This window comes from Sphaerodactylus townsendi, linkage group LG04 (genome assembly GCF_021028975.2).
Source record: "Sphaerodactylus townsendi isolate TG3544 linkage group LG04, MPM_Stown_v2.3, whole genome shotgun sequence".
NCBI lineage: Eukaryota > Metazoa > Chordata > Lepidosauria > Squamata > Sphaerodactylidae > Sphaerodactylus > Sphaerodactylus townsendi.
This window is the reverse complement of record NC_059428.1, coordinates 97313509-97457687: the sequence shown is the minus strand read 5'-3', so window position 1 is coordinate 97457687 and position 144179 is coordinate 97313509. Positions and strand designations below refer to the sequence as shown.

At 42.2% G+C, this 144179-nt stretch overlaps 4 protein-coding genes and 1 non-coding gene across 9 annotated transcripts; 3 read left to right on the top strand and 2 right to left on the bottom strand.

Annotated features, from left to right (window-relative positions):
• Positions 1 to 61180: 61180 nt before the first annotated feature.
• CREG2 (cellular repressor of E1A stimulated genes 2) lies at positions 61181 to 76955 on the top strand. The gene is made up of 4 exons (XM_048494381.1): positions 61181 to 61685; positions 66927 to 67096; positions 72578 to 72691; positions 75625 to 76955. Exons 1-4 carry the CDS (start codon positions 61233 to 61235, stop codon positions 75770 to 75772), a joined length of 885 nt encoding a protein of 294 aa, XP_048350338.1. The 5' UTR covers positions 61181 to 61232; the 3' UTR covers positions 75773 to 76955.
• A 13378-nt stretch (positions 76956 to 90333) lies between these two features.
• On the bottom strand, positions 90334 to 94585 carry LOC125431520 (protein ZBED8-like). 3 transcript variants are annotated; one of them, XM_048494384.1, is made up of 3 exons: positions 94383 to 94585; positions 91497 to 91533; positions 90334 to 90619 (listed from the first exon to the last, which is right to left on the bottom strand). In XM_048494384.1, the coding sequence occupies exons 1-3, from the start codon at positions 94556 to 94558 to the stop codon at positions 90509 to 90511; spliced, it is 324 nt and encodes a 107-aa protein (XP_048350341.1). In that variant the 5' UTR covers positions 94559 to 94585; the 3' UTR covers positions 90334 to 90508. The 3 variants fall into 3 exon arrangements, with proteins under 3 accessions (XP_048350341.1, XP_048350339.1, XP_048350340.1); XM_048494382.1 differs by having other exon boundaries at positions 91497 to 91724; positions 94391 to 94585; XM_048494383.1 differs by having other exon boundaries at positions 91497 to 91674; positions 94391 to 94585.
• Positions 94586 to 94594: 9 nt separating this feature from the next.
• On the top strand, positions 94595 to 116050 carry RNF149 (ring finger protein 149). 2 transcript variants are annotated; one of them, XR_007244312.1, is made up of 8 exons: positions 94595 to 95082; positions 101554 to 101804; positions 104387 to 104455; positions 105483 to 105565; positions 105956 to 106052; positions 109019 to 109211; positions 110039 to 111965; positions 112598 to 116050. XR_007244312.1 is itself a non-coding variant. In XM_048494379.1 (7 exons), exons 1-7 carry the CDS (start codon positions 94638 to 94640, stop codon positions 110095 to 110097), a joined length of 1197 nt encoding a protein of 398 aa, XP_048350336.1. In that variant the 5' UTR covers positions 94595 to 94637; the 3' UTR covers positions 110098 to 116050. The 2 variants fall into 2 exon arrangements, 1 of the variants encoding a protein (XP_048350336.1); XM_048494379.1 differs by having other exon boundaries at positions 110039 to 116050.
• Positions 112403 to 112511, top strand: LOC125432232. Its single transcript, XR_007244421.1, has one exon. It is a non-coding gene; the product is annotated as a small nucleolar RNA SNORD89 (small nucleolar RNA).
• On the bottom strand, positions 115168 to 130552 carry CNOT11 (CCR4-NOT transcription complex subunit 11). 2 transcript variants are annotated; one of them, XM_048494377.1, is made up of 7 exons: positions 129872 to 130545; positions 127891 to 128055; positions 119584 to 119736; positions 118060 to 118262; positions 116711 to 116913; positions 116052 to 116148; positions 115168 to 115481 (listed from the first exon to the last, which is right to left on the bottom strand). In XM_048494377.1, the coding sequence occupies exons 1-7, from the start codon at positions 130365 to 130367 to the stop codon at positions 115284 to 115286; spliced, it is 1515 nt and encodes a 504-aa protein (XP_048350334.1). In that variant the 5' UTR covers positions 130368 to 130545; the 3' UTR covers positions 115168 to 115283. The 2 variants fall into 2 exon arrangements, with proteins under 2 accessions (XP_048350334.1, XP_048350335.1); XM_048494378.1 differs by lacking the exon at positions 115168 to 115481 and having other exon boundaries at positions 116098 to 116228; positions 129872 to 130552.
• Positions 130553 to 144179: the final 13627 nt, after the last annotated feature.

Genomic DNA, 144179 nt, shown 5'->3' with positions numbered 1-144179 from the left:
TGTCTTCAATTATCTTTTACAGAGAATGGATGCTTTGATATCATTGTTAATCTAGTCCCTTCCAAGACCAAACCAATCTAGTACAGCATACTTGGTTAGAGCCTACCACCAAAAATAAAGAGCCCCATGCCACAGAGTGATAAGCTGTAGTACTGAAGTCAAAAGCTCTGGTCACAACCTGAGTTTGATCCCAATGGAAACTGGTTTAGTAGCCAGCTCAAGGTTGACTCAGCCTACTATCCTTCTGAAGTGGGTAAATGGTTAGCCATCTTGTTGGGATAAACAGTAAACAACTGGGGAAGGCAATGGCAAACCACCCCATAAAACAAAGTCTGTCTAGTAATTGCCTTGATGTGACACCATTCCAAGGTCAGTAATGACCCAGTGCTTATACAGGGAACTACCTGCAATACATAGCAAAATTATAATTTGCCATTTAGCTATGGCAAACAGTAAGAAGGTAATTGCCAGTTTTATTCTATTCGTCCTTTCTTGTGTTAAAATTCTGATCTTGCTGTGCTGAGGATATGCAGGGAACAGACAGCTAGAAGGGACAATGGTCAGAGAGGTTTTGTAAACCATGTTCAAGGCTAATATAGACAGGAGCAATTTTGGAGCCATGTTTATTTTTTCAGAACTACTCAGAAGACAACAAAAAAGTATTTATGCTTTTGCACTTTAGATGTGTAGCAGAAGAACTCCTGTTTTCTACCTCTCTCTGAAACCAAGGGGGTCAATGAGTATGCACCAACGGCAGCACAAAGTAAAGCATGCTGATTCATTCCCCACCCTGAGGTCTGAAAGAGATATGAAATTCAGACACTACAGGGCAGTCCCAATCAATGCCTTCAATGACTTAAAGGTGTATCACTGCTCAGGATTGTAGACAGTCCAAGTCTACAGCTAATACTATCTTATACTATTAACCAGAATTAATCATACATCTTTAAGAAGCTTAAGAGTAACAGAGTAGATTGAAAGTCTAAAAGCATCTACTCCTAACACTCTGCTCCACACTATGATACAGATCACATACAAAAGTGTACATCACTCATACTAAAATGTGCCACATATTGTGTTTGAGCAGTTTATTGTCGAAGGCTTTCACAGCCGGACTCAACTGGTTGTTGTGGACTTTCCCGGCTGTGTGGCCATGGTCTGGTAGATCTTGTTCCTAACATTTTGTAACACACTTCTCTCTGTGATACACCTCTGAAGATGCTAGCCACAGATGCAGGCAAAAAGTTAGGAACAAGATCTACCAGACCATGGCCACACAGCCCAGAAAGCCCACAGTTTAACCAGTCTGGTTGTTAAATTAGATGATTTTCTTAGCACACTTATTTGAGGTAAGCACTGAAAACTGCTGAACTAACATTCTGTTTGTTTACAAACATAGAAGTACAAATTAAGGTTTAATTTAACATTCTAAGAGAGGGAGAGACACACTGCTAGAACAAGAGAAATCCAGAGACAAATCACAGACCATTTAAAATCATAGACCATTTTCAAGCTAATTCAAGTAATTTTAAACAATCCCAAAATCATGCTTCTAAACTCTATGTTCTATAGTTCACACTATATAAACACAAGAATACACATGCAACAGAATGTTCCACCCCCTTATTCTGCAATGAGAAAATGCTTGTGGGCAAGTCTAAACATGCCATTATATCTGAGTATTTAACTGACCATACTGAAAAGATGCTTCCCCTTTCGTATTCTAGTAATACTTTCTTTCTGGATACAAATTCTCTTATTCACATGAGAAACTTCACTCTCTATACTTCAAAAAGATCCCTATGAACTGAACCACAAACTTCTACAGTAACTGGGAATTCAACACTAATCTCCCTCCACTCATATGCCAAACAAATCATCAGTATTAACTGATTAGAAGTTTTAACAGTAGCACAGTCAGTACTAACTCAACAGACAACTTGTTTGAACAAACTAATAACCAATCTGTTATTTCATTTTAATGTTGCCCCACCCTGATCATTGTAGTGCCCTTAACTACAAAGCAGCATTGGTATTGTGTTCAGATAAGATCTTCTGTAGTTTCTAAATAAGACACTTCATATTTTTCAAAACTCAGCTTCCTAGATTAGGTCTTTCTGATGCACAACGTTTAGGCCAGTAATAAGACACATCTATCTCACGCAAATATGTGGTCATGAGTTACACACACAAACACACCCCTTAAAGATGTCATGAATAACTCTTTGAAAATATTCACAGGAAACCTCTCAAAAGATAAACTAGACCACAAAGTACTAGCTATGTACATAGAATTGCTCTACTTTTCCTATTCTATAATGAAGTCAATTTGCCATTACCACATCCATATACTGATAATACATTCGACTAACATTCATGCAGAATTCAGTACATACAGATTATGCCATTGTCTCACTGTATCACTTGAGCACAATTAAACTCTGATTGATCGTGGTAACACAAAGGTCTGACCACTATGATTAGCAATGGCACATTGCGTGGCTTCAGTTGGAAGGCTAAGCACACATTGAAGCACTCACAGACCCAGTACACTAGGACCAAAACCTGCATGAATCCACATGTCATTTAGCCTAAGGGCTATTTCCATGATTTATTAAGAAGGGCCTACTTTCAAAATGGAGGAAAATTAATTGATTTCAGCTGCTTTGGGTACACCATTTATGAGAAAGGCAGGATATAAATACACTAAATAAATATAAAGCACTTGTTTTCATAGGCTAATCATTACTATACCACTGCCAAATTCCATCCCAGACAAAAACATATAAAGTTGATAACACATTATCCCTAACCCTGAATATCAGATAGGTGAAGGAATTTTGGCCCAACTATCCAGAGTCTACCACATAGCAGAAACAAGCAAAGTGAAACACTACACAACCCAGAAATAGCACATGTTTAAAGTCCATGATGCTTTGATTCCATGTACAGTACTAAAATAAGTATTTGTATCAGACATATTCCATTGGTGTTTTCAACTCCCTTCTTCATTAACTATATTAATTGGCAAAATGTTACTGGCAATACCCAAGGCCTTTCTTTACATTACCAAGCCGCTATCTGTATATACAAGGCAAGATTTGACAGTCTGTTTTCACTACATAGGAATCCATGGAAGTGAAACTCACATGATGTAACCTGTACCCAGACAGTTAATTAAGGAATTAATTAAGAAATTGTGTGAATCATTCATCTGACAAATTGATTTACATTTTACTGATTTTAAGTGCACAAGAAGTCATGAAGCATACAACCTAGTTCCCACTGAGTGGAGAAGGAGACACACCTACAGTAATGTAACCTTGACAGGTAAAGGGAATTAAGAGAATATAATTTAAGAATTAAGTTTACTTGAGAATAGTATCAAAAGGTCAGCCAATGCTGAATTATTTTAATATCACAGAGAACTAATGTGGCCCAGGCCACTCTGTACCTTTGCTGCTCACACAACAGTTCTCTTCCAAATCTACCTTGTACTTATCCACAACAAACAAAACATTCACATCAATTTTACAAGGCACCACTTTCACACAGAAAACAGCATGTATATACCATCATACGTGATGCATGTGTATATGTGGCAAAAATACACATCTGGCCAGGTATTAAAGACCTCGTGTATGGAGCAGACATAAAAAAGTTAATCTTATGAAACTGCTGAATGTATTAGGTTCAGTCGAAACAAATGAACTTTGTTACCTCTTTTTTAGCCTTTTATCTACACATTTCCTTGGGCTTGCCATCCTTCACTCATACAATACGGATGATGGAAAACATAGTCATATGGATGACTAAACATTACACAAGCATGAAATTCCAATATTTGTTCCCTTTATGTAACAGACTTGAGAGTGGGTAATAATTGCACAACCTTCAAAACAACACAACACCTTTCAGCATCCTAGCTTTTTCTCTTGTGATTTTTTTCCCAAATCATCTTCTACTTGTCAAACAGGTTATTCTAGGAATTCCCTTTTTATGCTCTCCAGACAGACAATATCCTTTCCTGATCTTTCCCCTCCATTTTCACCCCGCCCCTTTGCATACACACCTTTCCTACACAATTAGCAAGAACTGAAGAAGAAGCACAGTCAATGTTCGCACATCTTCACAGACCTTGGCAGATTCATAACAAAGAAAGCAAGTGATGTTTTTGTAAAACAGAAACTGCATGAGTACTTTTAAGAAAGACAGAGCATGTCTGGCATTGAAATGGTCCCCATTTCACCCTCTTCATGATCTCACCACTGTGGCCAATAATCACTTTGCTGTTTGATTACAAGGGAAAAACACAACTGCCAACTCTTCACCAAAGCCACCACTTGGGAAACCCAATAGGTGTTATGAGAAAGAGCAAAGCTTACCATGTTGACAACCTTGTCAGAAGCCCACAAGAAATGTATGTCCCTTAACTTTTGTTTACAAAACAGTGATGGTGGCCCACAGTCATCACTTATGCAGAAAAGGAAGCGCTTAGTATAAAATGCTTAAAAAGCAAAAGAAATCAACACAAACCTTGTAAACTTGCCCATAGGTGCCATTGCCTACCACTTCCACCAGCTCAAAAATCCCAGCAGGATCCTACACAACAAAGGTGGGGGTGGGGAGAAAAAAAAGAGAAAGAGAAAAGACATGGGGATTATATTTTTAAGAAGTCATTGCTGGATCACAACCTCCCAAAAACACAGTCCAGAGGGGATGTTTGGCCGTGCAGCTGTTGCGCCCTGTTTTTCAACGCACATGCCAATACATGCAAACAAAGGAAAGCTGCTCCCCCCTTCCTTCCCATGGCTCATACTCCAAGGGAACAAAACGGGGTTGGGGGGGGGGGGAAGCCTCAGGGGCCTTTCCCAGCGACAGCCACCCCTGTTCGAGGCATGCTTGCAGCCTCTTTTCCCCAGCAACACCGCCCCAACCTCTCCCCCTTTCTCCTCCACCACCCTTTTCTTTCCCCTCCGCTCTGAACAACAAAAGCCACGCCAGGGAAAGACGTCGCCCGCTTTTGTGTGGCTAAGACGAGGGAGAAGAGCGAGGCAGGCAGCCCTCTCCCCTCCGTCACACTCACCCGCAAAGAGGAAAGGTCTATGTCTCCCAGACTTTTTGCAGGAGAATCGTTCGCCATTTTTCCCCTCCTGTGGTATTTAATGTTTTGTTTTCTCTAGAAAGGGGAGGAAAAGGAAAGGTCCAGCGCGGCCACTCCAGCTTGGAAATGCAAAGAAAAAAAAATCCTCTCCCCTTGAAACCTCCTCCTCGCTCTTCTTGCTTGCTTCACTCCAGGGTAAAACTCTTCTTCATTGGAAGGATGGAGGGGAAGGCGGGGGGAGAGCTTCAAGCTGCTGCGCTTCCCGGTGGGGAGGGGTGAAAAGACGGGAGGTTGGGAAGAGTTTATTCTTAGTATTTTTGCACGTCTGCGTCCCTTTTCTGTCCTTCTCTGGCAGGCACGAGGCGCATTCACACCATAGTGGAGAAGGCACGGCGATTCCCGGATTGCATCCCTCCTGATCTCTAAGCGGCTACATCCAACATAGCTGAACCCGGAGCCGGCAGTGGCAGATAGGCAGGCAAGGCTCCCCTCTTCCTTGCGCGCGCGCAGAAAGGCTCGCGCCCACCCACCCAAAGCTGCACGCGAACAATAAAAGCGCACCCGGACGCAGCCGCTCGCTTCCTCGCCTTCCTCCTCCTGCTGCTGCTGCTGCGCCCTGAGCGCACGAGGCTAGCTGCCGAAGGGGCGCTTCCTTAAGCTTGCAATCCTAGACGAGGGAGACAAAGCTCGCCCCGGAGGAGATGGGGAAGGAGACCAGAGATACTCTGGGAGGCAGAGCAACCACACAGCTCCCCCTTCCCTTCTCAGACAGGACAACCCAGCGGAAACACACGCCCGCCAAAGCACTTCTGGGTAAACGGGGAAGGAGGGAGCGAATCGTCTGTTGCGCTCAGTCTGGTGAAATCTGTGTGAGCGGATATATATCAATATGCAACCAGGGCGTGGCGGAGAACAATAGATAACTGTTCTTCGAGTCAGGCTCCAAACTGGGCTCTCGCTGGGCGATAAGAAAGGAAGAGAAAAATAAGACGTTCCTTTCAAAAAGGCCAAGAGCGATGCAGCCCCCCCACTCGGGGAGTGCCATATGTTTGGGAGAGGAGATTTTAAAAGCAGAAAGGTCCTCGAATACCAAGGCCAAATGAATGGATGAGTGCTCAGATTAGCTCTTCCAAATTTTGGCATGCAGAGCCTCCATAGCCGCACTTTAAGAGCAAAAGACGACAAGCCCTATTTACATGTAAGGTGGGCTGACCCGGATTTCTGTATTCAAGTTGTTGGCTGATCATGGCAGCATTTCAAGTCATATTTTATGAGCAAATCTTCTTAAAAATTAATCAAAGAAGGCCCCGTGAGTACATTTACTAAAATGAATCAGTGGCAGCCAGATAATCCTGAAAAGTCAAGATTCTTTTTCCCCCCAACTCCCATATCCCCAAATCTACTGGGCAGAGATTTCTGTTAGCTGTAGTCCTAGCAATATTTGCAAAAGCTAACATAATGTATGCATTTTTGAAAAGGCTAACGAGAACTTACAAGTTAGTACTTTTGCTAATATAAATGTTGGACAACAAACTGCGTAATCAAATAGGTGCAGCATTTTGTACACAGTCACAATCAGCACTTAATGGAGTGGTGATGTTTGTCATTCTGATCTCCAGTCCATAGTATTTATGTGGGCAGCTACTTATACTGAATTTTTTAAAAGTAATATAAAGATGTCACATGCATCTTTTATGAAAGTTAACTTGAGTTCCTGGTGTGGTGCCCAATATTTCTTTACCAAATATCAAGCCAACAGAAGAGAGTTTTAAGCAGCTTTATTTATTCGCCACACCCTCTCTGTTCCCCCATTGGCTAAGGATACTTAGGGCCCCTCCGCACTGTAGGATTCGACCTTAGTTTGACGTAGGTCCGACCCGGGTACTCCGTTCAGCCGTAGCGTTCGACTCGTGTCTGTCTCGGCTCCCCCCCCCTCGCCGTTAAATTTTCGAGCTCGACTGGGAGGTACAACTTCCTGGCGATCTCGGGTTGCTGGCGGAGTGCGGAGTCTCCCTCGCCTCAACTCTGCCAGTCAGCCAATCACAGTGCAGTATTTCGGCCACGCACAGAACAGGAGACTCGTGGCGGCAGCAAGAAGTGCGCCTTAAAAGAAATCCTCCTAAGTAGCTCCTACGTCGGTAAACGGGGAAAAAAGGGGCGCACACTCACATTTCCCGGCATAGAACGGCAGCCAATCGGGAATGAGGAGCGGAAGACGCAAGGAGGTAATCCCGCCCTCTGAACTCAGCTCCAGAGACACGAGTCAGCTGCTGTGCGGAGTAACAGAGGAGTCGAGCTCAGGTAACAATTTCCGAAGACACGTGTCGAACCCTAGTTGCCTCTGCTGTGCAGAGGGGCCCTTAGTGTCACAACTTTCTGGTCTGCCTATTTACATGTCACTCCTTAATATGTGGCCCACTCCCATATTCTTCCTGTATGTTCATTATAATACAGTTTGTTGTCAGAGCAAGAGAAGAAGTTAATATGCATTAGCCTATTAAGCATGCTCAATACGTACAATCTGATACAAATCTAGTCATCCAGCAGTCTTATCTTCAGCCCTTCAGCCTAATCATCCAGCGGTCTTACCTTGTCCTGCCCTTATGACTCATCTCCTCATTCCTAGTAGAAAACACATTTTTTGTTTAGTACTCTGGTAGAGTATGAAGGGTATTCTATATCCTGAACGCTTTTGGTCTTTTTAGTATTATGAGAAACCAGGGAGAACCTGTGTTCTAAAAATACCTAAGTGGACCCATGCATCCTATCTTTACAGAAACACTTTCAACTTAGACATCCAATGGATGGGATGGAGGACAGGTTTTTGTTCTCAATGTAGTGTTTTATTTTTACCCACAGGAATTAATGGTAACAGTTCATTGGGGGGCAAAGTAAAATGTTGTGATTGGGAACATCTTTGTCCAGCGGTCACCAGCCTTTTTGCAGGTTCCTTGGGTATGTTGACAGGGAGTAGCGAGTTCCACTGCGAAATGGCTGCCACAAGAGGCGGAGTCAAACAATACCTCCCTCCTCACTTTGTAAAAGAATTGCTGAAGGGGAATAAAAAGAAATGAAGGGAAGCCCAGGAAAAGGTAGGGAGAAAGAGGAATAAAGAGAAGGAAAGCCTAAAGGGGAATGAAACCACAAGTCTAGATGCTTACTACTCCTGATCCTCCAGTTGCTTTGGCTGCTGCCATTGGTCTCTTTTAACCCTTTCCATTTGAATTAGCCAGTAACAAGTCCTGCGTTAAACTTCCTGAGAAGCTCAGTCGATGCCAGGGAAGTACTGGCAGGTGCTAGGGAGCCCATGGGCACCAAGTTGGAGAATTCTACCCCAGTAGGATAGAAGGAAGAGAGACAGCTAATCCTGTACCTGATTACCCGAGTGACAGTGATCAAATAGTGCCATTTTAGGAATGTTGTTTGATGGAATATTGTTAGGGCTGCAAGTTGAATGTTTTTTCGTTATCTCCAAATGGCCTATTGACGTTTTTTAGTGGGAGCTACTTGTAAGGAGATAGTCACCCAATAACTGGATATTTCTCTTAAAGAATATACCCATCAAAGACTGGGAACAGGTTAAAAGAAGGAGCAAGAGGTAAGAACGGTGTAGTGATTATTGTCAGACTGAGATCTGGGAGACCCTGGTTTGAATTCCCACTGTGCCTTGGAAGCTGGCTGGATTACTTTGGGTCAATTACACTCAGTTTATCCTACCTCACAGGGTTGTTGAGGACACTGGAGGTAAGGAAAATGATATATCCTATTTTGGATCCTTGCTGGGAGAGAAAATATCAGTGAAATAACTAAATAAAGGTGAATCAACAGTTGACTGTTTTAGAAAAGGCAGAGAGGGAGGAAAATCACGTCAGAGTTCCCAGCATCTCATAAGAGATTTGATGTGTATCTGCTGTGTTGGAGTGCAGTACATATTTGATTTCTATACTCAAATATATGTGTGTGTGTAAAGTGCCATAAAGTTGCAGCTGACTTATAGCTACCCTGGTGAGGTTTTCAAGGCAAGTGATGAGCAGAGGTGGTTTGCTGTTGCCTTTCTCTGCAGAATCTTCCTTAGGGATCTTCCCTTTCAAGTACTGACCCAGCTTAGCTTCCAAGTTGCAATGAGATCAGACTATATTATATCATCCCACATCCCCAATGTATAAGCATATTCATATATTATAGTCTCCTTGTGTTCTGTTTGCTCATCCAAAAAACTCAGGATGTGTAACTTCTCATCATTCTGAGAACTGCAGCAAATAACACTGTATAACTGTAACTCACTCTGTACTGGCCTACCCTTGAGACTGCTCTGGAAATTGCAACTGGTCCAGAATGCATCCACGAGAGCACTCACTGGGACATCAGTGAGGGAGCTCATTAGACCTGTGCTCTGGCAGCTGCACTGGTTGCCAGTTGAATTTTCAAGGTACTGGTACTGACCTTTAAGGACTTGAGCAGTCTGGGACCGTCGTATCTTCAGGACCCCATCTTCCTGTATCTTCCACAAACAGCAGTTGTTCACAATCCTGTATTGTCCACAATCCTCTGACAGCAACCTACTGATGGTCCCTGGCCTAAGGGACATTCAACTAATTTTTTACCAGAGCCAGGGTCTTTTTGGCTCTGTCTCTTGTTCTATGGAACACACTCCCAGTGGACATCGGGGCCCTGTGGGACATTAGTCAATTTCACAGTGCCTATAAGACTGAAGTTTCCTGCTAGGCCAGTGGTGGCGAACCTTTGGCACTCCAGATGTTGTGGACTACAATTCCCATCAGCCCCTGCCAGCATGGCCAATTGGCCATGCTGGCAGGGGCTGATGGGAATTGTAGTCCATAACATCTGGAGTGCCAAAGGTTCGCCACCACGGTGCTAGGCCAACAATTGAAGATGCTGGTCCCAAATCGCAATATCTTGGCCCAAATCTACACCCCCTTCCTTTCTCACCCATACGAGTCAGAATCATAGAATCATAAAGTTGGAAGAGACCACAAGGGCCATCAAGTCCAGCCCTCTGTCACGCAGGAAGACACAATCAAAGCACTCCCGACATATGTGCATCCAGCCTCTGTTTAAAAACCTCTAAAGGAAGAGACTCCACCACTCTCCAAGGCAGTGAATTCCACTGTCAAGCAGCCCTGACAGAATGTTCTTCCTAAGGTTTAGGTGGAATCTCTTTTCCTGCACCTTGAATCCATTACTCCATGTCTATCAGGCAGCAGAAAACAAGCTTGCTTCCCCTTCAACATGGCATCCCTTCAAATATTTAAACATAGCTATCATGTCCCTCCTGAACCTTCGCTTCTCCAGATTAAACATCCCCAGCTCCCTAAGCCTCTCTTCATAGGACATGCATTCCAGACCTTTTATCATTTTGGTTGCCCTCCTCTGGACACATTCCAGCTTGTCACTATCCTTCTTAAATTGCAGTGCCCAGAACTGAACACAGTACTCGTAGGCCCTCTTCACACACACACAAGGCGCATTCTCTAGGTTTTGACTTCGGTGGTCCAAGCAGAAATCGCTACTCTGAGCTCCTCGACTCCTCCGCTTTCTCTTGCACAGCAGCTGACTCGTGTCTCCGGAGCCGAGTTCAGAGGGCAGGACTACCTCCTCGCGTCTTCCGCTTCTCATTCCCGATTGGCTGCCGTTCTATGGCGGGAAACGTGAGGTCGCGTCCCTTTTTTTCCGTTTACTGACATAGGGAGCTACGTAGGGGAGGGATTTTTTTTTTTTTAAAGGCGCACTTCTCGCTGTCCGCCCACGAAGCCTCCCCGCTTCTGCGCAGATGGTCGTAGTAAATACTGCACTGTATTGATTGGCTGGCTGGCAGAGTCGAGGCGAGGGAGATTCCGCTCTCCTCGCCCGGCTTCGGCTTGAGAATTCTGGCAAACTCTCTCGTGTTCACCAGAAAGTTGCACCTCCCAGTCAAGCTCAAAAATTTAACAGTGAGAGGGGGGGAGCCGAGACAGACACGAGTCGATCGCTACAACTGAGCGGAGTACCCGGGTCGAACCTACGTCGAACTAAGGTCGCATCCTACAGTGCAGAGTGGCCCAAGGTGAAGTCTGACCACTGCAGAGCAGGGTGGTATAATTACTTCCTTCAATCTAGACACTATATTCTTATTGATGCATCCCAGAATTGCATTGGCTTTCTTGGCTTCCATATCACACTACTGAGTCATGTTCAGTTTGTGGTCTACTAAGACTCCCAGATCCCTTTCACATGTAATAGTTACAGTGGGACTCATATGTGGTTATGGTGTTGTTAAATTGCCATCTGTGTATTTTTGTATATTGAACAATTTTAATCCATTAATTTGTTAACATGTAATTATATGTTTTTAAATATGTGTTAGCCACCCTGAGCCCAGCCTTTGGCCAGGGAGGGCGGAATATTAAATAAAATAAATAAGTGTATGTGTGTGTATAGTTCGGGGGGGGAGGGTGTTGTGTGTGTATATATATAATGAAGATCCAAGTAATCATATGTTAACAATGCATGTAATAGTTTTTAAATTTAGTTTCAGCACTGTCAAATTCAGAGGGGAACCTCTGGGATAGTAAGTGGCTTTCAATTTAGAGAGAAAAGTAGGAACAAAAAATTGAATGAACCTGAGAATAGATGTATTTTCTAAGCTGTTATCAGCTAAAGAGGTAACCGTAGGAAATAACACTTGTTCCAAATAGAACAGGAACTTCAAAAATATATCCCTTCGGAGGTATGAGAATATTATATGAGAAAAATTGAATCCTCTTCTTTGATTGCATTAATATAATATTACTAGGAAATAATGCAATGCCAGTATTTGACACTGTGGAGGATAAAAACAATTATTCCACTAGTGTTAAACTGCTAGCACTCTGGACATGTTAAAGTCAATCTTATGCTTTTATTTGGTGGCAATGTTCTTAAGTTCAGAAAATTTGGCAAGTTGTATTGGGTAAAAATTCATGAACATCCAGAATTTGATAATTGTCCACCGTTGATGAAAAAAGTTGAAGTATAGGAGGTTAAAAATTTGAACGTGCTTTTGTTTCCAGAACAGGTATATATAAACCTATACAGGCTTCAGGAAAGAATGCATTTCTCAGTGAGATAACTGAAGTGATTAAAGGATACAATAATACACTAAATAAGATATATATATATTACAAATCTGTTTTAATAACATGGGAAGCAGTTGAGGGAATTGATATATGGGAATAATGTTTGTTATTTCTGCTAATACTATAACTATAAATGCATTAAATTTGTAGTTGTGAATTTTATTTGTTAATGTGATTTTTATAACTAACTTTTAAAATATTTCCATATTTTAAAATATGCACAGATAACAAACTCTTCATATGGGTCTACTAATAAAATTTAAAATCACAACTACATGAACATTCAGTCTATTAGGATGAGTTCAGGGCTTTCTCACAGTTGAGATAAATCTTACTACCATTTCTGTAGGCATTCTGTCATTCCCCAAAAGAATGTTCAAAAGATGGTAGTAAACAGAGTGATTTGAAAGGTTGCTGTGAGAGGAACTGTCACGTTCACTCTTAACTTAGCATACTGCTCACATGAAAACATGCCTCACAAGCAGCCCAGTTCTAAACAGAAGACTGTATAGACTTCCTTGGAAATGGAACTCTACTGAAATGTAATGGTATTACACAAAATAAACAAAGTCTAATTTCTAATTTTTTTTTACTATTATGACAAGCTTGCTGAGTTATTTTGAGCCATTTTCATGCTAATATACATAAATATTTTAAATAGATTGCTAGAAGGGATAGAAGATCTGTTCATATAGAAAATGTAACTGACATTTAGAATATGGAAATATACTTGCAGCTGCAAGAATCACAGTTTTATTCATCATCTGGGTTTATTCAAGTCAAGCAAAAGGATAATTAAAATACATTGGATAATAATCTGGAAACAATTTATCCTAGCTCTTATATTGTTAAATGGAGCACATATTGAAATCATTAATATCTTAACTTACATTTTTGTTCAGTGGCCCTGCTATACCAGCAGATTATCGGCCTTATCCAGTTCTATCTAAGCATATTGATTTCAGTAAGCTGAAAACATTTGTAATTGTATAGGACTGGGCCAAATAAATTTATCAGGTGAAGCTTTTCCTAGTATGGAGTTAAAATGATGGGGAAAGTTCTGTGCAATAAGCCACTACTACTAAAAGCACAAGACCAGCATGCAAAAAAAAATGCTACCATGTTTTACTGCCTATAGCATTCTACTAGGTTTATGTACTTGTGTGTACAAGGCCCATCTTTACCTTTTAGAATTAGTTTACTATTTATTTAAGGCCCACCTGCAAATTATTATCTTAGACCTGGTTTATACATCTGGGAGGAAAAGAGAAAAACCCACAATCCACATAATACCTTTGATTAGGACATATAATGGACACAAGACAGTATGCGAGCTTCCAAACTCACTAAAACTTTTCCTCAGGGTAGATGCTGGATGGTAAAAAATAAGAGCGGGGATGTTGGCATGATAATTGAAAGAATGGGATGGACTTTTTTTGCAGATTCCAGAGAGAGAGGGAGGGAGGGAATGGCTATAAGACTTTAAAGAAGATGTACAAATGATCAGAACTGGTGTTTACATATTAGGAACATTCTCTGTGGCTTATCTTTTAAAAGAAGAAATGAGGGAGCCTCCACCTGTTTTATCTGCTTTATCTGTGAAAAAAGGCTTTTCAGTCTTCAAATAAGTGTTAAGCAGTACAGACACATCTTCAGTTTCACAGGCAACTTGAAACAAGAGCTTCAAAGTGTGAAATCCTCCTGTCTTGCAGTGGGAATTCACATTCAGGTGCTGATGTCAGTAATATAACTCAACTGTTGTTAACTATTGCAACTTGCAACTATTATCAAAGCCAGAAAAGGAAAGACGCTGTGCAGTGTGATGCTGAAGGGACCTCTGTGTTCTATGCTGGAGTGTCCATTCACTGGGTTAGGTTAATTGGCCTGTTTTTAGGCAGGGTGCTCTGCTTAGAGCCCAGCCCTTTCTGAAGTTGGCAGGCTTCCTGGGGTGCAAAGGTAGTGGAAAAATGCAAGTTAAATGAGATGCTGATAAACACTATTTTACGATCAGTTTTAGAAGAACTTGAAATGTTGTTGCTGTTATGTTTTCATGACTTCTCAAATTGCTGAGACAATTAAAAGGTTAAAGAAATGGGCTACCCATTTTATTTGAGGTTTCTTTTATCCGTAAGAAACTTGGTAGGAAATCACACTGAATTGACAGAAACAGTTGGGCTGTTCTGGAATAATAATTCTAGCCCAGTAGAATCAGCCCAGGGTCCGGTTCTCTTATCAGCTTCCTACCATGGCCAATTGGCCATGCTGGTAGGGGCTGATGGAATCTGTAGTTCCTGAACATCTGAGAGCCCGCAGGCTCCCTACCCCTGGTCTAAAAGCAGGGGTAGGAACCTGCGGCTCTCAGATGTTCAGGAACTACAATTCAAGTAGCCCCCCTACCAGCATGAGCCAATTGGCCATGTGCTGGTGAGAAACTGATAGTGATTCAGTATCTATTCCCGGTCTAAAGTTTTCTGGAGGGGGTGTTGGTTTCTGCTGGTTCCCTGACAACTCAGGGTTGGGAAATCCTTGGATGGAACTTGAGACTGCGACTCACTTCCCTCCAATGGGCGGCAGGATTCACGAAGTACATTGGTTGGAAGTGAGTTGAGGATTCATATTCTAAATAGTTCCCTGCTTGCCTTCCTGTTGCCGTCCCTGCCAGATCCACCAGCACTCCCCTGACCACCCCCCAAAGATGAAGCCTCCCCCCCTGCCCTCTCCCAACCCCCAAAGACACACACTCACTGCAACTTTGGGGAGCTGCCTGCAGCTGCCCTGCCACCAGCAACAGAGGAGGAAGTAGGAAGACAGTGCCAAGGAAGAGTAATACTTGCCCAGAAGACACAGACAGTCACACCAAGTAGGAAGTGGGGGCGAGTAAAGCATCAGTAAAACCCATTCCAAGGAAAATGCTTGCTCCCCCCTCCCTTTTCTAGAGCCCATTGCATTTTTTCCCACAACAGGCTTTACTGCTAGTTCCTAGGTCTCAGCCATATCATGTGCCCTTCAAAGAAGCTAATTTCTCCAGGGGAACTGATCTCTGTAATCTGAAGATCAACTGTAATTCCAGGAGATCTCCACATCCCACATGCAGGTGGGTGACTATATGCCTGACAAAAAAAACCCACACTCACGCTTCTGTTTTGTACATGTATGTGTGAATGAGGGACTTCTTTGTGTTGGGGGAGTCCTAGGATTCTTAGAATTCAGACAGGAGTTAAGTGTCAGGATCTGCGCCAGATGTAACCTGACAGTAATCACTTCTGACTGAAGCCACTGATATATGTAACCACTCCTGACGTATGTAACCAGCTTGAGATATATAATCACTGACATCTATGCAGTCTTTCCTTGACCAAAGTTTTATGGCTTTGCAAGCTTGGTAGAAAAGTAGGCCTCCCCTGGCCTGTCTGACCCACAGGAAAGAATTATTGATGTTATCTTGTCATGGGCGGACAGCCAGGTGGCTTTATGTTATAGCTGCTGACCTTGGTGCCGGGCACAATTGTAGTTAGGCACCAGATGTTGCTTTGGGAATTTGGGATGGGGGAAGCTAAGGGGGCTACCTTTTGCCAGTTCTACTGAACTTTCTTTCAATATATAACTGGTCTACCTCTTCAATAAAGGCTGTTGCTTTACATGCTAGAGTCTGTTTATTGAGTAAAGACTCAGGGATCTAACATTAAGATAGCTACTTGTAATAAAAACAAATGAAGCTATAAGCTAAGGCTTCCATCAACACTTCTGCATGATTAGACCAGTGCAGATGTACAGTCTGACACATTTGAACTCTCCTAGAATGTATAATGCAATCCTTACAAGATTTACATTATTTGAAAGCAGTTGACTTCTGTGGACTTATAAAGAAGTTTGGATTTATACCCCCCTTTCCTCTCCTGTAAGGAGACTCAAAGAGGCTTACAATCTCCTTTCCCTTCCCCCCCCCCCCCAACAACAAACACCTTAAGTGGAGCTGAGGCCCCTTACGCACACGCAAAATAATGCATTTTCAAACCACTTTCACAACTGTTTGCAAGTGGATTTTGCCATTCCGCACAGCTTCAAAGAGCACTGAAAGTAGTTTGAAAGTGCATTATTCTGCATGTGCGGAATGAGCCTGAGAGAGCTCTGAAAAGCTGTGACTAGCCCAAGGTCACCCTTGGAGTGTGTTGGAGTGCACAGGCTAATCTAGTTCACCAGATAAGCCTCTACAGCTCAAGTGGCAGAGCAGGGAATCAAACCCAGTTCTCCAGATTAGAGTGCACCTGCTCTTAACCACTATGCCACTTCTGCTCCCTACATAGCTGAACTTGACAGCCAGCGTGTGGTAGTGATTAAGACCAGTGGAATCTGGAGAACTGGGTTTAACTCCCCACTCCTCTGCATGAAGACTGTTGTGTCGTATTGGATCAGTCACAGTTCTTCCAGAACTCTCTCAGCCCAGGCAAAGGCAAAATATCTCCAAACATCTCTTGCCTGTCAAAATCAGCTGTTACTTGATGGCACACATACACACACACACAGCTGAACTCAGACCCCATAATTTTGCTTGTTTTAATTCTTGATGTCTTATTTCTTACAATGAACTGTTTTGATTTTAGAATGTATATTTTTCAATAAAGGAAGCTTACTGAATTACATGCTGGGGCCTGACCAACTTTTTCTTTTGTTTTTGTTGCATTTCCAGAGCAGCACAATAGAACTGTTGAAATTTTATTTATTTACTCCATTTATATCACTGAGACTCAAGGCAGATTACATGCAAATATTAAATTACTTCAAAATAAATTTCTTCTGTAAATTTTCAATAAATTTCTAAATATGTAGTGGTTGGCTTGAATATTTTCCATTTATTGCATTGTTGTAGTATTACACTGTGTTACAGTTGGACCATAACACAATTGCATAAAAAGACCCTCCCCACCAGAAAGAAACCCTTTAAAATAAATGCACTGGCTTAAAATCTTTCCCCCTTATAACATATATTGGGTATTCTCTTTACCTACCTTCTCTTCCTTTCATTCCTTCTCAAATCAGCAATTCAACTACTGTGGCTGAGCCGGGCCAACCATCCCTGTTTTTAGGTGGCCATATGATGGCCATTTTTCCAACGTAGACATTGCACATAGAACACTTATTTCACTGACTACAACTTAGTTCTTAATTCACCTTTTACATTCATGAATTTTGAAATAGAAACTGAGCAAAGTGCCTGGATTATTTGAAAAAAATTGGCAGTGTGAAGGCAGGAGGAGGATAGGCTGAGAGTCTGTTTTTTGTATTCAAAACTTCTGAACATTCACAATGAAGGCAGATCCCTCTACAATTCAGCTATTTTACTTCCTGAATTCAATCACATTATACTCTGCTATGTTAAACGTTTAGACAGATGGGAAAAAAAAATCTTGATTTTATGATGATTTTTCTCAGGCACTGTAATTATTACCTGTGTGTTAACAATAAAGTTGCTACTACAACTTTATAATAAAAGTCAGTTCTTTAGGTCCCATAATGTACAAGATAGACTTCATGGCAGGATAATGCTAACCAAGTGAGGAATGGCTATGCCAGTCAAGAGGAAAAGTAAATGACCTCTCATAGCAAAATACAAACACCCCTCATACAAATGCAAACACCCTCATAGCAGATAATCCATCTATGACTCTGGAAAACTAATGCACCTACATTAGTCCACAATAAACAAATTGTTCAGAAAATTAGGTCATTTCTGCACGGTCCAAATATCCCGTTTTGGCCAAGGAGTTTGCACAGTTCTCGGTCCTAAAGCAGGTTTGTCCCACAATATTTCGCTCATCCCGGGATTTTCAAAAATCACCAATTTGGCAATTCTTTTCCAAAATCCGGTAGTGATCTTGCTACTGTGCAAACACCTGTCAGGACTAAGTTTCATTTCTCCTAATCCCCCGTAAGTTTCATTTCCCCAAATCCCCAGGTTCCCACCGTTGCTAAGGACTGCCCACTCGCATACCTCATATATACTGGAAGAGGCAAGAACCCTCAGTTCCAGCGCCCAGTAGCTAGGGCGACATATATCAATAAAGTTCGTTCTTTTTCTTATAAAGTCGACTTTGAGTGCATTCAGCCTTACAACCCCACAGGAGCAGAACTAGTTTATTTTTCTCGCCCAGTCACCTGATCTCCCCAACCGTTCACCCACCACCCTGATTTCCCCACTTGATGTCATGTCCGTTTTCAACTCTGCTGAGCTTCCGACCATTTCAGCCTGGCCTTCCTGAAACATTCCCCAAACACATTTTCTCCTCATGTTATCGACCGGGTGCCATTTCGCCTGGATTAATCAGGAGTGGAGTCCCAAAATGTTTCCTTTTCTGTACATGTTGCTCGGAGCACATAGGGAGATGTGCACTTTAGGCCGAATTTTAGTGGGCATCTCATGGTGGGGAGCCATAAAAATATAAGAATGTGAGTGGGAATGTGATGTGATGCTGTGCCCCATTGTTTTTTGCTTCTGTTTGCTGTGTTGAGGCCTGCGCCAAGCCCTATCTAGAACTGGGAAGGGGGGGGGCTTCACTTTCCCCTACTTCTGCCCCAAAACAACAGCCAATCAGAATGTGGGACATCAGGGATGTTTGCTCATGAGCGTATACACTTGTGGTGTAAATACAAAAGACCTGGGCTCGTGTGAAGCAAACTGGAGTATTTCCTCCCAGTCTTTACTCAATTCCTTCACAGAAACGGGCAGCCATGTGAAGGGAGAAACCAGGACAAAATAGACCCGGATTGTAAGATATCAATTGTAACTGCATATAGTTGTGCAGCAACAGCCTCAGTCACAAAACAGCTTTTAAAAACAGCTTTAAAAAATTGTATACTGCCTGTTGAACAAGAAGTAGTATACAAAGAAGTAATCCTTCCATGAAATGTTCCAGATGCTGTTTGCATAATATCTCATACACTTGTTTAGCACCTCAGGTTTGAAGCAGATATTACACAGCAGACACAGGTAAATTTCATTGTCTTTAATGAAAAGCAGCTACAAAGTTTATTTCTTGTTCCAGTGCAAAAAACAAAGCAAGCCTATTTTCTTCTGTTCTACATTCTGTAGTCTGTCATAACAGGGTGCAGTGCCAGTATCTATATATTGTCAGTCTGAATGAAATTCTGCTATGGACATAGCCAGACATATACCTAAGAAGTCAGATGTATATTGCATATTCTGGTGAGTAGCACTGACCCATTGTAAATGTACAGCCCCAATGAATGTGTACTTCTGTGATAAATCCAGCCCCTAAAAATCTCACAATAGAATTTGTTCCAGAAACCAATTACATTTCCCAAACAAAACACCACTGAATGGGTGCCAGCCACATAGTCCCACAGTTCCACAGTCCCAAAGTTTCTCTTTGATTCAGCAGTTGTGCAAAAACTGTCTGTGACTGCAGATATATGAGTAAGAACGGGGATAACCCCAGAGCACCTGGAAGTGAGAAGAATCGTCCTCAGGTAGTTCTGAAACCACATTTTCAAAACACTCTTTTTTTCTTCCTCAAGTCTGTTCCAGTGAAATGTTACTAATAATTGGGTTTCTGGTTATAATTAAGAGATGTTACCTCAGGTTGCTTCCACACCAGGTATTTGGACTGGCACAAATGTTAACTTCTAAAATTGAAGGACTATGTGACTGGAATCCATTCAGTGGTGTTTCACTTAGGAAATGGTGTAATGGTTCTTTCAAGTACCTTGTGGTCATGCACATACACTTCGCAGCTGTTCTATGAGCTCTTCCAAATCTGCTTACTGCAGTACTATTGGAAAGATTGTGGCAAACTGGGATGACTGCCTTGTAGACTGGATTTTCCTGGTCCCACCTACGTCAGCACCATTTCCCTGCCCAGGTTCCCTGTGGTAACCCCCTCCCTAGTTCTGTATATCAAATTGTTTTTAATGGGGTCAGCAAGACTAGCATCTTCCAAGAAACCTTTCTGACTTGTTCATCATTTTTTCATTGAAATAAACCTCTTGATTGTCCATTGGTTTTTACTACCGTGCATTTGCGTGTGGAAGGCTATTTGGTTCATTATAAAAGCAACTTTCCCCTGCTCTTTTATGTCATACAATATACAAGAAAGATGTACTACCCCTGTCTTTTCATTAGCCAAACTGCTTAAGTTATAGCCTTCAACAACATCACTGAGCTTCTGAGATCACTTAGGAGGATTCCGCACGGGCCCCTCCAGCGGCTTCCCACCGGCATATATGATGCTGGTGGAGCCCCGGGGCCGTTTGCACACTGAGGTGTGAGTGGCCCCAGAGCAGCTGCGGCCCACGGAAGTGCCTCCATTTTCTTTCCCAACACTTACCTTTTCTCCCTGCGGAGCTCCGCAGGGAGAGAAGACAAGTGTGGGGGGAAATGGAGGCACTGAAAAGCAGCGCCTCCAACTCGGTGCAGTTTGCATGGCACCAGCTGGGAAATGCTGTTACCCAAACAGTGTTTTTATCATTCCAGGGATGCTGTTTTTGGCCCATGCAGACCATAGTTAGATTGCTTCCACTTAAGCAAGATTTTTCATGTTCATCATAGTCCAACCCTGTAACCGGCCAACGTCAATATTTTTATGGATAACCAGGATAGCTTTTTTAAAGTTTGTATAGGTTTGGGGACTTGAATAGATGACAGCTGAAATAGAAGGCCTTTGATATGGGCTAGTATCAAGAGTTTCAACCTAGTAGGATGGAAAATAGAAACATCAGAGCTAGTAATGTACTTTCTTTAAACTGTCTATAAAACTGGGAGCTTCTCTTATTGCCTGAAATCCATCATATTTGATGTAAAACAAAAAAAACCATAGCAAGGAATGTGTTTTTCACTAACAGTGAAAATAACAAATACAATAACACTGGTTTTTAAAATGACAGTGAAAAAACAAGGGAATATGAATACCAATTGAGAGATACATTAATCCAGCTACATAGTATGAGTGTTACCACAAATAAAAAGATCGGGACCACTGAGGTACAAGTTACTAGCACATTGTATTGTTGAAGGCTTTCATGGCCATAATCAACTGGTTATTACGGGTTTTCCAGGCTGCATAGCTGTGATTTGGTAGTTTTATCTCCTGATGTTTCACCCGTATCTATGACTGGAATCTTCAGAGGCATGTCACGGTAAGATGTGTTTCTATCCCATGACAGAAGATGCCAGTCATAGATGTGGGTGAAACGTTAGGCAGTAAAACAACCATGGCAATGCAGCCCAGAAGACCCACAACAGCCAGTATTAGTATATGGCTTGCAGGTACCACAAACAGAATTTTTACATTACAAAACTTTATTTAGCAGATGTGTAGCTTTTCCCTGTGTTCATGCTATCTTATTGAGTAACATAAATAAATTTGCTATTCCAGTTCTTAGGAAAGGCCTGCATAGTGTAATTTAAGGTCAAGAAAGGCTGAGCAGATTTGACTATGAGAAAATTTGGGTCACTATGGCTTCCTGGTGTTTTTAGGAAAATGATATAAGAGTCAACACAATGGTATGTTTTAAACAGTTCACCTCAGTTCTAGTTCAGTTCACAAGAATTGCATTAGTACATGCCCACGTTTGTTTGGGTGTAGCCTGCTGAGAATTACAAGTAGCTCAGGTCTGCACAAGTTGTTACCTACCAACTTGAATGCAGATGTCCAGCCATGGATTACAGACTGCCAGATGCTTGACAATCTCCCTGGTTTTGTAGTACAAGCTGAGAGGTAAAATCAAGTGATTTACTGAGTCATTGGCAGGCTACATTTGGCCACGGAAGCTGTCATGGCAAGATAGGGTGTTTTCAGCATGTTTTATGTGTACAGTCAATCTGGCTGTCCTGGAGTGTTCAAATATGGTATTTAATCATTTTACAATAACTAAGAAGCCTCATAGAGGGAAGGCAGAATGGCACAGCCTGACCTTGTCAGATCTCAGAAGCTAAGCAGAGTCAGTACTTGGATACAATATCACCAAAGAAGATTTTGCAGAGGAAGACAATGGGAAATAACTTCTGCTTAATAATTTGACTGTAACTTGATGGTACTTTTTATACCCACACAGGAAACCTCATACTATGGCTGCTGCAACAGTGGTTAGCTTTTACCTCCAGGACATTACCAAATATTTTGACCAACAGCAATGAATGTCAATTTGTGTGCCTGTTTTACATACTCCTTTAGTTTCTGGTACCTTTTGAGAAAGTTGTCCAAAAGTTTCCCTGTCAGATATTGCAGAGGGTTTGTGAATGTGCAAACTAGGCTAATGTTACAAATTGTTGTGTTGTGGTAGACAACAGATACTGAGAAGTTAGTATGGTTTAACATTTTCATACTAGTTTTTAACAGAGTATGCAGAATAAATGTTTTCAACAATTAACTAAATAAATACCATTCCCTTCTACTGCCCCCATTAATGTTAAAATAGCTTTTGAAAACCATAATTGTCCTCCCAATATGCCCGGAATAAGTAATTGACTAAAGCTTTGGTTGATTAATTGATGGATTAAATTTTAATATAAATATTCCCTGCTACATATAGCCATCAAATGCAAGAACAGATCCATTGATTTGCTTGCAGCACATGTGATCCCACTGCATTGGAGTGGCAAAGGAATTCTTTCCTAAACTGGAAAAGGCAAACCTAAAGATATGTTCATGCATGTGAAACATGTTCAGCTGTGTATGAAAGCAGGCATAATAGCAATGCTTTGTGAATACCAGTTTGCTCTTCTTAACCAATAATCAACAGCAAATGCACAAGCACACAAAAGTATGGTAAATGGGATGCTCGTTGTCTGCAAAAGGGAAAAAAATGAAAATTATCAAAACAAAATAACTTTGAGTTATGTATAGATAAGGACAACATTAAAAAGCATCATGTTTGATTCCCTGGGTAGTGTTCATTAACTTTTATTACCTGGGTAGGAAGGAGAGGGAAGCAGGTGAAGACATAATACGCCCCTGCTCCTGGTTTTGTGGGTCTGAGCCTCTCTTATTATAGCAGAATAAGCCATGAGATGGAGGGAGGAAGAAGCCACGTTCACTCCCCTGCTTTAGTTTTGGTTCAAACTTTGCTCTCTTTTTTCTTCCCTCCCTGTTTGTTATTGTTGCATATTTTGTTTCCAGGGATTGATTTGTTCTGTTTTTCCATCTGTTCTTCTCTATCTGCACCCATACAGCCTTTCAAAGAGCCAATTTTTAAAAATGCAATGTTGCATCATGAATATTATTGTTATTATTTTAAATTTCAGCAATCTATTTCAGTATGCTTCTATGAAAGTGACATGTTGATCTGTTGCGATGATAAATAATAATAATGAAAAGAGTTCAGAACTTTGTCAGATCTGGGCCAAAAGTGAGGAATGAAGGGAAAGTACTGCAGCATGTGTGGGAAAGAGATGCTGAATAGCATAGCTAGGATTTGTTTTTTTTAAAGTAAGCTCATGAACAATTAATTATATTTTGAAAAGGGATTCTGTGTGATACAATAATTTTATTTCTTAAATAGTACGTTTCTTAAGACTAATTGTTGTAAAAATTTAAGGTGTGAAGCTCATTTGTTAAAAGACATGCCTCTTCTCCAGTGACATAGTGCCAAGGGGGCAAGAGGGGTGCTCGATGCACCAGGCGCGTGCTGGTGCGGGGGTGTGGAGGGGGCAGGGCAGGGCGCATGCATGCCCCAGGTGCAGTTGCTTCAGCCCTACTCTTCTTTCCAATAAGTTGACAATGCCTCATCTAAAATTGTGTGTCATTTTTTCCCCGGTAAAAACAACTTTCAAAAACTGAAATTCTATCACTTTTAATATAAAACATAACCAATAAAGACTGACAAAAATGTATCTGTCCATTTATTACAGACCTTTTCCACACCAAAAATTGATATTAACATCAGTTAGTAACTATTGATAAACAGCCAGTTTGGAGGCCAATGAGTGATTGTTGGAAAATTCCACCCTTCAAAATCTTTCAAATGTCTTCAAGCTTGAGCAGGCTAATTTCTCTTACCCCCATTTTTCCAGCTGTTTAACATTCTACTCATTTTGAAACACATTTTGCCCTCCAGTAGCCTATGTTTTATATTTGTTTCTCTTTCTTCTGGTTAATTTACAAAGGCCGTTTCCGCACGGCCCATTTATGACGGCCTGGGGGCGCCAAAAAAGGTGCCCCCAGGCCGCCGTTCGCACAGGCAGCAGCGGGCGCATCTGACTCTCCTCTCCCTCCTCCCAGGCGTCGGCGGCAAGCCGCTTAAACAACAACCCTTTAAAGGGTTGTTGTTAGAGGGAGCGTCTTCCCGGCGGCGCGGTGCGTTAACAGCGCCGCTGGAAGACGCTGTCTTTCCGCCATTCACGGTAGTCCTCCCCAAAGCCTGCGGGGCGTCGCAGCCCGCCCATTAACTTTGTCCTCCGACCTCCAGGGGTCGGAGTGGGCAGCGCGGCGTGGGCTGTGACGCCGCCGCAGGCAACCGATGAGGACAACCGTGAGGGCGGGGAGGGCGCAGAGGCGGCTCTGTCGCGGAGCCGCCTGCCGCCTGCCGGCCTGCTCGCGTCTGCTCGATTGCATGCTTGCATGCGAACGGGCTTCCGCCCCCACGCCGCCCGCACTCTTGGCGGCATGGGGGCGGAAGTGAAGGAGCGTCGCGGAAACGGCCAAAGTCATTTTTTCTACATTTCTGAGGAGTTCAGTGAATAGGTAGATACCCCTACCTTGTATGTGCATAGTCCCATTGTATGATTTTCATTATCCACACAGGTGGTAAGCAGTTTGCTGTTAGATAGAATCAATAAATTCATCTGTTCATAAATAACCAATAATTCAACTGAGAATAATCCTTTAAACAAAAACAAATAATAAATGAACTGCCAATGGTATTGAATGTACAAAAGTACAAGCCTACAGCCAGTCTGGTTGTGTAAATTTGCAATTCTAAGGCTAGTGTGTAAATTACGTAGCATAGTAACTAAGCCCTTGCCCTAATCACCAGATTAGAGTCCACCACTCTTAATCACTATAACACGCTGGGGCTGAAACAAAGCCCACCAATGCTGTGTATCTTGAACTCACCCTGCTGCCTGCTGAAAGCTCAGGGAGGAAGGTGCTGGGCCACTCTGCCCCTCCTCTGCCACCTGGCTTGCCTTTCTGGTGCTCCAAGCCCTCAACTTACTCTTCCTTTCCGATGCTCCCCTTACCTACCTTGCATTCAGGTTTCTGCAGACTCTGGTGACTCACTCTTCCTTTCTGGGGTCTGGGAAGAGGGGAACCGTTGCAAGCCTGACATGAGAATCAGCCTGAGTGCCCTGATGCTGACTGGAGATTAGAAGGCCGTCCAAGGCCGAGACAAGGTGCCCCAGATTTCCTAGCAGCCCTGTCTCTCCTGGGAGGTTTTTTTGTAGGCCTGAGAGGTAAGGCAGCAGTGAAGGGCACATTAGTGAAAGGGCCAAGTCTGTTTGGCAAAGGTGACAGGCACTAGGGATCAGGGCAGTTTCTCCAATGGCTTCTTGTTTCTATTCCTTCCTTTCTCCCCACCCCCAACTTTGGTGCAACAAAATGTTTGCAAGTAACGGGTTACTTTCTAACAGATTAGAAAGAACTTTTGTTGCTCAATAAACAAATGGTTTGGACTGCCACAAAGCGTTGTCCAATCGCTCCCCCTAGACAGCTGATATAATATTTTTCAGTATTTACTCTGATGCAGGAGAGAGGAGGGAAGAGTGGGGCGGGGGTGGTGTGCTGTGCCATTTATTGAGTTCTCCCTCATGCTGCTACCCCATCTGCTTGCCACCTGAAGCAGGTGCCCCCTTCGCCCCCTAAATCTGCCTCCCTTTGTATAGCCCTTGCAATATCATATGATGCCAGCCACATCAGTATGTATTCTCACACATTACTGGATATTGAACTGTTGTTGTTCTGTAGCAATAATTTACAACTGGATCTAGCTTGTCCCCACAGGAAATCCAGCTGTGAATGACTGCTATTGTGCAATATCCAAAGGTGTGTGGATACAGCTTTGATGGTTTCAATGTCAAAAGAAGCCACATTTTCAGCTGAATATGGTTTGAACCCTGTGCATTCTGTATCTGTGGATTAACGGGGAAATGTATTAAATGTATTAACGGGGAAAAACACAGTCAATGTGATATGAAATACTTCATTGCTGCTCTATCACATCTGGGAACTTGGGTTTGTTTTGATTTCTAAAAATCCAATTAGTTCTAACTGCACTAACTATAGTGGTCGTAAATCATTCCCAAGAGTACTGTTGCATCAGATAAGGAAGTAATGTAATTACCACCACAAATGGTTCTGCAGAAAGTTAGACAGCAATAGTAGTTTCATCCAAGAGAAAGACAGAAAGGGGATCTACAGTTTGTGCTACAGAAAATCATTTTATTCCTCCCTTCCCCCCCAGCCTTTCATAATTATAATATGCTCAAAAATTACATTGTCTGCAGAATTATGATTTGTCATTTACTAAGAGAATAATGCAAGCCTCCCAAAAATGAATCATTTAGAAATTCCATGATTTTTGTGGCCTTAGAGATTTACATTTGGGGGTGTATTATGTCCTGTATTTTTACAATTTAGTATTTGTTTACTTCAGTTGTAAATGACCTTGAATATTATTATTATTTATTATTATTTATTTAATTTATTATACCGCCCTATCCCCGAAGGGCTCAGGGCGGTGGACAATATAATACCATATATAAAAACATACAATTGAATTAAAATAAGCATTTTCTAAAAACAGTGTCTCACAGAGACCTGCATACAACCTACCCAGAAAGCACAATGGGTCCCAAAGATGTTAAGGCCCCTATATGGTAAAGGTAAATATGGATTTGAAGTGTAAGGATTAAAATGTTCAACATACACATGTATCTTTTAATTTATTTCTTTAAAAATCTGGCATGCTGCACTACCTTTAATAGCAGTGCTGTGTGCAAGCAGGCCAGCATAAAGAAATTTCCTGGCATGGAGACAAAGGCTGTATTCAGATATCATAGACAACTGCAGCTGGGCCAAAGTGAGTCTGCAAGTGTGCCTCACTATTTCCCCCACCCCCATCATTATTGTGCAGAGAATCACAATTAATAAGAAAGGTCCACTATCTGTGACAGAATAAATACAGGCACATAGGCCCCTTCCATTCATGCAGAATAATGCACTTTCAATCACCTTTCACAATTATTTGCAAGCGGATTTTACTATTCTGCACAGTAAAATCCAGTTGCAAAGTGGATTGAAAGTGCATTATTCTGCATGTGCAGTAGGAACCACAGAGACTAAACCAAGCTAGTAAAAAAGGAAGATAAATCCACTGTGGTTTAGCATCTTGGCTAGAGGGGGTAAAACTAACTCCATGAAAGAAGGGAAGGACAAGGAATGAGGGATAAGCCCAGCTTATCCCAGGAGATTATTATTTAACTAAGTGCATTATTATTAAACTAACAAGTGTGATGTCTAAACAAATCCCAAGTGATAGGGAAAGCTGCATATGATTAATTTCTACGTATGATCAATTTATATGATTAATTTATGAATGTCAGGCTACTGTTACAGACTAGATCAGGGGTCGGGAACCCGCGGCTCGCGAGCGCATCGTCTTCATTTGTTCTCGCGGCTCCATCAGCGGCAGCGGGGCCCTCTTCTCGCCCTCGCGAGCAGAGTATCGTTCCCCAGCGGCGGCCAGCCGAGCACGCCCGAACATCTTCTCTCCATACACCAAAGAGCAGAAGGAGCGTAGATACGGCTGACGGCTGACGGTACCTCTTCTCCGCCCTGCAAGGAGGCAGGGCGGGAGACATCGTTCAATGACGGCCGGTGAGCCGCCCGGGCACCTCTTCCATACCAAAAGAGCAGAGCGGGAGCTATCCCCAGCGGCCCGGCGAACCGCCGAGCATCCTTCTCCGCCTGCAAGAGCAGAGGCGCATCACCGGCAGCAGAGCAAGGCGACGCCGGGCCTATCTATACCCTGCGAAGATTATTATTAATATTAATGAAACGCTGGCGGTATGATGAAGCGGTGCCAGCGGGGGGTGGGGGGGTGGGTGGAAGCCAAATGAAACCTTTGAGGGGAAAAGGGTTTCCGACCCTGGACTAGGATTGATACAAAAATACAAGAGGAAATCGCCTTGCTGCTTGTATGAGTAATGGAGGAGAGAAGGTTCAAGTAGTAGAAAGGATACTGAAGAAGATCAAAATAAAAGAGAACCACAGGATTTTTTGACTGCCAAAAGGATGCAGTTTTTTGGATCTGCTTCTTTGAAAAATTTCATAGTATATGTCCTTTGCCCCTTGGCTGCAACAAATAGTCTATCTTTACTTCAGTTTTCCTCACTATTCAAATTAAGACGACATCCAAGTTTCTATACTCATAATATCTTTTTCTTTAATTTCTTTTCAGAAATCTAGTTACTTTTTTTCCATGTGTGTATTTTAAAAACAAAAACAGAGGTTTACTGTATGCTGATTAAGATAAGCACAATGGTATTGTATAATACCAAGACTGAATTTGGCATTATTTGCGAATGCATTGGTTAAGTTCACATTTACAAAACATTATGATCTGGAAAGATTAAAGCATCCAAAACTGAAGTTCTGAATTAGAAAATTAACATATTCTAAACTGCTTTCTATCCTGAGAAAGAGTTAGTTTAGCCTGTTCTGAAACAGTTTCTCTAAGAAAGAGAGAGGGTTTTTTTTAAAAAAAAAAAAGCCCAATACTGAACACTTCAAAAAGGTTACTGGGTTTTTACTTTTGTGGTTCACCAAATGGGAAACACAGAATAATAAGCTGGCAGGTTTCTGTTGTGCTGCCCCACCTTGCTAACTGGTGACAGAACCCTGAAGGAAACTCCAGCATAATAAGGCTGGTCTAAGAGTGACTAACTGTACCCCGCCCAAAGAAGAAAGAAGGTGAAAGTAGCCCTGGGCCAGAGAAAGACTGGGTACACAACAAGAGTCAAGTTTCACAATGAAATCAAGTCCTTGAAGTTAGATTTAGTTAACTATTTCCTGTAACATTTTACAAAAAAAATGTACTATATAAAAACCACTTCCATATTACAGTTAAGAAGAAGTCTCCAAAGAAACCAGATTTCTGTCAGGTTGCAAATAAACCTAAGTTTGCCAGCTAGATCTCACTAATGCTGAATGGATTTCGTGTTCACATTTGGAGGAGGTAGAGGAATGGAGAGGTGGCTTTCCAAACAGGACTGATGAGCTCCAGAGTGACTATGGGCTGGCCAAATTGCCATTTGTTATTTATTGCAGCAAGTCCTTTTCCAGTTCAGATTTCTTTCCTTCTCAGCAATCAAAATGTTCCTTTGGCTCTTACTGGAGCCCTCTAATGGCAACTGAGGAAAATGCACTTAATCTGTTGTACGAACAGAATACCAACCAAAATAACAGAGCACAGCATAATTCCCGATGATTAGTCCTGTTAGTCAGCAACAGAAACATAAAACAGGAGTTTATATTCCAGCATAATTCTACACTGGTGTATATTTTGTTAGTATTTAAGGTACCACTGGATTCCCCTTCCATTCCACAACATAGTATACAATTCCTCAAAGTTCTCTAGAACTTGTCCTCAGATTGGATGTTTCACTGGTGTTAGTAAAAACTATTACATAGCTTTTGTTTGGGGTAACATGGCTTCATAGACGTCATTTATCTTGTGGAGACAAGTTATAATTCCAACTTGTGCCTAGGGTGCCAATCTCCAGGTGGTGGCTAGAGATCTGAAATCGGACCATTGGATACTTACTGGGAAGGGTCTTTCTCCTGGAGGATGGAAGCCATCTTGGATGGGTGATTTCATGCCCTATCACCGGGAGGCAGGATCTTGTAATTTTTCAACTTCCTGTCTTGCTCTGTTCTCCCTTTTAGGTCCGTATCTTGATTGACAAAGCCGCATAAATTCGAAACCTTAAACAACATGTAACTGTACAAGAAACACAACAGAAGCACACAACTACAACATTTAGAATACAACTAACATATAACTAGGTAGGAAACCTATAATTAGGTAAGTAATCCTTTCCTCTACTAAGGAGGGGCTGATGGAGGTAATGACTGACCCATACGTAGAAGGACATAGTGAGGGAGCACATCTAGATCTTATGCATGGGGAGGGCCAAGATGGCTTCCATCCTCCAGGAGAAGGATCCTTTCCAGTAAGTATCCAATGGTCCGTTCTCCTGGAGGAGGAAGCCATCTTGGATGGGACCTCCTAAAGCAGTGACCTCCAAATAGGGAGGGTTATGCATGATCCTCTAGAACAGTGGTGGTGAACCTTTGGCACTCCAGATGTTATGGACTACAATTCCCATCAGCCCCTGCCAGCATGGCTAATTGGCATTGCTGGAAGGGGCTGATGGGAATTGTAGTCCATAACATCTGGAGTGCCAAAGGTTCGCCACCATGGCTCTAGAATGTGCTCCAACACTATGTTAATTACTCTGAACAAGAAATAAACTTCCTGGACATCACAGTGAAAATACTCAAGGAACACACAAGCACCACATTGTACCAGAAACCAACAAATCAGCAAACATCTCTATATGTCTCCAGCTACCATCTCTACCATATCAAACAGTCCTTTGTCTGTAGCCAGTCCCTATACCAGGGGTCCCCAAACTACGGCCCGGGGGCCAAATGTGGCCCCCTGAAGGCATTTATCCGGCCCCCCAGGCATGGCGGCGATGACTCCATTCATGTGCAGTGGGGGCTCAAGGGAGAGGAGGAACCGGTCCCAACAGCTGTTGATTGCAGTTACATGATGGCACCCCCAAATCTCCATGAATTTTCTGACCCAGAGTTGGAAACCTTACATGTGGCAACGCCTGCTCCACCCTTCCCTCTCAGCTACTCCATGTGTTGCTCTCAGGCTTTCTGTTCCGCCTCACTCCCATTGGCATCAGCCAGGCTGGCAGATAATCGCTTCGCTGGCTGCTAGGGGAGGAAAGAACCCAGGAAGATTCCTGATCACTGGGTTAGATGGGAATGTTTCATTGGGGAAAGTTCTGCTTTTTTTTTTTACAGGGAAAGTATTCCACAGCCACCCCAACAATATTTGGAGCCCACCCTGTACTTGACATACTTTGGTCACTGTTCTAAAAATAGACCATGACAGAAAGGCTGAAAGGTGAAATCAAACATTTTACAATCATTTGTGCATAGGAATTTGTTCATAGGTTTTTTAAGTCCGGCCCTCCAACAGTCTGAGGGACAGTGAACTGGCCCCCTGTTTAAAAAGTTTGGGGACCCCTGCCCTATACTGTAGTTGCATCTGCTCCAACCCCTCAGACAAAGATACTCACCTGAAGGAGCTACAACAATCATTTTTGCAACCACATTATCCTGCTGACATGGAAAGAATGATGATTGGAAATGACATTAGAACACCTCTGGTGCTCACTTACAGCTCACAACTCAAGCCAGTCCAACATATTATTAATGACCTGTAATCAGTGCTAGATTGTGACACTATTCTAGCTAAGGCACTGGGGGGAGGGGATCAACTTTTTCTTGCTTACAGTCTGCTAACCTAAAACAACTTATCATCTGCAACAATAAACTACTTAACAATAGGGGACAGGCCCAATGCACCCCCTATGTGATCCTTGAAAGTGGCGCCTGAGTTGTCTGCCCCCTCTGTCCCCCCCCCCCCCAGATATGCCATTGCATGTGATGCCATGAATAACATCAGAAAATGAGCAGGCGTATGAACCTGCAATAGTATGGCTGAAATTACTGGGCCCAGTGATGGTGTTGCTAGAATCTATATGAGAACAAAGTCGGCACTTTGGTTTTTTGCAGGGCTTAGTACCAAAGGCATCACGGGGGTGGGGGGTGGGGAGGAGGCTGTTTTCTGCCAGATCATTTTGCTCTCCGGTCTGTTTTACCCTCAGCTTGCACCTGACATTTTGTGTGCAGCTGAAGGAAGTGTCCGTGCCTCCATTTGCTGAAGGTTGCCTCAGTATGTTTGCTCTGCAGGTTCTGACCATGTGTGCCTTTGCAACCCCAAAAGTGCATAGTTGTACTCAGCTGGCCCTGCCAATTCCAGCAAAATATGGTTTTCCTATTTTTTTAATTTTTATTTTTGAGGCGCTATCTTCGTAGATACGCAGACACACATAACAGAATCTTAGCAGCTTGGAAGACCAGTCTGCCACCTATTGAAAAGCAAAATGAGCTGTACTGGTGAATATTTGAGCATTTCTAACGTGTATCCTAACTTGATAATCCTAACAATTGCTGCCATGTTGCACCCAGTTAACTAAGACAAATAATTCAATCTATAATTAGAAATAGAATCAAAACTAAGAAAATGTATTAGTGTAGCATTGACAGGCTAATTTCTGCTAGAAATTTATGACAAAATTATTTAGGTTAAATCTCACTAAGGTCTCCATAATTCCCACACCTTCTCAGATTTGCCTTTGGAGATAGTATCACAGCTATAATTGGCGTACATATCAACTGAACATCCTGGGACACAATTTAAAATTGATATAAAAGGTAACAACACTTTCATGTTTTTGTTTCTTTGTAAGGACATCTCATCCCCAGCAAATTATTTCCCCTAAACTGAGGAATACCAAGTGATTCAGACTTAAGACAGTCATTACAGGTTGTTGGTTTTTTTGCTTTTGAGAGACTTCCTGCTTCTTCGGTTTCCTGGAACTGTTGACAAACCTGTTCAGCCCCAAGGTGTCTAATACAATACCTCCTTCTCCATGATACATTGTCCCAATGAGTTGGCTGGATTCAGAATGATTATTACTTAATCATAGAATCATAGAGTTGAAAGAGACCCCAAGGGCCATCAAGTCCAACCCCCTGCAATGCAGGAATACACAATCAAAGCACTCCTGTCAGATGGCCATCCAGTCCTTCTCGAAAAACCTTCAAAGAAGGAGATTCCACCACACTCTGAGGTAGTGCATTCCACTATCAGACAGCTCTTACTGTCAGGAAGTTTTTCCTTCACCTTGACTCCATTACTCCATGTCCTAGTCTCTGGAGCAGCAGGAAACAAGCTTGTTCCCTCACGAACATGACATCCTTTCAAATATCTAAACAGGGCTGTCATGTCACCTCTTAACCTACTCTTCACCAAACTAAATATACCCAGTCCCCTAAGTCTCCCCTCATGGCCATGGATTCTAGACCTTGCCATTTTGGTTGCCCTCCTCTAGACTTGTTCCAGATTGTCAATATCCTTCTAGAATTGCGGTGCCCAGAACTGTACACAATATTCCAGTTGAAGTCTAACCAATGCGGAATAGAGAGGTACAATTACAACCCTCGATTGTATACTATTGATACAGTCCAGAATCTCATTAGCTTTCTTGGCCACCACATCACACTGCTGATTTATGTTCAGTTTGTGGTCTACTAAGATTCCAGATCCTTTTCACATGTAGTGTTGTCAAGCCACGTGTCCCCCTTTCCTATATCTGTGCATTTCATTTTTTCTGCCTAAGAGTAGTATCTTACATTTATCTCTGTTGAGATTCATTCTGTTTGTTTTGGCCCAGCTCTCTAATCTGTCTAGGTCATTTTGAATTCTGACTCTGTCCTCTGGGGTATTAGCTTCCCCTTCTAATTTGGTGTCATCTGCAAATTTGATTAGCATGCCCTCTATTCCATCCAAGTCATTGATAAAAATATTGAATAGCACTGGCCCAGGACAGAACCCTGTGGCATCCCACTAGTCACTTCCCTCCAGGATGAAGATGAGCCATTGATGAGCACCCTTTGAGTTCTGTCTGCAAACCAATTACAAATCCATCTAATAGTAGCATTGTCTAGCTAGCCCACATTTCACTAACTTACTTGCAAGAATATTATGAGGCACCTTGTCAAAAGCTTTACTAAAATCAAGGTTTGCTACGTCCACAGCATTCCCTTCGTCTAATCTTGTCCCATATTACCAGACATCGCAATGACCATGATGTCTGAAATTCTCTCACAATCTAGTCCTATATATGTTTGACCAGATGCAAGTTCTATTAATATAAATGGAATTTACTTCCAGACTAGGGCCATTTGTGCACTTGCATTCTGCTTCACAGGAAGCTTACTTTTCCTTTGTGGTTGACTTTCCTTTTTGCATTGGTTTTTACCCTTTCCAAAGTCACAGTGGAACAGAGCAGCGAAGCTGAACAGTTTCCAAATGCTGGCAAAACATGACTTTTTCTGTTACTTTGCTTTTCCACATGAAGCAAAACAGCCAAACAGAAGCATAGTTCTTTATCCCGGCTTTCCTGCCTTTTCCAGCTCACCCAACAGCAGTTTCTCCCATTCTTCTGGCCACCATTTCCAAATGATCAGAAGGGCTTTGGTTTTTTGTGGCCTTTTAAAAAAATGCTGTAGGTCTAATGTTGAAGCAATGGGCTGGTGTATTCAGCTATTGGACACCAGGAATAAAAAAAGGTGGGGGGAATTTGCAGGAAAACAACAAGGCATGCAGAATTTAAACCTTTTTCCCTGTTGGACTGGCAGGAGCACTTTAGATTAGAAGAAAAGGATCCTTTTAAAAAATGCAAATCATGTTGTCCAAAGGCGCTGTGTTAGTGTGGTACAATTATTGTGTATATATTGTGTATATATGTATATAATGGAACACTCTTCTCCTCCCCTGTCATTTAATTTGGCCCTACAGGATGGAGCTGCTGGTTTCAGTTTCTAGTTCTTGTATGTTAGCTAATGCTGATAGGTATAAGAGGTGCTTTCCTTGCAAATAAAAGCTGTTATTTTGGACCAGCTTGTCTCTGCTGAATGGACCTGAGAATGAGTACTTCTAGCCCAATCTCTTGTGTAAACCTCACTTTGGGGAAACCCCACTTTGAAGCAAATAACCTTGAGGCAAGCAGCAAGTTCACAAAAGCCTTAGTTGCATAAGAGTGTCTTGGTGTCTTTCTGACCACACTTTGTGGGGCATCCACAACATGTTTAACCAAAATATGTTACAAGCATAGAGGGCATATTCAGATGAACATTCTGGCCTTTTACATGTTGCTGAGTTGTAGTTTTTTCCCCTGGACTTCATAGCATTATACTAATATTATACCAGCAGGGCAAATTATCAGTGCAAGCAATACCATACTGCTCTTTGAAATTAATAAGTCTCCCACTTCAAGCACAAGCCTACAGATCTGCAGATTATTAATCCAATTTCACAAAAAGAAAAATGTAGCTTGTAACTATTGGTATCTCTGGTTTGAGGTTCCTTTCATTACAGTAGAGTGTACAGAGGCAAAAACACAGGGAAGCTTACCTGAGCATGCATGTATGCTCAGAACAATAGAATCTTGGAGCCAGTTCATAGTTTCAAAAAATATATATAAGTCCTTACTAATTAACTTCATTCAAGATAGGAAAGGGCAGACATAGGTTCTCTATTCTGATGTAATTAGCTGTATGAACAGAAATACTCTCTGCATTTTTCCCCTCATGGTGCAAGATGGAGAAGTGTGAAGAAGGATGTGAAAAGGAAGGAAGGATGGAAGTTCCCTGAGAGTAGCTGTGATGGATCTAACAGGAGGAAAATCAGAAGTGCCAGAGTGTAAGGAAATAAACCACGACAGAGCCTGAGAGTGTGAGTGAAAGGCCAGGAGTAGACAGAGTTTTAAATGCACTTGGAGCTTCAGTAGTGATGTAGGTATAGATTTTTATGGAGGGTTTGGGGGGGCATACCCCCACCCACCCCTGGGGGTGGCCATGCCTCCCCAAGCCCCACCCCAGCCTCAGTGATGGTAAAAGCAGCTCTTCGAGGCCAGGGATAACAGACTCCCCTGCCCTACCCCCCCCCCCACCGGCTGGGCTCCCAGCTGGCAGCCGGCAGTCCCTTTTGCCCTTACCTCCGGGCTGAGGTGTAGCTAGGGAAAATGGAGGCCCCCAATGTGATGCTGGAATCCACCCACAAACAGCATCACTTTCAATGGTGTTTAAACTAGGAAGCCCAGATTCTCCTTTTAAATCCACCTTAAAGGGAAAATCTGGGGCCCCAGTTAAAACAACATTGAAAGTGATGCTGTTTTGGGGTGGATTATCCCCCACCCTGAAACAGCATCACTTGCAATGTTTAAACTGGGGACTTCAGATTCTCCCTTTAAATCCATGCCAAAGGTTTAAAAGGAGAATCTGAGGAAATTTGGTGGGTGCCTGCTGTAAGGGGTGCAATTGTTAAGCTAGCAGCACCAAACTTTCAGGGTATCTTTAGGAGACTCTCCTGATTATACCATCCAGGTTTGGTGAAGTTTGGTTCAGAGGGTCCAAAGGTATGGACGCTGAAAGGGTAGCCCCATCTCCTATTAGCTCCCATTGGAAACAATGGGGATGGGGCACCTCCTTTGGGAGTCCATAACTTTGGACCCCTGAACCAAACTTCACCAAACCTAGGTGGTATCATCAGGAGAGTCTCCCAACAAATCCCTGGAATTGTGGTGCTTCTAGCCTAAAACCTGCGCCCCCTGCAGGCCAAAATCCAAAAAACATTAAAAAATACAAAAAATCACAAAAGGGGGGGCGGAGCTTTGGACATGTAATGGGGGGTTTGAACCCATGAACCCCCCCCTTACCTACATCCTTGAGCTTCAGACAGGATTTGAGAAAGTGTTCCACTCTGAGTTTCAGAGAAAGTAGACATGTTTTAGTATCTGGGAGAGACCCGTAGCTTTGGTGGGAAGAGAGAGTATTGGGAGAAAGAAAATCCCTAACTCTAGCCAGGAAGCAAGGATGTAGGTAAGGGGGGGGGGGTTCTCGGGTTAAAAAAACCCCACTACATGTCCGAAGCTCCGCCCCCGTTTGTGGTTTTTCTTAATTTTGTATTTTTGTAGGAGTTTTCCTGCTTTTGGCCCTGCAGAGGGCTTGCAATTTTTAGGGTGTAGCAGCAACTAAACTTTCTTTGTGGAGGATTGTTTGGGGGGACTCTCCTGATGATACTACCTGGGTTTGGTGAGATTTGGTTTAGGGGGTCCCAAAGGGGGTGCCTCATCTCCCATTGTTTCCAATGCACACACACGCACACGCACGCACACACACACACATCCTTTTCTAGGTGACCAGCAGTGAAGAAAGGAAGATCAGAAGAGACATTGGGGAGTTCCGCAGGGCCTGTAAGAACGAGCTCCGCCAGTAGGGTTTTAGATCTTGCCAGCCAGCCTGATTGGAACATCATGATCTCCCATGGGTGTCTTTTAAGGGTTTTATCGCCATCTGTTTATCTTATTGCTTTTATCGTTGTAAGTTTTAACTGCTGCAGCTGAATGTTTACATTGTTTTATTGCCCTGTTTAATCTGATTTATGTTGTTCGCCGCCCTGAACCCTATTTAGAAGGGCGGGATATAAATTTATAAATAAATAAATTGAGGGAACATTCATTGTATTTAGGTATTAGTGGGAGGGAGAATTTTTCCCTTGTGATCCCTGCCTCGACATAGCAATTTACTCATCAAAGGGATAGTGTCAGAGCAGTAGAGAAAAGATGTGTCTTGACCCCTCTATCTCTCTGACTCTCTAGTCTAGTGATGGCGAACCTTTTAGAAACCGAGTGCCCAAACTGCAATCCAAAACCCACTTATTTATCGCAATTTAACCTGAATACTGAGGCTTTAGTTTAAAAACAACAACTCATACATTAATATCTTTTGTCTTAAAAGAAAAACACAACAACAGCTTTCAATGATATAAATAACTTTTTATTGAAAGGTACAAGTTTGCATTTGGCATGCTTTTGAACAATTAATGTGATTTTTGCTGTTGTATGCATGCTGATAATTTGGACCACAGAGGGGGCATAAGTTTGCTTCAGTTGGTACCAGTAAATGTCCTGGGCCTTTCATGGCTGCCTCGTGTCTTGAGGAAACCAGCAAAGCATTCCTTAGCAAGGAGATTCTGGGATGGAGAAAGAGGATGCAGACGACCTTGGTCGAAAGCAAAATCCCCAAGCAACAAATGCCTAGGAACTTGCCCCATTGGACCGCGGCATCAGGGAGGAGGGATGTGGGTGGCTATTTTCCATCCCACCCACCCCCCAAGTGACTATACAGCGGCTAACCAGGACATTTGTTCCGATGTCCCCGTGGCAGTTCTGAGTGCCACCTCTGGCATGCGTACCATAGGTTCGCCATCACTGCTCTAGTCAAATCCCCCTCTCACTGAGGCAGGAGACAGTACATAGTGTCTCACTTTCAACAGTATCTTCCTGAGAGCACAAACCTACCTTGTTGCTTATGCAACTATGTAAGTCACTGTGTACACTATCTACTCCCCTCTTCCCATTTACAAGGCAAAATTACACAAAACATTAAATTACTACTTAGTAAGGAGGGAACAGTGTTTTGGATGTCTCTAGTGAAGCAGGAACTGAAGAAGCCTTAGATGTTTAGTTAGCTTTCCTGTATCAGATTATTTAACTCCTAGCCAGAGGTATGCCTCAGCACTGCTTTTGGTTTGTTCTGAGTACAGAATGCAAGTAAATACTCTTAAAGAACCTCTGCTTCTATTTTAAAAGTTTATTAAAATATTACTATTGCATTCTAATATTGACTACATCAACAAAACATTATACCATCCATCATCATTACATAGATAATTAAAGGATAGCAGTCTCCCCCAGTACAGCAGCGCTGTTCCACGATATAGCCATGCAGGTGCCTGGCCAGTGTGTTTCACCAGTGCATCTCAGAGGTATGCCAGTGTGGTACCTAGTCAGATCCCTGTGCCCCCCCCCCTCCATTGTGCTGCTAGTTAGTAACATCCTAGACCAGGGGTAGGGAACCTTTAACACTCAAAGAGCCATTTGGACCCGTTTTCCACGGGAAAAGAAAACACTTGGAGTCGCAAATAATTTTTGACATTTAAAATAAAGATAACACTACATATATTGGGGTTTTTTTTACCTTTTACTCTGCTCATTCTGAGAAGCGCATGGATGCGTCTGCCCTGCTGCCTGCAGGGTGGGCAAGGATGGGGCCAGCAGCTCGGCCTCGCTGGCCGCCGGGAAAGCGCCCGCCCCGCTCGAATGGGGTGGGCAAGAGGGGAAGCCCGCAGCGCGGCCCAGCCGGCCGCAGGCCATTGGTGCGCCTGCCCTGCTGCCTGCAGGGCGGGCAAGGATGAAGCCGGTGGCTCGGCCTCGCCGGCCGCCGGGAAAGCACCCACCAACAGGGCGGGCGAGAGGGGAAGCCTGCGGCGTGGCCCAGCCAACCACGGGCAGTTGGTGCGCCCGCCCTACTGCCTGCAGGACGGGCAAGGATGGGGCCGGCGGCTCAGCTCGTGAAGCCCCAGTGCAAGGGCAGAAGAGCCGCTTGCGGCTCTCGAGCCACAGGTTCCCTACCCCTGTCCTAGACAGTAGTAGTAGATAGCTGCACTGGTCCTTAGCCAGTATGGTGTAGAGTTTAGGAGCAATGGACTCAAATCTGGAGAACCGGATTTGATTCTCCACTTCTCCATATTAGCAGCAGACTCTTATTTGGTGAACCAGATTTGTTTCCCCACTCCTACATTCCTGCTGGGTGACCTTGGGCTAGTCACAGTTCATTCAGAACTCGCTCAACCCCACCTACCCCACAAGGCGCCTGTTGTGATGAGAGCAATGGAAAGGAATTTGTAAGCTGCCTTGAGTCTCCTTACAGAAGAGGAAGGCAGGATATAAATCCAAACTCTTCTTCTTTTATAGCAAACCAAAAGCTGTGCAATCTCTTTTATTAAGACCAACCAAAATTATACAGAAATAATATGCAAGTGTTTGAGTTCTCCAAATAGTCTGCAAGTGTTTGAATTCTTTTTACCAGTCTGTATTGTTTAAAAAAATTAGGAGTTGCATGATTTTGGGGAGGGGGGGCATGATCACAAGGTCTCTGTCTGTATCTTGGACAGAATGACCCACTGACACCAGTGTGCATATGATGTGGGTGACATCAGGACCTTTGGGGAGGAAGAAGCAACAAGTGAACACCATCTTACTGACAACATAAAGATCAGCAGCTGGTCAAATGTGTCTCAGGGGGTTTCCCCACTCTAAAAATAACGTGTAGACTTACCAGTTTCGTCCGCTGCGGGACCTTTTCAGCGCGGGGTCATGTTCCCCGCCGCAGCTTCCACCCCTTCCTGAAATGAGCGCTGGCAGCCACGCAGCAGCCAGGCAGGACTCCCCACGATCCGTTCAGGGGGTGTCCTGATTGGCTGCTGCGTTCACGATTTTCCTGCCGCCTGATGACGTGGACCGTCCCGTCCAATCAGGGCATGGCGGGCCGTTCGCAATGTGGTGGGATTTTTAAAAAAATTTTCAACTGGACAAATCCACAACTATTTGTGGACACATCAAATAGTCGAGGATTTAGCCCAGTTGAAAATTTAAAAAAATTCCCGCCGCATCGCAAACGCCCCCCCCCCCCCGATTGGACGGGACGGTCCACGTCATCAGGCAGCAGGAAAATGAAAACCCGGGGTAACCACCCGGTCTTCCCCACTGCCGTGCATTCCGTGAGGGGTCATTCAAAAGGCGCTGTTCCAAACAGCGGCAGAAATGACCCGCGCTGAGGGGGCGCGAGAGCGGCAGAGTCGGGGCGGCTGCGTTGTCGCCGCTCCTGTCGTGGGGAGTGCCGCTAGACCCTGCGTCATTCAGCGCGAGTATCATGCAACAATTGGTAAGTGGGGAAAGGGCCTCTGATGCCAGATAAAATACTCAGGTCCTTTAAGAGGCCAAGAGCCTTTTAAGCTTCATCAACCTAAATCTGTGTCTAAACTGACTAATAGTTGCTTTCCCCCCCCCCCCACAAAAAAACCTCTCCTAATTTAGACTAGTAAAGTTAAAAAATCACACAGTTCTCTGGAAGCCTATTTTTAAAACATATAGCACATTAATCAGATGTTCAACTGTTTCCTTTTCAAGAAAATTAATGCAGTTATGTTACCTGTCAAGTTAAGACTAAATAAACACTGCATGCACATGCATACATAAGGATGAAATAAAATGTGTACTTATAGTATATGAATATATGAAACAAACAAAATGTGTAATCAGTATATATTAAGAACCTCCAGGCAATAAATACCTCCACCTCATCTGACATATCAATTCTCTTCTGATTACTAAAACCTAACCATGTTTACTCTATGGGTTAGGGCAGCTTCAAGTCTGTGTAACTATTGAGGCTCCCTATGCAATAAGTGCTGGGAATGGTCATTCTGTTAAAAGGCCTGAGCAGGTCCATGTGACCTTTGACCTCCCTTATCAAATGCAGTCCAAAGGTTATATATGGTGTCTAATCAGGAGATCAAGAAACATCATGTTTTTGCTATTTATCTAGGCCTGAAAAAAAACAGAAGATTGTCAAGAATCTGGCAACTACAATACATGGCTGGGAGACTATATTCAAATTGATGGGCCATATGGCACATGTCTTGTCTAGGAAATCAACATCATCTATCTAGTAGTGACATATGCTTCACTGTGCAGATCAAAAAAACCCTCAAGAGAGGCTACAAAGAGCTATGGTATATTTTTTTCTGCAAATGAGCACCTTTTCAAAATTGAAAACTATCCCCCATAAAAGCAACATCTGTCTATGTACAGATGTCACGGGGAGGGGGAGGGTGGTGGTGTAAAGCCTGCACTGTTCTACTCAAGCACAATCACACTCCACTATCCAGGCTAGGGTCAAATGGATTTTCCAACCAGCCTCAGAATGGAAAGGAGATAGGGTTACACAACACTCTAGCCCTGTGCCTTCCCTCATCTGGCTTCCCCATCTCCTTTCCCCACTTTCTTTCCTGTTGCTGCTGCAGCTGTTGGGATCTTCACAGCTCTCCCCACTGTCTGGCTACTCAAGGTAAAGTATTTTAGTTTCCTGCCCCTGCCCCAACAGTAGCTTGCTGGATGAGTGGGGAGTCTCAAGTCAGAGCTGGGGCCCGTATCCAAACAGGTAGCATTTTGGATTTGCTCTAAACCAAAAATGCATTTGACTACTGGCAGTGCATGCATGTGAAAGGGAAGCAGGAATGTTAAGATTATTAGTTAAAAGGGGGGCTGAACACAGCTCACACATTACTGATTTATAGGATGTCTCTTGTTATTTTTTTGTACTAGGAGGGCAGTCTTTAGTTTATGGGTTGGAGTTTACATTTGGGCTTGTGTGTTTGGGAGGAAGGACTGCCTCAACATAAAGATATTTTCCCCCAAGACAACAGTGCGCCAGGGAAATATTTTGAAATACATTCATGACATTTTATTTTCTGATTGGGAAATTACTAATCATTATAATGGGCAAGATTTCTCAAAGCAAGAAAGAAAGCAACTGCATCAGAATATGAAATACAAGCAAATATAATATTCCATGAAGGTATCTCTTTTTTAAATACAGAACACAACCACTTATATGACTTTTTGTAGCAAGTCAGCCATGGAATGGAACTTGTCTCAAAGAAAGTGATCTACTTTCTCAATTAATAATTTTAGAGGCGATGGGAGTTTCTGAGGAACAGCCCTGATGTCATGTTATTCTGGCTGTGGTAGACCTAAAGGCCCTATTCTTCCCTTACTCTCCTCTCAGGGGTTCCCAGCTCCTCCTGCAGGGACTTGTCTCTCTCAGGTAACCACTACCACCATCTGTCAATTTCAGGAATTGCCCACCGAGAGGGTCAGGAGGGACCCCCTCAGCTTCCTTTCCAAATTCTGAAGCCTTGCCTTTAACTATACTTTTTGAAAGACTGCTGATGATCACTCAGCATAATAAAATTAACTCAGTGAAAATGTACTCAATGTTTCCATAATATTGTGAGAGTTTTAGGGAAAAGGTCTTCAAATCTGAACATTGATCTCTCTCTGATCTACAATCTGATAAGGCAGGTGTAACGGACTTGCCCCACCCTGAAGGGCTGGTGTGAAGCAGGCCTGCTTAAAGAGGCCTGGGTGACAGTAAAAGTAAGGCAGCAGGCCCTAATTTAAATAAAAGCAAGGTGATTGGTCGATGGAAGGCACTGTTGCCCCTGGCCAAGGTAAGGGGGCGCTAAAACGCTGCTAGATAAACAGAAAAACAGAGAGAGCCTGTCGGACAGTTCTTAGTTAGGAGTTCTGAAGAGAACAGCTCGTGTTGAGTTGAGAGCAGAGTCTGTGGAGTGAAGTCTCTCCGCTCTGTCTCTGGTGAAAAGGGAATTTCCTGGTCCAGCCTCAGATAGCTGCTTCAGGATTCTACAGTGACTCTCCCTCAAACGAAAGAAGCTTCATGAGATGGAAGGGACGAGCACTGGGTTTTGGTGCAGAGTGAAGTGCCGGCCAGAAAGGAAGCTTGTCACTGTAGACACTTCGAGCCAGACCTAGGGAGTAAAAGTGTCCAGCCCCTTTGCAAATAATCCAGTCTGGGAAAAGCCCAAATCCAGTGCCAGTGAGGCCAGTTTGAGAATAATAGTGTAATGAGAGAGGGAGGCTTTGGTATGCCAAGAATCTTACAGGGCATAGACTGGCCAATGTGTGTGTGTATTCAGTGGGTTGTGTGACTTCCAGAAAAGGACTAGTGTTCGCTGTCTGTGCAGGGAAAGCAAAGTGTATAAAAGCCAAGTCAAGCTTCTGAAAAGATACCTGCGTTATTGATCTGAGTGTGTGTTAAAGTCTGAGAAACCTAAAGTCGCGATCTGAAACTCTGTAATTTTTAAGTAGAAAAGGAGACATCTGTCTGAAACCATTTCTCCAGGCGTTAGTACGCCTCTCTGAGCCAGTTAAAAGCTTTTCTTTGTTTTCAAAATAAGAATTTCATTCGATTTGTGTTCAAGTTTACCCCCTTTGTGCCAGCACCCTCCTTTTGTGTGTGAGAAGTTGAAGAGACTGTGAGACTAGAATCCCAGCCAATTTTGAGTTCCCTCCATTTTTGTATATGGGACTCTGAAGGACATTCCCCTCAGACCAAGAGCAAATGTGAGGTGGGATCCTTTATTATATTTGACAGCCAACAGCAGTTTTGGGATTCCTAGTTCCTTATCTTTAATGGTGGCAGCAGAGTAAAAAGAAGATCCCTGAACACTAGTCTGGGATATTTTGGGTGGCAAAGAAAACCCCACTGGTCAGTTTAGAGGGTTCTTTGATTGTAGGCCACACGTCTCGTTACAATTGGTGGCTAGTGGTGGGATCATATCTCTCCCTCGCCTTGAATGTAAGCGACCCTGTTACAGCAGGCTTGAATGTAGTCAGCCCCGCAGGGTCGTCGCTAAGGAATAGGCGAGACGCGGAGGAGGTTTCATCTGGTGGAGATCGCCAGCAGCGGGAGCACGGAGGTCCGTGTTCCTAGCGAATCTCCCGCGTGCTGGTTCCTGGCACCTTTTATTATGATTCTAATGGGGGCGTGTAGAGGGGCGGGATGGGAGAGTCCGGGAGAGCGGGAGAGCGGGAGATCATCATGTGATGCATGATCTCACCTGGCTGCTACGTGCGGAGAAGAGCGTAAGCGTCTGGGCCTAATCCTCACCTGGGGGCAGATCATTGTCCCTTTGTCTGGGACGCCCGGTGACTGAGCCAGATAGTTCATGACCCGTGACTCATACGGGGTTGAGGAGTGGGGGTGCGGTGTGACCAGAAGGCCGTAGGTCCGTTGGTGTGCCAACGTTCTACCACGGTGCTGCTGGGTCAGCAGTGCATTACTACACTTGAATATATTCAACATAGACTATCTCTATAATTAGCTGCTTTGTTTAGTCAAGACTAGTCTCTACAGCAGTTCAACCTAATTACAATTACAGTATTTTCTGCTTGTACAACAAAACCAACAAATTTATTCAACCAAGATCCAAGGCTTGGCTGGATTAAGAGTTGTGATTAAATGTGTTCCAACAGGCAAAAAGTAGACCAGTCACATTGTATCATCAGAAACAGCAAAGTTGTAAAGCTCAAGATACCAACTGGAGACCACAAATGAGGCAAGCGATCATATGATTAACTGACGGGAGAGCCCATAAAAATAAACCAGATATTGTTTATATAGTTTTGAGAGGGGCAAGATTAAAAAGAGATAGTCAACTGTGCTATATATATAACTGTGCTATATATGATCACTCAGCATAATAAAATTAACTCAATGAAAATGTACTCAATGTTTACATAATATTGTGAGAGTTTTAGGGAATGTTTATAATATATATTTATAATATATTTATAAACATAATATAATATTTATTTATAAAATGAATGTTTATAATATATATAATATATGTATATTAGCAGAGTAGAACAGAAGAGACAGATTCTCAGTTGCTTTTTATAAATGAGTTTACTAACTATAAAGGAGGGTTACATGGAGATAAGATAAGAAATCGTTTCTTTCCTGTTACACATCTACGTTACTGTATGTTTAGTTACATCTTGCTACCTATCTGCTGTCTCACATGATGTCATCTACCTTGTGTCTCCTCTTTGGTGTCGTGTCTGCTCAAACAAAGGAACAGAGTTAACTTTATAACTTCAGATGTACATGGTCACTAACATGCAAGCAATGGCTGTCTGATTGACCAATCGCTAATCAATAGATCAGGTCATAAACAGTGACTTCAGCAACTTGTTTACATACAAATAGTTAACCCTTTTATAACTGAGTTGTGACAGACACTTGCAAAATCCCAACAAGAAGACATAGAATCCAACTTTTAAAAATGTTTTATTTATTCCTTACATCTGTCACCTGCCTTATTTGCTTGGGACTCCATTCAGTGCCCCCGGAGTGATGCTGCTGAAATGAAAACAGGAATCTCCGGTTTGTTCTGTTGCTCTGTCCTTTTCATGCACCCAGCTAAAGAACCATGACTGCTGGGTGGCCAGAACACTATGCTGTCTCTTGCCAGCCACTGTCTTTTTTGTCCTGCAGTTGAACCCTCTCTCCAAATCTACCCTTTCTAGTTAGTAATGACTCATGTGGCTCCAGCTGCTACTAGAGAGAAAAAATTAAATGCATCCCAAATTACATGCTTTTTGTCTTGACAAGACTCATAGCGGGAACTACCTTTTACAACATAAAAATATGTTTTAATTTTGCTCTGTGGATATGTATACCTTAATGTAAAATTTTATTTAACACTTTTGTAAGTCAAACATTCTCAAATTAAGTTAGTGCGTGGTGTCTCACGATGGGCAATCCTCTCTCCAGTACTTTAACATCCATATGTGCCCCCTCGTCCAGCTGGTTCAGACTGGGGTGTCACGAGTATGCTGTTGACCCCCAGTTATACTTCTTGACAGGTGGCCAGCCAGATGCCATCCCAGATACTTCAGTCATTTACTTGGAGGCTGTGTTGAAATGGTTGAAACAGAGCAAGTTGAAGTTAAATCCATCCAAGACGAAGGTCCTGTGTCTGGTTTGGGGAGACTTTGAGGGGTAGTGGCTACCTTCCAACTCTTGATGGAGTGCAGTTAATGTTGGAATGTTCAGCCTTGTTTGCATGCAGCAGCAGAAGCAGCAGGGAATTCTGGAAAGCTGTACAAACATTCTAAAGTTAAAAAACGTTGGTAGTTCTGTTGTTCCCTGACTCACTGATAAAAAAGAGGTTTCTCTGTGCACTGCTAACCAATGCTATGTATAAGTGCCTTTTGACTACCGGTACAGATACTGTATAACAGACCTGGGCATTATACGGCCCGCAGGCCACATCCGGCCCGCCGGATGACCCTGACTGGCCCCCCTGGGGAGTGAGGAACATTGAAAGCCTTGCAGAAGCCAGTTGCCTTGGCTGCCGGCTTCTGCGGGGCTTTCAAAAGCGCCTCGCCCCCCTGCCTTGCTGGGGAGTGAGGCATCTTTGAAAGCCCCGCAGAAGCCGGTTGCCTTGGCTGCCGGCTTTTGCGGGGCTTTCAAAAGCGCCTCGCCCCCCTGCCTTTTGGCCCGGCCCTCCACAATATTTTCTGTTTCTTATGCGGCCCCATGGAAAAATGAATTGCCCACCCCTGCTGTATAAGCTTACTATCACAACCAAACTGTAACAAACGATGAGCTGTGAATGTAATGATATTTATGTGATACTTTGTTGATATGTATGTACTGTTTATTTTTTTCTCTCTCAGTTAAAGTAAAGTTCTCTTCATGTTTATAAACTTCTGAGATAAAAAGGCTGGTCTTTTGAGAGATAACTATTCTTATTTAACATGCTACACAATCCACATTTCTGCTCATTACTCTGCTTGACAGGATTATATATTGTAAATATAACTGTTGCCAGTGGTGGGATTCAGCAGATTCGCACCACTTTGGCAGAACCGGTTGTTAAAACGGTGCTTCTAAACAACCAGTTCTTGAATTATGTGAATCCCACCACCAGAACTGGGTTGTTAAATTATTTGAATCCCACCTGTTGCCTGTTGCCCTTCAGTTAACATTTCTGCTGACCATCAGGAGTTTGGGAGTGGCACTCACACCTCGCTGTCTATAGAGTCTCAAGTCACACAGGTAGCTGAATTGGCATTTCCTCTATCAAGCCAGGCATTTCCTCTATCAGGCTACTTGTCACTCCCTGACTTAACTATAGTGACCCATGCAATGATCACCTCCAGGCTAGACTACTGTAACTCACTGTATTGTGGGCTGCTCTTGAGATTGATCCAGAAACTCCAACTGGTACAGAAGGCAGCTGCATAGATCCTTATTGGGACTGGTGGCCAGCTGCATTGGCTACCAGTTGAATACTGACTCAGGTTCAAGGTTCTGGTTTTGACCTTTAAAGCCCTACCTAACTAGTCTTCATTTCTGCAGGACCACCTCTCCAAATACACCCCCAAGAGAGCACTTCACTTTATGGAAACAATTTGCTGGTGGTCCCCGACCAAAAAAAGGTCTGGCTGTCCTAAACCAGGGCCAGAGCATTCTCAGCTCTGCCCCTGGCCTGGTGGAATGCTCTGTCAAATTAGACCAGACCCCTGAGGTACCTATCTCAGTTCTGCAGGGCCTGCAAGACAGAGCTGTTCCACCAGGCCTACAGCTAAGAGAAGCAACACATACGTTTCCACCTTAGCTGCCCCCCCCTTTTCTCCCTACCCTTGTTTAGCTATATTGAATTTGTTTTATGATAAAGGGTTGGGAACTTTCTGAGCCATTTCACCCTTGGTAGGACCAAGCACCATCTTTATATATATATTAGAGTACTATTGTTTATTATATGAAGGACTCAGACAAGGATGTATTTTATCTCCCAATCTCTTCAATCAACACTCAGAACATGTCATAAGGAAAGCTGGGGTAGAAGCAGAGATGCAATGCAAAACACAATCTGCTTGATCTACTGGTGGGAAGTCAGGAAGCAGAGATGCAATGCAAAACACAATCTGCTTGATCAGGTTGGTTGTAGTGGTTTTTCTGGGCTGTGTGGTCATGGTCTGGTAGATCTTGTTCCTAATGTTTCACCTGCATCTGTGGCTGGCATCTTCAGAGGTGTATCACCTCTGTTATACACTGTGTCCAGTTATACACTGTGTCCTGGACAAAGTGCGTAACAGACTTCTCTCGGTGATACACCTCTGAAGATGCCAGCCACAGATGCAGGAGAAACATTAGGAACAAGATCTACCAGACCATGACCACACAGCCCGGAAAACCCACAACAACATGCTAAAGCAGTGTAACAGCTGAACGTCACAAAAGCAAAGTAATAACTACTGGGGAATTGCACAACTAAGGTTGGCTCTTTCATCAACCAAAAGGGAGACTGCCACCAAGAAATCAGAAAGAAATTGAGACTGGGAAGGGCAGCCATGAACAAGCTAGAAAAGATTATTAAGTGTAAGGTGTCACTGGTAACTGTTTATATGACCGCTGTTTATCTGAATTTTAAGATGTTTTACTGATGGAGCCTATGTATTGTATTTATAGGATTTGCTCCTGTTAATGTTTTAAATTAGGTTGTTCACCGCCCGGAGCCCTTCGGGGATCGGGCGGTATAGAAATTGAATGAATGAATGAGTGAGTGAGTGAGTGAATGAATGAATGAATAAATAAATAAATAAATAAATATAACGAAAATCAAGTTACTTTATTACACAGTATTTCCTATTACTCACAGCCATCCTGTTTGCCCAAATTCTGTCCTAACATTAGCCTCTTTTTGGAGTACAGGTTGAGCATACCAATTTGTGGAATACCCATTTCTTTTAAAACCAACCTTAGCTTTTCATGATTCACATCATTGAAAGCTTTGATATAATCTATGAAACACAAACTTTTTTTTCTGAAATGATTGCTGTCAGGCTTAAGGTGTACGGTGAGAGATATGGGATTTCCACTCCATCCTTTAAGGCTCATGGACCTCCCACCAGTAGAACCTAAATCCTACACATGATAAAGAGAGGTTTGACTCTTGAAAACTCATACTCTGAAAATCTTATTAGTCTCTAAAATGCCTCTAGACTCCAATCTGGATTTTGAAAAGTTTAAAGGAAACTGAGAGAATATGCAAAGTCTTGTTACTAACTTTGGAGCTATTTATACTGACAACATTCAAGTATTGGATCAAATTATGTTTTAATTCTGATGTGCGCATATACTGCACGCCCAGACCTATTTGCCTCCGAATGGTATCAACTTCTCAAATCAAAAATTTACTCAATAGGTTTATTACTTGAAGATCTCTGTATGATGTCACCCAGAGAGATCTTCCAAACCTTAAAAAGCCGACTTTTAGAACAGGAATACTATATCCTGTTGGGGCAAGCAAATAAATGATGCTCACCCCTCTCTATCAGAATAATACCAGAACAGGGGCACATAGCCAAATATCTTTAATTATTAACTGAACCCCAACAGAGATGGATTATCACAAGGGCCAGATCTAATACTTTCCCATCGGCCTTTACAAAGGGTCGTTACTTATCCATCCCTCTCCAGGATCAGGTTTGTCCACACTGTAAAAACCAAGTGGAGACTCTTGCTCACATTATTCTTGACTGTCCAAGATAGGTGGGCATTAGGAATTTCTCTCCCAGACTGGCCCTAGACAAATCTGAAAGAGACTCTGACAGTTCTGTTGTGGAGCTTCCGTTAGACAATACAGATGTCATGCTCTTGGGAAAAGTAGCAAAATTTCTTTTGCAAGTGACAGAACTTTCTAAGTAATGTATACTGCTATATACAGTCTTTCTGTCTGAGTTTTGAATGTACTCTTGATTTGTACTTCATAAATGTCTGGTAACGCTCTAGAGCCTATTTTAAATGCCTAATAAAGGTTGTTGTTGTTGTTACTGACAACATTGATTCATAGGGTCTCCATGAGTCAGAAGCGATTTGATGGCACTTATGACGAACTCACCTGATTGAAATTCACTAATTACACCAACACCATAGGGAAGGAAGTGGTGGTGAATAGGTGCAGTGAATGCAAATGACCAGCAGGTGGCACAGGAGATCTATCTGAGATATAGAGAAGAGGGTTACTAGTTAGCCAAATGATTCCTGTTCTCTAACACTAGTCAGTAAAGCAAAATTAATCTGCACTAGCTAGAGGACTACAGCTTCATTCTGGGAAACATTCTTAATTTGGTCTGTTCTGTTAAATAAGTGTCATTCCATTCATAACTCTCTGACTTTGGTCCAACAACAAATTATTTTAAGTGAGAATTTGCCCCATGTCAAAAGTGTTGTAAATGGTTCATCAGATTGTTATTTTGAAATAAAAATAAAAATTGGCATACTGGCTTCAATGCTCAGACATTTACAGAATTGTCACCCCATTAAATGCCAGTGCTTCTTGTTTTTCGATATCATGATGAAATACAGATATAGAAGTGCTCACCTTTCTACGCACACTATTGCTGGGGGGCGGGGGGCGGAGAACAGGTTTGATTTGGGTTTTTCTTGAATAGGAATAATGGTTGGTTGTCTTTGAAGTTTGTTCCAGAAATGTAACACTGGCATTTTTAGACTTGGGAACGTGAGTATACTGGCCACAATAGAAATGATTTAATATGGTCTGTTATGCTGCCATTGAATTTCCAAGAATCCAGTTGTTCTGTCAACACAGAGCAAGTCTTAATCTTGTGCCAGTTTGGGAAATCATGTTTTCATTTTATACTGACTAAGAATGAAGGAGATACCAAGTGCCATGATTGTAATCAATACAGATCAGAGTTTTGTAAATATGTCTCCACAAGTATACACTGACAAATCATTCCATTCTTTCCACAGCATTAGTAGAAAAGCAAGCTGTGAATCTGATAACTGTTATCAAAAATTTATCTTTGAAGCATTGTTCCTGACTACTCTGTAGCTATACCTCTGCTGTTGCTGATGTGATGCTAATCTGACAGCTGCTTCTCCCTTACAAGGTACAAGGTATCCAGGGGATAGAGCAATTTCCAGCAGGGGGGAAAAGGTACTTCATCAGTTCTCTGACAGCCACTGCCCCCCCCCCCCCCCCCCACTATCTGTAAGATAAATGTAAGACTAGTACCCTGAGGGAGAAGCATACACTGGGCAAACTTTACACACAGGTATGGTGTAACCTGCACATTGCTGAGTAAAAAGAACCATGCTTCTGACAGAGACTCCAGATTGCTTTAAGTAATTTGCAATTAAGGTTAGTTAGCACTCCATCCATGGTTCAGCTTAAAGATCAGAGAAAATCCCTATTAAGTTCAGTCACAAATACTCTTCATTCAGAAGAATTTAGCAAAACTTTGTCAAAAATTATTTGTGTCCAGAGCGGAGACATGCCTAAAGGTGTGGGAGACATGCAGAATGACTGGGAGAATGACACAGACACATCAGACTGGCAGAAAATTGAAGTCTGACTATCAGGTTTGCTAGCTCCACCACCCCAAGATGTATACCTGGGTGATGTTGTACTGCTGGCCAAATGGGAGTGGGCTGTGAATGTAGCGATATATATGTGATACTTAGTTGATATGTATATACTGTTTATTTTTCTCTCTCTCAGTTAAAGTTCTCGTCATGGTTATGAACTTCTGAGGTAAAAAGGCTGGTCTTTTGACAGATAACTATTCTTAATTAACATGCCACACAATCCACATTTCTGCTCGTTACTCTGCTTGAAAGGATTATATATTCTAAATATACCTGTTGCCCTTCACATTCATCCTCTGAGACTCGTTTCTTCCATCCCACCCAGTGGTGGGATTCAGCAGGTTAGCACCGCTTCAGCAGAACCGGTTGTTAAAATGGTGCTTGTAAACAACCAGTTGTTAAATTATTTTAACCCCACCACTGGAACCGGTTGTTAAATTATTTGAATCCCACTACTGACCACACCCCTACCCCAGAACCTTTCATTGCCAAGGGGAAAAGTTCCCCTTCACTTCAAAAAGGATTGTGAAAGCGCAACTAGATTCAGTGGGTAAAGTTTCTTTGAATCCAATTTCCATAGGTCTCATTTGGATGCTAGGTCTTATTCATTATTTATTCCCACTAGGCAGCCAACATGGTGTAGTGGTGTTGGTACTTCAAGTGTGTGTCACAACCAGCCATGAAAGCGTTAACTGTTTGTGTAAACAGGATCTTGAGGTCACATTCTAATGAGCTAATTATCTATTGGCCAGTTCGATAGCTATTGCTTACATGTTTGTGAGCACGTATTCCTGAAACTATAAAGTTCACTTGCTTTATTTGTTCTCTACCTCTACTCCCAGTCCTTGATGTGCTGAGACAACTGTAAATATATAACAGTACAATATTTATTATTTTATCTCCATGGTACCCTACCCTTTTAGCTTGTAAACCTTTATACTATGCAGCTCACTAGTATCTGGGTCTTTATTGGTAATCTGCTAAACTCTGCTAATAATGTACATCCACCAACAAGTCGTCAGGAGCAGTGAACTCTAATCTGAAGAACCAGTTTTGATTCCTGACTCCTCCATATGAGTGATGGACTCTTATTTGGTGACCCAGATTTGTTTCCCCACTCCTACATTCCTGCTGGGTGACCTTGGTCATAGTTTGTTCAGAACTCTCTCAGCCCCACCTACTTCACAAGGTGTCTGTTGTGGGGAGAAGAAAGGAAAGATGCTTGCAAGCCGCCTTGAGTCTCCTTACAGGAGAGAAAGGTGGGGTACAAATCCAAACTCTTCTTCTGCTTGTTTCTTGATACCTCGTCCAGTTAAATACTAGGATAACCCCAAGCTCAGTCATGATTAATATTCGCTAGCACTGTATTCTCTTATATGGCGAGTTTCTGGCAGAGGCTTATATTTGTTGCACTGAGCAGATGGAAGCAACTCCCTACTGTTTCCCTGTTTCTAGAGCATCTATTCTCTGAAGCCTTGTGGGCTGTTTGATTGGTCCTTATGGTGGGTGGTAATAGGCCGGTTGGGAGTTGTAAAGCTGACATGGGCCCATCAGCCTATTGAAGAAGAGCACTGTTGAGGTATGTTGCTATAGCAGCAGTTGCAGCAGAAGATTCAGCTGTATTCTGAGAACCTCTTGCTAATCCTCGGTATTTTATCAGGTTTTTAAAAATTCTTCCTTGTAGAATTTCTCACATAAATGTTTCTAAAGGTTAAAAATGGATCATCATCAAGTGCTATTGTTAGGTGTGAGCCTCACCATTTGTAATCCACCAAGCCAAACACAGCCAATCAATTATGTAAATCAGCCTTGTGTTATTACGGCCTCCTCAAAACTGCAAGAACAGGGGTTGTCATGAACAGGCAGCCATATTATGCAGATGCTGAGTTATGTCGCTAGTTGTAACAGTCTCTTTAGGCAGTTGGCATTGTTTTCAGCATTTAAAAAAATGCTTAGTGTTAAAAACAACATTCTTGTTGCATCTAGAAGAAATGACAGGTGGGAACTCTGTGGGAGGCAACTTATTTTCCCTCCCCCCACTATTTCCCTTTCCTGAAAGCCCTCTCCCCTTTTCCTGCTTCCTTTTTCCTTCCCACCCAATGACCAATCTGTTCCTTTGTCTTCAGTTCTCCCGCTCCTCCCACCAGCAGCCTCTACCTAGGGCAGTGGTGGCGAACCTTTGACACTTCAGATGTTATGGACTACAATTCCCATCAGCCCCTACAATTGGCCATGCTGGCAGGGGCTGATGGGAATTGCAGTCCATAACATCTGGAGTGCCAAAGGTTCGCCACCACGGACCTAGGGAAACTATGGACCAGTTGTATGGTGAGGACCATTGAGCCAGGACAACTTGTGCGGCAGGGAACCTTCCAGGATTTGTAGAGGAGAATTTCATTTTCCCCTGTGGCCCCCACACGATTTCCTATTTCCTTCCCCCTTTCCTTTCCTCATTCTTTCAGTCGTTTACCAACCAAACTTTTATCTGCCGGGAATCTTCAGTTATATTTATCATTTGTTTACTACAACAATACCTCACATTTCTCTACAATGGGAACTGAAGCAGCATACATTATTCTCCTCTCTTCCTTTTTATCTACACACTAGCCCTGTGAGGTAGGTCAGGCTGAAAATATATGACTTGTCCAAAATCATCCAGTGAGCTTCTAAGCCAAGAAGGGGATCCAAACCTAGGTCTTTCGTACCCTACTGTGAAGCTCTAATTGCTCAAACACACTGCCTTTCATAGAGTGGCTGCTGTTGATAGCAAGCAGCTATGCCTAGTTGAGTCATGCAAGCTGGGTGGTATTAAGTCACCTAGTGGTTGCTGCCAGGCAAGCTTGGTTCCAACAAGTCTTCTATCAAACACCAAAACAACTCTGAAAAGGATCCTGTCTCCTGCCTATTATTCACAGAAACCAGTCCTGGAATGCTGTGGTTGCCTAGCAATGGCTACTGAGGGAATCTATTTCTTAAAATTATGGCCACTCCTTTTATCATTTGGGGTTTTTTAAAATCCAACAGATTTTTATATCACATTTTTCAGCAAACCTGGGATGTTTTTCCCTATTGTAGAAAAATCTATCATGCCCATCCACAGATCTAGTTACCAGATGTAAGTTTCCTTAGATTTCTGACTTCCTTATTAGAATATAAGATTATAATCTTTGGTATTTGCAGCCTTTCAGAATTGTTTGTTCAAGTTCTTAAGGGTTCCCACTGCTGAAATTTTAAAATACTCTTATGCAATTTCTTCAGCAGTTATTTTCCAATCACTAAAAACTTCCCCTATGAAAATGTCATAGAAGTGCTACATAGAAAATGTGAAAGATGCATCCATCTGGTCTCAATCAAGTCCCAAGACAAAATTGTGACCAATGGGCGCCTTGGTCTCTGATACTGCATTACAGTTTGGGAACAGAAACAGGTCCAGTCTGCAGGCAGGGAAGATGTTACTGTTTCCAGGACAACTCTGGATGTAGCCACTCAAACAAAAATTCCCTGTCAGTCACCACGAAGAGGTTGCTGAGACAACTGTGACTCCAAGGGTAGGACTGGAAGACTGGGGTGTGAAAGGTACTTTTTAACCCTGGCACACTTTTAAATGATGACTCTGGCCCTGGGCAATAAGAAACAGCTGGTGGTGTTTAGGCTCCCAGAGTTTCTTTTCCTAAAAAAGGAGGAGGAAACTGGGTGAACACTGAATTTAACTGAATAGATTTGAATATGATTTTGTGTAGGCCAGCATAGGATGGGCACATATAGACATTCAGGTACTACCATTCCCATTGCTGGAGCAGAGAGAAAACTTGTGAATGGTTACAATAGTTGTGACAATCCTTAGTTTTAAGCTCTGTTTCATTTAGCCTTGAGAAGAAAGGTACATTCGGTTTGAGGCACTTCCAAATCAGCCCCACGGGTCTCAAAATGTTTTCAAAGAGGCAAGAAGCAACTATCATCTATGACTGATGCCTTGTGTATTAATCTGAACTTCAGCATCTATTGCAAAAGGCTGCATAAGAAGCCACTCTGGGGCCCAACTGACGTGACTGACTAAAATCCACTGAAGTACAATTTTTCTCCTACCAATAAAAGGCTAAGAAATATGCTACTGCCACTCATACTTGAGCATGCAAGATTTAGATTTTCTCTTAGAGAATCTCTGGCCTTGCTGACTTCTTTACAAAGTCACAGCAGGGGGTGGGGGAGAAATACATTTTAAAACTCATTTTCAGCAAGTTCAATCACACCTTCGGGTTTAAGATTGTCAGATTAACTTTGTGTCCTTGTTTTATTGTGCCAGTTTTGGTCAGTATGATACTATTACTTCTTTAGATTAAAGTATCTTTTTTTTTCAATGAAGCAAGAATCCAGAAGAGTTTAGAAAGCTAGCTGCAAATTTCCAGCTGAGGCGGAATTTCCTCTTGACATCAGTTATCAACCTTCTGCCACACCGACAGCTCTAGTCAGTGAAGTCTTTTGTATTGTGTATTACAACTTCTGAAGCCTCTCATTACAATAGGTTGTTGCTTGGTGAGCTAAGGATGTGTGCTTGGGTCTCAAAGCCACCTTCAGGTTAAAAAGGAAATTGGCCATGCTACTGAGAGACAATATTAAGCCTCCAGATTGATTCACTAATGGATTAGATTGGTATAAACACCAGCAGCTAGCCTTGGGGGGGGGGGGGTGATCTGATCCACAGTCACAGGACTGTCTGCTTTGTCCATTCAGGCCAAAGGCTTTACCTTGAGCTCAAGGCAAATTGCAAGGCAACAACAAATTATTTCTAAGTTCTTGAGTTGGACAAAACACATACCAAATCAGATTTAGGTATGGTCGTACTCAGATAAGTGCACAGGGGGAGTTGTTGACTGAACTGTATTATTGTGAGAGGCTTTCACCTTTCATTTGATAGCCAGTGGAGTGGTCAGACATAAATCTGTTCAAGTCTTCCAGAAAGTTCACTGAATGATCTTGGGCCTATCACACTCTGAGTCTAACCCACCTTGTAGGGTTGTCATGATGATGAAATGGAGGAGGGGAGAACCCGAGCTCATTAAAGGATCAACAGACAAGGACTCTTCTCTAACGTACTTCTTGTTTAACTTCCAATGCTGATCTATAATCACTGGAGAAGTTGCTGAATTTTAGATCTAAAATTCCAGAAATTCTGAAGCCATACGGGCAGGCTAATTTTTTTTCCCCCAGCACTAATTTCAGAAGAATACACTTTTTTGGGGGAAAAACTGAAATTCATTCAATCCTTTTTGTTAAATCAAATGTCTATTTTTAAAACTTATGTAATTTGTTGACACATTAAATTACTATTCCATATGGAACTATATTTTTCTTTTAATAAAACATGCATATTTTATTCAAACAATTATGCAGAATATGTCTAGCATGAGAGCTGCAGTCTTAAAATGTACCCAAAAGGTAGCTAAGCATAACTTAGTTTGTTCCAGCTGGAACAGAAGGAAAAAGAGGAGAGGTGAAAACAGAAACAGTCAACAGTACAAAACAGGAAGCTTTCAATAACATTCTAATATAAAGTTGGTGTGAGTAATTACTTCTTCTGCAAAAGACCAATTAACTGGACAAGCCCAAAGGATATGTTTAGGAAACCAGTCTTGCAAGTCACAGCAACAACAATTACACTCTTAGTCCTTTACTTAAAAGGCTTTGTGGTGTCCAGTGTGCCCTGAACATAATGTTTTCCTGAGTAAGCCACAGCTTAAGGTCCATAGAAACAACAGATATAAAATTTATTATAGGATCATATCCCAATCCATTGGCAAAATAGGGTCATCCAGCTCTTTACTCCATTCATTTCTGAGACTTTGCATATCACATTTATTAATCAACATCAAATATTTATAAACAAATACTTTTCAGCATTGATTCAAGAGTAAAGGAGATTCTGGAAAACTGAATAGTGCAGGGTTGAATGCTAAATGCTAAACCTGAGTTTCCCAAACCAAGTCCAACACTATGGACTGAACATGAGTCAATTCAGAGGTCCCCCAACCCAATTCCTGTCACATGTAGCACCAGAAAATTAATGTTCCCAAGAGCTAGATTTGGCTCTTGAGTGCACCACAGTGAGATGAGGGGCTTTTACCTTTCCTCCAATGCTGTTTCCAGGAGCTAAAATGGCTACTGCGGGGTGTCATGTGCTTCTGCCAGTTAAATTGGGCTCTTTCACAGCCATTTCAGTTCAGGGAAATCGTGTGAGGGAGAAACTCCACTTTCATGTCATGCTCATGAGCCAAATCCAATACTTCTGCAAGGGGAAACCTTATATCCCTGATGTTACACGTGACAGGAGGTGGCTTGGGGGACCCATGACCTATGTCACATATATTATCTAATTGAGACCTCAGTCCGGTACATCAAGGGTAGGTAACCTTTTTGGTCCAACGGCTGAAAATCCTACAATAGCTGCCTGTGAAGATGCTGATGTGCTGGCAAGCGGGGGGGGGGGGGGCAGACAGATGCTGCTGTACTTAGCCAGCACAAGCTAGGTCCGCAGTGCATCAGCCTCTCATCTCAGATCCAGCTGGCCACTGTGCAGGTCTGGTAGGCAGTGATCGACATAATCCATGCCTGTCACCTTCTTTCATGCTGCCAGCCTCAGCAGTGCAGCCAACTTCTCAAAGGTGAGCCTGGGTGGAAAACCAGCCCTGCATACTCAGCAAAATGATCTGGTGTTCCACCCATACCCGAGGTTGCCCACTTCCCCTACACAATATAGCATGTCCTTTTCCCCTCTATGGGGCAAGTCCCAAAGGGGTGGTGCTACAACCATTACATCTGTTTTTATCCTCAGGTTCCTGGCATTTGTTCAACTTGTTTCTGCTTAAATACATTATTCACATTCTTCAAAGCCACACTGAAGAGGAAGGAGATGGAAGATGAAGCAGGATAAAACATTTTTTACACCAGCCTCTCTTCTGGATGATTTAGCAGCTGCTCAGCCTGAGGTTGGAGATGATGCACCAACAAACAACACACTGACCCCCCAAGCAATGTCATCTTAGGTGCCCTTCTTCTGAGTGTCCTGAGCTGCCAGGTAGATGCTGACACAGGCACTAAGATGGAACTACATTCTTGGTGGAACTACATTCTTTTACACCCTTGCTTCTTATGGAGAATTTTAATTTAAAAATCTGACTCCAGGGAACAAGCAAATCTAGCAGGCCTGGGGCAGATATACCATTACATCCTTTTGTATCAGAATCAGTCTGTGACCCATGCAACTTGCATCAAAAGGTAACTGTCATTTAGCTAGATGAGTTTCAGCACTGCTTTGACAACTACCCTGTGCCGGGACGTGTAGCTACTTTTGTCCATCAAATCCTTGTGGTTTCTTTCTTTTGGAGCTAAAGTGCCACTACAGAGTAACAAGTAGAGTCCCACTACTTACATGTTCTGAAGCCTCCAGGTGACAGTTCTCCGGATGACAGAAGGTGTTGGTTCTGATATTTGCTACTGTTACCAGCTGACAGACCCTTTCAATTCCTCTTTTATTGTTTGATTTTATTTTTTTTATTTTATGTTGTGTGTGCAACTTTTCTCTCTCATCAGTAATAACTGTTGATGTGAGAAGGATTAATATGAAGGCTGGTTCACTGCCTAAGTGACCCCAAAGGCTGCTTGGGATGCCAAACCAGCAGAGGGTCAATAGTTGGAAGCTACAGGTATGGCTTGACCCTTCCTTCACCTCCCAGGCCCTTCCCTCTACTGTCCAGGCCAAAGATGGGTGGAAACGCTTGCTGCTTGAGTTCATGACACAGGCACCATGTCCTGTACAGGTGGAAACTCCTTCCAGCACTCAGCTGCACTATACGGAGGTCACCCTGTCTGAATACTCCAGTTCATAAATAAGGCAAAAAATGCCCTAAGTAGGTTTTGAAATGCAGGACCTGTAAAAAGGAGCTGTTCTGCCGGGCATTCTCTGTCGAGCCAGCCGGCCCTTCCTGTTTTTCTTAAATCATCTCTGCTCCCCATTCAGATGTGGCATGTTGTATCAGCTCAGGCCTTTCATTCTGACCTTTCTGTAGCCTTGCATGCCGGACAACAAGCAGCTTGCAAACTCCTCCAGCAAGCTTTCTCCCAGGTGTCCGAAGAAAACCAATCTCCTTGGTAGAAATTTCCTCCTCCAGACCAAAGTGAAACCAAGAAAAACTCCCAGCTGCAAGATGCTTAGAAAATCCAAATAGCATTTTTATTCAGGCAGTCAAAACAGGAAAAAATACATCCTTCAGGATAACTGAGAGAATAAATAATTCTTAACAGACCTAGAAAAAGAACCAGAGCCCTCCTGCCCTCCACCTCCCATTGCCTTATCTGACTTTTTGCCTTAACCCGCAAGTGACTCCTGTCATACCAGCCATTACCATTAATTGAGCCTCAGGTGTTTTCATGCTGATAAAGTGATCTTTGTTTTTTACAGGCGATGTTTCAACTGGAAGTGTTGTTTTATAATGCAACTCTTGCATACAAATGTGCATTCTGATCTCTTTGTGCTCCCAAGTTGGGTTGTTTTTACGCCATCTGTGTATCTGTTTTTTTTAAAAAAAATTATTTATTCCTGAGGTTTAAAATGTTTATATTTCTAGTATTTCTAGTATTTATTTGTTTTATTGTAAGCCGCCTTGAGTCGTAGAAATATAAATGTAAAAAAACCAATATAATAATCAATAGTACCGCAATTAGACAACTATGTATGCCCTGGACAACAAAATTTTTTATTCTGCTTGGATAGCTGCCTTCGTTGGATACCCAAAACATTATATAGTGCATTCTAAATACTCCACATGCACGGGTTGTTATCCCTACATCTTACAGACGTACAGATCATTACTAGCCTTTATCAAAAATCCCAGATGGGTACCAGCAAAATAAACCAGGAGTTCTGTGGCACTAACAAAATTTATTCCACTATCATTTTTTTGTAAGTCAGAGCTCGCTTCATCAGACCAACAGTCCGGTGCATCTAACGAAGTGAGTACTGAGTCACGAGAGCTTGCGCTGGAGTGGGTTTTGGTAGCCTCGAAGCTGCCATTGGCCCTTTCAAAGCTCTCCTTTTCCCATCTGGATCTCCGATACGGGCTGTTGACGTGTGCCCCTTTTCACCCCACGAGGGCGCTGCTCTATCAGCAAACCTCGCGGCTTGTTTGCGTTTCAGGTGCGCGGCTCAGAGTGGCTCGCCGCATCCGAGGCTTTGCTCCAAAAATGCCCGCGCGGCGCTGCCAGGCGCAGGTGAGGCGAAGAGCGAGTTGCGCCTCCTGGCTTTCCTGGGCACTCTGGGGCAGCTTGCTCGTGGCTCCGGCTTGCGGCTACGTGATCGTGAATTCGGTGTCCTGGTCGGTCACCAATGAGGTGGAAGAAGAGATGGACAGCTCCTCCAACGAGGAGGTCCTTCCTGCGCTGCTGGAAGACACAACGAGCATCTGGAAGCAGAGCTATCCGGCCTCAGTTTACAAGGAAGAGGAGGAATTGAGGTCCAGGCCGGGCCCGGGGAAATCGAAGCAGATCTCTTCGCCTTCCCGGATGTTTTCCTACAGGAGAGAGAGCGCCAAAGAGGCAGACAGCCTAGCGCCTCAAGAGCAAGCCACCAGGACTGCCCGCTTCCTCGTCCATTATAACAACTGGGGCTTCTTGGCAACAAAATCCACCCAAGAAAAGGTATGGTGAGAAGCAGCAGCAGCTGGCAGAGATGTTCCTGGGTTTGTGTATGTGTGTGTGTTCCTTTTGAATTTTTACAGCCTTGCTTTGTCCATAAATGTATAGCATTTTACCCATTTATTTCCTCTGCATCTCTGCCAGAATTGATAAATAATATAGTAGTGATTCATCCAGTTTGGGGAAAGATGTTACCATCCCAAAGCAGCATCTCAGCACTGCTGTAGACAATTAGTCTTACATATAGATAAATCAGTTATTGAGCCCCCCCCCCCCCTTCCAATTGCAAATTTGGGTGAGGGTTTGCAGCACAATTAACATTATTATCTGGAGAGACAGATTGGCAGTTTCATACCTCCAGTGGTTTTTACAGTTTGGCTCCCTGGCCAAGAGTTTTTAAAAGAGTTTACATGTCAGCAATTTGCCTGAGAAAGTTTGATTTCATGGCTCAAAAGTCAGCACATTGTCAGGGCTAAATCCTTTTTAGTGCTCAAGGCGCTGTGTGCTTTTTTTTTAATGAAAAAGGGTTTGGGTTTTTTTTTGAAAAATTGAAATAAAATTACTAAAAGTGTAAGACTAGCCTGCTACATTGACACCCAGCTGATCTGAGTGGTGTTTTTTATGTTTCATTACCAGAATGTCCCAGATTTTTTGAAGCACTGAAAATAGCAAAGGGGTTTCCTATAGCATGGCAATTTCATTTTGGTTGCTGTAGATGAGAAAAAAAGTTTATTGTGGAACATATCAGACTGATGTGTATTTATTTGGCAGCGAAAGAGGTGAACCTTGGGGAGTTGTTGCCCCACAGTACTGTAATCTGTGGCTTCCATCACCACAATCCATCCCTCCTGTACTATAAGTTCATTTTCAAGGCATGATGAGGAGGAATGTTCAGGGTAGGTAACAAACAACTACTGACAGCCAAATATGGCTGGACACAAAAGCAATTCTGAGAGATCTCTCCAGCAAAATAGAAAGAGTAAAAGAAAAAGAAAAAAGATCACATCATACTCCAGTTTTTTATATCCTGGAATTTTAAATCCGCACTACTATTTTTGACAAGCAGAGGGGTAAAAATAAGCCAATACATGCCTGGTTAAAATACCAGTAAGAAAGTAGCCACAATGGTATCCTCTTCTTCAAGGCCATGGAGAGAGGTATTGGGAGGGAAAATTAGGCCCATTTGCATGGCACACTAACCTTGGGACTCTGAGCAGTGAATTTGCAGTGGGCTCTCCTCCCGTTTCTTTGTTTACATGTGAGGAGGCACTCTCTCCTGGGTGCACAATTTTTCTGCAAAGAACTCTTCCAGCCTGGTTCTCTTAACTCTGCTAATCATTTTATTCTTAAAGTCACAGATCTTAAAGGCACTTATTCTGAAATACACAGATCTCATCACACTCAGTAGTCAAGATTACTGGCTTAGTCTTTAAACTGCACTTCTATTGATATTACTGTTCCAAAAATAATCCCCCCCTTCAGAGCAAAGCAGTTTCCTGGATCACACACTGCTAAAGAAAGGGACCATGCCTTAGAGCTGATATTCTCTCTCCCCTGACCACCGCCACTCCCTGCGACTGCCACCATAGGAGCACAGAGATGCTTATTATTTCCAAACACTCTCTGTTGACATCCTGATGTATCAGTAGAATACAGAGGTTGGTGTGTTTTGTCTAAGCCCATATGAGTGAGCTTCTTTTCTGTCACTTGAAGGAACCGGCAAGGGGGAAGGCATAGATGGCAGTGGGAGGGAGTGGAAAGGCTGGCTGTGGGAGGAGGGAAGATGTCTGTGGTAAAGCGCTGCTCACTGGCGAACCTGCTGTTCTGGTGGCAAAGCATTAAAATCATGCTAGAAGTGATCTCGCTTGCTGTGGAGAGAATGAAAAGTGAAAGCGGGGCTTGAAGAAATATGTCCATACAAGAAATCTGGCTGTGAGAGACATGTACCTCCACCATGCAGCAAACAGTAGCATGGAAACCCACCCAAAGTCTCCCAACACCCATTGGATAGTGTCCCGGTTTGTACAGATCCTCCTCCTCCTCCTCCTCCTCCTCCTCCTCCTCCACCACCACCACCACCACCACCACCACCACCCCCTTTTGCAAACAGGCAGAGAGGTTGTATTTTTGGGGTGCGGAAGGGTCAAAAAGCACCCAGACTGATCTCAGTCCCACCAACAACACCCCACCTTTTTCCAACGGTCACCTTGTGGTTACTAAATTCCTAGACACACACTACCAATGATCAAGCACCCCAAAACCACAGGGGGTGGGGTGACTGTCACTTTTTAAATGATGTGTGGTCAGTCTATAATCTTAGGTGTGCGCACGTGTGTGTGTGTGTGTGTGAGTAGTAGCAAGTGAATAGAATAGCATTTGAGTACCCAATCTAATAACTGTGCAGTGGTTCAGTGAAGGGAAATTATAAAGGGGGGCTAGCCTACCCTATCTGCTGATGTCTCTTTGAGAGAGACAGAGGTGAAATGGTCATGATTGTCTATATATTTTAAAAGAGACAAGAACATAAGAACATAAGAACAAGAAGGGTAGCAACCTGTGACAGACTGATGGAATGGGAGCCCCAAACCACAGAGGGAGAAATTGTAAAGGTTGGTAGGAACTTTATGTGAATGAAAAAGGTGCACCACAAGTACATTCATGATTTAATTGCTAGCTATATTGGACTATGTGCAAAGATTACAACAGACTGTGGTAGTTTATTTTTCAGGAAAGAAGGAAATTTACAGATTTTTACATGGATTGTCAGTGATATTTTCACAGATTTTATAACCAAAATGCACTGGACACATTGCTTGTTTCTTGGTACCATTTTTCCATGTTTCTCCCACTCCAATTAAACATTTTTGAATTCTATTAACTACAGTAGAGAAAAGTGATTGACGCTTCCTGTGGAAATCAGTGGGATATATGACAGTTTCAGAGGTAGCTATGTTGGTCTGCAGTAGGGGAGCTAGATAGAAGTCCAGTGGCACCTTAGAGACCCACAAGATTTTGGGGGGTAGAAGCTTTCAAAAGTCAAGCTTGAGTTGCCAGGCCCTCCTTCTGATATCGATCAGTTCAGTGTTGGAGGACTTAACAGTCAAGAAAACTAGGTCTAGGTCCGTGTTGCCAGCATGTCATCTCCATCGCTGGAAGTGACGTCTCTGTGCCATCAGCAATTCAGGCCTAGGCCCAGTTTTCCTTCCAGTAAGCTCCCCACCTCAGTTGCCAGAAGCAATCTGGCAACCCTGGTTAAAGTTCCCTACATGGAAAGTATAAGTAGTTCATTTCAGTTTAAAATGTTTTAAGAGCTGCAGAAAACACTGTTAAAGGCAACCACTCTTTACATCTGTTACATCCAAAGGGTTGATAACAAAAGTCATTAATAAAATATTACCTAGCGTACAGAAGTCTGTAATTTCACCTCAGGTCTCTAATAACATGATTGAACCAGGAAGTCTCAGCTGTCATTGACTGTATTTTTTTTCACAAGATCCTTTGATAAAAATGCTACCTGATGGATTATTATCAGTTTACTGTCCGTAATTATAATATGTAGGCCAAGATCCAAAGAGTTGCATAAGTTTCTAACACCCACTGGAGCTCTGTGTTTCTCAGATCAGTAGTTCCCCTTGTTTCCTAACTAACCATCATGGGGTTGAGCAATGTTCCAATGGTAACGTTTTGTTTTGCATGCAGAAAATCCCAGGTTCAACCTCTTGACATCTCCAGGTAAAAACTATAGTTTAAACTAGTAGATTATCTGGCAGTGATTAACTGTAAAAGGCCAAAGGCCATTACAATTAGCAGGCATAAATGCCTCCTGATTTGCACCCTGAATTTGGATCTAGACAAGGGTGTGAAACATGCAACCGGGGTGGGGGGCAGATCTGGCCCCTTGAGAGGTCTTATCAGACCCATGAGCCAGCCGAGGCACTCCCTGCCCCATTCCCAATCTGGCCTGGTGAATCTGGACTGAGGTAGCCACCCTGAGCACCAGTATGGGCTAGGGAGCCTGTTGGCGGCTCACTAACTGAGGCAGCCACCCCCAGCCAGAGCTAAACCATTGACGTTATATGCATTTGCATTTCTGGGCCACTCCTGGTGAGTCACAAGATTGCCTACTTTAAAAAAAAATACTTTAAATTTTTTAGAGTACTGTTCTTCATACCGCTATTGCAATAGCTCATTATTTTAAGGGGGGGGGGGATTGAGCCGGCCAACAATCCCTGGATCTGTGCGTGGTGCGGGGCAGGACTAAAACAAGTGGAAATCTGGAAGCCAGGTAAAACAGTGGGGGTTTCCCACTCTCAGGAATCGCAGGGCTTCTGGGATCTATGGGGCTTCTGGAATGTCCAGTATTGTAAGCGTGAGCACATCTGTAATCAAAACTCTTTCGACAGAGACATACCCTCACTGGAGGTCAGAGCACCAATGTATAATTTTGGCTAGATTCAAGCCTGCTGCCAGTCAGAGTAGACAACACTTGCCTAGATAGACCAGTAGGCTGCTTCATGTGTTTGTTTTTGTAACTGAAAAAACTTTCCAAACAATTTGTGTTGTGCCACAGGATCCTGTTGTCCAATGGAAAATAAGTTGTCTTTACCACTAGGCATGCCTCAGTAGCTTTTTGGATGATGGAGGTTTTTTTGTTTGTTTGTTTGTTTGTTTGCTGTCAAGTTACAGCTAACTTTTGGCAATTCCTTAGGGTTTTCAAGGCAAGAGACGTTCAGCCACCCTGGACTTCCTTGATGGTCTCCCATCCAAATACTAACCAGGGCCTATCCTGCTCAGTTTCTGAGATGCAGTGAGATTGAGCTAGCTATGATTTTTCAACATATTTTCAATATGCTAATTGGTGTATTCACTGTGAATTGCAAGGTTTTTTGTTTTACAGGGCAGTTTAAGGTTGTTGTTTTTTAAAGTTATGCTGATCACCTATTAAATTTACAGCTGACTTTTCCAGCTTTGCATAAATTTCCCTAATTCTTTGTATTCAGATTGTGGCTTTTACTGCTTGTAGTACTCACCATAATGGGACGAAGTTTCATCTTCTTAGGCGGAAGACAGTTATAATATGCAACAAAAGGTTACTGATATTTTTCTTAAATATACTTTGTTCCAGTCTGAAAAAAATTAAGTAGATTTTTATCTACGTTTATGCTGTGAATTGCTGCCATGCATCTCTGTAGGAAATCATGGGTGAGGGTTTCTAAGTTTTAATTATTTGCATTTTTTTTTCAGATTCAAGGAGCCCCATTTGGGAATTGTTTATCTATCAGTGATGGCCCTTCAGACAATAGCACTGGAACCCCTTTCTTTTATGTCACTCCAAAGGACAACACCATAGCAGATCTGATGAAAAACTCCATCGCTTCACTGACACTGCCAGAAGTAGAAAGGGATTTCTGCAGGTACCATAAATTAAACAACATTCATTTTGCATTACGTATGTCATTTTTTTTCCAGCATGGTGTAGTGGTTAAGAGTCAGTGGACTCTAATCTGGAGAACCAGGTATGATTCCCCACTCCTCCACATTAGTGGTAGACTCTTATCTGGTGAACCAGATTTGTTTCCTCCCTTCTACATGCCTGCTGGGTGACCTTGGGCTTGTCACAGGTCATTCAGAAATCTCTCAGTCTCACCTATCTCACCAAGTGTCTATTGTGGGGAGAGGAAGGGAAAGTAGTTTGTAAGTCCCTTTGAGTCTTTTTACAGGACAGAAAAGGGGCATAAATCCAAACTCCTCCTCCTCCGCTTCTTCTTCCACATGCTGCTGTTCTTTTTTTGCTTTGGGAGTACCATAGATTGGTTCCTAAGTCTTGCCTTCATGTGCGCCTTTTCCATGGCAAACATTGCCCTGTGCTGTGGGACATGTTCCTCCAGTGCTAGAGTTCCATGCAAGACTAGCATCATCTAGTGCTCACAGTGGCTGTGCACATAATGTGTTATGTTTGCATGGCGTAGTTCAAAATCACATGGACACATGGTCACCATGAATTAGTTCTGACAGTACTGTATAGAACAGAATCCAGATTCCATTCCCATTCCTTCGGGCAGTGGGCAATTCATAGTGTCAAACAACAACTACTGGTTAGGAGGCTAATGCGTGAACATATTCTGGCATACAGCTGTCATGGATCTATGATCTAGGGCCATGAACTTCAAAGGAGGAAAATAACCTTTGAATAGATAGCAAAAATGTCAAAGCTATTGTCAACCAAACAGGCTGGGGGCAATGCAATCTCACTACATGACTGGATGTAAACTAACTAGACAAGGGGATCCAGCCAAATGCAGGAATCAGTTCTTTTTAAAGAAGCTATTGATATTTTACCTCAAAGCTTTGAAACAGAACAGTGAGAGAGCACTATTTATGTCGGAAGCGGCAGCAAGGAGGTCAATGGCACCCTGCAGCATAAAGCTAAAGAGTAAGAGGAGCTTTTCAGATTATAAATTTTCCTGTCCACTGAGACTTCCTTTGACGTACCATGCAGATTAGTAATGCTAATACAAGCTTACTAGTTCATTCCTTAAGGGACAGATTAGAAGCCAAAGACAATGCACAAAAGATATGTAGCTTCTCTTTTCAAAATATCCAACGAAAGTGATGTGACTTCTGATTCATTGGCTAAAGTTATTGTCTTGATGACAAACATAGCCCTCTGTACTATTTTGGAGGGAATAGAAAACCCAGAGAATAGAATAGAATAGAATAGAATAGAATAGAATAGAATAGAATAGAATAGAATAGAATAGAATAGAATAGAATAGAATCTTTATTGGCCAAGTGTGATTGGACACACAAGGAATTTGTCTCCGGTGCATATGCTCTCAGTGTACATAAAAGAAAATACATTTGTAAAGTATCATAAGGTACAGCACTTAATGATTGTCATATAGGTCTAGTAAGCAATCAGGAAACAATCAATAGTAATAAAAACATAAAATGTAAAATCATAAAATAAAATGAAATGTCAGCACAGGCTATAGAATTGGTGATCCTATTGGGAGGGACATGGGTAACCGGAATGGTGAGAAAGGGACGTGCATGACAATATATAATAAATATAACTTTCCTGACATAGTTTGCGTATCCCTCGGAGGAATTATTTGTTTAACAGAGTGATGGCATTAGGGAAAGAAACTGTTCTTATGTCTAGTTGATAACTTGGTGTGCAGTGCTCTGTAGCGGCGGTTTAGAGGGAGTATTAAGAGTTAAAGTAGTTTATGTCCAGGATGCGAGGGGTCAGTAAATATTTTCACAGCCCTTTTTTTGACCCGTGCAGTATACAGGTCCTCAATGGAAGGCAGGTTAGCAGCAATTGTTTTTTCTGCAGTTCTGATTATTCTCTGAAGTCTGTGTCGATCTTGTTGGGTTGCAGAAACCCTGAATAATGCTTTCCATTGTTCGTTTGCTTGCGTTTGCTCATTTGGAGTGGTCATTGATTCATTTGGAGTGGATGAACCAAAGTACTACCAAACAGGAGCAAAGCAAGTGGTGAAATGGTTTGATACAGTCCTATGATCAATCATTCATTCCACTGTCAAATGTTATAGACCAGGTTATGGACAAAGACAGGGCTAAAGCCCTGGTACCACCGCAGAAGGAGATGGTTGAGACACCCAGAAACCCCCCTTTGATGCTGAGGAGGAGCATCAAGAATTTCAGACTTGGACCCTGAAGCCCACCCCACTCCATCCCAAAAACCCACTGCAGGACGTGAGGTCTTTCCCCAACTCACCCCTTAAGCCTCACAAAGTGAAACCACCTCAAACCCATCAGTGTACCTGCTGATAAAAGTTCACTTTAATTTTTGAGAGTAAGTCCCTAGCCTATTTCACAGCAAAAAAAAAGGTATTTGCCCTTTTCATCTCCACAACAAAAGGTGTTAGAGACTTACTTTTAAAAACAATGAAAAGCAGCAATTCAGAGAACCTGACAGACTGTTGTAATGTTATAATGGCATGTCAATTGACAATCTTTTTTAAAAAAGGAAATGCCCCTCAGTGGGGGTGGGGTGTTCTGCTGTTCTGCATTGCAGCCGTAACAGCAACGAGGAAACCAAGGAATCTCCTCCCGCTGTGGTAAAACAACTTTAGTTCCCAGGATTATTTTGAAGAAGCCATGACTGTTGAACTTTCAAAGCAGTCTCAGCATGTATGTGTGTGACAAGAACAGAAAGATGGCATTATTGCCAAGTAAAAAGGAATATTCTACCTCTTTGCTTGGTGTGCTGGTTTTCTGTAGATAATTTTTACTGTAGAGAAACTTTCTAAAATGTGATCCTCCATGGTCATGCCCCCCCTGCAGTCTCATTCACTGGCTTACATGTGAACCAGTCCTCAGTGGTGAAGAAAAGATTCACAGAGCACAGATGACATGCTGCCATCCTGAAGTAAATTATTCCACACCAGCATAATTGATCTTTGAATCAGTCATAGCTGTCACTGGCTATGATCCAATGCAGAACTGATAAAATGTTCAGTGAAACCTGACATTGCATTATCCTTGTGGGGGTACATGTTTTAATAAGCAGATTGGCAGTCTCTTGTTTTGAGTCATTCTAGAGAGCTCGTGGGAGTGAAAGAAGAAAAGAATGTGGTAGGTAGAAAAGATTTAGCTTGGCAGCATAATCTCCTCCTAGAATTTCACCATGGAATACGTGGGTTTGGTTTTGTAACATACTATGTTCATGTTTAAAAGTGTGTGTGTATGTGTGTTTAAAATACATACCACATAATATTTGTGTTTTTAAAATAAATTACAATTTGGGGAAGGTTCTAGTATAAACTGTTCAAAATGAATAAGATATGTCAGCAGTGTGATGCAGTGAGGCAAATGTGATTTTGGACTATAGAATTAAGGCAAATGTGATTTTGGACTATAGAATTAAAGTGTCCAGGTCAAGTGAAGTGATGGTATCACTTCACTCTGTTCTGGTTAGACTTCACCTAGAGTATTGTGTTCAGTTTTGAGCACCACCATTTAAGAAAGATGTAGATAAACTGGAACGTGTCCAGAAAAAGGCAACAAAGATGGTGATAACTCCTAAGTGAAAGGCTGAAGGAGCTTGGTATGTTTAGCCTGGAGAGGAGATGACTGAGAGGTGATACGTTAGCCATCTTCAAGTACTTGAAGGGCTGTCATAGAGAGGTTTTTTTCCTGTTGCCCCAGATCGGATCCGAACCAATGGGGTGAAATTAAATCAAAAGTGTTTTTGGCTAAACATTAGAAAGAACTTCCTGACAGATAAGTTCCTCAGAGAAAGAGGCTTCTTCAGGAGGTGGTGGGCTCTTCTCCTTTGGAGAATTTGTAGCAGAGGCCATCTGTCAGCAAGGCTGATTCTGTGAGCTTAGGCCAGTGGTGGCGAACTTTTGGCATTCCAGATGTTATGGACTACAATTCCCATCAGCCCCTGCCAGCATGGCCAATTGTAGCTGCTGGCGAGGCTGATGGAGAGCCAGTTAATAACTAACTGGAGTGGGATTCACACCGCGAAGCTTCGAAACGAATCATGAGAGGGGAGGGCAGGAAGAGTTGCAGAGCTCCAGGGGATGGGAGCGCAGTGCAGCCGAGACTCGTCCACCATGTAAGGGTGTGGAGAGAGGGGCGTTCACGGGGAAGCGGGGAGGACACACCAGTGCACCGGGTAGCACGCCTTTCTGCGCCTCCTGCATATAAAGGTTAATATCCAATATTTTGGGTCTCCTGGCCCTTTCTTACATAGTTTTTGTGCAAGTTTTGTGGATATCAGTGATTTCCACTTTTACTTTTGTAAAAAATATATGTTTAGCCCACTGTCTTTCTGAAGACAAAATTCAGATCTCTTGCCTCTGATACCCATATCTAATTGTCACCCAAACATTTAAAATGAAACATTCTACTAATTAATGTTCTGGGAACAGTTGGTGTGTTTACTTAAAGCTCAAATAAACAAGACACAGAACTGTATTTTTCAGGATCCTCCTAATCATGTTTAATTCAGTTTAAAAGTTAATTTGGAGCTCAAGAAGGTTATTTTGAAGAATGGGAAGCATGGTTGAGGAAATGGGGGGATCTTTGCTAACCCCTTCCTCCCATGTCTCCTCCATGATTTAAGTAGCCTCTCTGAAGTTGTAACTTGTTCTGTGTGGGAGGTGGTAGTGGTGGAATATAAGATATAATTACATCAATTTGTCTCTTTCCATCTGCACAGCTAATTTCAGCTTCAGAGTGTGTGTATACAAGTGCAGTCTAAGAAGAGTTGAATCATTCTAAGATTAAGATTTGTACTGCAAATTCAGAAACAGTGGCTCTACATACTTAATAAAGCACTACATTCCTTATATCCACTGGCATCTCCATTGGCAAGATCCTACTATGTCTCTGGAACTAAATCCCCTTCAGCAAAGTTTCTGTTTCTCTCTGTAATTTCCCTTTTTTTCCTGTTGTCTCCGGGATAACTAATTGCTTCCTCTTTTTTTCTTGGGGCATGCAGGTTTTCTTATTAATCAGTATTTGGTTAGCAGCTCTTGGTGGGGGAGTTAAGTACTTATTTTAAATTTGCAGCAAGCTCATTTTTAATATTATTATCATTAGAGCATGATTACAAAATGACAGTTGTTTAAAAATAGAGGAGGGAGAAAGGTCAGTTACTTGGCTTGCTACTAAACAAGAGTTCGACAAGCTCCTGCAGAGACTTTCCCACAATATTTAAAACTGCTGCCTGAGGCTGCTGATTAGCTTTTTAAAACACCACAGGAGATCCTAGTTGGGGATCATTTGTCTCTTAGTGAATAGCTGTAGGTTTTAAAGCAAAAGTTCTGATTAAGAAATCAACAGTAGCGTGAAAGAACGTTGCAGTTAACCTGTAGCTGTTGCTCATTGCGTGGTCTTGTCTTTGCTTACAGGAAAACTGTAGTTGATCCTGAGGATCCACGATGTGCCAGGCTCATTTTGACAGGACAGATGGTTACAGTACCTCCGGAAGAAATAGAATTTGCCAAGCAAGCATTGTTTTCTAGGTCTGTATGAATCTGTTCATGTGTGTGTAAAATGCTGTCAAGTTGCAGCTGACCTCTGGTAACCCAACAGTGCTTGCCCAGTGGGTTTAGGAGGTAGTAAATGCCTCTTTGATGGAGGGAGTAGTGCCAGTGCTTCTGAAAGAGGCAGTGGTCTGCCCACTGAAGGAGCCCTCTTGCCCGAACTTTCTATGGTGCTGGAGCAGGAATTGTACCCAGTGGCCAACATCTCATTTTTTGGTAAAGTCCTGGAGAAGTGGTAACTGAAGGCTCACTTGGAAGAAACTGATTCTCTGGACCCATGTCATTGTGGTTTCAGGCATCACTATGGCATGGAAACAGCCTTGGTCATCCTGCTGGTTAACCTTAATGGGAGACAGAAAGAATACTACCTAGTTAATTCTCAAAGGAACGTTGACTTCTCAGTGACTTTAGATACCATATAGACCATGGTATTTTGATGGACTAGCTCTGGGGAATGGGGGGCACTGTGTCACAGTGGTTCTCCTCCTACCTTTGGGGTTGGTTTCAAAAGATAGCATTGGGAAACTCGTGCTCGAAGTCCTGGCAGCTCCCTTTTGGGGTTCCTCAGGGTTCAGTCCTGTCCCTATGCTGTCCAGCATTTACATGAAGCCACTGAGTGAAGTCATCAGGGGATCTGGAGCCAAGTGTCATCAATATACAGATGACACCTAGCTCTGTTTCTCCATTTTAGTAGAATCAGGAGAGGCACTCCATGTCCTGGACTACTTCTTGGAAGCAGTTATGGGCTAGATGAGGACCAACAAATTGAGACTGAATCCAGACAAGGCAGAGGTTCTCATGGACTCCTGAGTCCATGAAATCATGGGTTCTGGAGTAGTTTGTATTGCCCCAGAAGGATTGGGTATGAGATCTGGGGGTGCTTCTGGATTCATTGCTGTCCTTTGAGGTTCAGATGATGTTAGTGGCCACAAGAGCTTTCTAGCAGCTCCATCTGGTTCACCAGCTCTGCCTGTTTTTGGATAAAGTGAATCTAGCCACAGTGTTACATGCTCTGGTAACCTCTCCATTAGACTACTGTAATGCACTCTACATGGGGCTGTCCTTGAAGATCGTTTGGAAACTGAAGCTGGTATAGCATGCGGCAGCTAGGCTGTTAGCCAGTACATCTGGTGGGATGCATATCATGCTGGTCCTTAAGGAACTGCTCCGATTTGTTCCTGTGCCCAGTTCAAGGTGTAGATGTTGATGTACAAAGCTCTAAATTTTGTACACCACCCAGAGCCCTTCGGGGATGGGGCAGTATATTAAATTTGAATAATAAATAAATAAATGGCTTGGGCATTGCTTTCCTGTACCCATATGCACCTGCATGGGCACTGAGGTCACAGGGGGAGGGGCTCCTGGTGGTATTCCCCCCCGTCGAGGTGCAGAGGGCAGGTCTTTCTCTGTGATTGCCCCCAGGCTTTGGAATAGTCTTCCCTTTAGAGACCGCGCCATGTGCCTACACCCTTTATCGCGTTTAGGCCAGTGATGGCCCGAGCCTTTTACCCCGAAGACTTAGAGTGCTGGCACTGCAACCCAAAACCCCACTTATTTATACGCCGAAGTGTGCTTGCATGGCAGATTTAACCTGAATACTGAGGTTTTAGGTATAGAAACAGTTGGCTCGAGAACTGCGTGTTACTTTCGGGGATGTAAGCTTGGTGATGGTGGGTGGCTTTGCTTTTGAAGCAACTGTGCAAAGCTTCAAACAGAGTGAATCCGCGACCCTAGGAGGGTTTACTCAGAAGCAAACCCCAGAAACCAAACTTACTCCCAGGTAAAGGATCACGCTTTCTTCCCATTAAAATCAGTAGGGTTTAACAGCGCTGAACAGGGTTACATACACTGGTTCCCCAAAACTAGGTCTCAGGTTTAATGCTAATAATCTCCCTGAAATAATTACACTATTATCACTGACGAACTCTGTGCAGCGTGCCTAGAGAAGGACTCTGGGAGTGCCACCTCTGGTACCCGTGCCATAGGTTCGCCACCACTGGTTTAGGCACATGGCAAAGACCTTTCTCTTCATTCAGGCATTTGGTTAGCCTCCCTAAAAACTCCCTCTGCAGCTGCTGGTCTGGGGGTGGGGGCGGAGGAGTGAAGTTTGGGGTTATTTTCATATTATTTTTGTTTTAATCATTATATTTTATTTATGATGTTTTACTGTGGTTTTTAAATTGTTTTTAACCTATGTAAGCCACCTAGAGATGTGGGTATTGAGGCCTGCTATACATTTTTATAAATAAATAAAATAACAAAGGTGGCTTGCCATTGCCCTCCTCTTCATAGTGATCCTTGTATTCCTTGGGGGGTCTCTGTCCAAGTACTAGCCAGGCTGGCCCTGAAAACAAGCCGTTATAACTGAGAATTGAGGGGATAAACTTATACTAAGTCTCACCATTGGTTCAGCTTTGCCAGTTCTAATAGGAAGCAGCTCTGTGGAGACTCTCTGGGAAAAGATTGATACATTTCATTGAAATCCTTTTGACTCAAGATGTCAAGGATTAATTAGGAACTTCTGTATGGGAGCTTTCACTAACGGAGTGTCTGAGATCTGATGAGATTTTGAGTTCCCAGTTATTCCAAAACTAGACTTTACACAATTTCTTTTCATTCATGTACAGACTGAGATAGTTTTCGGGGCGTTGGGGGTCTTCCTTTCTCTTACATTAGAACTAAAAATATGGACAAGCAGTTGCACACATATTCAAACTTAAAATGTGTTTTTATCAGGAGAGAGTGCTTACTTTCAAGCGGTTGCCACATCTACTAGAGAATCATCAGCAGGCATCAGAGATCATTACTTAAGATGACATGTCACTGCATGCCCACAAACTATGAGCTGGAAGAAACCTTGTAAACTGACACTATTGCAGACCGGCTTGGTTATGTTGTCTCTGTTCTTCCAGGCATCCTGTCATGAGGAAATGGCCCCGCAATTATGAATGGTTCTTTATGAAAATGAACATAGAGCATATCTGGCTTCAGAACTGGTATGGAGGAATTGGTGCCATCGCAGCAGAGGAATATTTCAAAGCAGTTCCAAGTAAAGCTTGATTGAATTCCCAAATACAGAAGTTCAGTGTTTTCATATTTAATTTGGAAACAAACTGTTTTATATAAAAATTTCACCAGGTATATGTTGAACAAGATGTTGTTTGGGATTTGTTTTTGCACAGTATTCAAAATGGCTCCATCTTTCTTGATTGGAACAAGATACTTTTAATTGAATATGAACAACAAACTCTCGCCATTCAAGGTTGGAATGAATTGTACTAAACTTTGTTTTTAGGTGTTTTGACTCTTTTGAATTTTTATACTCATGTAGCCCACATGATAATCACAATACAATCGAATTATAATTTCTAAAACTGGGGAAAATGCATTGTAAGATGAAATAGCTGGAATGTGTATTCTGGATGCACTGTTGCAAGTAGATAGAGTTTTTAAAACACAATTTGAAACTTTAAAGGAATGTTTTAAATATATACAGCATTTGAATCGTTAATGTTATGGACTCTGTCTTTTCTTAAGCATATATTTGTCTTTAATAAGCTCACAAAATGTTTTGTGATATAATGCTTTTGCTATGATTGAACATTATCCCTATGTCTTTACGAGATTCTTTGGGAGAACAGGAAAAACCAAGTGTTTACTATGCTTTAACCACTCAGATAGTGGAAGCAAAAACTGATGCTAACACATGTTAAGATACTCCTTATCTTCTCTGATATAAAATGATAGTGTTATTGCTGTCTAGAACCTTTCAGAAAGTCAAGGAATAATCAGTATTATTTTTGATCCAGTGAATAAATAACTGTGCTTAAAATCATGTTTTTTCAAGTATTGGAATATGGGGGCGGTGAGCTTAGCACCTTTATGATTTTAAAATACCTCTTAGAGTTACTGTGATGATAAAAAGGATTCGGGGATAATGTAAATCACTTGAGTCTCCCATTAGGGAGAAAACTGGGATATAAATGAACTAAATAAACCTTTACATCATTAAGAAACTTAAGCTAACACCGCCCCCATCCAATCCCATCCTCATTTCTTCTGAATCAGGGCAGCAGGAGCTTCCTGGGAAAAGCAAGAAGGAATTATAGAAACAAGACTCTAGGGCAGTGATGGCGAACCTATGTGACACACCGGGTGCAGAGGTGTACTTTCCGGGAGCCCTCTCTGTAGAGCACTTTCGCACACAGAGTTCCACCATGTGAAGTGAGGAAGAAATCCGTAAGCCCACACACACATCTAGGCTTTGACCTGGGCCACTAGGCACAAGCGATGTTTTTACCGCACATGATGAGCAGAATTTTCGGCTGGCGTGTCCATTTGGTGCCTTGCAATAGCCCGGGTGGCTGCTGCACCGCAGAGTGCAGAGGAGGCAGAGGTGCTAGAGAGGCACAGGCGGTGCGCACAGGACTTGCTGGAGGCTAGAGCGAGCTGGACGCCTGCTTTCGGCGAGGGTAGTCGCGGGAGGAAGAGGGAGCCAACTTTTTCTAAACTAAAACCTCAGCATTCAGGTTAAATTGCCAGGTTGACACTGTGCAATAAATAAGTGGGGTTTGGGTTGCTATTTGGGCACTCGGTCTCAAAAAGGTTCGCCATCACTGCTCTAGGGATAAAATGCCTTTGATGTGATTTAGAGAACTATTACACTGATTTTGGACAGTGACACTGCCACCCCTCCCCCTTCAGAAACTTAGGAATGTCACCATTGTTGTGCTGATAGGTATAAGGCTAATGGGAATTCAAGTTCTTCATCATGCCTGCTCCCACAATCTGCTTGGACTCTGCCCTCCCCACACTTATTTTTACCGCTGCCTGCACCGGGACAGAGTGTGACAGAAAGAGAACAATGGAAAGAAAGAGAAGCTATCTGCTCCCCCGCCCCCACAGAACCCAGAAGAGATAGCCACCTTGGAAAGAGTGAGTTAGGCAGGGCAGGGCAGGCAAAGCAGGAGAAAGGGGAGAAAAGCAACATAAATGAGCAAAAGTTAACTCTCCTACATGCAACACAGGAAAGAGACAGAAAGCCAGTACTCCTTGACACAGGTACAATAAAACTGAACCTGAGGAGAAAACATTCTGTTGCTTGAGGAGGGAGAGATTCATCTTCTCCTCACAGGAGGGGAAAGGTGGAAATGCTATCAGCTAGGGCAGTGGTGGTGAACCTTTGGCACTCCAGATGTTATGGACTACAATTCCCATCAGCCCCTGCCAGCATGGTCAATTGGCCATGCTGGCAGGGGCTGATAAAGAAATATGAGCCTAAGGACCGCCCATCATGAGCACTAAGTTTGATATCCACCACCACTACCACCCTTTATTTTCTAACTTGCTTTCTAGTTTAATCTTTGGGCTCCTTTCCCAACTCTGGAACTGCCTAGTTCTTGGAACCCTTAATCAGAAAATGTTAGACATTTGCATGTTGATTTATTTCCTGAACAAAGATGGCAAATGCTGGATTGTTCAGTTCAGAACCAGACACCTACAAGTCAAGGGGGCAGGTGATTTTTCTCATTTCCCCACCCTTAGTATAGTGTACTACACCACCAACCACCCTGCCACATTTTTGTTTATAAGGTCCTCTGAACCTTAGCAGCAGTTTTTTGATATCTAATTTGGCAGGGTTGCTGCTGGTGAAAGGAGAAGGTGAGAAAGAGCCAGGTTCATAACTCTCACACTTACCATTTGATACAATCAAGCTTTATGGTGTTTGAATCTTGCTGTGAATCATTTCCTCCCTTCCAAAATCTGAAATGACATGGTGTTCACACAGAACCAAACCATATGGCAAAGAACATACGGCTCATGACACCATTTCATTTGTATGTTTGAATAAGAATAACTAATTCTGATTTATATTAAAGTACATATTTCTGCTATACGTGGTGCTGCACGTATAGGTTTCCGGCGATTATACCATGGCCATCACAGATTTAGTAACGGTGACATAGTGCAGTGTTTTCTGTATGGCATCAGATCTTATAATCTTATGTAAATAAGGCCTATTGGCCCATAATCGAATGCATCATTTTTTAAAAAAGTGTTAGGGGTCCTTCTAAAGAAGGGGAGGTGGGTTAGAGATCAAAAAAGTAATACTAAAATTATTCTAAAAATCCTGTCATGTCCACAGAAAACACAGATCCTAAACGGTAGATGCAACGTGACTTTTGATAACAAAGGAATGCTGATTTTTATCATTGGTAAAGTAAATTGTAAAGCAAGCTTTCAGTATAATGTTTATAGTAGACTATAAATGGCAAAGGAAGATTTTTCTTGTGAGAACTGAATCTTTTTGTTTGGCGCAGGAGAGAAACCTGGTCAGTCAGGCTTGACACAGTACTTCACACACTGCTTTCACCTTTGCAACACCATTTCTGGAAATAAGTCATTCAGAAAATTGTACAATCAGGTGAAAAGCAGCACATGCCTCAATGTTGATGCGGAAGCATTTAAGCACTTGCTTGATTGGTGAGAGTCTACTTCCCACCTCCTAACCTAAACATGCCATCACTGCAGTATAAAACTAGGCATGCTTAAACTCATTGAAATAAAAGCATACTTAATTCTGCAAATAGATTGTAGTCACATGTTTTGCATCAATAGCATTATAGGAAGAAATCGACATGCAAAACTTTTCTTGGCATGGTGAAAACTTTATCTGTTAATTTTTGCCTGCCAGGCAGGTCTAAAAAGCAAAGTCTCCGCCCATAAAGCTATGGAACCCCAAATTAGGATTTCAACCTTTGCACTTTCAGTTATAATATTTTTAATGCAATGGAATACCTGTGAGATTCCCATTTGTTAAAAGTTTTTTAAGGCATAAAAAGGTACTTTTTAAAATAATTATGGGGTAATTTTCTGCATTCTTGTTTATTTGCTGGGAAAATTGATTACTCAAAACTGAATTTGCATGAACAGTCATACAACATTTTGTTAAACTGCATATTATAATGCTTGTATAAGAACTAAGCACAGCTGGCTTTATCAGCTGCTGTTATTTAACCAAAGGAAGAACAGTTTTCAAGATTATGTTTCTCATTACGTACAATTCTTTATTCCATCCCCCTTGTTCATTTTAATTTTGTAGTGAATATCAACTGATGACAGAAATGAATGTCATGAATAAAGTGTTTATCAAACATTACATGTAAATAAAATGAAGTTTGAGAAATTGCAGCTGGGATGTTTTGGTGGATGATTTTTAACTAAGAACAGCTCAAATCACAGCACTTTCCAAATTTAAATCTAAAAAGTGAATTGCTAAATAAATGAGCTTTAAGAAGACAATGAGAAAATATAGAAGAAAGTAAAGCTACATACAAGACCTGGAGAAACTCACAATGCCCCCTGAAACAGAGCTATGCTCCAAGTTCATTCAGGTCAAATGGGCTTAGAAGAGTGCAACTCCGCCTAGAGTTGCCCTGTAATACAGTAAATTCTAAACCAATTATTTTACTATTACAAATCTTTCCAGGTTTACTAAATATGTTTGTAAATAACCATGTAAAGGACATTGCCACTGTGTTGGGAAGATTAGCCACTGTCTTCCCCTCCCCTTTTGCTTGATGTAAGTTAAGAGCATTACAAAAGCAAAACGCCATGCAATTGGCTCATAAGCCAGTTTTTGATCATATTATACAGCATTTTGCTTTGAAAAGACTTTAGAAACTATGGCTTAAATGCAATGGAAGATTTCCACAGGAAGAAGGACTAATCACAAAGCATGATTTTCTCATGTCCACTCTTCCACTGCAGTCCAAATTACTTCTGAAAAGTAGAGGGGCGCTTTGGGCTGCTGCAGCCACAGAATTCAGGTCATCTTGCTTCTGAAAAAAAAGTGTTTACAATTGTACTGTCAGAGTGCATAAGGTATGCAATGCCCAATTAATATGTAAGGTAGGTGAATATCAATGAGTCCAATGATTACTTATGTGATAACTTGCGTGGCGCTTATATTAGTAAAAATATGGTATCAGTCAGAGTCAAATTGTACGTAGACAACTGGCACACATCAGCCTTATATGTGCCGCATGATCTGTAGAGGCTTATCTGAGGAATTCAGATTAGCCTGTACACTCCAATACATGCCAGCTGGGTGACTGGGCTAGTCACAGTTCTTTGGAGCTCTCTCAGCCCCACCCACCTCACAGGGTGTTTGTTGTGAGGGGGGAAGGGCAAGGAGATTGTCAGCCCCTTTGAGTCTCATATAGGAGAGAAAGGGGAATATAAATCCAACTCTTCTTCTTCTTATATCCACAGTATATAGGCAATAGGCAAACAAACAGAAAAGCTAGCTATATACTGCTTCATAAGCTTCTTCATAGGATCATAAAGTTAGAAGAGACCACAAGGCAGAGGTGGGATCCAACCAGTTCTCACCATTTCTCTAGAAGTGGTTACTAATTTTAATAAAGCAACCTCCCTGCCCAATAGGGACTGGAGATGCGTGTGTGCGGCGGCACCACTGTTTGAATCCCACCACCATCGGAACCTGTTATTAAAATTTTTGGATCCCACCACTGCCACAAGGGCCATCAAGCCCAACCCCCTGCCATAGAGGAATACAGTATTTGCCAACAAAAATGCCAAATTAGTTTGTGACACGGAGAAGGACAAGCACGCTTGCTTGCATGATAAGATCGTCTTCCTGCTGCACGAACCTCTTTCAACCGCTAAACATACATTAAAGAGGTATTAGAAAGGTCATCAAAAGAATATGTTAGTTACTACCTAATGATGTTATAATCTGGTTTTATTTTACCAGTTTAGAAGGAAACAAAAATGCAGTCAACTAGACACAAGGTTTTTATGCATGCGTGTTTGTCCAGAACACAGCAGACATACACGTGCTCCCAAGAAGCAACATGTACTAGCACTTTTTAAAGAGACCCAGTGAAGCTATGATTAGTATTAGCCTCAGGTGTGTTGGTTAGACACACTGAAAGTAGAAACACTTGTCTATTAGCATTTTGACAGTTCATAAGTAGACAGTATGATCATAGTTGAGAACTTTAAGAAACAACTATAATCTATATTTGTATTTAATCACAGTGGAACCATCGTTTTGAACCAGTGTATGCATCTGATTTCCTGTTGAGCAAAGATCCTTTGAGCCGATAGGGAACAGCAACCACAATGCTGTCAGATTCAGTATCTCTGCATGCGAACAAGTGACAACTACTAATGTAGTTACATTTGCCTTCAGAAAGGGAAATTTCTCAAAGATGAGGGGGATAGTGCGCAGGAAGCTGAAAGGGAAAATCAAGAGAGGATGCTAGCGAAGGAGGCTGAGACCACAAGGCAAACTGCAGGCCGGGGACCAGGAAGACCTGAAGTTTGTGGCCAGATAGGCGGTGGTGACCACCCTCCCCACCATGAACAAACAATTATTTTTTGCACCATCTCACAAAAACACCTCCCACTTTCCCAGCCAAAACATACAGCTTGGCTCTCTTTCCACCAACTCTTTTTTTCCTAATTTCCTAATCCTGGCAACAACCCTATGCAAAGTGGAGTTGTTAGCAGCCTGAGAAAACAACTCCAAGCCAGTTGCAAGAGTGGGTATTAAGCATGTAAACCTCTCACAAACCACCCCAGCAAAGAAGCATTTTACCGAAACAAATGTGAAGCATCATCTCTCTACAAAAGCACCTCCAGTGGAATCCACCCCCAAACAGCATCGCTTACTCAATGAATTGTTTAAGCTAGGGAGCTCCAGATTCTTCTTTTAAATCACACCTTAAAGGGAGAATCTGGAGGTCTCAGTTAAAACAAAATTGAAAGTGATGCCTGTTGGGGTGGAATTCTCCTCCACCCTGAAACAACATCACTTTTTTGAGGGTTGGAGATTTAGATGGAAACAAATACCAGATTCATGACCTAGAATCTTGGGCAAATTTAAGGCAAATTTTGGACAAAAGGTGTCCAAGTATGTCACGCACTTAAAATATGAACAAATGTGAGATACAAGGTATTTGGAAAACTTTTGGGGTATTTTTGGGGTATTTTTTGGTGTTTTTCGGCCCTGCACAGAGAGGGCATTTTTTTAAAGCTAACAGCACCATGATTTCAGGGCATCATCCAGAGACTGCCCTGATGATACCACCCAAGTTTGGTGATGTTTGGTTCAGGGGAAGCAAAGTTATGGACACCCAAATGGAATGCCCCATCCCCATTGTTTTCAATGGGAGCTAACAGGAGATGGGGGCTACCCATTTGAGGAACCATAACTTTGGTCTCCCTGAACCTAACTTCACCAAACTTGGGTGGCATCATAAGAATAGTTACCAGATGATACCCTGAAATTTTGGTGTCACTGCTTTAAAATACACTCCTTACAGGCACAAGAAAAGTTGTCCAAGATTCTTTGTTTTGCAGTGACTTTTGCTCCATTGTAGCCAATGGGGGAATTTCTGAGGCAAGGCTGCACATTTCTGAAGATAGAGGCACCAGACTTTTCAAGATTGGCTCAGGAAGCCCTCTAGTAATAGCATCCAGGCATAGAGACCTTTGCTTCTGGGGGTTCAATTTTTTGGCCCCCCAAAAGGCTTTTTTTTTTTCCATGCCCCCGCCCATGAAGCATGGGGGCTGAGTTCTCTCAGAACTCTCTCTCAACTCGCCCCCCCACTCCCAGAAGCAAAGCTCACCAGCTTGGATGCTATTACCCAAAGGCCTCTTGGAGCCACCTTGAAAGTCACAAGCCTCTATCTTAAAAATGTGTGGTCAGTGCTTACGCACTCCAGAAATTCCCAGGAAGTCTACTTGAGCTCTTCCAGCAAGTTCTATGGTGGGAAGCATTATTTTTTCCCACCATAGACTTCAATAAGGAGCTTTCTGTTATGCCCAGCTGGCACTGTGGTAGAGGTTTCAACAGGTAGGCAATGTGGTAGTGGTCTTGCTCTGGAGTGCAGGGGCACTAAAGTTTGCCTGGGATGGCCAAATGCTGTGGGCATCAGGTTCACCTTCAACTTGGTGCCCACAGCCATCTTGTAAATTTGGTTGGTTCCTTTCAGGAGACTCACACCAGCAGCCCTGCAGAAATGCCCCCACCCAGAGCAAGACCCTACCACAGTGCACTCATTGAAACCTCTACCACCAGAGCCATCTGGGATAACAGCCCCATTGAATTCTATGGTGGTAAAAGTAATTTGTCCACCACAAAACTTGCTGAAGAGCCTGGCGGATTCTGGGGGATGGCTGAGTGTGGAAGCGCTGGCTGCACATTTTTTGAGATAGAGGCACCAGACTTTCAAGGTGGCTCCAAGAGGTCTTGGGTAATAACGTCCAAGCTTGGTGAGCTTTGGTTCTGGAGTGGGGGGGACGAGTTGAGAGAGTTCTGAGAGAACTCAGCCCGCGGGCTTTCATGTGCAGGGCGTGGAAACCGATAAGCCTTTGAAGATTATAAATGAACCACCTCAAGCAAGTCTATGCTACAGATGTAATACAGGCCTTGAGAGTCTGGTCTCAGCCTCTTCAAAATGTGCAACCTGCCCTACCTCCCCATTGAGAAACACAATGAGGCTAGCTCACTACTGGGCTAAAGAATCTTGGGCTGTGGCACCTAACTGAAGATAACAAGGGATGTTAAAGAAGAAGAAATGCAACTTCAATTGAGTTTTTAAAGGTAACTATTCTTATGATACCACCCAAGAGTTTGGTGAAGTTAGGTTTCAGGGGACCAAGTTATGGTCCCTCAAATGGGTAACCCCCCATCTCCTGTTAGCTCCCATTGAAAACAATGGGGATGGGGGCACCCTCTTTGGGGGTCCATAACTTTGCTTCCCCTGAACCAAACATCACCAAACTTGGGTAGAATCATCAGGACAGTCTCTGGATGGTACCCTGAAATTTTGGTGTTGCTAGCCTTAAAAATGCGCCCCCTGCAGGCCAAAACGTAAAAAACACTAAAAAATTTAAAAATCACAAACGACCCTGAAATGGTACCCCCTGTCCCTAGGCAGAAACGTCACTGATGCTTGGAGGTTATTTAAAAACACATTAATAAAAGCTCAGCTGGAATGTGTTCTGCAGGTTAGGAAAGACAGCGCCCAGTCCAAAAGAAAGTCACCATGGTTAACAAGAGAGGAAATTATCAGAAAAAAGAAAATGTCTTTTAGAAAATGGAAGTCCAGTTTGACTGATGAAGAATATGAGAGGGAACACAAATGGTGGCAAAAGAGAAGCAAGTTAGCTGTAAGGGCAGCAAAAAAGGATTATGAGGAACGCATGGCTGCGAACATCAAGACCAGCAACAAACAGTTCTTCAAGTATAACAAAAGTAGGAAGCCAGCAAGGGAAGCGGTAGGTCCGTTAGATGACAAAGGAACAAAGGGTGTGCTAAAAGATGACAGGAGATTGCAGAGAAGCTGAAGAATTCTTTGCATCTGTCTTCTACACCAAGAGGGAGGTAAAGGAAAATTCCTGCACACAGACCAAGCTTCTTAGGAGATCAGGAACTAGCGAAGATAGTGGTGGACAGAGGAAGAAGTTCTGGCAACCATTGATGTTCAAATGAATCCAAATCCTGGGCACCAGATTGCATTCATCCAAGAGTTCTTAAAGAGCTCAAGCATGAAATTGCTGATCTTCTCACTTTAATATGCAACTTATCCCTGAAATCTGCCTCCATCCCTGAAGACTGGAAGATGGCCAATGTCACACCAATCTTTAAGAAAGGATCTAGGGGGGACCCCGGAAATTACAGGCCAGTCAGTTTGACATCTGTTCCTAGCAAATTAGTAGAATCTATCATTAAAGATAAAATTATAAAACATGTAGAAAAGCAAGACCTGCTGAGAAAGAGTCAGCATGGCTTTGCAGGAGGCATAAAATCCTGTCTTACAAACTTACTAGAGTTCTTTGAGGGTGTAAACAGACATGTGGATAAGGGTGAACCAGTGGGCATTGTCTACTTGGATTTCCAAAACGCTTTTGACAAAGTTCCTCACCAGACACTATTGAGAAAACTCAGCAATCAAGGAATAAGAGGGGAAGTCCTCCTATGGATTAAAAACTGGTTGAGAAACAGGAAGCAAAGAATGGGTGTAAATGGGAAATTCTCACAATGGAGAGATGTAGGGAGTGGTGTCCCCCAAGGATCCGTTTTGGGACCAGTGCTCTTTAACCTATTCATAAATGACCTGGAAGTAGGGGGTAGGTAGCATGGTGGCCAAGTTTGCAGATGATACCAAATTATGTAGTGTGGTGAGAACCGCAAAGGATTGCGAAGAGCTCCAAGAGGACCTTGATAAATTAGGTGAGTGGGCTAAGAAATGGCAAATGCAGTTCAATGTAGCAAAATGTAAAGTGATGCACATAGGGGCAAAATCCAAACTTCACATACACGCTACACGGGGTCAGTGCTATCAGTCTGGAACCAGGAAAGGGATTTAGGCGTCTTAGTTGATAGTTCCATGGGAATGTCAACTCAATGCATGGCAGCTGTGAAAAGGCAAACTCTATGCTGGGGATAATTAGGAAAGGAATTGAGAATAAAACTGCAAAGATTGTCATGCCCTTATATAAAGCAGTGATGCGACCGCCAGGAGTACTGTGTTCAGTTCACCAATTGCATACATCTCAAAAAAAAATTGAAGAGATAGAAAAAGTGCAGAGAAGGGCAACGAGGATGATTGAGGGACTGGAGCACCTTCCTTATGAGGAGAGTCTGCAGCGTTTGGGACTCTTTAGTTTGGAGAAGAGACGTCTGAAGGGGGATATGATTGAAGTCTACAGAATTATGCATGGGGTAGAAAAGGTTGACAGAGAGAAATTTTTCTCTCTTTCTCACAATACCAGAACCAGAGGGCATACATTGAAAATGCTGGGGGGAAGAATTAGGACTAATAAAAGGAAACACTTCTTCACGCAACGTGTGATTGGTGTTTGGAATATGCTACCACAGGAGGTGGTGATGGCCACTAACCTGGATAGCTTTAAAAGAAGCTTGGACAGGTTTATGGAGGAGAAGTCGATTTATGGCTACCAATCTTGATCCTCTTTGATCTGAGATTGCAAATGCCTTAACAGTCCAGGTCAGGGGTAGGGAACCTGCGGCTCTCCAGATGTTCAGGAACTACAATTCCCATCAGCCCCTACCAGCATGGCCAATTGGCCATGCTGACGAAACTGATGAGATTGTATTCCTGTTTATCTGGAAGGCTGGAATTCCACAATCAATGCTTCGGGAGCAACAGCTGCAGAAGGCCCTTGCTTTCACATCCTGCATGTGAGCTCTGAAAGGCACCTGGTGGGCCACTGCAAGTAGCAGAGAGCTGGACTAGTTGGACTCTGGTCTGATCCAGCTGGCTTGTTCTTATGTTCTTATGAGTATCCATATGTTTTAATGATGAGGGCTCAGCCCACAGTACCAGCAATACTGACCAAGCTTATGAAGCAGTGTATTCTAGTTTTCTGTTTGCCTATTGACTATATACAGTGGATATAAAGTTGATGTGCGCCGGTTGTCTATATACAGTTTGACTGTGACTGATACCATATTTTTGCTAATATAAGCACCATTTAGACTGTTGTGTTTATGGTATTGTCTATACTTTTTGAAAGTGTATTTTCCTGATGCATTTCAATTGTGTAATCTTGCTCATTTAAGCAATGTATAGACTGTCTTGATGTATTGCCTATATTTTTGAAAGCACATTTTGCTGATGAAAACAATTTGGGTAGTACATAACAATATATTCATGCTGATGCAAGCATAAGTACTCATGTCATTGACGTTTGTCATTTAAAAGATATTTCACCTCAACACAGGTTTTTGTGCCCACTAAGTTCAATGAGTCTTTATCCCATGAAGGATGCAAGGAGGTGACCTACACATAATAGAATAACTGCACACTCACCAGTACTTAACATGGCCATAAGTGATGGCCACAACTGAAAATCCTGGTGGTGCAGAATGGTAATGCTGCCGTTCTGTAGACAAAGCTCTGCTCATGACCTGAGTTTGATCCCAGCAGAAGTCGATTTCAGGGAGCCAGTTCCATATTCCTGAAATTGGTAAAACAAGTACCCAGCTCATTGGGGTAAAGTGTACATAAAGAAGTGAAAGCAATTGCAAATCACCCTATAAAGATAGTCACCCTAGTAAATATCATGATGTGATATCACCCCATGAATCAGTAATGACCTGGTGCTTGCACAAGGGACTACCTTTACCTTTTTAACTGTACCATTATGCACATGTAACAGGTGACTATTATTAAGGTGTCCTCAGAATAAGTTGTCAAGATGGCAACCTGAACTGCCATTTGTAATGTATGCTCCCTCCCTTTCCCTTTAAAAGTAATTTAAAAGACATGTATCTCTTAATTGCAAACTACTATTAAACTGGACAGAGGATAATTATTTTATCTTAAGTCTGTGAACTGCTCAAATGTCTGGCCTTTGAACTAATATCTGCAAGAACCAGTAAGTCAGTGGAGCATAAGAGAATAAGAGTGCCGGCTCCACAATGGGCAGCCTAGGGAGCAGATAACAACACCTTCTGGATGTCTTATTAGGACATTACAATTCTGTGACACGTTTTGGAGTGATTAAGAAGAAAATTTTCAGCTCTCCGTCCCTCTGAATAATATCCAGCTGGTTGATAATAGGCAGCTGATCACTACCTGAGGAAGAATTGCTGCCAGAATACACTTGTGTGGGACTGTTTTAGTGGTTTTGCCTGAAACATTGATGGAAAGTCCTCAGACGGCTTCTGGAACTTGTAGCACTCCTAACAATTCCTGAACAGCTTTTAGCAGCTCCTGGACAGCAAAGGTTTCTCCAGGCAATGGTTGTCTGGTGATTGGGGCTAATTAACTGGGAGAAAACTGACGCCAGAACAAGCAGGTATGGGTTCTACTGATGGAAGGCCTCTGGGCTTTTAAGCTTCGCTCTGACTTCTGGTTTGCCAGTCAGCCCAGTAACAACTAGTTAAGCAGCCAGCAGCTGTTTTTGTATTAGAACACCAATGCTGGGTTGGGAGTTTCCATCTTTCCTTGCCCTCTTTGCTGAGCCAGGAGCGTGAGTAGTGTGCCAAACAGGCATGCAATGGGCCACCTCACCCTGAAGGATTATTTAAGCCCTTGGATGGTTGGCCTGCTATTGTCAGCCAGTTTAATAGCAGTGAGCTTTCTCCACCTTTGATGCCAGCCAGTAATATCTACTTAAACAGCTGTGAGCTGTTTTGTGTTGGAACATCAATGCCAGGTTGGCTGTCCTGCCTGCCCAGCTGATTTGGTGAGAGTGTGTGGCATTCCAGAAGTTTCACTCTGGGAATGACTACCTAAGGGCCCTAGGCGGCCTACAGCCATATCATAGGCGGTGGGCAGGGTTGGTGAACTAAGGACAAGGCCCTTGACAAAGCCCTTGAGTGAAAGTCTGATAATTACCATTTTGGATACTTTCAATCAAGTACATTTAAGCAGGTAGATAGGTCACTGGGTTATGGGTAGATAATGTAGTGCTTGCTGAGGATCGTAATGGGTTCTTGGTAAGAAGGTACTGTTTGTAGGATTTTGTAAGATACATTTAGAATCCATAATCTACATTAGCCCACTGGTACTATAGGGTTAGGACCCATAATTTACATAAGCCCACTGGTATTGTAGACTTAGAACACTATTAATCTGTCGCATAATCTCTTTTAAAGCATAATCACAATTTTGTTATTCATGCTGAGAATAGATACTCCTGGCCACCGCTTCTAACGTCATAGTAAAGTCCAGGAGCGCCCCCAGATTTCACACCTGTCTCTTCCAGAGCAATACACAACCCCGTCTCTCTACATCACAGACCCAAGACCCACTGACACTTAGCACTTCCATTTTGTCTGAATTCAGCCTCAATTTATTGGCCCTCATCCAGTCCATTACTACTTCCAAGCACCAGTCAAAAACATCAACTGCCTCTTTTGATTAAGATGGCGTTGACAGATAATGCTGAGTGTCATCAGCATACTGATGATATCTTATTCCAAATCTCCTGATAACCTCCCCCAGCTGCTTCATGTAGATGTTAAAAAACATGGGAGACAAAATCAACTCTGAGGGAGCCCACAAGTGAATACCCATGGTATCAAGCAAAAATTTCCCATGACTACTCTCTGGTATCAGCCTTGGAGGTAGGAGCAGTGCCCCCAACTCCCAAAGCATTTCCAGGAGGATACTGTGGTCAAAAGCTGCCAAGAGATCCAGGTGGACCAACAGGATTGCATTCCACTCCCTTCCCAGCAAAGGTTGTCATTCAGGTAGTTTCAGTTCCATGACCGGACCTGAATCCAGATTGAAATGGGTCTAGATACGCAGCTTCTTCCAAGCATGCCGGTCACAATCCACTCTAATATCTTGAGTAAGAATGATGTGTAAGCCACCAGGTGATAGTTGTTTAGATCAGTGGTTCTCAACCTTCCTAATGCCGCGACCCTTTAATACCGTTCCTCATGTTGTGGTGACCCCCAACCATAAAATTATTTTCATTGCTACTTCATGACTGTAATTTTGCTACTGTTATGAATCGTAATGTAAATATCTGATATGCAGGATATATTTTTATTGTTACAAATTGAACATAATTAAATCATAGTGATTAATCACAAAAGCAGTATGTAATTATATATTGTGAAATATTTATTTCTAATTACAAATAAATGACATTTTGTCTTGAAGCATGGTGTAGCATGGGTCACAGTCTTAATATAACAACAGTAAACTACATTGCTACATTTTGCGACAGTATGTGTAAAAAGCCAACATCAGTGCGAAGGTTGAGATTGCTTCTTTCTCACCAGATCAGAAATTCTCGGGGCAGTCTTTGCAAGAGCACAACGAAGATCATCTTCCACAACAGGTCTACTTCTGTATTTAGGCTTGATAACCAACAAGCTGGAAAACCCTGTTTCACAAAGATATGTTGTTGGAAATGGAAGAAGAAGGCGCAACACAGTCTCAGAAGAAGAAGAGTTTGGATTTATATCCCCCCTTTCTCTCCTGCAGGAGATTCAAAGGGGCTTACAATCTCCTTGCCCTTGCTCCCTTACAACAAACATCCCGTGAGGTAGGTGGGGCTGAGAGAGCTCCGAAAAGCTGTGACTAGCCCAACGTCACCCAGCTGGCATGTGTGGGAGTGCACAGGCTAATCTGAATTCCCCAGATAAGCCTCCACAGCTCAAGTGGCAGAGCTGGAAATCACACCCTGTTCCTCCAGATTAGAATGCACCTGCTCTTAACCACTACGCCACATTGAAAGTGATGCTGTTTCAAGGTGGGGGATAATCCACCGCAAAACAGCATCACTTTCAATGTTGTTTAACTGGGGACCCCAGATTCTCCCTTTAAGGTAGATTTAAAAGGAGAATTTGGGCTCTCTAGTTTAAACACCATTGAAAGTGATGCTGTTTGGGGGGGATTCCAGCATCACAGTGGCTGCCCGGGGGGGGGGTGGTGGTGCAAAACTCAGATTTTGCACCAGACTCCATTTTCCCTCTATGCCTCTGCCCAGAGGGGAGGTGCAGGGGAGGGCAGGGCAGGGCAGGGAAGTCTGCCATCCCTGACCTCGGAGAGCTGCTTTTATAAGCGCTAGGCCAGGGGCGTGGCTTGGGGAGGCGTGGCCATGCCCTAGGGACAGGTGGGGGTGTGGCCCCATCCCGAACCCCCTCATAAAAAATCTATATCTACGTCCCTGGTAACTGTGAACAGTTTGCAACGTCTGTAGATTCATCAAGCTGGATACTAAATATTGGAAGTGGAGCAGACTTAATTTCCTGGATTACCTGATCAAGAATATCAGCAGACATGTCATCTATTCTTCTGTGGATAGTGTCATTAGATAAGGAAATTGCACTCAATTTCGTAACAAATTCATCTCCGATCATAACTCGAACAATGTCTTTGGCCACTGGCAACAGTAAATCCTTAGCAATGGTGTCAGGTTTCATAGCTCTGGCGATTCTGAGTGCCACCAAATATGAAGTTTCAACATTTATTGAGGTAAAACCATCCTGTAAAAAATCCTCACTGTATTTTCTTTTCTTAACGTTCTTCTCTACACTATCCATTGTCATGGGATAATTTGCTAATGAAAATAATATATAACAATAGCTTTAATAATACAAAAGATGATACATGGCATAGTTCAGTCAATACAGTTCATTAAAGTTTCCTATGATTTACCATTCTCTGTGTTGTTTTTTTACATACCTGTTAGTATCACAAGGGGGCAGTATTCACATCAACCACAGCTGAATATAAAAAGACCAATCAGCATCCAGATTAAGTTCCCATTGTACAGAGGGGTTTTTTTGCAGTATTTGATTTTACAGTACATGATTTTACATTTACCCAGAAATTATAATTCATGATGTGTTGTTTTACCTCCAATACTGCTGTTTTCAACACAGTAGCTGCTCATGTGTGACTGGTCCGCATAAGTACATTAGGGCGCCAACCCCATCACATACCCCTGTATTTGTACGGGGTGTATGTGATGGGGTTAACTGCGATAATCTTCCAGGTGTGCACCATTATGTGAAGTATCTGCATGGGGCGGACCCGCCTGGAGACGGATAGAGGAGCGGTGTCTTGATTCCTAAGACCATCGGAAATATGTGTTTTCCGATTGTCTTAGGCGAAAGGGTCGTTCGACCCCCAAAGGGTCACGACCCAAAGGTTGAGAACCGCTGGTTTAGATCTTCAGGGTCTAACGAAGAGGCTTGAGGACAGATCAAAGGTATTTATCCTTTGACATGACATTCATAACTTTTTCCCTCGCCCATTTCAAGGCATGTTAGCAAATGGAATGGGCAGCATGTAAGAAAAGCCTTACGCAATCAAGTCAAGATCTTTGTCTAGGAAGTCCACATTTTCAAGGTTAAAGGCAACAGTCTTCCCTTGCAGCATTTGTCTGGTAGTTGATTCTCAGAGATGTACTGCCTCTGAACCTGGAGGCTCTATTTAGCTGACTCAGATAATAGTCTCCATGAGATTGTCTAGCAGTCTAGCTCTATTTTAAAGCAATATGTGTTCATGATAATCAGTGTGTTTTGTGCTGGTGCATTTTTTTTACTATATGCTGTTTGAAGAAGTCATTACTAATACTGTCTTGACTGTATTGCTGGTCAGCCAGACCATCATTATTATGGCTCACAGGCTATTCACAAATGCAAGAAAACATGGCACTGTTGTAATGGAAATGCAAAGTTAAAGTACCAAACAATCATAAATAGTCCATTGCAAAGTACAGCCCCATGTGGTAAAACATAAATGTTCAGTTAGACCTAGCAGTAATGTTGATTTAGACTTAATAGGCTGTGTTACCTTCAGTATAAGGTTCAAAATACATTTTGTGGCTCCCAATATTTTTTTTCTTTTGAGTGGGCAAAAAAGGTTCTTTGGATGATAAAGGTTGCTGACCCCTGGGCGAACCAATTTAGACTTGGTTTGGTGCATGCTCATTGATTTCACATCTTTTGATTTCTGTGTTGTTTGAAATAAAAGTATTTTCAACATGTTTCAGGCCTTTGTGTGAATTTCTCAACTTCTTTTTTTAAACAACTTTTACTCAAAAAACTTAGGCACTTTTTTTTAAGTCTGGGATTCTTTAAAAGAAGACCCTGTCTACATGAACTCAGAAAGGTTCTGACAGATGGTTGTTGTGGGTTTTCCAGGCTGTGTGGCCTTGGTCTGATAGATCTTGTTGAGGAACAAGATCTACCAGACAATGGCCACAGCCCAGAAAACCCACAACAACCAGTTGAATCCGGCTGTGAAAGCCTTCGACAGTTCTGACAGATGTTCTCTGGTTCAGCAGAGTTTTGGTTTGTTTCCCAGAAGCCAGTAGTTGAAACAGAAAAAGGAAAAGTTCTCTATCAACACCTCCACTACAATTAATTCACAAATTCATAATGACCGCCTTCCCCAGGGCTGAACAGGGACATGCGATTTTTATCTCATTACAGATGCTAATTTTCTACCCCTAAGTATTAATCCTCTGCTATCATCAATCTGATTCCAGTGTACATTGTACCTGCATCCAGTGGTGGGATTCAACCTATTTGCACCAGTTTGGTAGAACTGGTAGCTAATTTTTTATCTAGTTCAGAGAACTGGTTGTAATCCCACCACTGAGTCCTTTTGGAACCGGTTGTTAAATTATTTGAATCCCACCACTGGCTGCATCCCTTACCAACATTCTTTACACGTATCTGAAGAAGTGTGCATGCACATGAAAACTTATACTAAGAATAAGTTGTGTTAGTCTTAAAGGTCCCACTGGACTAAAAACTTTTTCAAGCGTTTTTTTTAACACCTCTCCCACTTTCTGGCAGAGCTCAGATTTCTACTGTGTCTGACCAAGGGAGCTTTTAATTCTTGAAATATTATGCTCTGGAACGCTCACCGATCTCTAAGGTGCTACTGGACTCGACCCTGACTGTGCTCCTGCGGATCTACACCGTGGCGACTCTCCCACTAAATCTCAGGAGGAAAGGAAGGGGATTAAGGCCTCTTTTTGTTTGGTTGGAGAAAATGGCTGAGGCGCACAGAACAAAAGGCGTGGAAGACGGCTGTTCAACTGGGGCATGATAGGACACACACACACACACACACACACACACACACCCCCAATAATTTGTTCACTCCGTTTTAAATATGAACGATACAAGCAGACCTCCAGAGAAACACGAGGATCAGAAGCAGGACGTGCACCGCTGTTCGTTCTGGAGAGGCGACAGCCTGTATTTTCTCGGCTTGGAGGAGGACGAAGAAAACCGGATTTGGGCGGCTGAGGGAGGAGCAAGCGGAGCTGCCCATTGGCTTCTGGCTTCTCTCCTCCCATTTCTAGTCATCCGGAGAAAGGGGCGGGAAACCGGTGCCCATTGGACTGGCGCGCGGGCCGCGTTGCATGGCCCGGGACCATGGTGCTGGTGCGGCGCGTGGCATTGCCCTTGCTGCTGCTGACTGCCGCGGGGTGCCCGCCGGTGGCCTGGTCGTTGGTGTGGTACTCGGCTTGGGTGACTACGGTGTACACGGAGCCCGGCACCAACCGCACGGTCCGCGGTAGCTCGGAGAGTGGCCGCTTCGGCAGCAGCTCTCCCAAAGAGGGCGCGCAGGGCTTGGTGGGCATCCCCCGCGGCGTGGGCGCGCGCTCCATGGAAGGCTGCGCCCCAGACGTCGAATACGAGGTGCCCACGCTGCCCGGCGCCGGCCGCGGGTCTCCTCCTTCCTGGATCGCCCTGGTGGCCCCCGGCGGATGCAGGCTGAAGGATAAAATCGACCTCGCGGCGAGGAAACGGGCGGTCGCCGTGGTCATCTACAACGAGCCGCGGTTTGGCAACTCCACCCTGAGCATGCCGCACTTCGGTGAGTTGTAGGGTTGGGGGGCTGCACAGCCTTTCTGGGAAGAAAAATGCCACTGGTTATGATGAGAAACTGGGCACAGGGTCCCCAGCTAAGGCATGGGAGGCTGCCTCAGGATCCTTCCCCAGGGCGTGAAAGAACAGCAACGAATTTCAAAGGATGAAGAAAGATTCATGCCGGAAAAGACAGTTTGAGAAAATTTTCATATTTAATGTGAAGATGCCGATAGATTTTAAGGCAAGAAAAGATCTCCGCTTGTTGATCATCTGCCCAAGCCCGAGAAAAACGTCTCCTAAATAAATAATAAGAGCCCTACTAGATCAGAGCAAAGGTTCAGCATCCTGTTTTCCAGCCAGGTGCCTGTGGGAAGCCCACAAACAGGTCGCCAGAGTAACTGTCCTTTCTCTGTGGCTGCCCATCTCCCCCCTCTGCAACTGGTTTTTAGAAGTGCTTTTGAAAAAGACTTATGAAAAGGTGATGCTATGATATGTTTGTTGATAGACCCCTGTTTTTAACATCTCCTTTAAAAATAATCTAGAGTCAGCTGCTACATGCCATAAATAATTGCATGGATATGCATGCCCTGTCTTGCATTTTTTCTTTGAAATGGTAGGAGGGACTTGTAGTAAAAACAGTAGATATGTTTGAAACAAAGTTTGTGCTTAGCTGCTGATGCTCAGATACAAGAGGAGCTGGAGGATGAGCTGGGCAGTGGCGTCTGTTGCCCCTCCCTTTATGAAAAGGTGATGCTATGAGATGTTTAAGAATCAAAGTGGGTGGCTTGGTTGTTTAAAGAATCGGCCTAACTGCCGAATTGGCCTAACTAGCTGGCTGAACCAGGTTGTGTTCAAATTGTGTAGATGAGCATGCTACGTGCAATTATCTGTCTTATAACATTTCTGTAATACCTGTTGGCTTGCTTTGGAAGTTTGTTATAAATGCTGTTAAACATAATATGCATACTTATTAGGACAAAGTGGCTGTACATGGAAAGTACTGTGTCCTTTTACTGGCTTGTGTAAAAATTTCCAAGATGATTTCACCATGGACTACTGTCCCTTCCCTATGAAGTTTAGTATGACAACAGACACGAAAGCAAGCTATGGAAAATCCAAGAGATGGATGCCTAAGGTTCTAGAAAAATGTAGAAATGCTAAGTATGACAAATTGTGATGAGCTGGACAATATTTCAGTTGTCCAGATTTGATGCCAGACTGTAAAGCTGGCTGAAAGTACATGGATGAGAGGAGGGCGCCGTGCCCCAGGCGTGTGCTTGTGAGGGTGGAAAATTGCCCCCTTCCCACCTCGCCATGCCTGGCCCCACCCCACCAGCCTAGCCTGTTTTCAACTGGCAGAAAAAGGTAAGTGGGGGGGAGGCAGCACTGAGGCACAATTTTACCTCCGGCGCCATTTCCTCCCCCTACAGCCCTGGATGAGACAGACAGTAAGAAAAATGGATCTTCATGGGTCCAATTAGGGCGAGTGGAGTGTATGTTACAGAGAGCAGAAAACAGCGACTGATTTATTGGGTTCATTGAATGCATATATGTTTTGAGAGAAGATGTTTGAAAATGAATTTGGGAATGACTGACAGAGGCATCATGTGAATTGCTGCTTTTTAAAGAGCTTCCTAAAACTGAAAGGCTGATTGATAAAAAGTTTCAAAGGATCTAATGTCTTTCAGACTATCTGCCAGTCTTCTGCATTAGTGAATGCTTATATAGTAAAAGTTTTGCCTTACTTTGTGAGCTCTTTATGTGGAACCTCCTAATTTGTGACAAATTAAACTTGGCATTGGTTGTGGTGGGTTTTCCGGGCTGTGTGGCTGTGGTCTGGTAGATCTTGTTCCTAATGTTTCACCTGCATCTGTGGCTGGCATCTTCAGAGGTGTATCACAGTGTGTAACAGACTCTCTGTGATACACCTCTGAAGATGCCACTAATCTGAAATAGCAATAAGAGGGCTATCTGAACCACAGCCACAACAACTTTCTCCCTATCCAATACATGAGGCAAGAGGGGGAAGTCCCATTCTTCCATCTTCATTTTAGCGGTTGATTCGGCTTGTATTTGTTTCTGTTGATATGGCTTGTATTTGTATGTCTCTTGTAGCAACTGAAAAATATATAAAATTTGACTGACGATTGTAAGCACTGCCGTAATGCCCATTGGGCAAGGTGGGCAGCTGCCCAGGGCATCACCTTGTGAGGGGCATCAAAATGCTGGGTTCGTTTTGGGTATTTTAGTGGTTTTCTATTTTTGGCCTGCAGGGGGCGCAGTTTTTAGACTAGCGGCACCAAAATTTCAGCGTATCATCAGGAGACTGTCCTTATGCTACTCCCCAAGTTTGGTGAGGTTTGGTTCAAGGAGTCCCGGGTTGCATGAGACCTTAAAGGGAATGCCCTATCCCCATTGTTTCCAATGGGAGCTAATAGGAGATAGGGGGCTACACAGTTTTGAGGGTCCATGCTTTGCCCCCCTGTAAACTGCACCAAACTTGGGGTATCGGTAAGAACAGTCTCCTAATAATTCCCTGAAAGTTTTTGAGACTGTGCAGCCTCCAGAAATGTTCCCCCACAGCTTGCAACCCCTAATTGACAGCAATGCAGAAAACTCAATGCAGAACAAAGATTCTTGGGCAAATTTCTAGGATGTTCCTGCAGGGGGGCATTTGGATGCCAGTAAAATTTGAACAGGGTATCATCTGGAATTTGATGGCACCCCCAAGTTGGTGCAGTTTGGTTCAGGGGCCAAGAGTTATGGACCCTCAAAGCGGTAGCCCCATCTCCTATTAGCTCCCATTGGAAACAATGGGGGGGATGGGGCACCGAGTCCATAACTTTGGACTCCTTGAACCAAACCTCACCAAACTTGGGGAGTAGCATAAGGACAGTCTCCTGATGATATGCTGAAATTTTGGTGCTGATATGTCTAAAAATGTACCCCCTGCAGGCACCAATGTCCTGGTGCAAAAAAAAATTTGGTCATGGTGAAGTGGCCGCCCATTGGGGCGGGGGGGGGGGGGCATCCAACTCAGGTTTTGCCCAGGGCTACAGTTTGCCCAGAGCTGCCTCGTTACACCCCTGATTGTAAGTAGTCAAATGAATGAATTTGGAGTCATTTAAGCACATGTGGTTATGATGACAAAACGTATGGGGCTGATTTTCTAGCCAGATTTCTTTGAATAGGACAAATACGAATTTCATTCTGTTTTTGCTTTCACCCTTCAAGTAATTGCACTACTACTTTAGTTCTCTTTTTGTCTTTTAGATTTGGGGAAGTAAAGCAGATTGTGATGTATAGGGTTGTGAATTCTCAAGTCAGAGATGCTTCATAAATGAGGGCTAATCTAATCTTGTGAATAAGTTGCTGAGCCCATATGAATTGGTTTGACTCAGATCTGCTATTAACTCATTAGATAGCCTTAAGCAAGCCGCTTGCAGCTCCCATCTGCAAAATGACAATACTTGCCTACCTTACAGGATTGTTGTAGGGATCAAAAAGATAAAATAGATGAAGCGCTTTTAACAATAAAAATGCTGTATAAATTCTAAATATTGTTATAGTACAAAGAGAACTAATTCAAACAAAGAGAACTAATTCAATGACTGTAGAAGGAACTGTTAGGAAAATCTGTGGATTCTTAATTGGCTGTTTCCTTTTTATGTATACTGTCAGCATCTCTAAGTGGAAACTCCTTTGAAATTCAATCCTTTGAAAGTTATGATAACCATCCGAGCATGCAGATGACAGCAAAACATAAAACCCGACCTCCTAAGCAAGTCAGAGGATCTTGGATTTTAAAAAAATTGGTATTTTCATAATTAATATTCATTGCACTCTTAAACGGACACCCATTTCCCAATAATAAAATTTAGTTGTTTGCTTTCTTATGTCTGCATTTGAGTAGATTGTCATTATAAAATTAATCAATGTACACTAGAGTTTTAGACTACAATATGCTCTTCATATTGAAGAGCGGCTTTCTTGTTTATCTGTTGTAGGATCCTGTTCCTCACACTAAATCGTTGATGTTGACTGTATCAGTCATGGAGGGGGGGAAGGAGTAGAGAGAGGTTCTCCATCACCATCTGCTTTTAACCTTTGTTCTTGTACTGGTTTTTAATACCATAGTATATATTTTTGTATTATTATAATATGTTTTAATGATTTAAAGTTAATGGCTGTATTTTAGAAATTATGTTGTGACCCGCCCTGAGCCCTGTAAGGATAGGGCAGGATAGAAGTTGAAAAATAAATAAAATTAAAATAAATGTATGGACTGCAGTAAATAAACAACAACTGGATTCATGTGCCAGGTGTGGGTCAGGTAACTACAAGTAGCACAACAAACATCTACAGTCCAATCCCGATGGGGGGGAGCTCCACAGTGGCTGGAGACAGTGTGGCAAAAGCTGTTCAATGCTGCCTCCAAAGAGGTTTTGGACAGTGCAAGAAGTAGTTAATTTCAAAAACTGTCCTGCTGCCCAAATAGCCCCATAGACCAAGCAGGCTTATGCCACGCTTTCTGGTGCTGTAAGTCTGTGGATAGGAAGGGGGCCATTTCCTAAGCTGGTGTAGCTTTGGAGTGGTGGGCTCTTCAGGATTTGGGCGTCGCAGAGCTCCACAGCCCCTGCATGTCTGCTCTCTCTGCCAGCAAAAATGTTCCCTAGGCTGGCGGAGTGGGCAAATATGCCGGTGTAGGCCCATGATTCTTCTGTGGCTCCCCCCTACCCCAGTCGGGCTTTAATAGAACAAATAATTGTTAATCAAATAATACAGAGCTTCTAAATATTGAAAAATCTTGTGTTGGAAGAATTTAGTTACTAGTGGAAATCTTTAAGATCCTACTATGTAGGAGAAGGGTATGTGGATTGATATTTAGGTGATCCTTGTTTTTGCAATCAGGACTCTGTTTGAAATTCTTAACAACTGTAGTGATTTTTGAGATTGTCCAGAATACAACAGGAAGGACTAGTAGATAAATGGGAAAATTCTGTGGATGGAAGAATCCTGGATCTTTTTTTCAGTTTGGGTAAGAATAGCCCAGAGTGGGGTGGGGGGACCACCTGGGAAATATTTTCTGTTTGGCATGAGTGAAATGCTTTTTTAAGACAAAATTTTAGTCACTCAAAATACATCCCATGAAGATTTTTATTTAATACTGTCTGCCCCATTAGAGAATAATTCCCTTGTACACTACAGGCACGAAATAGTTTCACAGAACAGTTTCACTACAGGCACAAAACATTTTTTTGCTTAAATGTTGATTATGAGTATTTTGATATTTATACTATGAGTATTTTAGGTATATTATTATGATACACTATTGAAAAGTTCAATGTTAAAAGTTTTTGATATCCATATATACCTGCTGTAGCTATATAAGACTAATTCTGTCCAAATAATACATTTTCTTTTGTCTACAACAAAAATTATGTTTTCCTATTAAATGGGGGGAAAGTTAAGATGCATATGCTAAGGCAGCATAGGATACAGCAGTTTTCAGCTCTCTCCCTCTCTAGAATTAGTTATATTTGTCATTTTACTTATAAGCATGACATTTAGATTTTAAAACTTTGTAAATATGCTAAATGATTCAGTTGTATATGTTTATCTGTGAAGAATTTTTTTTGTTAATGCAATAAAATAAATGTAGGGTTCATAAGTAGGCATTACATATATTTTCTGGAAAAATTCCTCCCCCCATGGTTTAATAATTTCAGTACTCTTAAATTATAAGATTTTTCTTACTCTAATTTGTTTGGCCTGTGTGAAAGAAAGTCACAGTTCTAGGTACACGCTTAGATCAATACTGGATGCTTCATAGGACAGAAGGATTTCTGCCCATGGAGTGTGATTCCTCCCCACACACACACAACAGCTCAAAATGCCCCCTGAAATTCTGTTCCAGGGGTCCCCTCTCTCCCAGGGACAGAATTTCAGGGGGCATTTCAGGCTGACACTGGAGAAAGGAAAATCACACTCCATGGATGGAAATCCTGGAGCCTGTAGTTTAGGTCCATCCCTATTATCCTTGTTTGTTCTTCCTAAGACCTTTTAGGCCCAGCCTGTATCTAGGAAAGAACCTAGGAAGAGACAGTGGTGATGCTGACTTTGAGTGATCTGCAGACATCAAGTTGTGACTTGGTAAAAAGCCAGTGGGTTAGCTATGGTCCAGAGAGATGGCAGGAAGGGATCAGCTTCAGGGAGTAGGAGAGCATTTAGTCAGAGGCCACAGCCCTTGGCCATATGAAAGCTCTCTAGTTTGCTTTTTTTGGCTGAGGAACTTTGGTTACCGTACTGGTTTGTGTTTGTGGATGCTGGATGAGAATTTATATGTAGTAGAAACTAATCTAGTAATTTATTATGGCAAAGTCCATCTGCTTATCATCAAGTAATGAGCCTGGATTTTGCTCAATTGATAAAAAGTGGTAAGAGATTCTTGATTCTCGTTTTTCTTCCCGCTCAACAGGTACTGGCAATACGGTGGTAATTATGATTGGGTATCCGAAAGCAATGGAGATCTTGGAGCCAGTGCAAAGAGGGATTCCAGTGAAAATGACTATTGATGTTGGAAATCGTCATGTACAAGAATATATCACTGGACAGTCAGTTGTTTTTGTAGCTATTGCATTCATCACCATGATGATTATATCTTTAGCATGGCTCATATTTTTTTATATACAGCGTTTCCTCTATACTGGAACACATTTTGGAAACCAGGTAATTACTAGTGGTGATGGTGACTCTTACCCTTTGTCTCTTTTTAAAACCTTTTGCCTAATAACAGGCAGGCATTAATTGAGAACTTACTTGAAACAATGTGTGGCAACCTTCTTATCTTCCTACTCATATATGAATGCTGCTTAACTTGAATCAGTTTCTTAATACCAGTTCCTGTATTGTCTGTTGATATTTGTTGCTGCTTTTTTTTTTAGAGCTAGACTTACTTGTACCATATCTGGTACACAACAAAATGATTTTTTAAAAATTACAACTGGATCACAGCTCTTCTATTCATCCACTGTTTCTATAACCATCAATCAATGATACTGGTGCAAACAGTAAAAATGTATACATATTCTCAGCTAGCAGGGAACTTGCGGCTCTTAGTCTTTTTAGATAAATTGAGAACAGTTACATTGTCATCTGAAAATTTATACCAAGAGTAAAACTTTGTTGGCCATAAGGTTCCACCAGACTCAAACTTTTTTCAGTTGAGTAGTCAGGGAAACTTAATTATTTTAAATAAGGGAAAGTATGTTTGGTCTTGGTAGGTCTTAATGTAGGTAGGTGTTGTTTTTCCTTTGAGAAACAAAAAGTTGTTGCAATTTCATCTCCTGGAGGGACATATCAAAAAGGAAAGAATTGTTTACTTCTTCATTAAAATTGTACATGATATCTGCCTGGACGAACTGTATATGAAATTTATCCTCACCATCTTTCTCTGTTCTTCTGTCTCTGAACCTGACATCAATAACAGCCCAATCCATAGCCCGAGGTGGCTGAGGACAGCGCCATTGCTGCACTGTCCTGCCACGTCCAGAGGGCTTTCCAGGGGCGTGGGGAGGAAGAAAAAGCAACAACAACAAAACCCACACATATTTGCCACTGGAAAGCCTTCTGTAGAGTTAAATGGCCGATGGCACAAGTTTATCTTCCCTGCCACCAGTGTTCCTGGGGAGCCAACTGATTTTGTCTCTGCCTTTGGGAATGCCTGCAGCTTGTCAAAAAGGCAAATGTGTTGGAGCTAGCCTGTGCTAACTCCAGCAGCCATTCAGCCTTCCCCCCCACCCCCAATCTGAATTGGCCTGTGAACCTTTTTGTGGGAAGTTGAACTGCTTAGTTGTCTTCTTAGTTGTGGATAAAAATGAATGTTTTTAAAAATATATAAAAATAGGTTAAATAGTTCTCTATTTAAGATATGTTGTTGTTCAAAGGTTATTCATCCTAAAATGATTAAGTTTTAATTATGTCGCATGAGACTATATATTCCTGCAGTGTTTAAAATTTTTTGTAAATGAATTTCATTACTCCATTAATTCAGAGGTTTCTATAAAATTACTTTGGGCAGTTTTTCCATACAGAAGATATTTATCACACGTTCTTGGTTTTGCAGTTCTCATAGCTGTGAATTTGTTACTGCAGAGTTAGCATGCCTCTTCTTCAAAGTATGTTATAAAATAAACATACAAAGTTGTGAAAAAGACCTTAATCCCATTGTTTCTTTGCAAATCGGTATACACACGATCAATCATTTACCACTTAAGCGCTAAGTTTCAAGAAGTTCATTGAATAGAAGATTGTTTGGAGTGGAATAGATCTACCCAAGGAGCAAAGTGTGCGGAGGGTGGGGCCAGCAGTAAAAATAGAAGTAAAACCTTTTAAGCAGAATATTCCACAAGTCTTTATATATATAGCTTGAGGTGTATTATATTATTCTGTCCCTGGAGGAGAAAATCTATACTGTCTGCAGACCATAAAGGAGATCAAGTTTGGGAATATTTTAATGAAGTTCCTCTACCTAAGGGTAAGGCAGGCATTATTTTAAAAATTAGACCATCATATTAAGATTATACCAGCAAGAATGAGTCTTTATGAGTTTTACTGTAGAAAACCATAGCCTAGCTTTTTTTTTACAGTGACCATTTTCTTGTAGCTGCTACACTGAGCTATAGGGGGTACAGTATTATAATCAGTACAATCAATAGAAGTGGAATCAGTAGAATCAATAGAAGAGGATACTAGAATAGAAAGACCGCCCTGTAAGTGGCACCTATTACTTAACTTTGAGGCTAATAAAGAACATTTAAATATAGGGGTAAATGTAGCTAGGTTTCCTGTAGAAGAATGACATCACAGTTACTATGTGTTCTAAAACATTACAATTTTTATTCCTCCATCCTGCTATATTCCATGAAATTAAAGTTTAAGTGCAGACTCTGATAAAGCATCAGATCAATCTAAAATATTAAACTGTTCAATTGAGTTATAGAAATCATGTTGAATGCTTGCAGCTTCTATACTTTGTACATTGAAGTTTGTCATTCAAACGTTATTTTGATAGGCACTTTCAGTCTGACAACATCATATATGGATGCCCCCTTTTATACATTGCATTGGTACAGAGCCATGCTTCTGCTTTTTAGAAAGTGGATTTAAAATATCTACCCGGTAGTGGTGATACATACAAAACCCATAAACTATATGATAAGTTAAAACTTTTGTCTGCAAAGTGCTTAGGATTCCTTCATAAAACTGATGCCAGTGAAATTTTGGATAGTAACTTGAGTTATTTTTTTAAGGGTCACAGAAAAGAAATCAAGAAAGCAATTGGTCAGCTGCAGCTCCATATTGTGAAGCATGAGGATAAGGTAATTTTGATCACACTAAATGTAGAGTGAAAACTTTTGTTGATTATAGGCTCATTAAAAATGAAATTGATGGAACTTGTGTATGCATCTAGGACTGGTTGGATGACTGGATTTAACTAGCTAATAATTCAGAATTCAGAACAGGGGATAAGAATGGATTGAGGAAGCCTTCAGTTTTGTAACTTGTGTACAGTTAAATTTTCTTTTCTATAAAAATAGATCACTACCAAAATATATTTACCATAGTGTGAACTGAAATCCAAGTGGTTGTATAAAATGGATATTGGTTTGATTTTGGGCTATATGCTATTATAACTTTGCTGCTACACTCTGTTCCACAGAAACATGACAGCTCAGTCAGGACTCAGGTGGAGTATTCTACAACAAAGAAGGTTCCACATTTTTTGTTCTATGGTGGAGGAATATACCACTGTACTATCATCTTTCTGTGGAACACGGTATAGAGGACTGATTCTTTTCTCAGTGATACACTGTTTCAAAGTGGAAGCTGGGGATTTTGCCTAATTCCTCTTCCTTACTACAGCCCCTTTGTTGTTTGACATACAATTCAAGGTATGAGTCCTACCTACTGACAGTCTCGATTTCACATTGTTTTCCTAGGCCTCAACAGCTACTGCAATATTTGTTGAAACCTCATTCATAGTGTAGAAAAAGGTGCATCTCAGCCATCAGCTTTAATTAAGAATACTGTGGATTTTAATTAAAAACTGCTTTAGGAGCAAACCTAGCTGAACAGCAGGTTATAAAGATATTAAATAAATGATACAAATTAGCACTAAAACTAGCAATGCTGGCAGTTTTCCAGGTTAAACCAGTTTTCTTTTTCTTTATGAAGACAGGTAGAAATATATTCTATATACAGTATTTTGGAACTTCAGTTCATCCTGAAGTTCTTTTTATGAACTCAGAAAACTTTCACCAAAGGATTCATGCTATGTGAATGTTGGAAAACAATACTACCAGTGTGCTTAAACAAATTTCTATCTCCCCTTCTTTTTTTCCCCAGGGGCTAGATGTTGATGCTGAAAATTGTGCTGTGTGCATAGAAAACTATAAACCAAAAGACACAGTCCGAATTTTGCCTTGCAAGTGAGCATGTTATCTTCAGTAGACTTGTTTAAGTGATTATAACCCTTAGAAATATTTTGATTAACCTTATATAAATAAAAGTTTCATACAGTATATTCATATGGAGAAGGTCCATGCAGTATGGCTGCAGTCTGATATGAAATTTTTAAAAAAATTATTTTGTCTTGTCAGGTTCTGTGCTCCAAAAGTTAGCCCTTTGGAGTTTGTGTATGAGTGTTCTAAATTAAGACCAGAAATGATGGAACAAAATTAGTCCTTTTTATAATTTGTCTATTACTTTAAAAAACAGTTTGGTTGTCTTAGGGGTTTTTTTTAGCTTTTGTTATGTTGTTTGCTAAGTCTTCCATTAAAAAATGAGTTTCATCAGTAGTATTGCTCCCTGTTTTTCAGACATATATTTCATAGAACATGCATTGATCCTTGGCTGTTGGATCACAGAACATGCCCAATGTGCAAACTAGATGTCATCAAAGCTTTAGGATGCTGGGTATGTATAAACTAATCTTTGAGGTGGCCCTGGGGCATGGGTGAGTTGTACAGGACTGAGTAGTTCATGTTTCTCCTCTCCCTCTGTATTGTACTAATTCTGGAAGAACACATAGCTTATTTGCAGAAGGTCCCAAGTTTAGTCGACAACCTCTCAAAAGTAGAAGGGTTCCGGTAGGGCTAGCTCTCCCTGAGATTTTAAACAGCAGGGAAAGAAGTATACCAACAGATAAGGGATTTTTCCCCCAACAAATAATAAAAAAGATGGTAGAGACCATCAAGATGTGAATGAATATCTGGCAGAGGTACCAACCAAAAATTACATCTGCACACAGTTACAACGCAAAAAAAAAAATCTGACTATTAAGAAACTTTAAAAAGATAAAGCACCAAGGTCAAATGGACTGATTGCTGCCTATTATAAGAAGTTTGAGAAAGTATTGGTTATACCTCTACATGAAACTGCAAGAAATAGATGAAAAACAAATTTTACCACAAAGATGGCAAGAAGCAAACTTAACTTTGATTTATAAAGAAGATAGTGATCCATTGTTACTGCAATCATATAGACCAATTTCACTGTTAAATGTGGATTATAAAATCTTTACCACAGTGATGGCTAAAAGGTTTAAGAAGATGCATCCCAGGGGTAATTCATGAGGATTAAACAGGGTTCGTTCCCCAAAGATATATGAAAGACAATATAAGAGACCTCTTAAATGCAATTGAATATTCCAAAAAAAAAGGAGAAGAAACAGCATTTATGTTTTAGATGAAGAGAAAGCTTTTGATAATGTGTCTTGGAAATCTTTGATTAAATTTTTTAGATTTTGAAGATAAATTGTTTAATTGGATACCAAGCAATATGCAAGAATCCTGATAAATGAGTCCTTTAAAAAATTGAAATAGAAAAAAGACCCCGTCAAGGCTGTCTAATCTTAACATTATTGCTTAACTAGTATTGGAAATATTAGCTTCAAGGATAAGACAAGATGAGAACAAAGAATATACAATGAAAAGCTATCCCGATGACGCAGTTATTTCTGTTACCAAACCAAAGAGCTCTCTAAAGTACGCAACTGAACAAATTCATAGATTTGAAATGTGTTCTGGATGTAAATGGAATAAAAATAAAACTAAGATAATGACACTGAATATGGCAAAAGCCAAAGAACAAGAAATGGAGATAATGAAATATGCTGTCACCAAAAAGGCAATCAGATATTTAGGAATAAATGCAACAAAAAAAAATGGGAGACTTGTGAGGGAAAATTAAGAAAAAGTTTGGGAAACCTAACACAGCCATTGCCAAAGGACAGTAGACAGCACTGGGCTAGACTGCTAGGTATAAAGCAGCTCCTTGTGTTCATGTATGCTCTTTTCCTCTGCCAAGAAATTAACACTGCTGTATTTTCTACCTTGCCTTCATGGTTTTACAGTCTTGGAAGGCTCTGGACACTAGTCAAGCAAGATTTGTGGCATAGATTACAAAAATTTGTATGCTGTGGCATATAGACCTTGTTTATTTTAAACTTTGGATCTAAATTTACAGTGCTTTAGAAATGTGTAAGCCAGTGGTTCTCAACCTGTGGGTCGCAACCCCTTTGGGGGTCGAACGACCCTTTCTCAGGGGTCGCCTAAGACTCTCTGCATCAGTGGTCTCCATCTGTAAAATGGATAAATTTTAGGGTTGGGGGTCACCACAACATGAGGAACTGTATTAAAGGGTCATGGCATTAGGAAGGTTGAGAACTACTGGTGTAAGCCATTTAAAAACATTGAGTGTACCAAAATATAGGAAAGGCTGTATATCAGCACATTATCTGCCTTCCTATTCACAAAACCGGATTATTGCTGCTTTACTTCTTGATTTTGCCCCTTTCTGCTCTGCTTATTGCAAGCTTTATCACTTGACACTTTTTCAGGCTGAGTAATGACACAGTCGTTCATTCCCTACAATTCTCAAATCAGTGTCTGCTACTTATCTTATTTCTGTATAGCATCTGTGTTAAGGATGTATCCTATTAAGACAATAGAACTGTTTCCTATTTAATATTGGGACACACCTAGGTTTGATACTGAGGATATACTTGATAGTAATAAAGAAAATCGACCTCCTGATGACATCTGGCTTGACTACTATAAGCCATCATTTATAAATGTGAAACATTGTATGCCCATAGAAACCATAACACATGAAACTTCCTTAAAACAATAAGTACACATCCCGTAAAATCCCATGTCCTGTTGGGACTGTGTTATTGTAGAATGAAGGAAGAAGATGCAGTTTTAATATGGAAAATCCTGTCTAATGGAAAGCTGACATATTGGATGGAAAGGTAGGCCAGAACATTTCTGCTTGACATGATAGCCTCCCATCTGAGGGGCCTCACTTATTGTGGCCTATGTACTTTCTAGCTGTGTTCTGAAATGCTAACAGCTACACGAGTGCTATACGGCTTTGCTGTATACACAGATCAGCTTTTACTGCCTGGGGAAGCAAGTAAAAATGCCTTACTTAGTGTTATTCCTGTTGTCATACTATGCCATTATGGGTGGATAAAAGGAGTAACAGAAGAGACCCACTGGTCAGATCTGTCTCAGTAAAAGTTTTGACCCTCATTGCTGAGAATCTCATTGCTTTTTGCTATAACTTGTGTTTCCAAGAGGAGTGTTTTACATAGTACTCCAAATACCTGTCTCCTGTCAGTTTCTGTTTCTTTGCAAAGACCCGGTTTTTCTGCTTCTGAAAAGTCTTGCAAATTGCAGCCCCGCAGAATTTCCTTTTGACTTGAGGAATTGAGTGGGAGCTGTTCAAAACAAGGCCTGCTCGATAAATTTCTAGAGGCGCTTATGACACGAGTCAGAGAAACATGTTTATTTAAGCAGAACTGAAATGCGGTTTCCAGTTTCTCCCTCGCCCCAATACTCTTTTTACTGATCAGTACTTTTTTTTTTTTGTCCAAGGGAGAACATAAAGATTTACTTGAACTTGCAGTGTCTGAATCAATAAGTGACAGCATATCAGCTGAAAGCTGGAGTATTACTGTACCAGAAGATGGAAATGAGCTAAATGATGTATCAGCTTCCACTACTCATGAATCTACATTAAATTGTAGCAGATTAAAAGAAGATGTTGGTGAAACAGCAGCATTACTTGGTAAGTAACAATTATGCTGTATGGTCAAAGAATAGAAAATCTTGCCCACGAAATTTCAAGCACTCATCTATTTCAAAAAGTTTATCTTAGTATAGGTACGCTTTAGCAAATTGTCTTATTTTAAAAAATAATATGAGCATTTGTGTTGTCTTTATCAGTGTTCGTAACTCAACCCAAACCTGAAACAATAGTTTGTTTTGCTCCATTTATTGGTGGCAGAATAAGTGGCATGGCTGTTTTTAGAAATGCCTCTCCTTCACCAGCAATATGAATCTATGTCTGCTGCTCTTGAAGAATTCACCCTTCTTGAGCGATTACAACAGTACTTAATAGGATAAATTATCTTTTTAGAGCAATGGGGCTCAAACTGCTGAAGAGGAGTGAAAAGGTGGGGAGGGACTAGGAACTTTAAGAGAATTATCCTTTGTAATACTGAGTATCAGTGGCGTAACACCAATGGGATGGGGGGGCGTGACGCCCCAGGCGGAGCATCGGCGGGAGCATGGCCGGACCGAGCGATGCTGCAGCAGGGGCACAGGGCGAATGCATGCCCTGGGAGTAGTTTCCCTTTGCTCCACCTCTACTGAGTATATTTTCCTTTTCCATTTCTTGCTACAAGCTTTTCAAATCCAAATCATTCATTTTGAACAGGTTCCCTGTGTTTTCTTGAAAATTAGTAAAAACCAAATTGGAATAACTTTGTAACTGAAGTTCTTCTAGGGTCTTAAATGTTTTGATGCAGTGTAAATAGAAAATTGTTAATTATTCTTTCTCTGATATAGACATGAGCAATCACAAATGTTACTAAGTCCATGTTTATTTTCCAGAAATGAATGGCAGATGCAGTCAACTTGAAGAATTCCTGTCCAGTGGAAACTCTCAATGAAAGTTTTAAACTGAAACTGAGAGATAAATATGTACTTTATTTTTATTTAAATGGTATGGACATGTGTCGAGCCTATGAAATGTTATACATTTCAATTCATGTTTCAAAAGGGCTAACATGACTATATTTTGTACAAGAATATTTTTAGGAAAGCTGTGATCCTATAGAAAGTTACACCAAAGTTACTTTTGTCTAGAAATGACAGTTGTACCAATTGACAGGGACAAAACCAGCACAAAATCTGCGGGTACTGTAGAAAATTTCGGGGTGGGGGGAAGAATGATCTTTTCTGAGGGTATTGGAAAACAGGTCCTTTCGCTTGATTTCTGCACCTTCATTCATAGGAACAGAGTCCAAGGGAAGGAATGGAACTAATTTCTTAAAGATGCTACAAAGGGAAATACCCTTGGGCTGATTCCGCGTGGGCCAAAAACAGTGGTGTGAAAATGGTGTATAAACCCATTTACACTGTTTTAAATCCTTTCACACTGTTTTCAAACCGCTGTTTTTGGCCCATGCAGAATCTGCCTTGGATAAAGAACAGGAAATTTAAAACATGTGACATGTTTTTGTTCCAGAAAGCTCTTACAGACATCAAGCCTAAGAGGATATACAGGCTAATAGACAAATAATGGTGGGTTGTTGTATCACACCTAGCATGCATTTATCAAACCTAAAATGTTCTTAAACTTTATTTAAAAGATTAACTAGTTAATATATAATCTATAAACTTATAAAACACCAGGGTATTTAAGTGGCCAGCCACATACCTGCTACATAGCTAAATTTCATGGTTTAAGTTGTTTGTTTTTTGCACTGCCTTGACTACATAGATCAATTTGGGTACATAGATCAACTGCATTAGTATGTTGTGCATGGAGAGTTATTGAATAATAAATTCAAGTTACCTCAACTCTTACATAAGTAAACTGAAGTAGCAACTTCATGGTTGGAAGTTATTCTATTTATAAATTCTCATTTTCTCATATGCATCATTTACTTCCCCATGTGCTTCCTTTGTATTTTATGTATCTGAACTCAATGTTGCAATCCGTTGAAGACGTCCTATAAAGGTTTACAAAAAAAAGTTTGCTTGAGATAGTCATTAGTTCTATTCTTGTTCTGTTGCTACATTAGCAGCATGGGGCCTTTTTATAAAATGACTGCGAAGCATTGAGCTGGAAGTGTTTGAAACTCAAAAATACCACTGTTAATTTCCTCTCATGTTCAAATGCCTTATAATTAGCTCAGAGGAAAATAGTGATGTGTGTTGATGTATAGGATACATATATTAAATATTGAAAATATGTTCAGATTTTTAGTATTACCCCTGATGAATGTACATTGTAAGATTCACACCTTTCTTTTAACTGCCCAAAATGGACAATCAGTAAGGTGCTTTCTAGAATGCATATTTTAAAATGGTTATTTTCTGAAACTGGAATGTTTAATTTTGATGTATTCCAAGAAGAATATTTCAAACATGGAAGTTGTCTCCAGGTGTCAGGAACAAATGACTTGCAGTAAACATGTATACCCAAAATACTCTGAAGAGCTTGCCACCGCTCCCAGGAGGAGAGCAACCTCACCATATGTTGACTTGTACAAGACTTGCTGTGAGCTCTTAATAGAATGGGCTGCTAGCCACGACAGTATTGATGTCTGCTTTCAGAAAGGAACTACCTTCAAATTATTTGGTAATGTTTCTCTGAATTTTCCGCACAAAGTAAAACATCAACTGCCACAGATTTAAAAGGATCTCAAATTCAGCTTTATATACACGAACTGACAGGAAGTTGATGCACTGGAAGTCGCAAAATTTTACCTAATATTTACAACGCCAAGCTGTCTTTGGAAAACACAGCACAGTGAGTACAAATATATTTCTCCATATAAGTGCTAAGATTGGTCCTTTATACGTTTAAAAATGCATTCCCCCAATTATTTTAGAAATTCCACAATAACCACAAACAAGATCTAGTAGTACTTCTGAACAAGGATTATTGTATGATAAACTTGAGTACATCTAGCTACTGTGTACTAGATATCCCATGAATATTGCATCTCCAGTTGGAGAGTTCTAAAACAGTTACCAATCAATTTTGAAATGTGCAGAAACATGAAAGTACTTTTTGGTGAAGCTCCAAAAGTCAAAAGATGGGGGGGAACACCTCTAATGGAAGTAGAACTGGATTTTAGTGGTCTGTGTGTTCTTCAGCTCTCATTGTGGCCTTCAGAGTCGCTTTGAAATGGATTCTAATTACTGGATAATTGTGTAGGTATAACTTTGTGTAGCTTGAGCATTGCTGAGGAGTGATGACAATGAAAGGCCGAATTGCAGTGCCTGTGAACAGTTTTCTCTCTTAAGGCATGATGACAAAGCTCCTGAAGCGACTCCTTTGTCTGACCTCAGCAATACTGCATGGAGTCTTGATGAATTCTGTGGTTTAAGCTCACTACTTGAGTAACAAAGTATGCATTATTATTTCTTTTCTCACAGGTGTTCTGCAACTCGTTCAGACAAGCCCGGCTGAGGTATTCACTGTACACTGTTGCTACTGATCTGCAAATCGGAATTACTGGAGCTGTTTTTACACATGCTGTATACAAAGTCAAATACTGTGGATTTAAGCCAAAGCTAAAAATAATTTTTATATCAGGCAAGATCACTTGTCTTCCTGGTGCTATATTCACTATAAAAGTTTTGATAATGTTGCATATTTTCAGAAAGTACTCTTGCCGTATAAAGTATTTCTTATGAGGCTCCTGGGGTCTCCCATCCACATATCTAAATAAGTCTGGTCTGGGTTTTCTTTTTAAAAAAAAGGGGGGGGGGCTAAATACACCAAAATCAGGTTGCCCTTATAAAGTAGCAATTTGAATAACAGATATCCATGTTCATAAGACGTTCTCTAATCATTGTGTTTTTCCCAACGCAATGAAGAGGTTACTTTACATTGACCACAAGCAGGCATTTCTCTACAAAGCCTTTTGTCAGGCCAAAGCGAAGGTCCATTTTGCACTTTAGCTGGTTCTGCGTTGACATTGAAAGAAATGAAAAATGATGTCTCAGAAGCTAAAGGACTGTTACTAGAGTTTAACACTATTATTTATCGATATTAGCCTATATAGATAAATGAATTATAAACATTCCAAGAAGTTGGTGTTTCTTCTTAGCTTTTCAGATAAAAGATGGATTATATCCTATCAACTTTTCAAATGGCAAAGGGATCATGGGATTCACTTTGGTAAAAGCTAAACAGTACAGCAACTGCAGGAAGAAAGAGAATTGGGGAAAACTAGATGATAAAGCTGGTAGGATATAACCTACAGATGCAACTTTCACAATGTGCAAGTGTTTTCTAGAGTTTAATTTCCTTAACTGTTTGCTATCACCGTCCTGATTTTTGAAAAATGTATGCATAATAAGCATCATGGGACTCTAAAAAGCCAAAATCAATCAATTCCAAGCACTGTTAATATGTATGGAGTTGCATAGTCTTTGTGTTTTTCATAGAATCACTTAATAGGTCTGAAATGTTATAGCTACAAATACCACCACTGGATTTTTTTGCTTTGCTGCAACTATTAAAACATTGTCAAGGTCAGAAAGGTGTAAAATTTTAAGTACTAAGCAAGATGTGAAATCCAAGCACGATCATTAAAACTCCCTAGAATGAGAGTTGGAAGACAAGAGAAGGGCCATCCAATCCAACCCACTGCTACGCAGGAACAATCAAAGCATTCCCAACAGGTGGCAATCTAGCCTGTTTAAACACTTCTAAAGGAGACTGCACCACTCTCCAAGGAAGTGTAATCCACTGCTGAACAGCTCTTACCATCAGGAAGTTCTCCCTAATGTTTAGGTGGAGTCTCTTTTCTTGTAGTTTGAATCCTTTATTCCCTATCCTAGTCTCTGGATCATCAGAAAACATTCTTGCTTCCTCTTCAACACAACATCCCTTCAAATATTTAAACATAGCTTTATGGCTAACCTTTTCTTTTCCATACTAAACATACCCATCTCCCTAAGGTGGACTCCACATGGGCCAAAAACAACAGTGTGAAAACAGTGTAAACTGCTGGTTTTGGCCCATGTGGAATCTGCCTAAGTTTTTCCTCATAGGGCAGAGATTTCAAACCTTTTACAATTTTTGTCACTGTTCTCTGGAGATGCTCCAGGTAGCCATCAGCCTTGAACTGTGTTGCACAGAACTGGACAAAGTATTCAAGGTATGAGAAGGTTTGTACAGCTGCTGCTGTTTCTACTGTTAGATGAATTAGGTGTAACAATAGGGTAATTTCCACAATTACAATCAAGTACATGCACAGAATTTCACATAGATTCTCCCACTGTAAAAGTAAACCTCTATTCACATATTCCCAAAGTTGGGGGGATTGCTCATATAAATAATTAGAAGGGGGCTGAAGTCACGCTACTGACCATGGGAAACGCAAACCATTTGTTCAAACTACTACTTTACCTTTGGAGTGTATCTGTAGAAGGGCTAAGGTACTTAAAACTGAACAGTGTGAATGATATGAGAACTGTTCTTCATTCTACAAAACTACATTTTAAATAATGGTTTTCTAAAGCCTTACTCCACTAATAGCTAACAGATTCCTGTGCTATCATATCACCCTTTAGCTATACTAAATGTAGAAGGTTTTACATTTGGCATTGTTTCAGAGAAACTCTTCAGGAATATTTCACTTCTCAGCAGACAATGATCACCTCAGATCTTTACATGCAAATTAACAGAAAGGGTAACTTGCGCAAAGCCTATACCTTAAATATGGTATACAGTTTTGGATTTGAAATACAAGAAATACTCCCAACAATAACAATGTCTTCCCACTGATGCTGCTTATATAACTTCCATGAGCAGTCGCTAAGAATAACTAACAAACTTAAGTTGGAAGGCTGCAAACTTTGCTGGACAAGTGATTATCTGACTAGGGGGTAAAGCAGCCTCTGAGTCAATATGGCTATTGCATGCAAACTACCTCAACCATAAACTAATGTTAAGCAGAAGCTTGTGTTGTAACGCTTGATTCAGATTCCTTATCCACCAGAAAAATCAGTATTTAATAAAGCACAAATAGCATCTTAATTGTAAGCAATAACACAATCAACTATACAAAAGTCAGAGTCATAATCCAACTACAATCTTCTCGTTTGAGTCTTATTTTGAGGTCTTTGTCTCTGAGGGATTTTCACCAGTATCCAGTGTTTTGAGTAATCGAAAAAGGCCAGCTGCTTCTCTTATCCGACTGAATTCAATACAAAAGGCCTGTACCTCTATAAATAAGTCCTGTACATTAATGATTTTATTCCGGATCAAGGACTGTAGAAAAACACAAACAAGACGTACCAACCGGTTCTGGAGGGAGAAAAAAAATAGTTATATTGTAAACAGGATTCTAATTTCACCTGACAAGCAGGTGAAGAATGAATGTGATCTTATTAGCTAAACACAATATTTAATACAGTTCAGTAAAACTTGCAGCGTCTTAACATTCTATTCAGCAAGTGATAAATGCTTTAATTTAATATTCCTGCTGGAATATCAATTTCACAGATCCAGCAGAAAGACCAAAAAACCCTCAGTTCTCCAAGGGATTTCCTAAAGCTACAAGCCCCAGTGCCTGAATAGAACTTCTAATTTAATTGTGCGTGTGTGTGTTAAGTGCCAACAAGTCATTTCTGATTTATGTCAACCTTATGAATTAACAACCTCCAAAATGTCATATTATTAATAGCCTTGCTCAGGCTTATTTAATAGGGTGGAACTGAAACCTCAAAAATCTTCAAATTCCTAAGAGCAAGGGTTGTATGTCCATGCTTCTTCAAACCCAAGATGACTATTTTTTCTGTACAATCTAAAGCCTAGCTTTTTCTGTAGCCAGGATACAATTGTTTCTCTCAAAGCATTAAACTCATAAACACTTACTTGCATGTACTTGTCCTTAATCTGCTCACAAGTAGAAATACAATTGGAGATATAAAGGTGAATAAATTCTGGAGGAAGATCAACTGCTGTTGTAAGCCTGTTGAATATATAATAGTTCATTACCCTTGGCTAGCATCCAGTTTGCCCCAGATCTGAGCAGATCATTCCAGTCCTTTCCTTGGGAGAAACCAAAGTCATGAATCTTCTTTCATAAGCTTACATATAAACAGCCTCTAAATAGTCAGCATAATATCAATCTAACCTGTATGGAATGCAAAAAATCTAGACTACTAATATGAAGGAACATCCCCTAAATTTATCTGTACACAGATGCTGTATCTCCCTCCTCCTCAAGTGAAGGGGGTTTCTACATTGAAATGCTGTTCACAAATGCAGCCATTCACTTATATGACCACTACTGAAGTAGGGACTGGACCTCCCCTTGGTGACCCCAGTATGGATACTGGGTTTTGCCCCTCTGCACTGTATCTCAGGTAGCCAATGAGCCAGTCTATACCTGCCTTTCATTTGCATATGTATTCATCCCAATTTGATTGACAAATGGCAAATGTGATGGAATCCTAGAAACCGGGTTTCCGTATCTTAAAATCAAGTTCTTTTTTATTTTTTAAAAAATGCCAAATTAGACAAGCACTTACCGATTTACAACTTCCATTGAATGAAGAGACATGTCCATGTTGACCAAGACTGAGAAATACTCTGTTATCTGACTTGACTGCATCAGTTTAAGCAGCATTTCTATAGCAACTAGAGGATTATTTTCTACCAAGTCAGGCAGTTTGGCAGGAGTGAGACCAATATGGTAAACAAGTTTGGGGTCTTTTTCCAATTCCCCAAGGAGCTGCCAAAAAAACAACAAGCCCTAAGAATTAAAAGGTACACACAGTTACCTGCTCTTGATGTGTCATTTTGTCTTTCAAGCAAAAATCTCTTGTATTCCAACAATACTGCTTCTGTAACATTCTGCAAGTAGCCTGCAAAAGCACTGTACCTTCTCTGGTTGTATCAAGAGACTTGTAGCTGGGATACCGATGTTGTCTTTCCCACATCATGCCCCTTCCTTGCCTACATGGCATGGATGCAAGCCCTTGTTCAGTTACACAAGCATGCCTAGACTACTACAATCCCTTGTGGAGGCTCTTGGATCAGATCTTCTGGCTGACGCTTAACTAGCATTTTATTCCTCCCAAAAGTCTAATCCTATGCATATTAACCTGCAGTTATCCCACCGTGTAACATAGTGTGCATTCATGTAAGGGAACTTCTAGTTAGATGGATTTTAAACAGCCCCCCAAGGGTTAAATTTAAGCCCAGAAGTTACTTTTAATCAGAAGAGAATTTCTCTAACAATTTGGATCCTTTCAACTTTGATATAGCAGCCAAGACAAACCTGGTACAGCCAGACCTAGATCAAAGATAGGTTTGATCAATCCTACACATTAGGCTTTAGTCCAGCTCAGAAAAACTTTAATTTCAAGGTAGAGCAGTTTGCCCTGAAGGGCCCCATCAGAATCCTTTAATCACCACCTATTGTTCAATCACTATCTTGCTGACTCACGCACCCTGTTTTATTAGCTATGCCCCAAGATGATTAACTATAATATGCGGGTGGTAGTTTGCAAGACAGCCATAGCTCTGTGAGAAGGAGAATCGCAATTAACGAAGGCTGGGGGGGGGGGGGGGGGGCAAGAGGCAAGGAAGTTCAGTAACAAGGGAAATAAGCCAGAGCACTAGTCTCTGTTCCTCTTGTTACAGGACTTTGCTTGAGATACGACTTTAAAAGGCAAAAGCAGTCATGAAAGGAGGGGGGGGGGAAGAGTTATCTTGTATAGTACCTTGTTCTCTGTATAACTGTTCAGTAAGACTCCTCAATGTCAGTATATTTGCTCACTTGAGAGTTTGAAATATGCTACAGACACCTCCCTACACACTCCAATTAACGGGAGAAAATACATTAATAGACAAACTAGCTAACCGACGTACATACCTGTGTTTGCTGTGGCGATGACAAAGGGCTTTTGAAAGCTTTGGCCATGATGCGCTTGATCTCCACTCCAGCACTATTTTTCACACACATTGATTTGTCCCATTGAATTGCATGATCTGGCTCTATAGGATTTAGCCAAGCTAGTTCATCCTCACAAATGTGGAGTGGAGGTGGTGGCCGGATAAATTCAGGCCGAAAGTGACCTGAAAAATATCCACAACCACAAACATTCAAAAGAAATTACAAAGAAAATTTCATCAAAATCCACCACGCTACGAATTTCAAAGACTAGTGACATTTTAGAGCTCATGGGATGGGACATAAACTATTCTAGTCATTTCCATGTAATCATTCAGAACACATATTGAAATCCTGAGCATATTGTCAGTTTCTGTGCTCAATTATAACCATAATGTATAATGGAAAGAAATGAGGAAAGAATCCATCTTCCAGTACCTTTCAAAATAATGGATAAAGTAGCATAAAATGCACACAGTCATTTTATATGTTCAACAGAATGCTCAGCTTAAAACAAAATCCTGACGGAGAAACAGGGACATGAGAAAATAGAGTAAAATCTATTCAGAAATTTATATAAACCAGAGTGCTATATATAAAATAAGAGGGAGAAACCTAGAAGTAACTAAGAGCTGGCCAAGTTTGTTTTCTCTCTCCTTAGCATAGGTATCAAACTCGCAGCCTTCCAGATGTTATGGACTACAGTTCCCATCACAGGGAATGATGGGAACTGTAGTCCATAACATCTGGAGGGCCGTGAGTTTGACACCTGTGCCTTATAGGTAATTAAGGTCTGAGTATGGATTGACTCTATAAAGCAAGACACAGCCCTCAATCATGCAAGGATGTTAACAATCAGACATTCTGAAGGACATTAATTTATAGGATTGCCCAAAATTGGAAGCGATTTGACAGCAGTTACACAAACATGCCCAAGGGCATAAACCCTCACAGAACCCTTGATCTTAGCCTAAAGGGTCAAATCATAGAGCGGACAACTGCGCAGGGAAAGAGAGAAAACAACCTCTTTCCATTTTCCTGATTGTAAATTGTAAACCATACTTTAGGTCCCCACTGAGAAGAAAAACAGGATCTAACTAAATGTTGCAAATTATTTTCATCACAGGAACTGAAATAAAACTAATGAACACATACCTCCGGATCCTAAGAAACTTCAATTTACCACAGACCTTGACAGCAGTGTTCCTTTTATAACTTTTTGTACCGTGAACAGACTATGCATACAGTGCTCTGAGGCATCACCTGCTTCTGTGCTAGGGCTTGGGTGTTCATGAAGGACACAGACTACAAACTTTGCCTGCAAGTGTTAAACTTCTTTTCAACCAATCCTAATACTGCTCTGAACACGGCAATATAGCTTCTGCACTGTAATTCAAGTGGTTTTAGTTTCAGCACTAACAAAACGAACATAAAGAGGAAAAAACACAACTGATTATATGGGTATTAAGTTCTAAATGGATGAAATTTTTTTAAAAAATTGCATACTTTCAATAGGAGGCTTTGGTCCACTCACTAGAGCCTCAGTGATCTGCGTGGCAACAGAGCTGTCAAATCCAGAATTGGAAGAATCCGGGTCAGGGTCACTGAGGATACTTGGGAAACTAGCTTTACTCTGTGTTGGCAGTTCAGACTGTCGTTCTGGGGAGAAAAATGATTCAGCTCAATTTCAATGAACACAAAATCATGAGAAAAATTAGAAGCAATCTGTCCTCTGACTAACTGCAGAAAAGGACAGGAGAAATTGAAATGCCCCCTTGCAAGGGTGAGATCAATAAGTCTCCTTCCTGCCTTCAGCCTCAGAGGGGTGTGATTTCCCACTTTTTAACTGCCCGAGTATCATGATCTCCCCTCCCTCTTTAAAGACAGATTTAAAACCATTAATTCTGACCAACCATTAATTCTGACCAACAAGGCTTAGTCAACATGAATGGAGTCATAACTCAGTCTTTGGAGATTTGGATTAAAACAGACATGAATTTTTGATCAGAGATTTTTACCACCTTAAGCTAAATTAAATTACTTGGAAGCACTTCAAATTCATTTTAATAGAGCACTCTTTAGGTTATGAGGTTGGGATGAGAAAGAATAAAGGCATGTGCTGCGCTTGGGTCATCAAAGAGGCTTGCCTGTGACTGTCACAAACACAGGGAAAATGGAAGCCCTGGGTTGTCAAACTGAAGATTTAATTATCAAATTAAGCATTCTAAATATTAAGTAGTATTTCAAAAGCTCACTGTCTATAAAAAGAATGAGACAGTATTGTGTCAAAGTTGATTTTAGAAAGGTCAGGTATTTTCCTAACATAAGCACATTTCACAAATAACATGGCTTACATCTTCCTATGCAGACAAATCATCTTAACAATGTGTTTAATTTTAACAGGATTACACTAAATTAAAAACATTGCTTGGGATAAATAGAGAACTTAGTCTAAAGCTGAGATCAAAATTTGGCAATAACACGGGGCAACATCTCTCAATCAGGCATGTAAAGTTCAGTGTGAAGTCAATTATATTTCCAAAGCTCCATCATGATGGCAAGGATAAAAATATGACCCTCCATAAGAACAAGCCAGCTGGATCAGACCAAAGTCCATCTAGTCCAGCTCTCTGCTACTCGCAGTGGCCCACCAGGTGCCTTGGGGAGCTCACAGGTAGGATGTGAACGCAATGACCTTCTGCGGCTGTTGCTCCCTATCACCTGGTCTGTTGAGGCATTTGCAATCTCAGATCAAGGAGGATCAAGATTGGTAGCCATAAATCGACTTCTCCTCCATAAATCTGTCCAAGCCCCTTTTAAAGCTATCCAGGTTAGTGGCCATCACCACCTCCTGTGGCAGCATATTCCAAACACCAATCACACGGGAAGGTGCTCCAGTCCCTCAATCATCCTTGTTGCCCTTCTCTGCACTTTTTCTATCTCCTCAATATCCTTTTTGAGATGCGGCAACCAGAACTGGACACAGTACTCCAAATTTAACAGAGGGTAGTGAGAGCCGTAATTATGGAATCCTAGCTCTTATCTAAAGCAATAATGTATTTAGAAAGCATGAAACGCACAGTACTTTAACATTTGAGTGAACTCGTGCTAGGAGTCCAAGAGGCAAAAACCTTTCTGGGAGAACATAATATGCCTTTGTAATTTGTGGCTTTAATGCAGGGGAAAACTGAAGACATTTTTAAAAGGCAGAGAAATACTGAAGGGGGGGGGGGGAGAGCTCCATGCTATTCAAAAGAAAATTGCTGGAGATGCTTTGTGGAGCGAAATTTTCCCCTCATTTGTCAATTCCAGGAAGTTTCCTTTGATTACAGAGAGAGTGTTCTAAAAAACAGTTATTCAACTGTGGGCCAGTTATCTTTAATCAAAGCAATCTTGTTTCAGATAAACAGTTTGTACTTAAAAGATCTTTGCCAGAATGCTTTTTTCCATAAGCAACGGATGACAAATTTGGCAGGCAAGCTTTACAGTGAAAAACTACAAAACACACCATCTCAATCCTCGTAAGAACACTCTTCAGGCGCTAAGAATACTGTACAAAAGATTACTAACATGTTGACCCCAATATATATGTACTAAAGACGAAAGACTACAAAACTCACTGGAGCTTACATTATATGACCATGCTTAGGATTTCTAAACAGTACTTCTCAGAATCAGTATTCCAAGAAATCTGAAATCATAAGATGTAATCTATTTTGTAAGCATGAAAGATCAGATGAATTGACAGCCTACTTCAAAGATAATTTTTGTATGGTGAGGAAGCTAATGTATACATGAAAATTCAGTACAATTTACCTGTATGGAATAGATGTCCTGCAAGCAAACACAAATACTGATTGGGGAATTCTATTCCACCTGTCTTCCTTATATGACTCCTCCATTTTATCTCCAATAACGTTAAGGCCTACCTGTGGTGTTAATTAAGGTTCCATTGCACTACCCCAATAAACTTTCTATTCTGGAAGAAATCCAGTCTCATTTCTGAACCTCCTTGGCATATTCAAAACAGGATAACTTTAAAAGCTCCAGCCATCAATACGATGCATTTAAAAATTCTGTCCATATATACAGAAGTTTTTATATCAACATCTGTATTAACAGATACTTTCCATTTTACATGAGATCAAAGCTATTACCCTCATGCAGCCTTGGAAAGTTACTAAAAGCTCTCATGTTACAGTATAATTCACCAAGCATCCTCTTGGAAGTACAGATAAAAAGGACACCGTCACTGTTCCATTCTCATGCAAGTCAAGCTAAAATTTTGTAGGAGTTGAACTGTAGTTGCATCTATTGGAGTACACTCTCAATGATAAAGCTGTAATCTAGGGCAGAAATACCTGGCAGCAAGTCCTACAATGTGATTTGAATATCGGTAGGCTGTGAAGTGCAATAGGGATGAGTAGGATAGAAACTGTAAACACAGTAGAGCATACAATAAATGTCCACAAGTTCACTTCTTATACAAAAACACAGACCTATCATATACCTCAAGTCTATTGGAAGAATATCACATTTTTCTTAGTGCTCAAAGGACATGTTTTGGAATGGAGAGGAACAGTTAAATACTTGTGGGATAAATAGTTAAATATACAGAGACTATAAATAAAATTATTTATAAAAATTGTGTTATTTAATATAAAGAAATAGTAAAATTATGAGGTAAACATGAGATGATTTTATTTCTGTAAGAGAAGCAAAGTTATAAAGTTGGTCTCTGAGCATAAACTAAGCAGCATAGCTAATTCCTGGTTACTGAGGTGTTTCTTCCTCTGAGCTTTCAACGGCATCTCTTATTTGTATGCAACAGAAGGACTAAAAATGTATCACTACTGATTAGTCAAACTATTCAACCACTTTCTTTGGCCTGTACCATTAAAACCAACAAAACGAGGGCTTCAGACAAACTGAACTCTGGACCTCCAGATGTTCATGGACTACAATTCCCATCAACCCCTACCAGAATAATGCTGAGTTGGATACCCCTGGTTTACCAGATGCTAGTGGAGGCAATAAAAAGGTGAAAAGAGAATATCAGAAGAATATCCAACTGAAGGACCAAACCCGTCACCTAGCAAGTGGAAATGAGAGGAAGAGAAACTTAAAGTGTCCTCTAAGAAAGTGTACCTATTCCAACATCTTCGGTAAGTAGTCCTGGCCAGGAAAAATTTCTATTTTATACATGTAACAGGATCTTCAAGATACAAATCAAATGAAAGAAGACAAGAAGGAAGACTTCAGAGCGAGAAAGTCTTTGTAAGTGCTACCTCAGGGTTCAGGCTAAAGAAAGGGAAATTTCGTATCTAAATTCTATTAGGGGAGAGCATGCACAGGGATTCGTACCTTCATCACCACCTACTACAATAACAGTGACACTGAACAGAAGAACATATAATATTGAACACTTGATCTGTAGTACATTTCAAAATAGGTATTCTTTTAAAATCTCTTCATCTTAGTTTCTGTCTAGCTTATCAGTACAATTAAGATAAATTTTAGAATGTGTTTTATATTTACACATAATTGGCAGTAGTAAACAATGCAACAGACAAAAATACATAACACCCTATTCTTCTCATAGGGAAATTGTTGCGTCAAGTTAAAAAATAAACTTCCAAATGAAATACTTTTCTTTGTTGCACTGATGAATGCCATGTGACACTGGTTGTTCAAATGTATTTTTTAAAAGATCTGAGGGTTACACATTCCTTGTTATGGAATCCCAGCAACAAAATATTCCCATAAACCTCCCCCCGCCCTTAAAGGTATGGCAAGATATATGACAATCCATTATATTAGCATATATTAGCCCACACCTGAAGTAAAATGTGACTAGAAAGTCTGCAAAAAGGCTTGCAGACTTCATTGTGTTAATTGTTCATGAGTGATATATTACGCCAATAAGGCTCATGAGGTAAACTGAATTTTCAGATGTTTTAGGAGAGGCACTTTTGTGGTTTGCTCCCTAGATATTCAGAGTCATAACTTTGTTTTAAATGGAAAAATATCTCAACAGCAGCTCAGTGTTAGAATTAAAGGGTCAAAGAATTAAAAGCACTCCTCGTACACTCTTATAGAGCTTCATAAAAGTTAAATGAAAGGGCCAATTGCACATGCGATCCTTACAAATGAAGAATACAGTGATGTAGGCTTTCTGGAAGACTATAAATCAGAAAATGTTCTGGAAAATTTCACAGTATACTAAATAAAGGACAGACGGAGCAAACAGTAATTTTTAAAAGTACCCCATGGAAATTTTATGTCCTAACGGTAACCAATACTTTACTTGTGTTTTTCCTAAAAATATTTTTCAGTTAAACTGCAAAGTTAAATGTTATATTCAAACGATTTCAGACAAAGTTTTACTAGAATAAAACTGGCAAAAATATAAATGTATCATAGCACAAGAGTGCTAAACATGTGGCCCTGGTCCCGATCCGGCCCCTTGAGAAAGCTTATCAGACCTGCAAGTCAATTGAGGCACCCGCCCCTCATGAAATCTAGACTGGCAAGCCTCCTGTAGATTTGCCAGTAGAGGCAGCTACCCCCTCCTCGTGCCACTCCCAACTCCCAATCTAACCTGGTGAGCCAGTGTCCCCCCCCCCCCATGATAATATGGACTGTTAAGGTCACTGCAGACTCACCAGCAGAGGAAGCCACTCCCCCAGTGCTGATCTGGGCTGGTGAGCTGGCTGTGGGCTCGCCAGCTGTGGCAGCCAGCACCCCCCCCCCTCCAGTGCCGACCATTTCTGCCAGTGCCATTCTGGGCTGGCAAGCCTGCTGCAGCATTGTTAGCTGTAGCAGCCACCACACCCCAATGGTGACCACCCTCCCTAGTGCCATTATGGCCTGGCAAGTCACCGCCCGCCATGTCAATCTGGACTGGCGAGCCTGCTGCAGGTTCACCAGCTGAGGCAGCCACACATACCAAGCCAAGTGCCGACCACTTCTTCCCGTGCAATTCTGGACTGGCGAGTCTGCTGTAGCCTTGCCAGCTATAGCAGCCAGCCCCCCTCCCACCATCTGACAGGCAGCCAATCCCCAGCTCTCAATCTGATCTGGTGACCCAACCCACCTCAGTGACAATCTGGGCTGTTAAGCCCACTGCAGACTAACCAGATAAGGCAGACATTCCCTCAGCAGCAATCTGGGCTGGCGAGCCTGTTGGGCGTTCGCCAGTCAAGGCAGTAATACCCTGTTTCCCCTAATATAAGACATCCCCAAAAAATAAGAAATAGTAGAGGTTTTGCTGAAGTGCGAAATATAAGGCATCCCCCGAAAGTAAGACATAGCAAAGTTTTTGTTTGGAAGCATGCCCAACGAACAGAACACAGGAAAAAAGAGACATCCCCTGAAAATAAGACATAGCACATCTTTGGGAGCAAAATTTAATATAAGACACTGTCTTATATTCGGGGAAACACGGTACTGCCCCACCCCCCTTCCCCAAGCCACATGTATGTCATATCCAGCCCTTGTAATAAATGAGTTCAGCACCCCAGATATGGTGTGAACTTGTTCCGTATTGTTTACATTTAAGAAAAAATCAAGGGCATGTGGCCATGCCCCACCCACCCTAGTGGAGGGAGAGGGAGGGATGGTATGCAAGGGAAGGGGCAGGAGGGTGGGGAGGAAGGGAGGGGTGGCATGCAAGGGAGGGGCAGGAGGGAGGGGTGGCATGCAAGGGAGGGGAGGAAGGGGGAGGAGTTCACACACTAACACATCCATCCTAAGTAGAGTTACTCTATGAAATCAACAGGCCAAAGACTGGAGGCACTCTTCATAGTATTGCAGTGAAATTTTAGCATACCACACACACTGTTATGCATGCTAGCAAAGTCTCAGCATAGAAAGAACTGTTGCTGTACTCATTTATCCTTAAGGCATCACTTTGCCATTTTCCCCATGCAGAACAAGGACACTGTCCATTTTTCTCTCTTTCCCCCCTAGGTGGCAGTCTGCAGTCAACAAAGGAAGAGACCAGAGAAAAAGCTGCTGCGAACTGGAAAAAGAATTATTTTTAACCCCTATAAGGTCCAAAGAACTGTCTCCTTAGAAGCTATTAAAAGGGAATACAGGGTGTGATGGATTCCAGGACTATGCTAAAGTGTAACTGAGCAGAGCCAACCTGAATATAAAGAATTAACCATACCCTGTTTCCCCGAAAATAAGACATCCCTTGAAAATAAGACATAGTAGAGGTTTTGCTGAAGTGCTAAATATAAAGCATCCCCCGAAAGTAAGACATAGCAAAGCTTTTGTTTGGAAGCATGCCCGTCAAACAGAACACCAGAGCATGTAACTGTGGAGCAGAAAAATAAGACATCCCCTGAAAATAAGACATAGTGCATCTTGGGGAGCAAAAATTAATATAAGACACTGTCTTATTTTCGGGGAAACACAGTAGAAGAATAAGAGATTGCTTCAGATCGGCTGGAGGAGAAAGTGCCAGTTAATCAGTGGGTAGTTAATTTAGACAAGGGGTCTGCAATCTGTGACTCTCCAGATGTTCATGGAGTACAATTCCCATCAGCCCCTGCCAGCATAGCCAATTGGCCATGTTGGCAGGGGCTGATGGGAATTGTAGTCCATGAACATCTGGAGAGCCATAGGTTGCAGACCCCTGATTTAGACAGAAAAGACAGTTGAAAGAGAGTTTTGGAGAGGAAGCAGGTGAGTGAGCAACTCTGTACTCTTGGTAGAAATCTTTGCTTTCTGAGAGGATTATCAGACAAACATGGCCAGTCTGATTTGTGTTCTCTTGTTGCACTTTAACACAAATATATACAGGGATATTGGTTATCTTTGGGAAAGATATGCTGAAGGGAAGAGGCAGTGATGCTTCTAATTCAGTCAGTACCCAACAAGGGCAGGGATTCTTCTGAGGGACAGAAGGGAAATTCATGATCATAATTGGTGTGAAAAAGGAACAATCATATGGTAGAATTTCCTTAGTCTGGTGCCAGGTCAAACTGCTAAGATTTACCTCAGGGTAAATGAATGTTCCCAAGCCATCTAGAGGTGAAGGCATTCTAATAATTCTAGTATCAGGAGGTACACAGACCTAACTGGAATTATAAATTTCCAAGGAAAAATTACAGTACTTAAAGCTTTCTTTAAATTAAGTTACTTGTAACCTCTTACCAGAAACTGCAAAATGTGTCCAAATCTTGTAGGGATATATAAACGGGAAAGCAACATCACTCTGTAAATAACTGCCTGATTTTGAACCTTATGTGTTTTCTCTTTGTGACAAAACCAAAGTAGTTTTAATAAATTTTGCTAGTTCCTTTTTAAACTGTTCAAAAGCCTCTGGTGCCAAATCATTTCAGAGAAGGAATAATGTGTGGAAATACTCTACACTTTCAGGAAGGATACTTAGGGCTGAGTGAGAAAATCCCAATTTATTTAATATATATATGTTAAGGGTGGGACAATATTTGTATGCCTATATTACTTCACTTACACACCACACTCATAAAGGAAGGGCTACTCAGTTCTTGAGGGAACACACTGATTACCTTCTGGAGGGAAAAATTTCCTCAGGGCATCTGGGCCATCACACCAGAGCCTTTTGAATAGGAACTAGAAAAATGTATTAAAACTAAGTTGTGTGTCATTGTCTCACAAGCATACATTGTATAAAAGGAACATGTTCAGATCAAGCACTTTCTGCAAACACCTACTGAATAGTACATGTTAGCTAGTAGATAGGAAAGAGAAGCCATTCATTTCACACAGACAGTGCAAACAAACTTCATATTTCATTCTGGAGCACCCAGATCCTCTTACCTGCTAAAGCCAGCTGAAGACCACTTATATCCACTGACTGGCCCATATTTCCTACATCCATTGAGGCAATCTGTCGTGGAGTTTTTTTAAAGAGCTCTCTAGGTGGGGCCAACATCAGCTGGGAAAGGAAGAACTTTTCTGGTAGTGTTATTGGTGGCAGAAAACCTGGACACAGCAATTTTATACTCTTAGATAGATTCAACATTTCACATGGCAAATATTTTATTTATATATTCAAATTTCTATACCACTTCTCCCCTTTCCAGGACATGCAAACATGAAATTGATATAATTTAGCATGGACACTGCACTAATCAGCAACATAAAGAAAGAAATTTCAGAGGGTAGCATTGTTGGTCTGCGGTTCAACAGCTAGACTCAAGTCCATTAGCACCTAAGAGATGAACTAGATTTTGGGGGTATAAGTTTTTGAGAGTCAAAGTTCCCGTCATCAGATATGAAGTTTCTGCTTTATATTACGCAAAGTACAACTATTTACCTGAGTGGTCAGCATAAAGGAAGTTGGGAATTTTTTTCTGAACTTTTCCCACCACTATCCTAAGATTTTTAAAGGGACATTAAAAAACCCATTTCTGGTATTAACATTAAAAACATTAATCATCCTTCCTACATCGACTCACAATTCTTTAAAAAACAGATATTCCCATTTTATAGACTGAAAACTGAGATGAACCATATACATTTCTCCTGAAACACAGTTCATATCATAGTATGTCTTAAAGTAACATTACTCTGCTAGTTGTAGACCTGTGAACAGAACTAATACAGTCATAGCCTATGAACTTACTGGTGGCTTGGAGGCCTTTTGATGTGAATTGGTCATACATGTAAACTTACTGCATATACAAATGCTGCAGATTCATCTACATTTCACTCTATATAGCTATCATGCAATCAGCACACACCCCTCAAATCCTGCAAATACTTATTGGTCTCTCCAAAGTGTATTTAACCTTAGAAACATAAACAAAGTAGTAATCTAAGAAGCTCACTCAAGTACCTTTCAGAACATGTTTTACTTGATTTTCTATCAGAGAACATGCATAGGCAGTAAAGAATAAAGACCAACTAATGTATGTATGGTCTTAGCCTGGAAAAAAACAAGTTAAAGCCCACACATTACATCATATATTCTTTTCCCTACAAAACAGAAATATAAGGTTCTGGTAAGTCACATGCAAAATTGCCTAGTTTTCAATCTCAGTCTGGAATACAAGGCTTAGCATGGCACAAGTCATGAAAGCATCCCTTATTTCCCTCTACACACAAGGCAGACATAGTTTTTCTATCACTGTGTAAGAACAACCAGGCACCCCAGAATAAAAGATTCCTCAATATCTGCTTGCACAAAACAGTTTAAAGAAGGAAAAGCAGCAGCAGTAGTAGTAGTTTGGATTTATATCCCACCTTTCTCTCCTATAAGGAGACTCAAGGTGGCTTACAAGCTCTTTTTTCCTTCCTCTCCCCGTAACAGACACCTTGTGAGGTAGGTGGGGCTGAGAGAGTTCCAAAGAACTGTGACTAGCCCAAGGTCACCCAGCAGGAATGTAGGAGTGCAGAAACACATCTGGTTCACCAGATAAGCCTCCGCCACTCAGGTGGAGGAGTGGGGAATCAAACCCGGTTCTCCAGATTAGAATCCTAACCACTACAGCATGCTGGCTGCTCCTAACCACTACAGAATGCTGGCTTGATACTATACCACCTTTAACAGATTAATCAGTGAACACTATAAGAGGCCAGAAATACATCAACCAAATCCAAAGAGGCCAGCAATACACCATAAAACATGTCATGTGTGGGAAATATGGGGCATCAAAGTTACAACTGAGCAATCTAGCATGGTTTAAAGATCTTTTAAAGGTGTGTGGGGATGGGATGCAATTTATCTCGACAAAGGGCTAAAACAGGGAAGGTACTCAAGAAGCCTTCTTCTCTTTGCAATACCGGGGTTCAGTACCTGAGAGCGGGGGTCTCTCGCTGTCCTCTCCCCCTCCACTAGCCGGGCCGGAGCCGACGTTAGAGGAGGCGCGCTCGGGGGGCGCTGGGTTCAGGAGGTGCGCGAAAATGGCGGCGAAGGGGTTGGCAGCCAGGGGCTCGGTGCGGTACATCTCCCACAGCAGGTAGAGAGCAGTGAGGCGCTGCGGGGGGCTGGGCAAAAGGTCGGGCTGCTGGAGGAGTAGCACCAAGACGGAGCCCACGCGGAAGTGCTCGGCCTTGCCGAAATAGTGGTGGAAGGCGGTGGAGAGGCCCTCAAAGGTGCTTCCTCCGGCATCCTCGGACACGATACTCAACAGGCTCGACAGCTCCTTCGGGGAAAGGCTCATCTTGTCCTCCAGTTGCGGCGGCGACGCCTCGCTTCTGCTGGGACTGGGACGGCCGCCGCCGGGAATCGAACCGGCAAACTCCGCCGTATTGCCAGCGTCGGAACTGATGCTAGCCCCGCCCCCGAGCATTCAGCGCCTCCGCGCGCGCACGTTCCCAGTTCCTACCGATGCAACTTCTACTGATGCGGCCGTATTACTTCATCTTTCCGCGCGCGCATGCTTCAATAACTTGTTGCCCGTTAGCGCATGCGCACGGTAGCCTTTTCCCCCACCTCCTTCCAGCTGCTGCTGCAGCTCCTAGTTGCGCGTCTTCATTGTCGTAAACTAAGCGATGGTGCGGAGCCAAAAGGGAGAGAGAGAGAGAGAGAGAGAGAGAGAGGGTGGTTTCCATGGGAACAACAGGTTTTTCCCTGGTTCTTCTGCAAAGAGATTGGTTCTTTCTTTTCACACGGGAAGGAGGGATTGGTTGCTTGAAGGCAGGAAGGAATTGGCTGTTGGTTCGCTCCAAGTAAGAAGCGATAGGTCGCTATGCTGCTCAAAGATTTGTCGTTATTTTCGCACGAGAGTGAGAGTTAAGGGTGAAATTCGGGATCCAGCCCAGTGTTCAGAAAAGGCTGCATAAGTGGGCATTTGTTATAATACTTCCTAGTATACAGGCTGAATTATGTACTGCAACATTTTTATCCATGTCTTCCCGTTATTTTTGCTTTCTTTATTATTGAGATGATAGAAGAAACTAGCTTCCTTCTGCCGGATTAACGTCCCAAGGGTAATTGTGTAAAAATCATGGGATATATTCAGTCTTGTGTTTTCTTAAGTAACGACCGCCAATACCGTCAATTTAATTGTTACCCCAAGAACAAAGGTAACAGTAGCATATATTGCTTCTCTCTCCCCCCCGCAATTGCATTCTCAGGACAATTCTGTGAAGTAGATTTGGCTGAGAGTGAGTGACTGTCCCTGGGTCTTCATGCAAGCTTCATGGCAAAAGAGAGATTTAAATCTGGGTCTTCCATCACTGCACCACAACACAGTAGCTTCCCATTACATCTTAACTCATGATACATAATATGTGTAGCTTGACTGAAAATTATGAGGCTCCTAATTTTTGTATAGGATTGTCAGTTGAACATAAGAAAGCCTGCTGAATTAGACCAAAGTCCATCTAGTTCAGCACTCTACTACTCGCAGTGGCCCACCAGATACCTTTGGGAGCTCACATGCAGGATGTGAAAGCAGTGGGCTGCTGCTGCTTCTGCTCCAGAGCACCTGGTCTGCTAAGGCATTTGCAATCTCAGATCAAGGAGGATCAAGTCTGGTAGCCATAGATCAGTGATGATGAACCAATGGCACAGGTGCCAGAGGTGGCACTCAGAGCCCTCTCTGTGGGCACGCACACACAGACTTCGTCATGTGGGAAGGTGGAAAATCCCCCCCCCCCCACACACACACACACATCTCTAGGCTGACCTTGGCCACTGAGCACGACATGCGCGTACCACGGTGAGCAGGGAGGACTCAGCTGGCGGGCCTGGTGCCTGTGCTCTGGGTGGCTGCTGCCTGAGGAGGGGGGGCGCAGAGGAGGCAGAGATGCTAGAGAGGCACAGAACAGTGTGCGCTGGACTTGCTGGAGGCTTCAGCAGGCTGGCCCCTGCTCGAGTGGGTGGGGTGCAGGAAGAGGGAGCCAACCAGTTTTTTCTAAACTGAAACCTCAGCATTCAGGTTAAATTGCCGTGTTGGCACTTTGCGATAAATAAGTGCGGTTTGGGTTGCAATTTGGGCACTCGGTCTAAAAAAGGTTTGCCATCACTGCCATAGATCAACTTCTCCATAAATCTGTCCAAGCCCCTTTTAAAGCTATCCAAGTTAGTGGCCATCACCACCTCCTGTGGCAGCATATTCCGAACATTAATCACGTGTTGCGTGAATAAATGTTTCCTTTTATTAGTCCTAATTCTTCCCCCCAGCATTTTCAACGTATGTCCCCTGGTTCTAGTATTGTGAGAAAGAGAGAAACATTTCTCTCTGTCAACATTTTTTATTTGATTTTAAATTTAATTTATATACCGCCCTCCCCCGGAGGGCTCAGGATGGTGTACTACCTCATGCTTAATTTTATAGACTTCAATTATATCCCCCCTCAGATATTTCCTCTCCAAACTAAAGGGTCCCAAACACTGCAACCTCTCCTCATAAGGAAGGGGCTTGAATCCCTCAATCATTCTCGTTGCCCTTCTCTGCCCTTTTTCTATCTCTTCGATATCCTTTGTGAGATGTGGCGACCAGAACTAAGCACAGTACTCCAAGTGCGGTCGCACCACTGCTTTATATAAGGGCATGACAAATTAGTGTCACAGAGCCACAGTAAAGTCATAGTTATATAAGTGCTGGACTATAATAAGCTCAATAGTTCTCTAAACAGAATTGCCAACATTCTTTTTTTTAAACGAGGTGTATAGAGCAGTACAGTGGTATGTGCAGAAGTGGGTGGGGCTTAAGCTTCCACCCCATGTCATTTCCCCAACCTTAAACAGTCCCAATGAGTCCCTGTTTGTGCCTTTGGGAATGGCATTCTTCTCATTCCCTTCTGCCAGGTCCTTGTATTGGTTTAGGTTTTGTATTGGTTTAGCCGCATCTTCTGCTAAAGCTGTTTCTGTTGGTGCAACAGCAAAAAGCATAAGGTTGAAAGGATTTTAAAGGACTGCTAGAGAAAGAGACAGGCAGGAAAACCCTCCTCAGCAAATGCTTTTTGTGTTGGCTTCCTACTATCCAACCCTTGCCTTGACCCTGTGAGGAATAAGATGGAACAATAGAGTTAGCATTGACCTTTGTATTCTACTGCTGTATCATCCAGCATAATAGTTAATAAAATTAAATTTTACAAGAGGAATCTGTTCCTATTGTTTACAGCTGGTTTCTGACCTGGTAGTTTCCATATCAAATGTTGTATGTATTCCACGGAATAGCAAAAAAAAAAAAAAAAGGATGTGTGCATAGTTTAGCTTTTCTAAAATCTCAGTTTTTATTTTAAAGGTCTTAGAATTGTAGATGTATGCTTGTGGCCCATATTTGTTAAAAAACCCATAGCCAGAGGAGTAACTGAACTAGCTTGCCAATACACTGCAAAGTTCCTTGCTCTGTCTCAGGATTGGCAAAAGGAAAATTCAAAATAGGAAAGAGTACTAGAGTAGACTATGCAATTTAAGGAAAATGTGGTGAATTGGCTTTATCTGTGAATATATAGAAATACCAAATTAAATGGAGAAGAGTGATGTAAAATGCTTTAAGTCCCCCTTGGGAAGAAAGGTGGAATATAAATGAAATAAATTGGTAAATAGAGAATTTTGGTTGTTGTAATGCAAAATGGGGACTGCAAGCAGTGGCGTTCCTACCTAGGGACAGGGGGTACCCTCTGTCCCCGGGCGCCCCCCATTTGGTCACGTGGGGGGGCGCCAACATTTCAGGGTCGTTTGTGTGTTTTTAAAATTTTAAAGTGTTTTTTCACGTTCCGGCCTGCAGGGCACAATTGTAAGGCTAGCGGCACCAAAAGAATTTCCAGGGTATTATCTAGAGTCTGTCCCACAGTAATTTTCCCACCCAAATTTGGTGATGTTTGGTTCAGGGGTCCCAAAGTTATGGACCCCCCCAAAGTAATCCCATCCCCATTGTTGTTTTTTCAATGGGAGCTAACTGAGATAGGGGCTACCCATTTGAGGGACCATAACTTTGGTCCCCTAAGCCTCTTCCTGAAACTTAGATTGGGAATCATGGAAATAGTTATCAGATGATACCCTGCAATTTTAGTGTCTGCTTTAAAATACACCCTTCCAGGCTTTTAAAAATTTGCTTAAGATTCTTTGTTTTGCAGTGACTTTGCTCCATTGTAATGGGGAATTTCTGGAGGTGTGTAGGCAGGCTGCACATTTTTTTTGAAGATAGAGGCACCAGACTTTCAGGGTGGCTCCAGGAGACCTCTGGTAATAGCATCCAGGTTTGGAGACCTTTGCTTCTGGGGTTCAATTTTATGGAGCCTCAAAGGCTTATTTTGTTTCCCAGCTCCTGCAGCCTGTGGGCTGAGTTCTCTCAGAACTCTCTCAACTCCCCACTCAGAAGCAAAGCTCACCAAGCTTGGATGTATGGCCACTCAAAGAGCCTCTTGGAGCCACCTTGAGAGATCTGGCCTCTATCTTCAAAAAATGTGCAGGCAGCACTTACACACTCAAGGGCATTTCCCCAGAATCTGCCAGGCTCTTCAACAGAAGTTCTGTGGTGGGAAAAATGGCACCACTTAGACTCAATAGGGGCTTTGGTTATGCCCAGATGGCTCTGGTGGTAGAGAGTTTCAACAGGAGGCACTGTGGTAGGGTTGGGATCTTGCTCTGGGTGGGGGCATTTCCTTAACTGCTGGTGTGAGTCTACTGAAAGGAACCAGCCAAATTTGCTAAAATGTGTGTGGAAGAGGGAAAATGCTGTGGGCACGAGTTGAGTGAACCTGATGCCCCTGGCGACCCATTACCACGAAGCAAACTTAGCAAGTTGAAGCGAAAGTTCCCTTCATGTAACCACAAATAAGTGCCCGCTGAAGGCACTGCAGTGCTTGCTCCTGTTGGCTCTACAAGAAACTGAGCATAACAAACCCCATTAGTCTATGGTGGAAAAAATATTTTCCACCGCGAAACACTGCTAACTAACGGGTCCTGAAATTCTGAGAGTGTGTGGCACAGTATTCTGCATTTTTTGAGAGATGAAGCCTTCAGGTGGCTCAAGTAGCATCAAGCAGTGACTTTTGCTTTGAGGAGGTGGGTGAGAGCTGAGAAGTTCTGGGGGAACTCAACAACGAGCTTCATGTGCAGGGCAGGCAAGGCCAAACCTTTGAGGCCCATAAGTGGACCCTCAGAAAGCAAAGGTCTCTAAACACCTGGATAGCATACCGGAGGAACTCCTGAGCCGCCTTGAATCTGGTATATCTTCAAAATGTGCAACCTACCTCGAAATTCCTCGTAGCTGCAATAGACGGTCACTGAAACAAATCTTGAGCAAGCTATGAAGTGCCTGGAGAGGATGTTACAAAGCTAGTGACAAAATTTCCGGGGGGTATCGTCTGGTAACTATTCTTATGATTCCCGCAGGTTTAATTGATTTGCATTTTAGGGGACCATGGTCCCTCAGGTAACCCCTATCAGTGCTTCCATTAGCTAATGGGGATAAGAGGAGTATTGGCGTCCTTAACTTTGCTAACTCCTGAACCAAACATCACTAAACTCGGTGATATCGTAGACAATCTAGATGATGCCCTAGTCATGTGCTAGCTTTAAAAAATACACTCTGCAGGCCAAACTCCTAAAATACCCCAAACCCAAATACATTGCATTGGCATTTTGTTCATATTTGGGCGGGACATGTCGGACAATTTTTTGTCGAATGTGCTAAATTGCCAATTCCAGTCGAATCTGCTATTTGTTCCATCTGAATCTCCAACCCTCAAAGTGCTGTTTCAGGGTGGGGAAGAATCACTTAAACAGCATCTAACTCCATTTTATTTTAACCCGGGGACTAGAGATTCTCCCTTTTAAGGGTAGATTTAAAGAGAATCTGAGCTCCCTGGATTTAAACACCATTGAAAGTGATGCTGTTTGGGTGGATTCCTGGAAGATGATGCTATTTTGTTTGGTAAATGTTTTGCTGGGGGTGATTTGTGAGAGATTTACATGCTTAATACCCACTTGCACTGGCCGGAGTTGTTTCTCAGGCTAACAACCTACCTCATAGGGTTGTTGTGATTAAGTAGAAGGAAACAGTTGGTGGGGAGAGAGTATGTATGTTTTGATGGAGTGGGAGGTGTTTTGTGAGCTGGGTACAAAAAAAATCATTGTTTGGTCATGGTGGGAGAATTTGGCGTAGCCCGGACGGTAAACTGGGTTTGTCCCGGTAGTTTGCCTGGTGCTGGCTGCAAGAAGTATGTATGTATGGCCCCTTCCGCACACACAAAATAATGCGTTTTCAAACCACTTTCACAACTGCTTGCAAGTGGATTTTGCCATTCCGCACAGCTTCAAAGAGCATTGAAAGCAGTTTGAAAGTGCATTATTCTGCATGTGCGGAATGAGCCTATGAGTGCTGCACAGAGTATACTGCAGCTGATCATATGACTGGTGAAAAATGATGTGACCAATTGATCAGTTGAATATTCATTGAATTTTTTTACAGTATTAACAAGTTACTTAGTCAACAAGTTTGATACTAGTTAAAATAAATTAGTAAATTGTTATTGAAAAATTAACTGTTTAAAATGGTAATGAATAATTACAACTTTTAACAAGTTCTGTAACTTGTTAGATTCTCAAATAAAAAAGGAGTCCGGTGGCAGTTTAGAGATTAACAGAATTTATTTCAGTATAAGGTCTCATGAGTCAGATTTCTCTTCGCCTCTTTGACTTTTTCCTAGAATACCAGGATCAGCCTACAATTTTAGTTTTTAAAAGTGAAATAAGGTTACAACAGCAATTATTGAAAAAGAAAAGGTCAGTTTATAAAGCAGCATGAACTTGGCAGCAAGTTGATCTTTCCAGCTTAGAGATGCTTGGAGTTACTGTAAGTGGCCAGTAGGAGGAGGTGGTTTGTTATGCTGCTATGTCTGCCCCTGATTCTGCTGTACTCTTAGGCAAGCAGCCCTCACTCGCCGTACAATCCAAAGAGCAAGGAAACTAAAGCTACATTGGAAGCAGCATGGCCCGTGTGCCAGAGTCATTGCCACTTGTGCCATGCACAGAGGCTGATGCAGGGGTGGTAGCATTGGTGGCGGGGAACCGTGCAGCTCTGTGGTGGCTAAATGCAAAAGTTTGCCCCCACTGCAGGAGGCTACACTGGTGTGGATGGAGGCATTCCTGGGGGCAGAACCAACTTTAGTTGGTTTCTTAAGCACTTTGGGCCCAGAAGCACTCCCATACCCCAGCTTTACTTTGCGCTTGCAAAATTGGTGGTGCAGTCCTGTTTACACTACTTTCAGGTATGTCAGGGGGTTTAATTTTTGGATTGCCCATCATGCCACTACAATCCTCCTTGTAGGTGGCACGGGGTGCACTGCTGCCGTGCCGTTCCTGGCCGCAGAGAGGGCCACACACACCCCTCCCTTTGGATTGGGCTGTCATTTCTGACCTTGCTTAACAAAAGGCATCCTAATTTTAAAAAATTAAACCATAAGCTGTTACACTTCTATGCTGCAGTATTGCTGGCTTCATGGAATATTAGACCAATAATGGGCAACCTTTGATCACTTTGACAGTCATGCTACTGCCAACTTTAATTTTGCGAGTCAGTAATATTGTCTGCAGCCCCATACATACATACCTGGCAGTAAGTCTAATTTAACTCAGTTGGACTAACATACCTAAGGTGAGGCTAAAAGAGGGCCTGCCAACAGGGCCTGCCCCTCTCCCCCTATGTCCCACTACAACAATTTGACTCATGTCAGCAGAGCTTTTACAAGGGCCAGCCTGCAAATGGGCAAAATGAACAACTGCCCATGTGTGTGCTTTTTCTGTTGTGGCTCTCACCTAGTGGAGCAGCCTGCCCAAGGAGGTCAGGAAAGTACCCACTCTCCAGGCTTTCCACAAACTGAATCAATCAAGAGGGCTTTTCTACACAGGTAATAGGGTTGCACTGTACAAAAAGGTTTGCAGACTTACTTGGATTAATGAATAAGGACTGTGGTCTATACTGCTGTGTATAGCTTATTGCAAGTAGGAACCAATTATATAATTTTTGTACTGCTTAATGAGTCATGTTAATATTTATGCTATGCTTCTGGGTTTTTTTTCTGATGGTTCCAGATTTCTAAAATCCTAATGCATTGGTTATTGAATGTCCCATTTTGCTGACTATGCTGACGCACTATGTGTAATCTGCCTTGAGTCTGTGTGAGAAAGGTGGGCTATAAGTAGCAACAATAAATAAACATGAATGAAGGTGCATTTGAGAATTCTTTGTCCGGTCTTTTATGGCATTATCCTTGCCATCTGCTGTTGGCATACTGGGAACTGTAAGTGTCAGCTCAGCAGCTTCAGCCCCATGCAGAATAGGGGCATGCAGCACACTGGAGGGTGGTCAGGACTCCATACTGTCCTTGGCCTTCCAAGAACTCCTCTATCAGAGAACAGTTAATACAGCAGTGCCTGATCTGTGTCTTGCTTACAAGAGGTTTTCTTTTTCTGCAGTTGAGGCAGTTCCCACTCCCTCCCGCAAGGAAAAAGTTCCCACTTTTTCTCCTTCTCTGTCGATTCCAGGCTCAGCCTCACTACAGCCTTTAAAATCTTCCCCAGCATCCAGGCCCCATCCCCATCCCTTCTTTCTTTCGGTCTCCAGACCTTACACAATCCCAAAGGCATTTCTTTGCCTCCCCCTGCTGTGGCTATAGCTAGCCGCCCTCTTCCTGTAGTTTGGATTCCCAGCCACATCCTGCCTAGAGTGGCCACCCTGCCTCCCTGACTCAGGAGATGGCTTTCAGACGCTACATGCTGGCACTGTCATCCTCCCTCCTGACCAAGAGAAAGGCACCTGTGACACCTCCTGACTTCAGGACGTAACTCATATGTTTAAAAAACACCAGTAGCCTTGTATATTGTAATCTGAAAGCAGCATTGGCAACAGTACCTTGTTGAGTGGTCAAACTTAGCTGTTAAGTAATGCTTTTCAAGAGTTCATAAACAGTGTCCATGGTAAATGGTACTTCCCCAAAATGAGGAGGCGTACAGGTTCATCTCCCCTATCAGACAACCCCTAGCTGTGCAGCCTGGTGGTTTAAGAATTCAAGCACACAGAAAGTATGTTGATTATTAAAGGGTGTACAGCTGTTGTGTGTGCTGACTAACTGTGCAATCCCAAGCCGCATTGGAAGCGGCAGAAGGGTTATGCCGGGGCCTGTGTCACCAGCACCGTGCAAAGTGGCATGAATGCGGCGCTGGGGGACTGGTGGGGCACTGAAGCAAAGGAACCAGGAAGTGTTCCTCACTGCCATCGTTCCTGCTCCACAGGAGGTTGCGCCTGTGTTCTTGGGAGTGGTCCTGGGGGCGTATCTGACCTTAGTTGGCATGTCACAGAACCAGGCCTGGGAGAGCCATACTTGTTCTATAAATCCTGGGTTCTTTTCTTCAGATACTCTGAAACCAGCTGAGTTCTCAACGATTTCATTGAAAAGAAAAACAGAAAACAATAAAACGTTCTAACAGCATGATTCTCGCAGGCTTGTCTCAGCCCCTGAGCTTAGAGATTTTCCCTCTAGCTCAGCTTGGATCAGAATCCACCTTTCTTTGTCCCTTTGTCCCCAGGAAAACTCCATTTCCTGCCATGCGGTAACCCAGCCTTTGATGTATGGTGGTTTGGTTACTGGCTTCCTTTTGGGTAAATTTATTGTAACCATTTGGTTCCCTATCAGGAGATCAAAGCCCTTTCCAGGCTAGTGTGACTTGCCTGATACAGTAACGGAACAACTTCATCACAGGCTCCCAAAGGACTTTCAGCCCAGGAACGCCCTCTATGTTGGCAGCTGACTTACACCACCAAAAGTGTGGCGTAAGTCAGTCTTCCCAATGGGATTTTTCAGGTGGCCGGGGCTTTTAAAAAAATTCCTCTCCTTGTGCCGCCTGAAACTCCATTGGAGGCAATGCCGGTGCACTTTTGAAGCGCTGTCTCCAGCTGCTGTTCTACCACTACCACCATCCTTGGATTGGGCTGTTAATCCCTTTCATCACCAACATTTGATACCAGACCAACACTGATCAAATACAGCCAAACTTCAGTTTGTGCCATGCCCAGAAAGCAAGAAACAACCAACATGCAGAGTCTATACCTCAAGAAGGGGAATCAAGCATCAAGACATGCTTTATATTAGATGATCAAGTAACAAAACAAGCAGAAAACTTTCTAGCGATCATCCTTTTAGAGATTAGGAGCCGGCCACCTACCTTGAGAGATGACCACCTCCAGCTTTTTCTCTCATGTGCATAGGAATCATGCACCTGCACAGTTTCTCACACTGAATGCTGAGGACAACAGGGACGGAATGCTGTCGACTGCAATGCCAAGCTTCCCAGAGACATCAGTTCATGTGCAGAGCTAAAGTAGGCATTGATCAAGACTCAAATTTAATGCAAGGCAGAGGCCTGAGACTCAAAACAGCATACCAGTTCTTTAGCCCTGGTGGGTGCTTCCACAGAGCCCTCAGTGGATCATTTTCTGTCTAAGAAACATTCACACTAGTTAGGAAATGTTTAAATTCTTTTGTCGTAGGACCTGGTTCTAGTCCCCTTGGGTCAAATTCATAAAAATGACCCATTTGAAATATCTCCGAAACAGGCTGATCCTGCCAAAACTAGTTTGGAACGCTTTTAACCTCATTTCTTTGCAAATGGCAGAGGTAATTAAAGAGAAAACATGACTGTCACTGGCTCTTGACTCTTATGGGGAGTCTCAGAGGGAAGCACTGCAATTAGACCAGGGGTCGGCGACCTTTACCACCCAAATAACCATTTGGACCCATTGTCCATGGCCCCGAAGATCTACTGAGCAGAAGAGGCGGCTCCGCACAGAGCCGCCTCCGGTTCGGTCCCTCCACTCACCTTTCCTTCCAGCACTGGGAGGCGGAGGCACTGGGCAGGGAAACCCCCTCTGCCCGATGGAGCAGGCAACCGCCTGCTCTGTGGGGCAGAAGGGGGGTGGCATCTGTGGCCTGCCTGGTGCCGCCGCCTCTCATGCTGCAGGAGGCAGAGGCACTGAGCAGAGGGGGGATGGCGGGCGTGGACTGCCCAGTGCCGCGCTGCGGGAGGCAGCGGTGTCAGGCAGAGAAAGCCCCTCAGCCCAATGGAGCAGACAACTGCCTGCTCTCTGGGGCAGAGGGGGGATGGTGGCTGCAGGGATGGCAGAGGAGGGATGGCAGCTGCTCTGGAGGGACACACCCACACTACCCTCCAACCTCCAGGGATCGGAGGGCAGCGTGGGCATGTCCCTCCAGCCCTCCAGAGCAGTGCTGGAAGGAGAGGTGAGTGGAGGGGACGCGAAAAGCGGCGCCCTCATGCACGGAGCCACCTCTGGTTGGTCCCTCCACTTAGTTTTCCTTCCAGCGCTGCTCTGAAGGGCTGGAGGGACACGCCCACACTACCCTCCGACCTCCAGGCCACGCGGAGCCACAGTTTAAGACTGAAAGAGCCGCAGGTTGAAGACCCCTGAATTAGACATTGCAATTAATTAGTCACCCTAGCAACTCTGGAGTGTATGTTTTTGGTGGTCTTACACCTATATTACAAGATGCTAAACTGAAATCTCAGTTCTTTATTGGGACAGTACCTACATATGTAGCTGGGAACTGAAAATCAGGAACTAGGAAGCAACCTTACCCTTCGAAAGTGAAGGATTTATGGGAATCGTTCACCTGTGGTAAGATCTTGAAGTTAAAGAGGTTATCTTCGGCACACAGGTCTTAATGTGACTGTCCTCTGGTTTTCTTTGCCAGATACATAAGAAACAGGAAAAACAGAAGTTGGGGTTGCACAGTTTTCTCTATTTCCCACTTTTCATTCCCAAGTCAGCTTCACTTCTTACTTCTAAGTAAGGAGATGCTAATGTGGTTGTTCTCTGAAACAAAATAAAATGGTTATGGTATGTTTGTATATATTATTTATCATTGTAGATCATAGATATTTATAGTTTAAGCAATGGAAAGTGTAGTACTTAGATTATTCTTTTAAAAATATTTTATTACTTTGTTTTCTTTATTGTTGGGCATACCCCCACTGACCTGCTTCAGTCTCTTTTTGATAATATTTTTGCAAGCGTCTATTACAATTTTGTAAGTGACCTATTCTAATTTGGCACACAAATCCACGTAGAGATGTTTAGTTCTTTTAAACTGTGAGGTACTTTTTCAGTGCTTCTGTGTTCTTTCCATTTTACATTGTATTTTAATGATTAACAGTTCAATCCAGAGTTGAGACGGATGGGGACAGCCCCGCTTCAGCGCTGCTCTGCAGGGTTTTCCTGTAGCACAAGAAGTCAGAAAAAGTTCCAAAAAACAAAAAACCTCCAACTCCTCTATAGGAGAGTATAGAGATACACTGTGATTTTTGCAGCTCCATCAGTATTCAGGGGCTGAGAGGGGTCTGGAGTCTGACTAAAGTCGTCCCTGCTCCCAGAATGCCCCCAGAACGCTGGCGTACCTGGAGGCTGTGTTCAAGCGCCAGTGCAAAGCCAGGTGTTGCAGCTGAGCATCATGGGACTGGCGGATTTGCCCTTTGCTGGTGAAAGTGCCCCGGAGAGGGCATTCATGCCAACAGAAGTCCAAGCCGCATCCAGAGGGGGATTCAGCTCCACTCTGGATTACCCTGTAATAGCAATAGTATCATGCAATTAGTGGGATGTGTAGATGTTACTGCTGCTGCTCAGATAACAATAGTGATTTCAGCTCAGCAACGTAATGAGGCACAGGAAGCCGGCGTTCTTCAAAGCAAAAGGATTTTATTTGGAGGTGATGGTCACAGCTCGGACAGGAGAATCACGCCTTGCAAACAAGCGCAAGAACTTTTATTCAAAAACATCAAAGGGGGAAAGGGGGCAGGTAGAAAGGGGAGGTAAGGGGGCAAGTCCCTTACCAAACACTAATAAGAAAATAACAATACAAAAAGATACAATTACAACTTTTGAATGGGATTACGAAATCCCGCTGTCAAACGTCTTCCCGCGAGATCTACGCTTAATGGTGCTGAGGGATATGCAGATAAAGTCCATTCAGAAAATCCAGGTGGGCTCATTGCAGCACCCAGCTATCCTCCTTTATCAGATGGCTGTTTCAGCTTCCAGTTATGTTCCACAGGAGGAGCTCCAGCGCCCCTGCGTCTCTGTAAAAAAGGGGAGTTCAAATTGTCCAATGGTGGCCCTACCCGTCTTCTTGGCTGGGACCTCTGGGTGCTGCCAGCAGAATTTAATTTGCAAATCTAAAGGGGTCTTTGTCCTCGCTAAGGAGTTGGCTGGGTGTTGGTCTAAGCTGCATTCCAGGGCTGACTTCCTTGTCCCTTAATATCAGCTTCTACAGGCTACTGCTTTTACTAATAGCACAAATATCAACATAACTTTTCTTACACTTAAACATTAGGGAAACCTTAAGCAATAAACACATGTACTTATAGGCAGGAATCTCCTAAATTAACAACAGCATAGCCTTAAACTAACTGGAGAAACCAGCTAGAATATAGTCTCAAGCAGCGGGCAAATCATAAATTCAATACAAAAGGGGCTGTCATTATATCCAAAAGGGGCAAAGACGAGGGAAATCATATAACATTGGCACAATCACATGAATACGTTCCTTGTGAGCCTCGTGGAGGCTTCTGAGCTACACAAGTCTCTACGTCCTGACATGGAACCAGTGTAGCCATGTAACTTGACTTCAGGAAAATATTTTGGCTGTTTTCCTGGGCGGTAACATAGAGTGATTGACTTTCGCTTGTAGGTCCAATATTTAAACACTGCAATGTTCACCTGTAAAATAAAGTAACAACCAACTAGGCACAACCAAGATTTTACATGTAAAGAAACAGCAAACAATATAAATGAGCTAAGAAAGACCCTGTAATGGATCATATGTGCTTTTCTGCTGGCACAAAAGGCCTAAAAACATACAGGAAGTCATTCTCTTTACCACCGAAAGGTCTAAGTGGAATTGTGAATACATCCACTGCTTCTTCCTGGACCTTATTTGCAGTGGAATGCTCCACAGTGGTCCTAGTACCTACCTACTTCCCTCCCTACCCCCCCACCCCCCACCCCCGCATTCAAATGAAAAAATTTAAACAATCACACTCATGACTTTGTAGGTATTTGAGGATAAGCCCGGGGAGAGTCACACAAAGTCATGTCTTATTTTTCTGCCTCTCTCCCTCTACCTTGGAGCTCTTA

Excerpts from the sequence above, each read along its gene's own strand:
- CNOT11 (XM_048494377.1), bottom strand. The coding sequence starts at position 130,367 with ATGCTCGGGGGCGGGGCTAGCATCAGTTCCGACGCTGGCAATACGGCG. Across the intron at positions 116,149-116,710 it reads TCAATGGAAGTTGTAAATCG|GCTTACAACAGCAGTTGATC; the intron begins GTAAGTGCTTGT and ends TATATTCAACAG. Across the intron at positions 115,482-116,051 it reads TTAAGGACAAGTACATGCAA|AACCGGTTGGTACGTCTTGT; the intron begins GTAAGTGTTTAT and ends TTCTCCCTCCAG.
- RNF149 (XM_048494379.1), top strand. The coding sequence starts at position 94,638 with ATGGTGCTGGTGCGGCGCGTGGCATTGCCCTTGCTGCTGCTGACTGCC. Across the intron at positions 101,805-104,386 it reads GAACACATTTTGGAAACCAG|GGTCACAGAAAAGAAATCAA; the intron begins GTAATTACTAGT and ends TATTTTTTTAAG. Across the intron at positions 105,566-105,955 it reads GTCCGAATTTTGCCTTGCAA|ACATATATTTCATAGAACAT; the intron begins GTGAGCATGTTA and ends CCTGTTTTTCAG.
- LOC125431520 (XM_048494382.1), bottom strand. The coding sequence starts at position 94,558 with ATGGGAGGAGAGAAGCCAGAAGCCAATGGGCAGCTCCGCTTGCTCCTC. Across the intron at positions 91,725-94,390 it reads ATCCTCGTGTTTCTCTGGAG|GATGGTTTTACCTCAATAAA; the intron begins GTCTGCTTGTAT and ends GATTTTTTACAG. Across the intron at positions 90,620-91,496 it reads CTGCTGATATTCTTGATCAG|GGTTTTCCAGCTTGTTGGTT; the intron begins GTAATCCAGGAA and ends TTTGTGAAACAG.
- CREG2 (XM_048494381.1), top strand. The coding sequence starts at position 61,233 with ATGCCCGCGCGGCGCTGCCAGGCGCAGGTGAGGCGAAGAGCGAGTTGC. Across the intron at positions 61,686-66,926 it reads CAAAATCCACCCAAGAAAAG|ATTCAAGGAGCCCCATTTGG; the intron begins GTATGGTGAGAA and ends TTTTTTTTTCAG. Across the intron at positions 67,097-72,577 it reads GTAGAAAGGGATTTCTGCAG|GAAAACTGTAGTTGATCCTG; the intron begins GTACCATAAATT and ends CTTTGCTTACAG.